This window comes from Euleptes europaea, chromosome 5 (genome assembly GCF_029931775.1).
Source record: "Euleptes europaea isolate rEulEur1 chromosome 5, rEulEur1.hap1, whole genome shotgun sequence".
Lineage (NCBI taxonomy): Eukaryota > Metazoa > Chordata > Lepidosauria > Squamata > Sphaerodactylidae > Euleptes > Euleptes europaea.
This window is the reverse complement of record NC_079316.1, coordinates 51,517,951-51,657,931: the sequence shown is the minus strand read 5'-3', so window position 1 is coordinate 51,657,931 and position 139,981 is coordinate 51,517,951. Positions and strand designations below refer to the sequence as shown.

The following is a 139,981-nucleotide window of genomic DNA, read 5'->3' as shown; positions in this document are numbered from 1 at the left end:
TCTTGGAGGAAAAATACACACGATCACTTAATTGCTAGAAACCTATTATTATTTTTAGTTGCAGTAGTAGTTATTGTTTGCATTAACACCTGGGTTATATTTAATAATGGAATATTACAACCACTACTAATCGCAGCATATTTAATTATGTTACTCGCTCCTGCTGTGATCCTTCACATTGAAAACAATTGGTTCTAACCGCTTTGCTTCTAACCGCTTCGAAAGAGCTGGATCGTAAAAAGTCTGAACAGAAGAAAAAAGAGGAAAGGATTGGCTGTGTGTCTCTCCGGGCCGGTGAGGAGACCGAGGAGGGGTGCTCGGGTCTCCCCTGGGGAGCTTCACAGAAGTCCTGCCTTCTACTGATGCCCTCGGTCCATCAAAGTCAATACTGTCTTGTAGGTTATCCGGGCTGTGTAACCGTGGTCTTCCAAGACCACGGTTACACAGCCCGGATAACCGACAAGAACCAATGAACTCTGACCGTGAAAGCCTTCGACAATATTTCAATACTGTCTCAGACTGGCAGCAGCTCTCCAGGGTCTCAGGTAGGAGTCTTTCCCATCACCTTCTCGCCTAGTCCCTTTAACTGGGGATGCCGGGGATTGAACCTGGGACCTTCTGCAAGCCAAGCAGATGCTCTGCCACTGAGCCTCGGCCCACCTCCTCATCTCAGACGTCGCGCCGCGCCGAGGAGCCCAGTGAGGGATCGAGACCGCGCCACCCACCCACTCCGCGCCACCATCACTCACCCGGGCGGGACCCCCTCCTGCCTTCCTGTGGCTCCGTTCGCCTCAAGAGGGATCTGCCAATAGCCAAACGAGGCGGGGGGGCTCCTCCCTGCCCCCTTTCCACACGCGCGCCTGCTCCTTCCTCCCTTCCCCTCCCTTCTCCCTTTCCCCCGCTCTTCCGGAGTTAAAAACGAAAAGCCGCCCCACGCTCGACGGGCAAACCCAGACGGCGGAGAGGCCGGAGCTCTCCGGAGCCAGGGAGAGGAGTGGGGGGGCGGTCCGCGAGGGAGAGGCAGGGAGAGGCAGGGAGAGGCGGGGAGGGTCCCCCCCCCAGAGAGGGTCCCCCCCCACGTCCCTGCCAGCCTACCTCGGCCCCGCCTGGGCGCCCCCTCCCTGCGCCTGGAAGGCGCCACGCGCGTCCGGAGCGGCGTGGGCTCCCCTCTGACCCCCGGCCGGCGGCCTGGCCAGCCTCTGGCCGGCTGTGCTGGCGCTGGGGGCCGGCTCAGGCGGCGCTGCCTTCCAATGGGGGCCCGGCCCGGCCCCTCCCGGCCGTGACGCGCTTGCTGCCTGTCCCGAGCCGGCAGCTGCTGGCCGCAGAGGCTGGCGGCGGCGGCGCGCTCGCTGGCTGGCTGGCTGGCTGGCTGGCTGGCTCGCATGGAGGCCGCTTAGCCCGCCTCGGCTCGCCGGCGCGGCCCCTGTGCAGCCGCTCCCCGGCGGCCCCCATGCCGCTCCCCAGCCCGGCCACCTCCACGCCCTTCTCGGTCAAGGACATCCTCAAGCTGGAGCAGCGCTTCGGGGGCCCCCTCGAGCCTCCCTTCGCCGGCGCCTCCTGCCTGCTGGGCTGCCGCTTCTCCGACGGGGAGGAGGACGACGAGGCCGAGGAGAAAGGGCCCTTCCTGGGCTCCATGGCGGCGGCCCAAGGCCCGGGGGCTGCGGCGGCGGGGCTCTCGCCCGGGAGCTACGTGCAGGCGGTGCTGCGGGGCACCTGCCAGCCTAAGGAGGAGCCGGAGCCGGCGCGGGCCTCCGAGGACGGTGAGTACCGGGCCGGGCCGGCCGCGTCGAGGCCGGGGGGAGCGGGCCTTGGCTGGGAACGAGGCAGCGGCCCAGCAGAGCCAGATTGGCGACCACGGGGGGCGGAGGCTGGCCCTGCCCCGGCCCAGCGCCGAGTCCGAGCTCACCTCGAAGATGCGCGAGTCGAAACCCCCCCCCCCCCAAGGCTTCCAACGCGTGTCGGGACCGCGGCCTCTCCAGCCTCCGTTGGAGGCCTCTGCTCGATTTAGGCGGGATCCCAACGACTCTTTGGTGGGAGTAAGCCCCAATGAAGGGCACAGGACTTACTCCTGAGTAGGCTTCCTGAGATTTCCTCCCTACGGGAGTGGGTTCTGTAGGGCCCTTCCTTTTCGAGGAGTGGGGTCGCCAGGCTTCTAGTTTTGGTCTGGCCGGTCTATTGGCAAGCCAAGAAAGAGGGTGGGGAGTCTCGGGCCCGGCCGCGCCAGTGAGGCTGGGGGAATGGGGGGGGGGTCGCCTCCGGTTGTTTCTGGAGAGGAGATGGGGGGCTTTTGATTTGGGGGCAATAGGAGGAGAGAAGGCGAGGAGCCCCATAGCAGCGCAGGCTGCGAGGGGTCAGAGCCCAATCCCGGCTCCGCTGTTGCCCTGCGGGTGACTGGCCACGCAGCCGGGGCTGCCTTTTGAGCAGAGGGACCTGGGGGCAGCGCAGTCTCCTCGGCTGCTGCCCCCCCCCCGTCCCACCAGGCTGTAGCAATCCGTCTAGTGGTGGCCCGGAGGAGCTTCGCCGCCGCGGAGCGTTTTCCTCTCGGCAGCTCCTGGTAGGCACCTCCTAGCCTCCCTTCCGAGGCTAGGCCGCTGGGTGGGTGCCTGCTCCCGCGCTACGCTCTTCACCGCCATGTTGGAGCTGTCAGACGTGCGGCAAAGGAGGCAAAACCCGGGCTATCCCCTATGGGGGACTGGAGGAGAGAAAATCCTGGGAAGAGGCGGCGGCGCGGCCTCCAAACGCTTCTGCAGCAAACGCCACTTGGATAGGCTTCTGGGGGCGGCCGGTGGTAGTAGAAAGCCCCCCCCCCCACTTACTGAAGAGAAAACGTCTACAAACCGGGTTCCCCATCCTACTGTCGGGTCTCCTGTGGCTCCTCCCAACGAACCAGAGGTGGATTTCCCTCCAGCGCAACGCCCATTTCATTCTCAACGGGTGGGCCCATGTCCGTCTCTTGCGGCCAAAGGACCGTGGCCCCTTCCAGTCCGATGCGTTTGTGAAGGGGGCCCCTGGGTCCGAGGCCAGGCCCGACCTCAGGAAAGCTCTCGCTGCAAAGCATGGGTTCGTTCCCGCTTGTACCCCCACCCCTCGGTTAGGCCCAGGAGTCAGGACTGTAAGGGAGGGGGGGCCTTTGCATTGCACTCCTTGAAGACCCCCCTCCGAGAGGCGCCTGCCTCGGCCAGCCCCTAGGGGCCCTTTCTCAGCCCTTCTTCTCCTCTCTCTCCCCCTTTCAGGGAAGGAGCCGTCGGAGGAGGCGTCGGAGCGGCCCAAGGCGCGGGGCCGGAGGAAGCCGCGGGTGCTCTTCTCGCAGGCGCAGGTCTTCGAGCTGGAGCGCCGTTTCCAGCAGCAGCGCTACCTGTCGGCGCCCGAGCGGGAGCTCCTGGCCGGCAGCCTCAAGCTCACGTCCACGCAGGTCAAGATCTGGTTCCAGAACCGGCGCTACAAGTGCAAGCGGCAGCGGCAGGACAAGGCGCTGGAGCTGGGCGCCTCGACGGCCGGCGCCCCGCCGCCCCAGCAGCCGCCGCTCCCGCCGCGCCGGGTGGCGGTGCCCGTGCTGGTGCGGGACGGCAAGCCCTGCCTCGGCGGCTCCACGGCCTACAGCGCGCCCTACAACGCCGCCGCCTACTCCTACAACGGCTTCCCCAACTACGCCTACGCGGGCTCCCCCGCCACCGCCTACGGCGCCGGTTACGGCTGCAGCTACCCGGCCGGCAGCGGCGGGGGCCCGTCGGTGCAGCCGCCCGCAGGGCCGTACGTGAACATGGGGGGCTTCGGCGGCGCCGGCCCGCAGCCCCTCCACCAGGGGGCCGCCGGGCCCTCCTGCAGTCAGGGCATCCGAGCCTGGTAGCCCCGTCGAAGGACAGAGTGCCAAGGGCCGGGCCGGGACTCCGCGGCCGCCCGCAGGAAGGAGCCGGGCCTGGCCGGGTCAGGCCGGGGGCCCCTCTCTTCGTCCTCGCCCCGTCCAACCGGATGCCTGCCAAGGGGCCGCCAGTGCCCGGACCCGGCTGGCCACAGCGAGGAACTTGGGCTGCGTTCAGCAAAGCGGCTCTCCGCAGGGCCCGGGCAGGAGGGAGTCCTCACCGGGGTGGATGGATGGACGGATGGACGGGGTAGAGAGGAGGCCGGCCGCTGCCCAGCAGCATCGCTTGTACAAAGCCAAAGCCGGGGTGGGGGCAGCCTCGAGCCCCCCTCCCCCCGTTGTATCTAACGTGTATCGATGTAGCCACCGTTGCCAGGAGTTAAAGGATCCAATAAAACCAGGTGCAATATGCGTCCCAGGCTTGGCTCTGGGGAGGGGGGGAGGCAGGGAAGCGGCCCCCCTCGGGAGGATCAAGCCGGCCGGCTGCTGTGTGGGCTCTGAGCTCTACCGGAGAGTGTATCGCGGTCCCTGCGCCTGCTTAATACCACTGCCCGCATAAAATCTCACCCATGAATCCACCTGGAGGGACCGGGGGCGGCGCTAACCTCTCCGGCCTGGATGCTAGGAGGGAACGGCGGGTTATAGCTCTTTTAAACAAATCACACAAGCACGTTGGGAAAATCGACTTGTCAGGTATCCTCGGGTAGGTTTCACATTAGCCTAGCCTAAGAACTTGGAGAGCCCGTTGATCCGCTGGTGCCCACAGTCACTGCGCAAAGGGTGCATCCTGGCGACTGGTTTCCACATGTGCCCTGCGCCAGGCATCTGGGGGGTGGGTAATTCCTTCGGATTAACTAATCCTCCGAGAAAGCGGGTGCCCTTCTGTGGTGAGGCTGGCGCTGGGGAGCTCTGCCTGCTCTATGCCCGGCGGTCCCGCCCTCCAGCAGCCAGCCAGCCGCCGTAATCCCCTTGTCCCGGGCCAGGCGAGGATGCCAAGGCGCTGAATGGGGAGCGCGCTGCGCCAAGCGGCCCATTGTGGCGGCCGGGCCGGCTCTGAAAGGCACCGCCGGGAAGGGGCTGAGAAGCGGCGCTTATGGGGTCGGGGAACAAAAGGGGGGGCCGAGGGGGGGCAGGGACAAAGGGCGAGATTGACGGCCCGCGCTGCCCCCACGCTGGGCTCGGGCGGGCAAACGAGCTGCGGTTTTGTTCCCCTGCGTGGGTTTTTTTTAACCAGCGGGCAGAGGGGGGTGGATTAGGGGTCGCCGTTCAATGCTGGCTCTAGCTTGTCCGGACTTGGTGGGGTCAGAGGCAGTCGGAGGCGGCAGAGACAGAGGGGCTCCCCCTCGGGAGATGGAAGGCTGTCTCTCTGGGAGCTCCGGTGACGAGGTGGCGCTTGGAGGGAGGCGCTCTGCTCGTGCTTGGGAGAGCGCTCTCGGGGAATGTCGCAGCAGAGCGTCGTGAACGGGCAGGAGGACGCCTGCCAGAAGTCCTGCGCGCTCACCCCCCGAACCACTGGCAGAGAGAGCACGCCCGAGAGGAGCATTGCTTTCACTCCTTTGCAGCTGCCGGGAGTGGAGAATAAGCTGCGGTGATGTCGAGGGCGCAGTTCGAGAGCGAGGGAGGCCCCCGCGGAGAAGCAGCTGAGCTAAGAAAGGAGGGCTTGCCTGGCTTGGTGGCCCCGGCCCAAGGTCGCTGGATGTCACCGGACCCATAAAAGAGCGCGCCTTTAAATTCAGATAGATCACGATGGGCAGACCTGTTTGTCACTAGCTGTAGAAAAGAGCAAGAGTCCAGCACCTTAAAGACTAACAACATTTCTGGCAGGGTAGAAGCTTTCGTGAGCCACAACTGGGTTCTTCCGGTATCTGAAGAAGTGAGCTGTGTCTCACGAAACTCCTACCCTGCCAGAACTTGCTCTTTAAATTCAGAGGCCATCTACACAGAATGAGGTCAGAAGAGGTGACAGAGCTACCTCAGACGGCAGGTGCGGCATTTTAAAAATGTAATGCTTTGAGAGGTATTAAAAAAATTCCCTGCAGGTGGAGAGTGCTAGAATAGCTTTCTCCCCGATTTGCTAGTTTTCTACAGGCAGGCAGCTTTTTAGGCGAGGGAACGTTCCAAGGTGGGACTTCAGTCCGCAGGCTGAAGCGGTGCAGCCCAGCACTTTGCCACCTCTCTCGCCCGTCTCGGTGTGCCATGATCCGCACGTGCGGGAAAACGAACTTGGCAGAATGCTTCTTTCAGGCTGCTGGCTCGAATTTGCTGTTGAATCCCTCGGTGAAAAGGGCCAGGTCAACGAAAGATACCTTCAGCGCACGACGGGCGGCCCTAGAAAGGCCCTTCCTGATCCGCCAGATTTCCGTTGGCAGAAAGTCTTCGGCGGAGGGTACCAAGAGGAAAGCGATAGCCCCACCTCTAACCCCCCCGCCGGAGTATCCCGCCCCTTGCTGGCCATAGGGGTGTAGGCCAGCCTTCCAGCAGAGCGCTCAAACGGCAGGATCCCCCCTTTCTCTCCCTCCTTTCGAGGAGCTGCTGACCCGCACGGAGGGTTGCCAGAAGGGAAGCCCGGGCTGGGAGCCACCCCGGGTCTCTTGGCACTCGCGGGCCATCGCCGGTCCGCGCTTGGCCCAAAGAGAACAGGGAAACTTCGTGGGGGTGTCGATTTATTTCCTTTCGCTGCGTAGAGCCACGCTTCCCAGCGTTTTTGAGCTGGGAGCCGAGACGATGGAACAGGTGTGAACGGACTGGACGAAACCGAATGGAATGGTAGAAGGCCACGGGTCACAACCGGGGGTGGAAGGGGGGGCGCCAGCGCAAAGACTGCTCTGCTCGGTGACAACCGCTTTGCTGGGCCACACCTCGGCCACTTATGCAGGGGAGGTTTTGCCTTGGATCTGCCGCTCTCTGGATGCACATTTTCCCCATCCGAATTCTCAAAACTCTGCCTGGGGGCTGATTGTTGAGCTTTGAGAATTCGGATGAGGAAAATGTGCATCCAGAGAGCGGCAGATTCAAGGCAAAACCTCCCCTGCATAAATGGTCCTACTCAGCCGACATTGAATGAGTTCGGGATGGAGGGTGGGATGCAACTCTGAGTGGGATGGCCGAGGCTCACCCGATCTCAGAAGCTGAGCAGGATCGTCCCTGGTCCCATTTGGATGGAAGACCACCAGGGAAGTCCAGGGTCGCTAGGAAGAGGCAGGCAAGGGAAAACCGCCTCTGAAGGTTGCCTGCCTTCAGAACCCAAACCCCCCCCCCCAGTGGCCATAAGTCGGCTTCGACTTGACGACGCTTTTCGCCACCCCCAAGAGGTAACGAATTCTCCGAAGGGTCTGTCACGCCGCGGCCGCCACAATTGCTGACCCTTTTTATACTTTAGGCCCAAAGGCTCCTGGAAAATGAGGAGAGAATGGAAAGGCCGGCCGCTCCGGTGGGCTGAACATCCTGATCCTGTACTGTGAGGCTTGCAACAAGTTCACCCCCTTGACCTTGATTTAGCTGGCGTTCATCTGGAATGACGATATCGATCTATCTTTAGCTCTGTTCACAAGTTACAGGGAAGGCACGTGCAGCCCGTGTACAGTTGCACACTTGAATTTTTGAGAGGTGTGTTGCCTAATTCTCATGTTACATGCAATGCGTGTGCCCTTGAACCTGTTACACAAACTCCACATTTATCCAGGTACTGGGCTGTGTTTTCAACTGCAAACTTAATGCATTTTGAATCTTGCTTTTAAAATGTACTCACAAAGAGGGCTCACTCGTAGAGACGGGAGGTATTCATTTGCCATAAGAGACCAACTATGCTGTTACTCCCACTGTTCTGTCTTAAGGGGTCTGTGCAAGGAAACAACCTGACCTGTTGCTGGGGATAATGTTTTGTTGTCAAGCCACACCTGACTTATGGTGACCCCTGGTGGGGTTTTCAAGGCAAGAGACGTTCAGAGGTGGTTTGCCATTGCCTGCCTCTGCGTAGCGACCCTGGACTTCCTTGGAGATCTCCCATCCAAACACTTGCCAGGGTCGACCCTGCTTAACTTCTGAGATCTAACGAGATTGGGCTATCCTGGGCTATCCAGGTCATGGCTATAATGGAAGTCTATACTTGCATTTTAATGCACTTTAGAAGCAGGGATTTATAAAACCCACCCCCCATGTAATTGTAACAGGAAGCCGTGGGATCTCACAGCTTTAGGATCGACAGGTTCCCGCATCTTTAACATCCCTGGCAGACACAACATTTAGCAAATGAAGCTTTTGTCGGCATGCTAATACAATGATGAGACGATGCGTCTTCTGTTGCTTTTCTGCATAGCGTGTTAAAATAGGAGCCTTTCTATTTTAAAAAAATGGTCAGGAAGCAGAGAGAAGTCATTAGTGCTTGCCAAGGCGAAATCTTTCGCAGCACCCTCACCACCTACAGGATGACCATGGAACTGCAGGTGCCATACCTGGTCAGCTTTTGTTCAGATCTGCAAAATCTAGAAAGAGATTTCAGACTTGGAATAGTGCTGCCAGTCTTATAGCAAAAACAAACAGGAGTCTTACAGTGCAATCCTAAGAGTTACTCCAGACTAAGTCCATTGAAATGAATGGGCTTAGACTGGAGTAATTCTCCGTAGGAATGCATTGTTAGTAGCTCAAGAGCACTCTTTATTTTCTAGCTAGGATGTTTCTTCATAGCTACCATGACAGGATTCCCACAAAAACATGGCCCAAATTACAGACCCTGCTCAGGCAGTTTCCTGTCACTGGTGCACAGTATTTGCTTTAAGGTGAAAGGATTGGCCAAGAAGTCCCCACAAGAGCTATGGAGGTGGCTTATGGGGGCCATCTGGTACCTTGCTATTTTTATGAGTGCTAGAATTAAGGCTAAAAGGACAGAACTTCCAAGGACACCTCCATCTTCAAACCAAGGCATATATCCCCACCCTTAAGTCCTTGCTACACAGTAGCCTTCAACGTGAAACCCCTTGCCTCCAATACAGCTTTTTAAAAATACGTCACATTTTTGAGCTACAAACTGTTTCACCCCAGGAAGGATATTAATGATCACTCTCTCTAGAAGATTAGGTGTGATGTACCTGATTCATTCCCCAGCAACAATTTATTGCCTTCCTTCTTTCCCAGCCTTTCGAACTCACCACGGCTGTTAGGGAACACACCTGTGTGTGGAGGATGGGTTGCTAGCTTTTACAACTGACCATGCTCCCGTCTTTAAGAGCAGCTTGAAATCTAACAGATAATTTTCCCCACATCTCTATGGCACATGCCTTTCCTTGGTAAATTGTTAAGTCACAGGGCCATTCAAAAAGAAGCGACAGTGCTAAATTATGGACAGAATTTTAATCTATGACTTTTTGAAAGGAACGCCATGACCTGTGTACTAGGAACTCCATTCAAGCAGCAAAAGTAAACCTGCGTCTGCAAAGCAACCCTTTCACAAACTCCACAGGTTATTGTTAGCAGTCTTCATATAAGCTGTAGCATGGCAAAGCAGCCCCAATTCCTCAAATCTGTTTTGTATCCAGATCCAGACAGCAGGTTGGAGATGCATCTGATTTTATTGGGAACTGCCAAAATGTCTGAGGAAACCCAGATATTCAAGGCAAGAGTTATTCCAAGTGGGGCCCATCCTCCCACCCTTAACTCATCCCAGCATTTAAGGTAGGAGGCTAGTGGGGGTTAGACCAAGATATCCTGATTGGGAGTGGGGAATCTGGTATATTTATGAGCCAGATGGGATTTGAACAAGAAGCGTTAATGAGCTCAAATCACAGAGCCAATGCAGACATAAGCAATATGCATAACTGCTCATGTGATGTGTGGACAGAGACCACAGCATCTCCTTCTGTGATTAGAAAGTGTAACTCCAGAGGATTTTTAAAATTCAATTTTCTGTAAACACAGCAGTTAATAGGGTATTATGACCCCTGACTTCAGATGCTGATTTAAGCCCACTCTTTTTCACTAACAATTCTATTCTAAGCTTGCTTACTCCCTTCTAGGCCTACTGATTTCATGTAACTCTGCTTAGGATGGTACTGAGCCAGCGTGGTGTAGTGGTTAAGAGCGGTGGTTTGGAGGGGGGAGTCTGATCTGGAGAACCGGGTTTGATTCCCCACTCCTCCACATGAGCGGCGGAGGCTAATCTGGTGAACTGTGTTTCCCCACTCCTACACACAAAACCAGCTGGGTGACCTTGGGCAAGTCACATTTTCTCAGCTTCACCTACCTCACAGGGTGTCTGTTGTAGGGAGGGGGAGAGAAGGTGATTGTAAGCTGGTTTGAGTCTCCCTTAAATGGTAGAGAAAGTCGGCATATAAAAGCCAAGTCTTCTTCTTCTACTACTGTCAACTCTCTGCCCCAGTGAATTATAATTCATTCTCTTTGCCATGGAGCCAAGAGCTACACACAGGCCTACCATGCAACATCATCCAGCCCAAATTTCCCATCCCTGAGGAATTGAGGAGCAGAAGAAAAAAACATCTCTCCACAGTGATACTCTAAGTAAGGCAGCCTAGAGCATCACCTGGAAGTGACATCACATCCTCCCCAAACTCTACCCACCCCAGGCACTGCCCCCCATCTCCTGGCATTTGCTCAAGCTGTTTTGGGAACCCAATACGCAGAAGAATGACAGGCAAGACAGTAGCACGCTATATAGCAAATTACCAGCTTAACCATAGCTCTGTATTTATTTAATTCACCTATTCCACTCCTTATGAATGGAAAGAGCCCTGTGGTGCAGAGTGGTAAGCTGTAGTACTGCAGTCAATGCTCTGCTCACGACCTGAGTTCGATCCCAACAGAAGGTTTCAGGTAGCCGGGTCAAGGTTGACTCAGACGTCCATCCTTCTGAGGTCAGTAAACCAAGTATCCAAGTTGCTGGGGGTAAAGTGTAAATGTCTGGGGAAGGCAGTGGCAAACCACCCCGTAAACATAGTCTGCCTAGTTAACATCATGCTGTGATGTCACCCCAATGGTTAGTAATGGACCAGTGCTTGCACAGGGGACTACCTTTACCTATGAATGGCAATCACAAAGTCTATGGGATCACTATAACATTTGTTCTACACGCCCACTACCACAGCAAGGTGGTACAGCTCTGCCACAGAAAGGCATTAGACCATATAAAGCAAACATTTACCAGCAATAGAAGTTTCTGTCAACATGGATCTTCAATTGGATTAGACCCAATTTGTTTCTCAAAAAGTGGGTTCTGCCTCACAAAATCTTCAACAATTCGGTCTTGGGAGGTTCCACAGCAGTACTCTTCATTGTTTTGGCTGTAATTGACTAACATGGGTAGCCCACTAGATTTTCCACTGAGGGAACTGCCGCTTGTGCGTGTGAAGTGTCGTCTAGTCACAGCTGACTTATAGTGACCCCTGGTGGGGTTTTCAAGGCAAGTGATTAAGCAGAGTTGGTTTGCCCTAGCCTTCCTCTGCAGAGTCTTCCTTGGAGGTCTCCTTTCCAAGTGCCGACCCACCTTAGCTTCCGAGATTGGGCTATATACAATACCATTCCACATCAAGGAACTGCTGCTTAAAGATGATGAAAAGCAGGCTGACCATGGACACCTGTCAGATAGGCTATCCGCCGGCCCCGGGGCTGAGGACTGACAACACCATACAAAAATGCTACATTCTATAAAGGCCAAGCCTCCCCACACTGTAAGATGAAGTTTCCTAATACCCTGCTATAGGTCGGTACACTTACCTGCAAGACAGCCTCAAAGAGCTCTTGAGGCTCAGCAGGTGGAGTGGCAGATAATGAGTAAACAAGGTACATGACAATAAAGCAGACTTTATTGGAAGTGCCAAAGACCACAACAATCAAAGCCTTCCCAGAGAGCATGGGGTCTATGTGCGTGCTACTAGACAACGGCTCAGCTAACAGTTCCCGCAGCACCATCACCACAAAGGCATCACTGCAATCCTTCTTGGATATGCAGACCGTCATCCCGGATTCCAGGTTGCTCATGACAGCTCCTGTTAGTCGCCCTCTTATTTAGGGGCACACAACTTTGGGGGAAGGGAGATGCTTGTTAAGTGGTGGGCAAGGCAAAGGCAGGTCAGGTGGCTGCTCACCGTGTACTATCCCACTGGGGAGGATGATGGGCTGTGCAAAATGCAGCAGCGGGCAAGAGGCGGCATCGTCATTCCAAAGGCTTGCTGCTCGTCGTCCAAGTCTGGCACCAGCCATCCCAAGGCGAGAAGTCCCTTTTTCACTTCCCAGCTCACCGTCCTTCCTTCCGCTCGGTGAGGATGTATTTGAAGAACTCATAAACAGACCAGGCAATGGCTGTGGAGGGCATCTGGTAAATGACGCGGGCCTGAACCCCACGGAAGTAGGCCGTCAGCCCACCCACACGGTACACCGTCCTGAAGGCGTGAGCCATGCCTGTGATGTGCCCAGTGATGTTGGTATTGAGTGCCAGGGCCTCTTGGGTGTTCAGCAGCGTTTTGCAAACGTCCAAAGGGGTGGTGGCGGCAGCAGCGATGGCACCTGCACAGGCACCAGCCACCATATGAGAGCCAGGGTTGTACTGTCTGTGAGGGTTGAGGTGTTCCTGCAGGGATTCGTATGCCATGAAATGGATGGCCTGGAAGGGGATGTTCATGGTCAGCTGAGTAGTGTAGCTTCGGTAGAAGGCTCCTGCCCCTTCGTTGCACCAAACAGCGCGCACACAGTCCGTAACACGCTGGTATGGAGAGTTGTACATCTGCATCCTCTGCTTTATCACTGGGGACAGATGTCAGCAGCAGCCCAACCATGAGGAAAAGAGAAAGGGATGGGGGAAGATAATGAGCGCAGGGATCCGAGAAGGGTGCATTTCATACACTCCTATAGAACAGGGATCCCCAACCTTTTTTGAGCTCGTGGGCATCTTTGGATTTCTGACTCAAGGTCCTGAGTGGATCTAAAAAATGGCTGCTGCAGAAGGCAGACCCAACCACAAAATGTCAGGGCCATGCATAACTCTTAAGAGTAACTCCTCAACATTTTAGGCAGACACTCTGCTTAACAGGATGCCTTTGTAAATGACTATATGGTTTAAAATATTTTCATGCATACTCACAGCTTATCTTCAGTTATGCAACGAAGATCCTTGGGCTGTGGTGGCAGCTACGGCCCAAGCAACATCTTTTTAAATTTTTGTACAGCCAATAAGATCTCCAACAGCCAATCAGAAGGCATACTGGGCAAAAGCCCACCTCGACCCACCCACTTTGTAAATGCACTTGGTGGGCACCAGGAAAGGTGTCAGTGGGCAGCATGGCACCCGTGGGTGCCACGTTGGGAACCTCTGCTATAGACAATTCTCATGCTGCTCTTTAGCTGGAAACCTCAAGCACATTATGTAGAATGTATTATCTACCAGTTTAATAAATCCCACATTATAAAATAATCAATGACCAAACAGATGCACCCACAACACGTTCCACCATAACACAGAAGCCAATGATGCCTCCATCCTTGAACTGTGGGACAATGAAGCATGCTTTTTTTGCTGCCTGAACACAAGTATAGAATACGCCTAAAAAATGAAGCTTTAATATTGTTCCCATTTTTTTAATCAGCATCTACAGTAGAGGCAGGAATACCAAGCCATTCTTCTCCACTGGTCAGCTCTGTTTCAAGTGGATCCAAGCAACCTTCCCTGCCAATAACCTATTAGAAGTAAAAAGAGGAATGTGCCCCCTGGTGACAAGAAAGAGCAGAACAAGCTGCATGAAAGTTGCAGCAGAGTGGGGAAGAAGCAGCATTACCTTCTGCGGGGTTCATGGCTGCATCATGAAGCAATGTTGCCACACAGCCTGCTGCGCCTGCAAGACAAGGACTATTACATGTAAAGGAAAGAGATAAAGTGACCCAGCAGGGTCCCAATGAGCCCCCGAATGTGCTGTCAAGGGAGTGTATGCAAGGATTAGAGATATACACATCCAAAAGAAGATCACTGAGAAGTCAGCATTGGTTTTCAGAGAGGTAATCTTGGAACCTACATTTAAGAGGAAACAGCAAAAACCATCAGAGATCCACTGCAGGCAAAGCATCCCCCTCTTTATCCTAGCTCTTAATGGGCAAGATGCCCCTGGAGAGTCCGTGAAGCCTCTCAGTGTTCCCAGATCCCAGAGCAGGGAAAAGCCAGGCTTGTGCTGTAACCAGTTATGACTCCATCCTCCTGCTCTCACATCCAACAACTTTCAGAACATGAGCTGGTCAAAAAATAAAAACTAGGGCTCCAATATAAATGCATCTTCTTATTAAGTGTACCAGGCTCTCAATGGAACATTAGAAACATGCTATTGAGCAAAAGGGGGTGTAAACACACCTACTACAGATAGCCACAGCACTTACATGATGGCTGGTTTAGGGGTCCCTATGCTTTCAAGCCAAGTTGTTAGACAAAAGAAAATGTGAATAATCCTGCTCAAATCTGGAATTACTGTCTCATGGAACAGTACTTCATAGAGACAGCATTATGCACAGAGAAACACAACCACAATAAGGAAACCAATGTGCTGTTCACATTGGATGGAAACCTCAGCTGCTTGCTCCTTGCTATTTTCATACACATGTGACTCTCAAAACACAATATTAAACTCTTACTGATTATGCTTATATTCCTTTGAGTTAAGCTGAATGCGACTGTACAGAAGGGCATCAATAGAGCATGAATTTCAGAGAGCAGTGATGTCAAAACAGCCTAGCATTTAGCTTCCCATCTCATTTTCAGCCCCAGCTGGCAACACGGGCAGCCCGTGGGGTGGCAAGGATGTAGGAAGGGACAGTACCGTTGGCCAAGTGACTATTGCCCCCAGCATGGATAATGTCGGTAAGCGTCTTTTTCAACTTTTCGTAGCAGGCGAAGTATAAGGCATGGGCAGGGCCAGCCCCAGTGGCCGTGATGTTCAACCCCCGCAAGGGCCGCCAGATCCCTTCGGTCCGCATAATCCGCCACAGGCCCTCCAGCACATTCCGGTAGCGAGCCGCAGGTTCGGGTTGCAGGCTCTGCATCCTCGTCTGCCAGAGCAGGAAGGGGAATTGGTTAGAGACACTTATCCAAGGAAGTCCTCCCCCGCCGCTGTTCTAGCTTCACTTAGGACACCTTAATTGTTTGAGTCCTGAACCGCATGCTCTCCCTGTATGCTCAGCAGCGACCTTTGCAGCCGACTCTAGGTCAACGGCTCTCTCACTGAGAGGACTGTGGCACCCACCTAATCCCTCCCAGTTCAGGCTTCAGCCGAAGCTTTCTGGAAGCAAGAACACTGCTTCGGAGGCATAAAGGAAACCGGCTCTGTTCTTGCCTAAAGCCGGCTATCCTTTCCAGCCCCCAAATCGGCAGCTGCTTGCTGACTTCTGCCGTCCAGCCGCAAGGAACAGAAGACCTGTTGATCCCTCCCAACGACATAAGTCATTCTCTCTCCCCGTCGACACTCGCCCTGGGCCAACTCCCTCGTCCTCTGGCCACCGCTCGCCGTTTCTCCGCTCAAACCGAACCGGCCCGAACCACATAGGCCACTGATGCCCGGGAGGTTTTGCCTGGGGTTTGCCGCTCTCCACATGCACGTTTTCCCCATCCGAATTCGCAGAACTCTGCACGGGGGCTTCTTTTGGAGTTTGCCGGCAAGGCCCAGGGCTCCTCCGGAGCTACCGGGCCCCAGATCCCGGCGTTGTCCGCAGCCCCCTTCCGCCCCTAGCTCTGCCCACCGAGCGACTCGTCGCCGCCCGTCCCGGCCCCGATCCCCCCGTCTCTCGCGCGCCTCTCCCCGCTCCTGCTCACCTTGACGCAGTCCACGGGGTACATGAGGCTGTGCTCCAGCACCCCCGCCACAGCCCCCGCCAGCATGTGGGTGGAAGCAGCAGACCCGCGTGGGAGGGCCTCGTAGTCCGGCTCCGGGCCGGTCTCGGTCCCCGTCCCCGCCCCACCCTCCCCGCCGCCCCCCGCGGGCCACGCCCAGCCCGACCCTCCGCCGCCACCCCCGCCCAGCAGCAGGAAGAACAGGCGGACCGGCTCCGCCCCGTCCCGCTGCCGGGGCCCTGCCGCGCCGCCCGCCCCCAGCTCCATGGCGCCGCCGTCGAGTCCGCCGCTGGCCGCCTACTCGCTCCTGCGGCTCCCGCTCTCTTCGCCCCGCCTACGCTAGTCGCTCACTGGTCAAGGCCTCAATTCGCACCGCCCAAGCCCAACGTTCATTGGTCGGCTGAGACTCCGGTTAGCTCGCATTGGGTCACGCCAGCCTCGTCGCTTGCCTATCCAAAGAACGCATTGGGCAAGGCCTGGTTGACCTTTCGTTCTTCCCTCCTCCCCGGACTACATTTCCTCAATAAGTACTTCAAAGGCATGGTCTTATTGGCCACGACGACTGTCACTTACAATGACAGACTCGGTAATAAAGGTCTGCGCAGTTTTTCTATGGCGCGTGCGGTTTGTTTGTAGGACCCTGGTTGGCTTGTCTGTAGTGATGACGTCGCGCGGGAAGTGTGTGACTTTGCCTAGGGAGCTGGCGGACGGGAAATCACGCTCGCCTTGGGAAGTTAACAGCAGGGCGCCTGCGCAGCTTTGGGAAGCGTTATTAAAGGAACGGGGGACGCTATTAAAGGAACGGGGGGCGTGTCATTGGATTGGTACACCCGCAGTGACGTGTCAGAAGTTACAGAATGAAGCCGGACGAAAGTTTCGGGGCGCGTTCGGGGGATTGTGGCTTAGCCGCTGGAATGCCGGCGGATTGGCTACCTGCGGCCGGAGGCGGAGCCGAGACTCCCGGGTTCGAACCGCGACGTCAGCTCTAGCGATTCCGCTGCTGCCCTTGGCGGTTGGGGACGTGGCTGCAGCGTGGCCGGCCCGAAAGGCTTCCGGCGGCGAGGGAAACCGGTAAGGAGCGGCTGGTCTAAAACCCCGGTGACCGCGGATGCCCCGGGAGGGGGTCGCGGTGCTCATCCCCTTCCATTCGGAGCCGGGAGACCCTCGCTTAGTCGGCATTCGCTCGCTTCTTTTTGCAGGCTCCGGGACGTCTTACTTTCAGAAGGCAAAACGATGCAACTCCCTCCGGGCGACGGTAGAGGAAATTAACCGTGCTGAGGGACTGGGGCGAGCACATGGCCAGGTGAGATCCGGGAAGGCAGTTCCGCCTCTCGGTTACCTGCCTGGTTTCCCTCCTGGTGTTGTAATCTCTTTGCAGGCTGGTGGTGTCTCATCTGGGGAGAAGGGCATTGGAAGCAGGCTGCTAATGTACGGCTTGGGGAAAATATCTGTTGCCGGCAGCATCCCAGTGCTCCCCAGGGAGCGGTTAATTGGTGCTGTCAAAAATCTTAAAATTGGCTAGTGGTCAGGAAAGCTTAAAAAATCGAGTTCACCGTTCCTTAAGTTATATAGCAGAGCAGGATAATAGATTCAAAGTTGGGCTGGAATAGGAATACATATATATTGTTTGGATAGTGGTAGGAGAAATACTTCCTTTCTAACAGAGAGGGAAATCAGGTCAGGACCTTTAAAATGAAATAGGGTCATAGTCTACTGTGATGATTCACTGTAGGTATATAGCGTGGCGTTGGAGGGCTTTTAGCTCTCAAGACAGGCAGCTTGAAAGGTGGGTGTGTAGTATAATAGGGTTGCCAACCCCAGCTTGGGAAATTCCTTGAGATTTCTGCTTATATATGTGGCTCCCAGTTTGAAACAGAAGCATTTAATTTGGAATGATCTTGTGGATCCACAGTGCCCAAATGTTCCTTGCTTTAACCTCAAATGTATACTGTGACTTCCCTGACTTATTGGAAAAAGGATTCCTCCTGATCAAAGCTTCTTGCTGCGCACAGTGTGGATTTCTTTGCGGGCTGTCAGGAGTATTTGAATGTGGTTTTCTCTGGTTATTGTGTTGGCAAGGCGCTGAGGCTGACTGCCAAACTGACAACTCTTATCTCTTTTTCTGTTTCAGGTTCTGTGTTTCCTGCCTGTGTCCAGCATCTTGGCACTTCACTGTGCCTTTAGTGAGTCTGTGTCCCCGTCAACGCCTGGTACTGTTGGGCCTTTTGTTCGGAGCCTGTTTTGTGCTGCTTGCAACAACTGCAAATCTGTGGCGTTGGAGGGCTTTTAGCTCTCAAGACAGGCAGTTTGAAAGGTGGGTGTGTAGGATGATAGGGTTGCCAACCCCAGCTTGGGAAATTCCTTGAGATTTCTGGGTGGTGCCTGGGGAGGTCAGGGTTTGGGGAGTTTGCCCTAGAATCCGCCCTCCAAAGCTGCTATTTGTTCCATGGAAACTGATCTCTGAAATCTGAAGATCAGTTGCAATTCCAGACCTTACCTTGAAGTTGGCAACCCTAGTCTGGCATGGAACAAACCTTTAGAAACCTGCTAACCCTGAGTCCAAGGGATGGTATCAGCCCTTGTTTCAGAGACTGAATACAGGGTACTTTCCTGGAAATGGTGATGGACAATCCAAGTGGGACGGTTTTGGAGTTTTTTTTTGTTTTTTGCTTGAGTAAACCAATGCAGCTTTTTTTGTCAATGTATCAAATGCACCTGAGAGTGCAACCTGCAGTAGAAACCAAGGGTGCAAGGTCTGTTAGTCCAGAAGCACTGGAAGAGAACTGGCATCCACTGATTGCATTAGTGTTAGCAAATCCTAAGGAATAGATGCTTCTGAAGTAGTCAATCCTAGAACATGTAGGAGGAAGTAATCATTAAACCCTTGAGATGCACAAAGATTGAAGTTTTAATTATGGGTCAAATGGGTTTTGTTTCTGAGAGGCAGGTCAGCCAACCCTCTACAAAAGGGAGGGTAAACACTGGGCTCCAAAACAAGAAATTCGGCCACAAAGATGTTTGTGAATGCTGACAAATCTTAGTTGGAGTAAAGCTTAAAACAGCAGCAGGAGTGATAGTGGGCTAACAAACCCATTGGAGACCAGAAGGAATTAATCCAACTAGAAGGGAATGTATCTTAAATGGAAACTGTTGTATAAAATGTGGGCGTAGCTGTATCTTCAGGTTGCGCAACTACAGTATTGCCCTTGAACCACAGCTGCCTTTATGTTCATCCCTTCTTTCTAGTTCTTCTGGTACTGTAACATCACAGTTTTTATTAGAGTATTAGGAAATGGGGCATATTTTGTGTAATTCAAATATAATCACAGCATGGCATAGCTTGATAAGCTTGCAGAAAAGGTAGGTGCCTGGGCATATGACATATTTCCCATTCTGCTGGGAGCTGAGTGTTTGCCACTCTTGTTAGGGCAGCATTTCTGTTCTGACCGCTTGTTGGGTCGGAGCCGCCAACAGTTTGTCCAGGTGGCCTGCTCTCACCAGCAGAGGAGGAAAATGATGGGGGAGGGGGGATGCCAAGGCCACGGGAAGATTAATAAGGATGCTGCCCGAAGGCAAAGAACTTCCCAGTGTGTCTGTGTTGGGCGGAGGGTGTGTGTGACTATTCTTAAGCAGGTGCAATGCTGGCCATATGCTGAATTTGTGAATGAGAGTCCACAACTAAAACGCCAAGATCTGGCTTCTAAGAGCCAGACAATCTGCATTGCGGTGAGATTTTTCCACTTCAGTGGCAGTTTGTACAGAAGACTTATTTTTCCACAAAATTTCCCAACCTCCAAGAAACGATGCTCTTCAACTTATCATTTGCATAGAGCATGGCAAGTCTGCAGTTATGATATATGACTCGTGTCCTGCAACGCGAAGGAGTGATGCATGTCCTCAGGCGAGGGGTAGCCTTGTTAGTCTGTTGTAGTGAAACAAAACAGAAGTCCAGTGGCACCTTAAAGACAAGCAACATTTATTTCAATACGAGCTTTTGTGAGTCGCAGCTCACTTCCTCAGATATGCGAAAGGAAAAGCACTATCTTGACAGTTCACTCCACCCACCCACACCATTACATAGGCTCTTATACATTGTGGCAAAAACTGTTGCTTCTTTGGGTTGTCCCTGAAGTTGTCATCAGCTCTTCTACACTCTTCAAACCCCATATTATACCACACACAGAGAGAGAGCTAAAACAGAAAGGTAAAAAATTAATCTAACATTTTTAACTAGTTCTACATTACTGTGATTATGCTACTAAGTCTAGAGACAATTATTTGCATTTTTATTGGTAGCATGATACTCAGCATCCCTAAGGAGGTGGATGAGAGAGGGCCATTGATCTTCCACAAGCTCCCTTTTTTTCAAAGGAATCCTAGGAAAGTGGGAAGGCTGGCTTTGGGAGCACTGGTCCACTTAGCTGCAAGTTAGTGAACTAATTTCAGATGATAATTTAGGATCTTTCAAACAATGATGGTTAGGTGGGAAATGTCTTCCCTCAGGGGCATAAAATTCACTTAATATGCTAATGAGAGTCTTCAGGAGCTCTTCCTCTAGGATTAAAGGGTCTAGACACAGAGTTCCAAATGTAACCATGCATCGTTAAGATAAGGGAAAGGTCTTTTTAAGGAAAAGTCTTTTGCATTTGACATCCTGTTCAAACAAGTGACTTCCAGATCAAAGGTCAGGTGGATAATTACTTTTAAATCTACATTCCTAGGAGTGAGTCACTGTGTACAAGATTCTCCCCTCTGGTTGTTATGGTGGCAGGTTGGATTCTGATTGTACTGGCATCAAAATGGTTTTTCCTCGGCAGCACGTTTAATATTGTGTCCGCATAACATTTTGAGAACAGCAATTGTGCCATTTCCATCAAGATCAGAAGTGCTTATGAAAGATACACTATGTAGTTAATGTTAACTTGATATGGATTGGTGATCAGAGAGGATTTTTTCCCCTGGTACCGACTAGGGTTGTGTCTAGGATACGAGTCCCGTGCCTCCTTAGATTTGTATGATGTTTCTCTCTGTTTTCTGTGGCCCTGGTTCTAGGAGTGTGGTCTTAGCTGTTATCTGTAGCTTGTCTGGTCCTACCAAAGGTAGTCTTCAGTCACTCTGTGTGCTCTTTCCTTTCCCATCTTTCATGAATGCTGATTAGCTATAGTAAAACAAAGGAGAATATAAGGGGTAACGGCCCGCCTCTTGTAATAGGAGCTTCTGTTCCTTATAGGCTAGGCTCTCCCTTTTTCTTGAAGAAGATGTCATGGTCTTTTACATCCTGTGGCTCTTATGTCAGCGGGGAATCTGTGGTGATGTCTATCCTAGGTGTGGTTGCCACACAATATTCTGGGCTGTGGATAGAGCTCAGAATCTGATTTGGGGGACAAGCTTTGCTGGAATGACACCTTCTGGGTAGCTGAATGCCCAGGTGTGTTGTGCTTCTCCAAAAGCCAGGACCTTTGGCCCTGTGGCAGCTTTGTTTCAGATGGGCTATGAAAAAGCGATACGGCTGTACTGAGTGCCCAGGATCAGGATCAATAAGAACTGCCTAATGGGTCTGCAGAAGCCACTAACTCAATTAGCATCCTTGCCTGCAGAAGGAGATGGTGTGGCGTCCCAGGCCTTCTCGGATTACGCTGACTAGGCAACACAGAGGGTGAGCAGCCCATCTTGGCATCCGCTTTCTGAGTCCTGAGGAGTAGAGCCAGGACCCAAAAGAGCTTTCATTCTGCTTTTGCAAGTGGGAATGGGAGCTTCCATAGGGGCTAGCTGTATATGCTGGGTCAGCATTTCCTGCAGTAATCACGAAGGTGCAATAGATGCGTTTTCTATTTCTGTGGTTGAGGCATTCCTGTAAAAGTAGGTAGCATGAGGGAGACACATTGTACAGAGTACAAAGAATCCATTCTCCTGCTCCTTGGGGGTACAAGAGGGCCTGACTGTGCTTGGTAGTCTGTTGGAAAAGTGTGGCCTCGAGTCCCCGTAGACGGAGGGGCTGACCTGGAGAGTTCATGGCTCCATACTGTGACCAGCACAAAGGGGCAGAGGTCTGCTGCAAGAAGCCTGAAGCCATCCAGAACAGCGCTTTGGAAGAGAGTAGAGGCAGCAAGGGGGCCAACGTGTTTCTGAAGGAGTTATAAAGCTGAGGTCTGTAGGCCAAGGTCCCATTGAGCCAGTGCAGTGTAATGGTTAGACTGGGATCGGTCAGAACAAGGTTTGAATCTCCACTCACTCTGCCATGGAAGTCTTGCTGGGTATCCTTGGGCAGGTCACACATACTTGACTTCACCTATCTCACAGTGTTGTCGGATGGGAAAAAATGAGAAGTGGAAAATAGTTGTAAGTCACTTTGACTCCCCACTGAGGAGATAAGGGGTATTAATAGAATAAATAACAATTTAAAATTCTGTAGCAGGAAAACTTTTTTAGTAAGGGTCTGTGTTCCCTGCTTGCTAACAGATTCAAGGAACACATTTCTCCATCTGCACCCCTGTTCAGACTGATGCCCCTATTTAACTTCCATAGCAGAGAGTATCATGCTGTCTGAGTCTCCCCCCCCCTTCTCTTAGGCATATCTAGGGCCAGAAGGAAGCTTCTCTGGAACAGTGACCCTGGCTTTTATGCTGGGTTTTGGTCTCTCTGTCATATGAAGGCAGCTTCTTCCCATTTTGCAGGTACTTTGCACGATTCCAAGACCTGGAGGCCACTGACACAGAGAATGCAGCTCTGAATTATGGCGTGGTTGTCGACTGTGGGAGCAGCGGGTCCCGGGTCTTTGTGTATTTTTGGCCGCCACACAACGGCAATCCTCATGACTTGCTGGACATCCGGCAGATGCGTGACCGCAACAGCCAGCCTGTTGTCAAGAAAATCAAGCCAGGTTTGCCTCTTCCCTCCTGCCATCTTGTTAAGGGATGTGGGTCTCTGGAAAGTCAGTGGGAGAACTTGTGTTGTAGAATCCGGTGTGTGGTGGCGGCTGCTCAGGCAATTCCCTCTCCTTGTATAGGGATCTCTACAGTAGCCACAACTCCGGACAAAGCCAGTGATTACATGAGGCCGCTGCTCAGCTTTGCTGCTGCCTACGTGCCCAGGACCAAGCACAAGGAGACCCCCCTCTACATCTTGTGTACAGCAGGAATGAGACTGCTGCCTGACTGGTGAGTGATTCAGGCCCTTGCTGGGCCTAAAGAGGGTAGGGCTTGGGAGAAGTGAACACTGGGCTGTTCAGAGGCAGGCGGGGCTTGTGACGGGTTGGGCGGAGAAAAAGATTAGAATCCTTGAGAAGGGGGATTGCTTAGAATTCTCCCCCAATATGAAGAAGAGTTGGTTTTTATATGCCAACTTTCTCTACCACTTAAGGGAGAATCAAACTGCCTTACAATCACCTTCCCTTCCCCTCCCCACAACAGACACCCTGTGAAGTAGGTGAGGCTGAGAGGAGCTCTAAGAGAGCTGTGATTAACCCAAGGTCACCCAGCTGGCTTCATGTGGAGGAGTGGGGAGTCAAACCTGGTTCTCCAGATTAGAGTCCACCGCTCCAAACCATCGCTCTTAACCACCAAACCACGCTGTCTGTCTGACACAGAGCTAACAGCACTGTGGGGCTTTCATTTGTTGCAGAATAAGGCCCCCACTCAAATCACAACAGGCTCCCAAGCACTGTGCTTTGTGGACTGGGTTATTTTATTTACTTAATACTTTTTTATTCAACCCCTTCTCGAAGGTGCTAGGGACAGTATACATCTGTCTGCCTTCCTCTGTTTTACCTCATGACAACCCTGTGAGATAGGTTAGGCTGAGAGAGAAACTGGCCCAGGGCCACCCATGGCCCACAGGGATTTGAACCTAGGTCTCCAGGATCCTAGTCCAACACTTGAACCGTTACACCAGGCTAACTCAGTCCTTTCCCCACATGCAGCCCTTTCTCGCAGGGCAGTGGCATTTTAAGTGTTATTATGTGGTGGTAAAAATTAATCCAGCAGGCTGGCTGGCAAGAAACACAGTTTAGGAAGCTTGAGAAGCTTAATTGCATATTCCCGGCTCCAAAGGCTGAAAGGGATTGGATTCTTATTCTAGGAGATTGCAGGTTTTCAAAATAGGGTGGAGTCTGTTATGTGGTGAACTAAAAGGCCATGAGGAAAGTGGGGTTATGTATCTCCACCTTCTCCATTGTGAAATACTTAGCACTTGCCTATCCATTCTTTCAGGCAGCAGGCCGCAATCCTGGAGGACCTGGTGAGGGACGTGCCCTTGGAATTTGACTTCCTTTTCTCTGAGTCTCATGCAGAAGTGATCTCAGGGAAGCAAGAAGGTGGGAGATAAGATAGGAAGGTTTGATCACTCCCTCCTGAGATAGGAAGGTTTGGTCACTCCCTCTTGGGGAGCTTGACTAAGCTTGGGGGCGGGGTGGGGGAGAGTACTAAACTGTGGCACACAGGCCAAACCAGGAGCAAGCGGGTCAGCCAACTAGTGCCTGGCAGCAGGGATGCAGCATGGGATGACTTGATACAGCTGCACTCTGTGTCTTGGCTTACCTAGAGCAACTAGCTGCTGATGGTGCCTGTTATTGTGTAGTGTCTCATCCCTTCCAGGATAGGCTGCTCCTATTGCACCTTTAATTTCCCAGAGACCTAATGTTGTCCATGGCTCTCTTCCCCTTAGGTGTCTATGCTTGGATAGGCATCAACTTCGTCCTGGGGCGATTTGACCATAAAGAAGGTGAGCCTGGAAGAAAGGGCTGTGGGTGTGAGGTCCTTGCTGTTGGACAGCAGCTTTCTCTTTGGGGTATAGGGAATTGCCTATACATTTGGCTTAATTCCCAGCAGGATTTAACCTCTCTTCTTCTAGGGTAATTTCTCATTCCCCATTTTCAGTAGGTGTGCAGATGAGTAGGAATTATTTGAATTCTCTCTCCTGTATTTCCAGAATACTTCCCAAATGAGGAAGGCAAGAGTGATTTCTCCCCCTCTCCCCATATGTTCTTTGTTTCTCAGACAGTGGTAACACTCTTCTTTCTGGGATTGCAGAGGAAGATAAATTGGTCTCGGTGACCCTGGCTGGCCAGGAAGAGCCTCTATTGAGAAAGAGGACTGTTGGCATCCTAGACATGGGAGGTGCTTCTCTACAAATAGCGTACGAGGTGCCTAGCACTACAGCCTTCTCTTCTCCACAGGAGGTGCGTAAATATTGGGCAAGCCAAGATAGAGGTGATCTGTTCCAAGGTGGGCGCTGTTCCTTATCCTCTTGAAAACTACCCTGCTGGATCAGACAAAGGACCCATCTAGTCCACCATCCTCTTTCCCACTATGGTCAACCAGATGCCTCAGAAAGGCCATAAACGGGCATAGAAGGCCCAAACCTCCCCCTGTTGTGGTCCCAGCACCTGGTACTCAGAGGTACTTTGAACAAGTACTTTCTTTTGCCTGTCTACTGCCCATCAAACTCATTGAGTGCCCTGGAGTGCTAGTGTTTTAGTAGACCATATGCTTTTTCAGCTCTACAATACCCTTGTTGAAATGGGATGACCAGAACTGTACACAGTACTCTGAATTCAGCCACACCAGAGAGCTATACAAGGCCATATCCTGGCTGTTTGTTCTCAGTCCATTTTCGAATAACCCCAATAATAGAATTTGCATTTTTCACCACTGCTTCATACAGTCACTATTTTCATTGAGTTTTATCCACCATGACCCCTAGATCTGATTCCTGGTGAGTCATCACCAGTTTAACTACCATCATTTATCATTTAACAATTCCTCCTCCCATATGCATCACTTTACACTTACTTAAACCAAACCTCATTTGCCATTCATCCAGTTCAGAGAGATCCTTTTGGATCACTTCTTGATCTTTGTTTTGCACCATCTTGAATAATTTGGTGGCATCAGCAAACTTGGCCACTTGGCTGACCTGTAATATGCAGGATTCCTTTTTAAAATTGATGTTATATTAGCTGCCTTCCAGTACCCTGGTAGGGACGCCAGTTTTAGTGATGTTGTATTTACATTTGAATTCTTTAACACCACTCAGGTGTACACCATCGGGGCCTGATGACATTCTAGGGCTAATAGACAAAAAGTTATCTTGTCACCTTCACTTGACTGAGTTCTTTAGACAGTGTCTAGAACACCATTTTGACATTAGCAGCCTCCCCCCTTCTTCCACAGCAAAGATTGCCACAAAAAATTTATTAATTCTAATAGGAGACAGCTGCCAAGGCCTTTCTTGCTGATTTCAACCTCGGCTGTGATGCACAACACACAAAGCATGTGTACCGGGTCTATGTCAACACCTTCCTGGGCTTTGGGGGCAACTTTGCTCGGCAACGCTATGAAGAACTGATGCTGAATCAGACCAGCACCCACAACAGGTATCCTTGCCTTTATATATTCAGGTTGTAAAAAGTCTGTCCAAATGCCAGAGCTCCCACTGATTACTTCTAGGTGTGCCTGGTGCTGAGACTGTTCCTGTTCTCCTTGCTGTACAAATGTCACGTGACCACTTTAATGGCAGAAGGCAGAGAAAGAAGGGTAGCGGTGCTGATGTGGTATCAGAATACATGAGCCACAGGCAAGTGGCCCAACAGCATCTCACCAAGCAGACCGGGCTTGTGCAGGTGGAGATACCTTATGGATAGGAGTAGGGAAGCAGTCTGTTGGGAAAGGGTCACTGTTAACATGTCTTCCTGGAGAGCTTGCGAAGTTCCTAATGAAAAACTAAGCAGCAGGCCAGGGTGGGGGTCACTGCAAGAAAACAGGGTGCTCTCTGGTCCAATTCTGAATATAGGTCATAAATTGGATGGAGATAGCAAATTCTCCCTGCCCATTTTGAGAGCATTTTAAGTGGCCTGTGGCACAATGTGTTTCCGGATGTTTAAAAAACAATGACACTCTGTTCCTATGCTGTTCCTATCTGTCTCCTCCGGAAGGTGGCTTATTGAGATGTTAGAGAAAACCTCTAGTCCGGAGTATGCAGGCATAGATTGCAGTGTGCCATCACTTGCCCACGGAGTGCCCTTTCATTCAGTGTGTTGTGTAAGACTTGATCTTCTGCCTGTAGGATTTTTGCTGTTTCAGTCCCTGCCGATAGAAACAGGCTGTGACTGCAGAACCCTGTTTCATTTCCTCCCAGGTGCTTAAGAGCAAACCAAATCAAGACAGCAACCCCACTGCAGGCTGGGGAGGGTGTCCTCTGAATGGCTAGCAGGTTCTCAATGACTGCATCTTTGAGAGGCACACGGCAGTCAGAATGTACCTGTCGGGGCATGTGCTAGCACTGCTGCTAGTAATGTGTTAGGACATGTGTGTCACATGCTTAGACATTGTTGTACTGGGAAGAGATGGGTTCGGTTGAATGATAGAAGTGGAAGAAGATAGTCTGGCTTCATACCTTTGCTGGCTTAGGTGGGATGCAGAGAAACTAGGGACTCTCTCTCTCATTACAGGTTACAGGGTGATCAGAGTGGGGCAAATTCCAAGGTGCCAGTCTTGGATCCTTGCCTGCCTGAAGGACTGGAGGATGTTGTGGAGCAAGGGGGCCAGAGCTTGCATGTCAGGGGCCAGGGAGATTGGCAAACCTGTGCAGAGCGATTGCTCCCCCTGTTGGCTGGAGACAACAGTAGCCAGACCTCACCAAGGAACACCTACCAAGCACCCATTGACTTTGCTAACAGTGAATTTTATGGATTTTCTGAATTCTACTACTGCACAGAAGATGTGCTGCGTCTGGGAGGACCTTATCGTGCACCCACCTTCACGCGTGCTGCTCAGGTGAATATGAATGGGGAGCAGGAAGGGACTCATCATCACCTTTACCTGGGCATGTCTGCTAGTGTGTGTGGATTCTGTGCTGATCTTCCTGTGTTTCACCTTCCAGGATTATTGCAGACTGAGCTGGTCATTGCTAATACAGAGGTTCCAAGACAAGCTGTACTCATCACATGCAGACCTGCATCGTGTCAAGTAAGAAGGCAACCTTTCCTTTTCTATTAGAGGAGCTTGGGATGGAAAAATATTCTTGCTGTTTAACCCTTCTTCCAGAACACCTTAGTGTGGGGGTAGGAGCTATAGCAATTCTGTTCACTTTCTGATTCTGGTTGACACCAGACCAACATCTATGTAATAGAGCCCTTATCCTTTGTTTGCAGGTACCAGTGCTTTAAGTCAGCTTGGATGCACCAAGTCCTCCATAAAGGGTTCATTTTCCCCATGGACTATTCTGGCCTGCACACAGCTCAGTTAATATATGACCGTGAGGTGCAGTGGACGCTGGGAGCCATTCTTTATAAGACCCGCTTCTGGCCGCTCAGGTAATGCAAAACACTTCCTACTTGACCCTTCTAAGTCATTCATGGAATACAAGATACAGAAACTAGGCTGAGGCTCAGCAGGTTCACACCACAAATGATTGCTTGCATTTCCATAAGAGGTCAGCCTTACATGTTGAGAACTGTTTCTGAATGGTGGGCAGCAGGGATGGGTAGGACATGACGCAGAAACATCCCTAAAGGTATATAGCAGGAGAATGTAAGCTGGGCCTTATTTCAAAGAACCTGTTTGATGGAGGAGAATGCAGGTGGTAATATGCTGGACTTCGCCAGTTCTGCTCAATATCAATTCTTTTTGAAATTTCTGCGTAGTCCTCCTTTTGACTTTCAGACATTATCTGCCTGTTTTTCAAGTGTCTTTTACATATCTGAGGAGATTTAAGAAACCAGGTTCCCATTTGTACAATGGACCCATAGACATGTGGGATCTCTATAGCCATGGATGGGGAAATACCCTAATCCTCAGTTAGAGAACCCATTTGTTAGTATTGTAGGAAACACAAGCAAGAACCCACGAGAAACTCATGTAGAAGTTCCTTCAACTGTCCCTGCTTTTGCCTCTGGGTAATGACAGCCCCCCAGTTACCTCTCTCCCCTTACACAACTTCTTTCTCCCCTTCATTACCCCAGCACTGGTCCCTATCTCCCACTTGCTGGCCCCCTTTTTTCAGTCCCACTTTCTCACCACCAGGATAGAGACTGGCTGTGGGCTCCCTCCAACCCAAACATGGTCAGCGCCCATCTTCTCTGGCTGTTGACAGGCACCCCCACAGCAGTGCCCGTTGATTTTGCAGACTACTGAGCCCCAGACTGACCACAGGTTTCCCTCTTAGTCCCAAACCTTGTAGGCTTTCAGAACCTACTTTCTCTAGCTGCTGCTGCATTACCTACTTGCAGCCCTTACTCCCACCAGTGCATCTCAGGGGTTGCTAGGCAACTCCCAAGATGGCAGCTGATCTTATGATGGCATGTCTCGAGATCTCCTTTTTCTTTAAATCTGTGGGGATTTGCAAATCTCTGTCGCCTTCTTCTACCTACTTTTCAGGTGTTTCTGCAGACCCGAAGGTTCATCCAGCTTGGCAGAAGAATCTCACATCTCTCTACATGGCCTTGTTCTGCTTATTTTTCTTTCCATATTTTTGACAGTGTTCACAATTAGATAAGTGTATGCTTTCCTAGTGAGAGACTGCATCTGTGAGATGTTTGGAAAAAAAGAAAGCTGGCATCCCTAACAGACAGGGCTACCAGATGATTTCTACCTATCACTTCCCTTTTCACTTAATCTCTATTCCATTAAAAATATTAGGTGCAGTTACTTAAAGGGGCAAAGGCCCTCCCCATAGAGAAACAAAATCCACACTGATCTTCTCTCTCCTCTTTTCAGGGATATCCACCCAGAGGGCATCCATCCACCACACAGTTCATGGCTGCGTCTTTCCTTTGTCTACAATCACTACCTTTTCTTCGCATGCATTCTTGTGGTGATGCTAGCGATTGGACTCTACCTCCTTCGCTTGCACCGCATTCACAAACAGCAGCTGCACTCAGCATCACTGGACCTGCTGTGGCTGGCAGAAGTGGTGCCGTTGCCAGGACAGGAGCCAGGCTCTTGATGACCCAACTACCTCAGACTGTTCAGTGGCGCTGGCCTTAACAGGCCCCAATGCTGTGATAGTTAAGTGTTTCAAGCCAGTGCAGGGGCTCCAGGCTGAAACCAGGCCGTATCTACCTTGCCTCCTGTTTCAGGGAAGAGAAGCCGCACAGTCACAGTGGGCTCCACGTTTTATTTTGTGCTTAAAAGCCCCAACCGGCACAGAATAAGTAAACTGCAAATACTATGAAGGGGGGGGGGAGAACACAGATTGCTGGTGTCACAGCAGATCTGTAAGTGACCAAGGAGAACTTGATTCACTCAGGGAAAGAGAAGGACTTTGTGTGGGCAGGGCTGGGCCCTATTTTCAGGACTAAATATCTTTCTCCAGTATGGCACCTACCTCTCTTAAGCAAAAGAAAAAAGCTTGAACTCTGGGCCTAGCCCTCTGTGACTCGTCAGTGCTATTTCGATACCTTTTAGAGGAAAACCAAGAAAGGAAGTCAGGCAAAATTCCTGGAGGACCACAAAGACCCTTTTTAGAAAAGGGTTTATCGGTTGCTGCTATTTTCTGTCTCCTTCTCCGACACTAGCGGGAGCCCAACCACCTACTGTTGTTTCCTAGCTCATCTTGGATTCTGCAGTAGGAATAAACTATTATAAGTTCTGTAATGAAGAGTTTTTTCACACGGACCAGAAATCACCATTAGCTCAGAGTTGTCATTCCTCTCTGCTCTGTAGCAAGGGCAATTCTACATATGGGAAAAATTATATAATTTTCAACAATGCACAACATCACATACTAAACATTTTATTTTCACAATACATGTTTATACCAGATATACACATAAGTCATCAATTCAGGGGAGAACCTAGGCAAATAAATACATCTTGGCACAAATGAGGGGACGGCACAGGCCTAGTAGGCTAACCCTTTTTTAAAGATAAAGGGAGCTTTAGAGTGAGTTGGTGTGTCAGAATAGGATCACTGGGCAAATTTGTGTGAGTCCATTTTATCTGCAACTTCACAGAGTTGTGACGGTAAAATACAGAAAGGAGAACCATGTATCTTAAAGGGAGGGAAGAGTAAAACGTACTTGATATGATGGGTTGGGTCCATTCTTCCAATAGCAGAATGGAATTTTTCCATCTTCCTCCTCACAAAACAGCCTACTGATCTCTATGAAATACTACTTCTGGGGGATAGGAGACCCTGAGAGATGATATAAAGGGAGTCTGGTTCCCACCAACAATCTCTTGACCAACAAGATTTTCCAGAGCTTCCTCTACAGGATCCAACAGTTAACCCCCAGCAGCTGAGGCAGAGTTTTTTGAAAAGCAGGATATAAATATTTTAATCAAGATTAATTCAGATTGTCTTCTCAAAGAAGGGAATAATTCAGTGCATGTAATGGTCCTTTTATGTACTTGGTCCTACTGTTGTGGGCAATTTTAGCTGCAAAATCTGTTGAATTGGTACTGGAAGGGGGAAGGCATGGAGCTGTGTCTAGACCAAATGAGAACCTAGAAGAGAGAGAGAAACAAAGAGATTCTCAATAAACTATTGAAAGTCAACCTGCTGCTCCCTTTCTGGCATTAGAAGAGCCCTTCGTGGGGCAGAAACCTTTCCCACAGAACTGCTGAAAGGCAGATTATGACCATGTTTCTTGATCCAGTGGCCATGCTATATCTAGTACATGTTTGCCAACTGCCACAAGCCTGAGGCAAGTAAGAAACCAGGCATAGAAGCTTTCATATAGTGGAAGCAAACTGATTCTTTCAGACGGCAATTAATTATGACAGATGCATACATGCAGGTGTGTTAGTAACTGTTATAAACATATTTGCACTCCTGAGTTGGTACCTGTTGAAGCAGTCTGCAGCACCACGGGTCACTCCCACAGGTAACGCACATACCAGATAGTCTCATTCTTCAGTTGGGGTCCAAACAGCGGGTTGGCTTGGGACAGGATTGCTACAAGCCAACTGCATGTGTGAGAAGAGTAAGAGGGATATGGTGAGTTGGATCACAACTGCCAATGCTGGAAAATGGCCAGGGTATCCCTTCATAACAACAGTCTCTGGCTGCCAAAGCTGACTAAAGATCAATTCAGTCTTACATCAAGGGGCAAAGCCCCAATTAAATATTTATAGGGATATGGTTAAGGAAGGATTATAACCAGTTTGAGACTACCATGACTGGTACCTAGTTCCATAACAGAATTTGTAGGTAGACACTATGTTGGAGCATGTGGCAGTCAAACCTTTATATTGGGATGACTCCTCCCCCCCCCCAATTTTTTGTCATGTTTGCCCTGAGGCCTCATGCATGATATGCTAAAACAAAGCTTTAGGAAAGAGCTTGTGTTAGGGAATCTTGAAGGGGAGCAGTTTCTCAGTTGGCAAGGGTATACAATTTGAGATGACCTAAAAGTAAAAGATGGACGTGGCCATGCAGTTCTTCTTTGCTGAACGAGGAATTAGGAACCAGGTATTAATATCCTCACAGATACGATTGCTCGTACAAGAACAGATTCTCATCCAGGAGCAACCACTAAGTCAAAGCACCAGGTGTAATGAAAACAAAGTAATAGGCATCCTGCTAGGCATGACCAGCCATTGATACTCACAAGAGGTAACAGCAAATGGCAGTGGTGACCAACATGGTAATGATCACGCTGCAGGGGAAAGTGAAAAACCATGGTTAGCAGGCCAGTGTCCAAAACATGATTTCTCTGAGTCAGGTAAAAATGCTTTACATGTGCAAACACCCCCATCCCATCTTATGAATCACTGACATTAATCTAAAGTTTAAGGAATTTTTAAGACAAAATACAGTAATACAACAATTATGCTGATTTACTAGATAACCTTGGGCCTGCCATTCTTTCCCATCCCAACCTACCTAACTGGGCTGTTGTGAGGATACAATGGATAGAAGGACAATGTTGTAAACTATTTTGAATGTCCATTAGGGAGTTCTGACACATTCTGAAATTTCTAAAGTGACATAGGCCATATTACGGCAATCCGCTTGTAGCTCCGCCCGACTTGGGACCTCTAGTAAACACAACCTTCCAGGCCCTAAAGCAGAACAGCAACGCAGAAAGGATTTGCATGTGAGGGATTGCATGTGAGTCGGGGGCAGGGTATTTTTTCCTTTGGGGCCGCCGTAAGACCCAAAACCGGTCGTGCGAGCGATTATCTCTTTGCCGTCAGAATTAGCGAGTCTCCGATGAGGCCGATAACGGTCGCCCCCCGGGAACCATGCAAAGGGATGGGGGACTCACCCGCGGTTGGGCCCTTTGGGCACAAGCCAGGGCCCCGCAAACCCCACGAGCCCCCAGAAGATGGAGAAGAGGATGACGGGCAGCGCGAAGCTGTGAGTCGTCATGGCGCGGCCAGGTGGGGCTGAGGAGCGGCGGTCGGTTCGAGGACGAGGCTCCTGCCGTTGACAGTTGGACGCTAAGCCCCGCCCCCCCTCGGTCACGTGGGAAGTCAAGGTTCGGCCGCGCTGGGAGAGCTCAGAATTCAGCAGGCACAGCCCTGATTGGCTTGTGGAACTGCTCTTTCAACAGCCTTCTCCAATAGGAGGAGATGCTCGCGGCCGTGCGATCCTATCGAGGGCGGAGAGCAGAGGGAGGAGAGAAAGAATAAGGAAGCTTCCCCGGTTCAATGGAAGATTTGACACCGCCCCCAACAGGCTTACTCCTATCACTAGATTTAAAGAAAACAGTATTTTGCCTTTATTATAGGGGAAGTAGGATGGCCCAGGCTAGCCTGATCTCGTCAGATCTCAGAAGCTAAGCAGGGTCAGGCCTGGTTAGTATTTGGATGGGAGACTACCAAGGAATACCAGGGTTGCTGTGCAGAGGAAGGCACTGGCAAACCACCTCTGTTAGTCTCTTGCCATGAAAACCCCCAAAGGGGGTCGCCATAAGTCGGCTGCGACTTGACGGCACTTTGCACACACACACAGGTAGGTTGAAAGAAATACAGTCAGGCTGTATTACTGGGACTGCTTCAACTGCAGCTTCCTTTTTATCCTATTTTTGCCTTTATAGGTGCTAACAGCAATTGCAGTATCAATAGTAATTAGGACAAAGGTAAAGGAAATGTATATTTAATGCTGGAAAAAAGGGTTTAACGGAAAGGCACTTCATTTTTTTATTAAATAATAATTTTATTAAATAGTGTGATTGTTCAAAAGGGTTAAATAGGACAGTACATTATTCACTTGAAGTTCTTAATATTTTTTTCACAAACCTCCATTCAATCCCAGCAACCAGACTTCTGCTCACATGGTTCATAAGCACAGGCATGGCCAGGCACTACAACCATGCTCACCCCACACTGTAATCTCTAATGTACTCAGTGCTCATTCATCCAAAATCCTAGGCCCACTCTCCCGTAATTGTATACAGCTCCTACAATCTCATTCCTTGATAGAATTTTGAGGAAAAAATGCTATAGAGGTTAGCTCTTGGCGGCAGCCTCAGCCAAACGGCACAACACGTAGAAGCAGTTTTGTCACCTGCACACCCTGACCAAATAACTGATATAGTGGTTCATGTTAAACAATGTTTTGCAACCAAGTCATCCAAATCATGAAGTCAAACTCCCACTCTGAACTCTTCTGACCAAGCTGGGAGCTCCAGGAAGAGGCTCATACAGCACATGTGAGGACAGCATCCCCGAGTCCTCAAGCCCAAAGAAATGGTCTGTCTTGGAGAGCGGAGCTATTTAGGGATCCTCCTAAGTTCATGGATAAGCCACAGAGCCACGCTGAGCAGAATCAAGGACCCTGACTGATGAGTAGCTGCTAAAGGAGTTGGGACATACAGGAGTAGTGTGCTGATACCCAGGCCGACCTGCAAAAGAGAAAAAAGAGCAAGGGCTGGCATCAGCAGTAAGGAAGTACACTTCCTGCTCTACCTGCAACGTAGAAGTAGGTCTGTGGGCCTGCACAGGATTCCTATTACGCAGGAAGAACTATGCCTAGAAATACCACACCTGCTAGCATGTTAGGTATTGCCTCTGTACATCTGGATGCCCACCCCATTATGGTCTCCTTTCCACTCCCACCCACCCCCATTAGAAAGAGCCCCAGTAGTGTTTCCATGGTAAAATACTAATGGAGATGCTTTGGCATTTACCTCTGCCATCTACATTTGAAACCAGAGGCAGAGAGAAAGCAGAAAGATGCCATTACAGCATTGCCATGATGCAGCACCGCTGCACTTATTTTTCTTTCTGGCTTTAAGATCAGAAGACAGAAAGGGATGTGCAGTGCTATGGTGGCTGGTTTCAGTTTTAGATGGCAAACAGAGGTACCTAAGAGTACTGCCATTAGGCACAAGCTGTTGGAGAAAGGAGGGACTATGATTCAATTCCTTAACCAAGGTTGCTATTTGCCTCAAGGAAAAAGCAAACTGCATGGTTGTGTGAAAGGAGACAGTCAGTACCTGGAAATATGCCACAGCCAGTAAGGAAGCCACTGCCATTTTAGTCCTGCGTGGGAGAGAGATCTTCCTGGAAAGCAGGTACAGACCTGTGATAGCTGCGACCGACAAGGTTCCCTAAAGAAAGAACAGAAAATCACTCACTGAAAGGATAGGGAGACAGTAACAAAGGAATGGCCCTACTTTACAAGGCAAGTAGATTCACAAAGCCACGTTTTCAATGCTATAGGAATGATGCCCTGACCTGGATGGCTCAGGCTAGCCTGATCTCATCAGATCTCAGAAGCTAAGCAGGGTCAGCCCTGGTTAGTATTTGGATGGGAGACCACCAAGGAATACCAGGGTTGCTGTGCAGAGGAAGGCACTGGCAAACCATCTGTTAGTCTCTTGCCATGAAAACCCCAAAAGGGGTCGCCATAAGTTGGCTGCGACTTGACAGCACTTTACACACACACACACACACACACACAGGAATGATGGTCCAGTCTATTATTCCTTCTTGAAAAATGTGTTTTCTAAATAAACGTGGGACTAGCATTAAACACAGCACAGGCCCATATTTAAATAAGCATCTTTCTCCACCGTTGACTCATATTCCTGGTAGCTATTCCTATGCTGAACTTTCTCACGGATACTTCATTCACTGGTTAAGATTCTAACCCTAGCAGCTCCCCAGATCAAACTGGTAGCCTCTATTTCACCCTCGTTTTATGATCCACCCTATCATTTGTAGACTTTATTTTTTTTTTAATTTACTTGATTTCTAGTCCGTCTTTCTTGCTGAGATTCAGGGCAGGTGACACGATAAAAAAGCCATGTCATCAGTCAGCATAAGACACTCTAAAAATAATGTAATAGGACTGGGATAGCAAAAGTTAGAAAAACAATGCAAATGGAAAAAGGTATCAGACACCATACATCATAAACAATGCAGAAAATGGATTTACAAAAGTAGAAGACAATGCAGGACGAGCAGGTTATAAAATACAATAAGCCTATTTCTTTTATAAACACACATCTGAACCATTCCACTATATTACAGCCCTGTTCCCCTTTATAAAAATGCCCTCAACAATTCTGTCCCATACAATCTGTGAAATTATGGAAGTATGGGGGACTTCTTGGCCTCCTCAGGCAGGCCATTCCACAAAGTGGGCACCACAACAGACAATGCACGTATATGTGCAGCTATCTTACCCATCTGAATGATAGCACCCTCAGAAAGCTTTGCTCAGGTGTGTTCTATGAACATAGTCTCCCAAGTATGACTGCAGCTATAACATGAAATACATGTTTTCAGGAAGAAAGCATATTCTGAAACATATCTGCCACAACATTAAGTGAAGACAGCCTTGCCTGGCTCTGCTATTTGAGACCCTTTAGTTGAAGATGTAAGAGACTAAAGAGCAACCTTAGACATGCAATTATATGCTCCATCTCGAGCTACAGATAACTCACATTCCACACTCTCAACTCCTCGGCCACTTCATACAAATACAATAAGAGCCCACTCAATGAAGAGGCAACTGTTAAGAAGATAAAGTTCAAGACACTCACCAGGATTCTGTGATCAAACTGCACAGTTGTGGGATTCTCAAAAAAATTCTTCAGCCATGGGGAAAAGGCAAGGAGATCATCAGGGATCCAGTGTTCTCCCATCTTGGGGTAGGAATTATATACAAGGCCAGCATCCAATCCTGCCACAAATGCCCCTATAGTTCCAGAGGATGAATCAAGGTGAGATTTTAAGTTTCTTCTCCTAAGGTCACACAGCAGTTCCTAATTATGTTGACTTGACTGCAGGAAGAGGGATCTTAGCATCCTGGAGCCAGAAAAGGCCAAACTCTTTGATGGGACCCAAAGCAAGCCACCAAAGATTTCCTGCCTCCTGAAAGAACAGGATCAATTTAACAATTAGGAAGGTTACCTGAGATGGCAGTGAGGAAAACAAGGCCTGCTGTTCCATAAGTGAACCTCCTCAAGCGTAGAAGTTGGTGGGTTTCAGGTAACTGTCAAAAGACAAGCAGTGGGAGGATCAGAGGGATATACAATAACCCCTTTATATATTCCATGAATAAAACAACCAACTAGTATTTTATAGGCAGAGAAACAAATAGCTTAAGTGAATTCCTAGCCAAAGACCAGCATCTTTGCTTCACTGTCAAGATTCCAAGGCAGCATCAGTAGCTAAGATCTCCCCCCTCTTCCTAAGCAATAATGGTACTGCGTAGTTTTTTTAAAAGCTTGGCTTATATTCAATTATATAATTGCAAATCCAGAAATTTCTATAGAAGCCAGTAGATGCTCTTAGCAATTGCCAAGAATGTTACACATGCTCCATTCAATCCTACTAGTAATCCAACACACTACTCAAGGCCACAACTGAAAATCCAGATGCATTTTCTTCCCAAGATGCACAGTGAAAGGGGACTTGGTCCAGCTTCTTCTGTTGCAACACCCTACAATTTGTTTGAAGGGACTTATTAGAGAGACAGGGCATCACTAGCACTGGATGAATTGTGGTACCAAAGCTATCTAAAATAGTTCATGCTAGGCTGTAGTCTCTGCAGCCCACATTTCTCTTGCCATATTTTATTAAATGACAACCTTCCGAAGAGCGTACTGATGCCTACGACAAGCCATCTGCATGCCTCACTTTTCAACAAACCTTGTGCTGTGGTAGCAGCAATGAGAGCCCAGTCCAAAGGCTGGAGCAGTAAAGAACAAGCGCAGAGCCCAGGTGTGCAGCTAGACGATATTGACTGACCCGAGGGATATCATGACTGTCTGTCTTTTCCTCTAGTCCACTTTTTACCATGTACCAGCCCAACAGACCCTGTGTGGGGGGAAGCCCAGAAAAAAATTATAGTGAAACAAAGCCTTGTTAATACCATGCACCCTCCCTGCCAAGAAACCGGGTCTGTCAACAGCAACTGTTAAAAGCAGAGATCCAGGTCCCTTTCACCAGCCCACCTGCCATTATGCCTTTTCAGGAAAGACAGGAGAGCAGGGGAAGGAATACCACTTCACAAGGCTGGCCCATTTGCTCCCATTGCACAACTACCCAAAGACCACCATCTGAAGCGTCTGTGGAGCTCCCACATGTATTGTCTTATCGTTTTATCTGTATTAGCTTAGTCCCTGGAGCCTATAAGGAATTCATGCTCCATCCCAGTTACTTTGCACACACCCACAGTCAATGAAGGATTCCAAGGCTGCAGACACTTTTCCCACCTGGAAGCAGACTAGCCCACAGAGAGCAAGGACACGGCTTTTCAGGGATCGATTCAAGTAGCCCTTCCTCCAGAAGTAGGCTCCTGGGATGATGTAAGCCAGCCCCACCAGCCGTCCCCACATACGGTGTGAATACTCCATGTACCAGATGAATTTGAATTCCGTCAGTGTCATGTCATGGTTCAGACTATTGGATATGGGGAAAAAGAGCTTTATGAACCAGCAGCAACCAGGTAGTGCCCTCCACTCTCCTCTTTCCACCTTGACTTCTCTTGCAAGAAATGCCCTCATCCCCATACCTTTGGCTGGAGTAAACCCCCCCTTGATGCTGACAACGGATTTTTTTCTCCCGTAAGAGAAATTTAGTCTCTGGGAATCTTAGTCCAGCTCACACTTACATTTTAAATTCTGGAAACTGCTGATACTTTTGGAATTCTGCCTCCCACTCCTGCTGTGTTCGAGGAGGCTTCATCTCCCGTACCAGGTGCCAGTCAACCATGGAAAGCCCTGACTCTGTCAGCCTGAGAAGGAGAGGCACAGCAATAATTCACTATTGAGGGAAGGGTGAAATGTGGTGGCAGTGGGTATATGGAGACACACCAACAATGCAGATGGCAAACAGACTTGTCTACCTGTAACCTTCTAATGGTGAAGGTAGATTATATAAACCAAAAAACACCTCTTCAATGCTGAACCAGTCTGAATTAACTGCTTCACTCCAATTTTCAATTTGGAACTCACTAACACTGATTAGACATACAAAAGACCATGTACCAAAACATACTGTGAAAAAAATTCCACGTTTTAACTACCTTAATCATGACCAGTTAAAACATGTGAAGGGATAACCACTTTCAAAGCCATGTTAACTACATTGATGTCTAGGTGCACAGGAAGCAAAACCAGTTGGAAGAGAGGCTTTGCTTCTGGAGTGTTTTTGAAAGCAATCCAGACTAAGGGGCAAAACAAACATGACACTCAGCAAGCGCATCCATCAAATCTGTAAAACGTATTTATTTAAAAGACTTATATCCCCTACTCTTCACAATCTGCCCAAGACAGCAAACAACATAAAACAATAAAATACAATGTAAAATAAAAAAATTAATAACTCAGAAAACGAACACACAATAATTAAAACCTTTCAGCAGTCAGTAAAACCAGCAATATAATGTCAGCACAAAAGCAGTGAAAGAAAGAAATGTGCGTGCAGCCACAATTCAGATCATGGTCACATAAAGGGCATTTAAGCTTTTAACCCCTGCTGAGTTATGCCAATCAATACCATGCTCCCTCTGCCTTTATTAGCATTTTTAAAAGAAATAAAGATTTTTAAAGGACATGAGTTTTTTCTGCTCTTATGAAACTGGGCTAGTCCACAATTTTACCCCTCTATAGTTATATGCCAGCTTCTGATTTCTAGCCATTCTTGAAACCATGCTTCCTCTAAACTCTGCTGTGTAGAAGTGTGGACTTGGATTTATATTCTTTGCCATATGTACAATTTATATTATTAAATGCCTGTGACTACAGGTTAGCCTAAATCTCTAATTTTGTTAGCTGAATAGCTTACAAGGATACAGGAAGCTTCTGTGAAGCCAACCAACCGTATTGCAAATTATAATTAAAGTTAAGTTCCAGAGTCAGTTAAAAGAGATTATTTTACTCGCAAAAACTAGTAGTTTATCTAAAGGTGGTAAAATTGCAGACTGGTATTTCCTGGGAAGCCACTGAAATTAGATCAGATTGTTTGATAGGAAAGCTGTGACCCTCCAACTTTTGAACTGTGTTTTTAATTTAAAGATGATTTGGTCAACATGGGATGTATACATTTCTTGCTCCAGTGTATGTAACCAGTCAATCAAGTTACAAGTTAATGTAGCTAATTTTAAAATTCAACCTGAAAGCTGATGCACGTGGGCCATTTACGGATCATTTTAATCCGATTACTGTGATGGATGTCAACAAGATCTTGAGATCAATTAAGGCCACCATTAGTACCTAGGACCCCTGTCCATCCTGATTACTGAAATCTTGTAATGATATCAACGAGGCCTTGAAAAATCAATCAAAATTCAATCATTGACTCAGGGAACTTTTGCCCAGTAAATACAGCAGGCAGTCATCTACCCACTATTTAAAAAAATCCTTTGCTAAAGAAAAATGAGGTGGCCAATTGTCACCCGGTCTTCCTCAGCAGTGGCGGGGCAACTCCATGTCCTCCTAGATAATTCCTCTGTTCTAGACTCCTTTCAGACTGGCTTCAGGCTGGGCTATGGGACAAAGACATCACTGGAGGCTTTAGTTAATGTTCTATATTTGAATGTGGACAACGGCCATGCCTCTCTATTACTTTTATTTGATTTATCAGCAGTGTTTGACACTGAGGACCATGCCATCTTGTTGAATTGCTTGGAGGGTTCTGCTGTGGATGGGTTTAAATTGTTCTTTATGAGCAAATCTCAGAGGGTTGGTGTTGGAGATTGTCATAACTGTGGGACTTGTCTTATGGGGTCTCTCAGGGCTCAGTATTATTCTCCCATGTTATTCAATCTCTACATAAAGCCCTTAGGAGAAATCAGTCGTGGATTTGGAGTAAGCGGCCATAAGAACATAAGAAAGGCCCTGCTGGATCAGACCAAGGCCATCAAGTCCAGCAGTCTGTTCACACAGTGGCCAACTAGGTGCCTCTAGGAAGCCACAAACAAGACGACTGCAGCAGCACCATCCTGCCTGTGTTCCACCGCACCTAATATAATAGGCATGCTCCTCTGATACTAGAGAGAATAGGTATGTAGCATGACTAGTATCCATTCTAACTAATAGCCATGAATACCCCTTTCCTCCATGAATATGTCCCCTCTTAAAGCCCTCCAAGCTGGCAGCCATCACCACATCCTGGGGAAGGGAGTTCCACAATTTAACTATGCGTTGTGTGAAAAAATACTTCCTTTTATCTGTTTTGAATCTCCCACTCTCCAGCTTTAGCAGATGACCCCGTCATCAATACACTGTTGGCACTAAACTCTGCATTTCTTTATCCAAATTGCCTGATGATGCTGTAGAGATCCAGTGCCTTACTGGTGTGGTTAAATGGTAAAGGGTGCACAAGTTGACAGTAAATCTTGACAAGACAGACGCAATGCTGGTTCAGAAGGCTGAGGTCTTGAGGAGCATTGTGATGGGGTTGTACTGATGCTCGCTGACACAGTGAAGAGCCTAGTGGTTATAGTGCATCCAGCATTATTACTAGAGAAGCAAGTTAATGCAGATGTAAAAAGGCATTCTAGCAGTTTCATTTAGCCCAGATGGCCCCCCACCTAGACTCAGCTTATCTGGCCATGTAGATCCATGCTATGGTTACCTCAAGGCTAGACTATTGTAATGCACTTACAAAGATCTTGCATAGATTACTATAATGCTCTTACAAATATCTTGCCTTAATGACAACTTGGAAATTCTAGTTGGTGAGAAAATAAAAGTAAATATTCCAGACCGAGGCATACGCTAGCATCAGAGTATGCCTATTATTTTTCTATCTAATGTAACCCAAGAAGAAAGCTTTACTGAACCATCTGAGGTCTCTGTCTGCATTGGACACCCTGAAGGATCTTAGGCTGGGAAAGCATGCCTTATTTTCTAACACACTTCTTTCTCAGATGTATATGGAGTGTTACCACCTCCCCAACTCAAGTCTTACGATATGAAATTCCTGCCCCTGCAGGAGACATGCAAAATAAGCCTGTGCTATTCCTTATTAACAATAGCACAAGCATTCAGAAGGATTTTTTGGGATCCACATGTTATGAGAGACAGGCCAGAATAACTATTTCTTATAGCATCTTTCAAGGCTGCGCATCAGGGAGAAAGAAAAACACAACTGATGAATGAAGAAAGTCCTTCTGAACCTGTCAGAGCTGGAAAACATAGCAGCAGGTAAAGGAAATACAATCAAATACTTCATAAGGATAAGCAAATACAGTCAAAGGCTTCATAAGGAAAAGGAAATACAGTCAAAGGCTTCATAAGGAAAGGGAGGGTGATTTGCTTCACCTAGTGATACCACCCAGCACCACAGCTCCAGCCACAGTCCCACTGCAGATTAGGAGCCAGCGGCCTACAGTCCGATCTCTCACAGCTTTGGGGATAGGTGGTACTGCAAATCTGGAGTGGGAAGCCACTTCTGACACTACACCGTGCTGTGTTCGTACTTGTGGGGGTCGCCACCTCCAAAGACATTGCTGAGAACAGAGAAGAAAATAAGGAGCTTGTTAATGATTAGCAACAACCCATTGCGTGCAAGCTCTTCTCACTACATACACAACTGAAGTGCAAGGAGCGGTGCTTCTCAAACAAGGCAGGGAACCAGGGCCAACTGAGAAGCTCCTTTTTGTAGAGGTCTCTTGCTACTTCAGGAACTCTGTCTGCAATGCAGAAGTCACTATTTTAGGGGTCCTCAATGTGGCGCCCATGAGCACCATTGGCACCCACCAACACCTGTCTTGAACCCTGCCAAATGTTCTTAGAAAGTAGATGGGGCCAGGTGGGACTTTTGCCCAGCAAGTCTTCTGACTGGCTCTGCAGATTTTAAAAAAATGTTGCTTTGGCAGCAGCTGCCACCACAGCACAAGGAACTTCACTACATGACTGAAGGTAAGCTGTGGCAGACATTTTGTGGCTGGTTCTGCCTTCTGCAGCAGCCATATTGTGGCTAGTTCTGCCTTCTGCAGCAGCCATTTTGTGGCTGTGCCCACCACACTATGTCAGAATTTCAGAGGCGCCCACAGGTGCAAAAAGGTTGGGGATCCCTGCACTATTCCAAAAAGTATAAGAACAAAGGAGCATATCTTCAGACAGCCCTGAACACAGATTATCAAGAACTATTAGTGAGGAAGCCCAGAACAATTGGTTTTTACATGAAGATAGTCTTAAAACATTACTACTGGGAAGTCTGCAAGGAGGGTATGAAGACATACAGCTAGTTACTGTCAGCAGCAGAAGAGTGGATGGTTTATCCAGCAGGGCTCTTCTTATATTGCTGAAGACATGTAATAGAAGAGATGTGTAAACAATGAGAATCAAATCACCTCATTAGTGCCTGTGCACTTAACCTTTTGCTGGATTAAAGGTGGCAAATGACAACTCTTAAATATCCACCCTTTTTGTAACTATAACCCACCAAATGGGCTCCTAGATTTGAGTGACACAGAACCCCAGGTACCTTGCGATCAGAGCCCACACTTTCCTCTTAACTGTGGCAGCCCTGGTGACAAAGTACATATCAAATCCCAAATGTGGGATGAAGGCAAAACTGTCCCCAGGTTTTTTGTTAAGAAGCCACTGCACTTCACAAGGGTCACAGGCCTCGCTGCATTCCTTTATCGAGCACATACAGATTGCCACAGAAACATCCTCACCCTAGTGATGGCTTAGTTTTAATGCTTAGCCTACAGTGAATATAGCATTATCAACATGCGTGGTTCTTTGCAGATCTCCGCCAGGAGGAATATACAGTCTGTCATAATGGAGGTAGTAAAGAGAGGTGGTTAGGATAATAAAACAGGAGTTCAGTAGTACCTTAAAGACTATCATTTATTTCAGTACAAGCTTTCATGAGTAGCAGTTCACTTCTTCAGAGATGAGAAGGTATCGAGTAAATCTTTTATTTTATTACATGCATGAGTTAACTTTCAATAGCTTATGCGGACAAAGCAAAACATACACCACTGGATGAGATGTTAGAATCCTGAGAAGGCAGAATGAGCTCCATCACTTCAGCCTATAGGTGGGAAATACCATTTTAAACTATTCCAGCACATCATTACAGTGGACAGAGAGGGTTAGTCTGTGCAGCAAAAACAGACAGGATTCTTGTGGCACCTTAAAGACAAACAGTTTCTTTGATTCAATGATTCAGCTCAAACCCAACCCCTTTCTGACTACATATTACTCTTCCTACACACTTGACACTGAGAGACACTGTCCTTCAGTGTTACTCCTCTGAAGATGCCTGCCACAGCTGCTGGCGAAAAGTCAGGAAAAAATACCAAGACCACGGTCACACAGCCCGGATAACCTACAAGAACCAATGAACTCTGACCGTGAAAGCCTTCGACAATATTTTAAACAACTTCTTTATTCTAGCACAACCTTTCACGGGTTAGAGATGACCGGGGGGGGGGGGGCTAGTTCAATAAGACATATGCTAAAATAAAATTTGTTCACCCTTAAAGGTAGCACAAGACTCCTTTTTATTTTCCCCACGTTAAAAAAAGCACTTCCCATGACACTAAATATCTAGCACAGCAGCAGGTTTTAATCTACTTGCATAGTTCAGGCAAAGGAACATTAAAAGAAAAAGACTCCCAGCACGCCGTTTGAATCAGCACAGCCTGTTCTGCCACCCCGCTCTGCTCGAAGCAGCCTCTCCAGTCGTGGAATGTTTTTGCCACCGCAGAGACCAAACTCCACCTCTGAGGATACCTGTCTAGGGGAGACTCCTCCTCCTCCACGAGGGGTTAGCACAAGACGAGCCCCTCCGAGTAAAGTCCGCAGCAACATCACTTCCAAATACAACCTGGAAGTAGTTTCTTTCTGCCCTGAGAGCTGTGGCAACTCTTTCCGGAATACCAGAAGGACAGCGCATTCTGCGCTCGCGATACCATGTGACGTGTAGGGAGGCGGTGCTTTTTTCCTCGAGCGCGCGCAGCCCGGGCAGGTGAGAGCCGAGGGGCGTGGCCTGAACGGGGCGTGGCTTCCCCTCAGGGGCGCGCCGCGCACAACCGGCAACACCAACGCCGCCTCCGGAGCCCCGCCAGGGCGGGCGCGCGATGAAGAGAGGGGACAGGAAGCGGGGCCCGGAGGGAGGGTGCGCGGGTGAGTGGGCGGGGACTCGACCGGAAGCGGATTTCAGAAGGGAAATAGAATCCGAAGGGCGGGGTCAGGAACGGAAGTCCTGGTGGCCTGAGGGATCTTGGTGGCCCGGTTGTATAGTGGCGGTTCTGCTTGTACTGATTCTTATGGGGCACGTGGGCACTCGCACGCACCCTCTGGTGCGTTGTACTCTGCGGGGTCAAGTGGTATTTTTTTAGGGATGGTCTTAGAGGGAAGAATATGTTAGCTTGGCCTTCTGTTCTCTCCCTGTTCTCTGATGTCATAAAGTCCAGGAAAAGGCCTGTCGTTTGGTTTTGCTTAGTGCATCAGGTGGTCCTCTTTCTCTGCTAAAACTGTAATGTTCGGTTCAGTTTAATAGCTTTAAAGTCATAAGAAGAAATCAGTTGTGATAAAAGCAGATGATATCCACCTCAAATGCGTCTGTATTTAACAAAGGCATATTCTAGGCTACCTTTGTCCCAGAAAGACAGAACGTATGCCCCAGATTGCGAGAACGAGCCACTGTGTTGCAGTGGTTAGAGTATCCGGCCAGGAAAGGGAAGACCCTGTTTCAAATCCCTGCTGAACCTTGGTGGTTAATGAGTGACCTTGGGTCAGTTTCCCCCCACAACATAATTACCTCACAAGGTTGTTAGGATAAACATGCCTGAGGGGAGAATCATATATTCTATCCTAACCTCCGAAGACTAAAGTCAGGATAAAAATATGTTAGTCACCCAAAAGTTCTTTTTGGGAGAAGGCAGCTGCCAGACAGTCTTCAAGAAGCAGCTGGACAAACTTGTCAAGGATGCTCTAGGCAGATCCTACATTGAGCAGGGGGTTGGACAAGATGGCCTGCATGGCCCCTTCCAACTCTATGATTCTGTATGACTCCTATCCATGTGTTGGTTGCTATGGAGCTGTAACTTCATTACGGTTAAAAAGCAGAAGTTTGCATTGAACTGGCAGTATTTTAAATACACGTGTAGGAAACTGCGTGAAGCTTGCTTATACTTCATCAGGGTGACTAATTTGCGTGGGGTCACTTTGTATGCCCAGGGGGCTGAGGAAGAGGAACTTTCTTCAGGGCTTAGGAAAATACCTTTGCACACACATTTCGTGAAAGGCCCTGCTGATGTCAGGATGTCTTGTTACTGATCCTTCTGTTGTCAAGTCTCTAGAATTGCTCTGCACTGGCCAAAGTTGTTTGTTTCTGAATGTTCAGTTTTTTGCTCATTACCTTAAAGGTTGTTGTTGGTGACTTGTAAAAGCTAGCATGTTATACCTTGTCACCCTCTTGCTTTTTAGCCACTCCTAAACGTCTCAGTTTCAGTTTGTACAAAAGAGCTAGATTCCTTTGAAAAGGAACTCTGAAAAACGTGCCAGTTCAGCCATGTTCATTGTAGCAAGAATAGAGGCTGATATTCTGTAAGAGGGAGGAAATTAATATCATCAATATAGGTATATAATCTTTGCCATCTTCTCCCATTTAATATTAAATAGCTTTTCATAATGCAGTTGTTAATCATTGAATCAGCAGAACTATCTGAAGTAGCGTTTGGACATGTAATTGTGGGGAACAGCTGGGAAAGGAGAGGGTTTGGTAATCAAGATGAAAGAATCCAACTAAAAACTACTGTGGGATGGAACATTAGATATCACCCTTCTTAGTAGCTGTGTTTTCCCTTTTTGTTGAGGTACAGCTGGACTTCTCCATAATCTCTTACTATATTTCTCCCCTAGGAATGGCCAATGGCTTTCTCATGGAAGTATGCGTTGATTCAGTGGAGTCTGCCGTGAATGCAGAAAGGGGAGGTAATGCCACAAAAAGACTGCAAAGGAAGGCATGATTCTCCCCGCAAGTAGCACGAAGATCTCCAAAGCTCTGTTCTAGAGACACTTTATGAACCTTCAGGAAAAGAATGTATAAATCCTCTTTTGCTACTGCAATCCTGTTACTTGCTCTGAGTCCACATGATGGGGCAAGCAAAAAAAAAATGGCATGCTGTTATTTTGTGCTGTTATCTTCACTCCAGCATCAGTGCCAAAAACTCTGGAACTGGAGGGTCCAAAAAGGATGTAGCTGCTTGAACTGTGCACTGTAAATCACTAGTTCTAGTTATGGAGTGTGCTGATAGCTGAGGGAGCTCCTGCAGTTTTGTGTGTGTGTGTGTTTTTAAGGATGGAGATTGTTCTGTTTAGTTCATTGAATTTGGTTCAGCAGCAAAATATTGCTTGTAGAATATAGGCAAAAACCTTCAGATTATTTATTCTTAGTGATCTTCATCTACCTATGTGAGATGGAAGTAGCCAATTGTAGAAGATACTTCTTTGCTCTTCGTATGTGAAATCTGTGAGCCCACCAGGAAGTTGCATGTCACCTTGTGCTCTTGTTGCAGGTGCTGGCCGCCTTGAATTGTGTGCTAATCTGATGGAAGGAGGAACTACACCTAGCATTGGTGAGTTGGCATGTACAAGCTAAGGTGCAACCCACCAGCTTTTTGCATTATGTATCAGTGCTGAGCAGCCAAGCAATAAGGAGAAAGTAACTGGTCCTGGTAGGAGCATAGTAAACTGGACCATCTGCCCACCAGGCTCCCTGCTCATGAAAGAGGAAGGAAGTAGCTGTTTGTTCATCTATTTATTAAAATGTACACCACTATTCACAAGTCACTAAAACAATAGTGATGTTCTCTGCTCTTGTAATGAGACCATGGTTTTTTCATTCACATCTTCTGGGTTTGTGACATGGTGAGCTGTAATTATGTCATCCCACTTCATCGTTCCTTCTTCAGCAGCCCTATCTCTTCCTTTGTTCAAAGAAGGACTTTTCTTTCCTCTCTTACTGGCCACAAGATCCAGTGTTGAGAATTTCTTTGTCACTCTGCAAAGTTCTCATTTTTGCTTTCTATTCGTTGGCATAGCTAGCTGTTAACTGATGCCGTTCCCTGAACTGAATCTTTCCCCCCCCCTTACAGGCCTTTTGCAAGTAGTGAAGCAATGTATAAGGGTGCCTGTATTTGTGATGATCCGTCCCCGAGGGGGGGATTTCCTCTATTCTGACCGGGAAGTGGACGTGATGAAGGCTGACATCCGACTGGCCAAGCAATATGGGGCTGATGGGCTGGTATTTGGAGCCTTGACTGAGGATGGGCGTGTAGACACAGAGCTCTGCACAGCATTGTTGGGTGAGAGGCTGAATTGCAGAAACTGAATTCAATACCTACAGTACTGCTTTTGTTTGTTTGTTTATATACTGCCTTTCCACTCCAAAATGTACTTACTGTGACTCACAGATAAATAAAGCAAAAAAAAGAAAACAAAACCCTACAACAGAGCTACATTATACATACATTTAAAGTTCAAAAACATTAAAAGAACAGAAGTGTAAACACTTTTTTTAAAAAGCAGAGAAAGGCCATGATTTTTAAAGCCATTCTGAAATAAAATGGTCTTTGACTGGCAACAAAAGGCCTGTAATAAGGAACTATACTGTTTGCTCTAACTGAAGTGTTTGAAGCAGGGGTTTTTGTTTACAGAGCCAATATTAGAAGGGTTGTCTTTGACTCCCCTGCTGGGATGGGGAAAGATTCCCCCTGAACAAATATGTGCTAACCACTTGAGATCTGTTCTTTTTGCAGCTGTTTCTCGCCCCCTGCCAGTCACCTTTCATAGAGGTGAGTTTCTGAGGCTTGGAGCGGGGAAGGGAGGATGACCATCTGAGATTGCTGTCTTGCAGACTGAGGGCCCAGGCACAATAGCCTTGCCTGCTGGGGCTATGAGGATGCAGTCTGAGTGCTGCACATATAAGTGATGCCTACCGTGGATTTGGGGTTTTCTGTAGACTAAACAGCAGGGTTTAGCAATAAGATCTGGGCTTTCAACATATGGCTGATGTCCACATTGCTTTTGGGGAGGGGGTGCCAGTACAAACTGACATGCTCCATTTTCCTTGCAGCTTTTGACATGGTCTATGACCCACTGGCAGCCTTGGAGACATTGATATCACTGGGGTTCGAACGAGTGTTGACCAGTGGCTGTGACAGCTCAGCCCTGGAGGGGCTGCCCTTATTAAAACGGCTAATGGATCAGGTGAAGTGTAATTTCTCTCAGCTTAATAACTGTATGGATACCTTTTGCTTTCTTTATTGCAGATTGCTATCCCAAGACCCAGGCAGCAAATTATGAGAGTGAAAGAATGCCAACTTGTTATGGGCTTCCGGTGGGTGGTGGGTCAGCACTGATAATGGGTCAAGTTTGAATATTCAGAAACTTTGCCTTGCACTATCTAAAATTCTAGCTCTTCTTTGCATCACATTCATCCCCATTGGCCCTCTGCAATAGATTAGCCCCCTTTTTATGTGGTTGCTTGACAGTACGTGAGCATAAGCACACATACACAAAACATATTTTCAGCAGAATGCACAAGACCCAGAAAAGTCAGCATAGGAACCATCCAGTATCTCAAGGTGGCTTCCACTCTCTCTTCTCACATTGGGGTAAAGTTGAAGCAGTCTCATTCCATTGGGCTAGGGGACAGCCTGCCTCAACATCGCATTTAAAGTGAAATGACGTTCCATGCAGTGGAGGAGGTTCAGAAGTAAGACAGAAATAGAGTTCTGAGCTTGCATGAACTACAGGATTATTGACTCCAAGTCATGATTAAAATTCCATTATATAAGTAGATGAATTCAAGGCTTTAGCTAGCCATTGAGATACTGAGGACAGTGGCTGATCTTCTCTGCATTCAAAGCAGGGACCTTCTGCATGCAAAGCAGATGCTCTACCACTGAGCCACGGCCCTTCTCCAAAGAGCGGCCTTGCTGTACATCCTAGAACAGGGGTGTTGAACATTTGTTACGAGGGCCAGATATGACATAAATGTCACTTGATTGGGTCGGGCCATGTGTGTCATAAAATTTCATGCCAGGAACTGGAGATACAAATTTTATAGAAGACACAGGCAAAGTTAATTAATTTGCACATCGGGATTTAGTAGCAGGGAGTCTACAAGACTCGTGACATCAATTTATTTTGAGCAAAATAGCATAAAGTTCCAAAGCTAAATTCTGCACATCCATTCTGCATCCTCTTAAATGAGAGTCATGCCCTATGTGATGTCATCTTTTCCTAGTTTAATTCGTATTGTATTATTTATGCTGATAAAGTAATAAACATAAATTAAATACAAGATACATAAATACTTGAAAGGCTGTGGAAAGAGAGAGCATGGCAAGTAACAGAAATAGAATAACAAATACTAAGCATGTTTGCTTGCAGTATATGTGTTCAAATATCACAGGGAAATAATACATGTAGACTGCCACTTTTCCTTGTTCCCAAAATACCAGGGTGCAACTTCTTTATTTAATTAATTTGTACCCCACCTGCTTCCCCAATGGGACCCAAAATCAGCATACATTGTTCTCCTGTCCTCCATTTTATCCTCACAACAACCACATGAGGTAGGTTAGGCTGAGAGTGTGACTGGCCTAAGGTCACCCAGCAAGCTTCTGTGGCATGAGTGGGGATTTGAACCCAGGTCTTCCCTGATACTACTCCGACATTGTTAAACACTATACGGCTGACCTGGTCTCACCTAGATTAATTAAGGTTATAGTCCTGAGCACTGTTACCTGGTAGTAAATCCTATTGAACATGGTGGGGCTTTTGAGTACCATATGTAGGATTACGCTGCAAGTCTGCAATGCATCCTGCACAAAGTGCAGGTAAGAGGCCTTAACATCTCCCCACCCCCAACATTTGATTTAAAAAATCCAGCCTGCTGAAGAGTTCGGAAGGAACTGCTAAAAAAAAGCTGAACATAGGAAGCTGCCTTATACTGAATCAGATCCTTGGTCCATCAAAGTCAGTATTGTCTACTCAGACTGGCAGTGGCTCTCCAGGGTCTCAGGCAGGGGTCTTTTGCATCACCTTCTTGCCTAGTCCCTTTAACTGGAGATGCCGGGGATTGAACCTGGGACCTTCTACATGCAAAGCAGATGCTCTACCACTGAGCCACAGCCCTTCTCCAAAGAGCGGCCAGACCCCTGCTTTATTTTGCTGCTGCCAGCTAACACCACTGCTCACATGAACACATGAAGCTGCCTTATACTGAATCTGACCCTTGGTCCATCAAAGTCAGTATTGTGTACTCAGTCTGGCAGCGGCTCTCTCAGGCAGAGGTCCTTCACATCACCTACTTGCCTAGTCCCTTTAACTGGAGATGCCGGGGATTGAACCTGGAACCTTCTGCATGCTGAGCAGATGCTCTACCACTGAGACATGGTCCCTCTGGAATATAAAAACAAGGAATTGCTAAAACACTGGATTTCCATTGTTGCCTGGTCTTGGGTGTTTGTGTTCTGTCACAAGCGACGATACTAAGCCCCTCTTCTCTTCCTTTTCAGGCCAAGGGCAGAATTGTTGTTGTGCCAGGTAGGACTCTTCTTGTGAGCATATATATGTGCTAGTAGTTGGAACAGGCCAAAGCTGAAGTGAAAAGTCTCGTGGCAATGGTGAAAGGTTGCTTTTTGCTGTCTGGATGAGACAAGACACTGGGGTGTAGAATGTCTTTGTCATCTGTTTATTTACAAACACAGAAACAAATCAGAGGAGAAATATAGTACCACTTCTGCAATAGACAGTACAACTGCTGAGTCTTCATGAGATTCCCATAGCAAAAGTGTAGACTCCCACCCCATCCCAAGGCCGCTTCTCATCAAGCTGAACTTCTAAACTCTTTATCTGAACAGTGTCTAGCTATCTCCTTGTTCTTCCTTCTGTCTCTAATGGGTATCATATTCTGAGGGTGGGGAGAGAATTCCTTACAATCAAGAAACATTAATGTGCTGTTGTCAAGTCCCTGACTTGACTACCCATTGGTTTGTTAGGCAAAACCATAACAGTGAACCCATTCATGTTCATTAGGGCAGCCAAACTCACAGCTATATAATGCCTACATGTACCAGCTTCTCTAGTTGAAATGTCCTCCTTTCAAGGAAGCACAAGATTCAAAGGGTCTAGCTCCTGAACAGCTGTGTCATCAGCATTCATTCACATTGGAGTCGTGATTTGTTTTCTGAATCAACCTCAGGTTCGTTGGGAATCTGGTTCTTTCTGGAAGTAATTGGGCATCAGTTTTGTGACTGTACAATACATTCTCTCCACCAGGGGGAGGCATAACCGAGAGAAACCTGCAGCGAATCTTGGAGGGCTCTGGCACGTCTGAGTTTCACTGCTCAGCTCGCTCAGCTAGTGACTCTGGCATGAAGTTCAGGTAACTGAGCAAGATTCTCCCTTGATCTGCTGAGGGGTCCCTGCTTTGCGGACCTCTTTCAGGTCCACTGCTTGGGATAGTGATCTGGCTAAGAGCATGGGGAGCATTGGAACCTGACAGGCAAATTTATTCTGGAGCTAGAGCATGGCTATTATGTATGAGGAGCGAGCATCTACCTGTGGTGCCTGGCTTCAGATGCTGTGGATGAGGAAGCATCCAGAGGGTTGCATTTAGTATACCTGGCAATTCTTCCATCTGACAGTAGACTGTCCTGGCGAATGCTATACATTGACTCAAATGAGAAGGAGCAGCATGTGGGGAAGTCTTTCAACCTGCTATTCTGGGTGCAGGTTTCAAGCAATCTCTTGTTGGTTTTCTTTCAGGAATCCCAGCGTAACCATGGGAGGCTACCTCTCTGCATCTGAATATTCCATCAAGGTGGCAGACGTGGCCAAAGTGAGGACCCTGAATGCAATTGCAAAGAACATCCTGTAGAAAAAAAATGCTGTGTATAGATAGGAAGACCCAGAGTCCTGGGATCTGCCCAGGCTTTAGATGTAGACATTTCAACATCATCCCAGCCAGAGCTTAAAGGACATGGGCCAATCAAATGAAGAAGCCTGTGGTTGTTTTTCTCACGCTTCCTGCTCTAGCCCCACATGATTTTTCCTTAGATGTTGTAATGGTGTTTGTCTGTGGGGAACTAATGCTGAGGAGGGATGGGGCTTAGCTAAAGGGGCACACCACTGGGAAGCACTCCCTATGATTGTCACTCATCAAATAAACCCTGAAGCCACTTTATGTCAATGTGGGTCTTCTTCACATAGAGGCCATGGCAAGTCTTTGAAGAGCTCCAGAAGAAATTGTGCCAAGAGTTATGTGCAGCCTTGGAGGGCTTCTGGTAAGTGCTTATTCTAGACCAGAGATGGGCAACTGTTTCAGCCCAAATGCCAAAACTCATCATCTACCTGTGAAGATGTTGGTATGCTGTCAAACAAAAATCAGGGTGTGGGGGGGAGGTTAGGAAGAGGGTTGTACTGGGCCAGGCACACTGCAGGCAAGCTGAACTCCATCAGCACAACCAGAACCTTAGGGGGCTGATCATGGCCCCTTGGGCAGAGAATAAGTCCCTGTGTGCTGAGCAAAATAATCTAGCATGCTGCTGCCTGGCGTGTGTGTCAGGGGTTGCCTTTCCCTCTTCTAGACAGGTGGCAGGAATGAATGTGTTGGATGTGCCAAGCTTCTGGTTGCCTGGTTCACTTTGTCTGAGATGGAAGTCCCTGCCAGTTATGGAGTATAGGAAGCAAGCAGAGATCTACTGAAGGAGTTGGGCAGTGTTCACAAAGAACACGTGTGAGAAAGTGACAATTGGATGAATGCACCGTGTACTCCTTGTGCCTGACTACAGAATTTGATTAGCTGAGGGAATCAGAAAGTCTCTGGTAATAGTTTTTGTAACTCAGAAAGCAGCAGGGAGGGTTTCATAGAAGTGTGATTATGTGTATTACCAGAGCAACATTTTTTTGGTTCGCCTTTCATGGCATATGACCCTACTTTGCAAGAACTGTAGGTAGCACAGGATAATTCCTTAGGTGTGTTCTACCAGAATAATCAATATTTTGAAGAAGAAAGGAAAGTCAAACAAGTTCAGGACAAACACTGGTATTTTTAGTCTGATTCAGGTCAAGGGAATTCAGGAAAATTGGAGGCATATGTTTAAGAGACCGGGGCGTGGTTCCGTTGGGTCATTTCAGAGTTCAACTCAAAATTCAGTTCAAGCTTATGAATGATCACTGTTCATGAGAGAACCCAGCACTAAAGGCAGTGCAACTGGATCTCACTGCAAAATTGAACTGGAAGGTTAATCTGCCCTTCATTGTGTTAATGTGCCCTTCATTCTTTTCCTTCTCTCTAGCCTCCAAGGGAAGATTTTTGCTACTGTCTCATAGTGCGGGGGGAGCAGCTAATATAGCATTGTGTATTGATTAGTCAATAATTAACAGCAAGGGTTGGAAACTGCCTGTTTTATGAACATTGGACCCTCTTGTTTTGATCAAATCACAACAGGTTCTGATTGATTGTGTAAGGAATGAGACAGCAGAATCTCTGGACTCTGTTCAGCCTATTTTAGTGACTGGGGGGGCCATATTACTGCTGACAGATAGGAGGGGTTCACAGCATGTTTGGTATTTAATCTTGGAAAGTTGTCCCTAGCGTCCCCCCCTTTTAAACCTTAAATAGAGCTTTTTTGTAATTCAGCCCTCCCCAGTTGAAATATAGAGATCTCCTATGTAGCTTCAGTCTCTGAGACTGGATTCTGCAAAATTAAAGAAGCTGTGCTATGGATACATATTTGTTGCTGGAATAGATGGGAATGCTGCAGCAGCTGTGTAGCTTCAGAAGCCTTTGCACAGAGAAAAAAGGAGGTAGGAGAACAAGAGCCAAGATGGGCCAATCTTAGGATGCACAGGAGAAAGGTTTGGTAAATGGTCTGGAGCAGGAAAGGAGGGTCTGTCTTTCCAGACAACAGTTGCATCACAGAAGGGGATTCTTTAAGTCAGTTTTATTTAAAATGGCATCATTAAAAAAATTCTCCCATCTTGAAGATACATAAAGTTTACAAAAGTGTTACAGCACTGATAACAAAAGGGGCTTATTTACATGTCAGATTAGCGGCAGCATCATCCCACTGCCTCTCTCTTAGGGCAAAATGCTGGTCTTTGTTGGAATCTATATTATGTTCCTTCTCCTGGAAACTCTGGGAACTCCCCCCCCCCCCCGGCTTCCCTAGCTGCATCATCCAGGCAATCAGGGTTCACTAATTAATTCCAAGGGGCTGAATGTGCACCAGGAGTTAATGATTAATGACCTGTCATCAAGAGGCTGTTTCTGGACCCCCCGGTGTTGGGCGTGTGGGACTTTTACCCTTTTCGGCTTCCTGTGGCTGATTCAATAGCTGGGCAAGAGCAAGAGGAGACCGTGCCTCACCATGGCAGCTGCCCTGGATCAGTTCTGTGGCTCTGTTTTCTGGGTAAGTGGTGGCTTCTCACTCAGCTTCTGGCAGGAGTTGACACAGTGAACCTCTACAAGTCTGAGCCCAGCACATGCCCTGAACTGTGAGAGGGTGGCTGAAAGCCTGGGCTAGGGCTGTTTGGGAGCTGGGATAGCAGGGGATGTTACTGTGTAGTCTACACACACGGCAAAGCCAAGCCTGTGGCCCATAATAGTTGGTAAGGTAAAGAAACCTGCCATCGCTGTGTGGTGAACTTCGGCAGGGAGTTTTGCCCCCTGCCTTGATAAGTGGCAAGACCTCTTCCCTGCTCTTTCTCCCTGTTTTCATTAGTGTTTCTTACCATCGAGTAGTGTCTTCAAGGAAGGGTTGGGGGTCCAAGATAAAACGTGACAACTATTGTGTAGGCAGCCTCTGCTAAATCGATTCATTATCTAAATAGAGGAGGGAAGATACAGGACAGACAAAAGGAATTACTTCTTTAGTCAATGAGTAATTTTATTGTGGAATTCACTGCCTGTGGATGTAGTCTTGGCCATAAGCATAGATGGCTTTTAAAAAGGGTTGGACAAATTCTTGGAGGATTAGTCTATCTGTGGCTGCTAGAAATGGTAGCAAAGCAAACCTCCGAAACCCACTACTAGGAGGCAACGTCAGGGGAGGGTCTTGACTCTGGGCCCTGTTCATTGACCCTCCAGGGCAACTGGCTGGCCACTACGGGAAACAGAATGCAGGGCTAGATGGACCTGTGGTCTGATCCAGCAGGGCTCTTCTTATGTTCATAAGATTTATTAACCACATGGAGAACATAAGAACATAAAAAAGGCCCTGCTGGATCAGACCAAGGCCCATCAAGTCCAGCAGTCTGTTCACACAGTGGCCAACCAGGTGCCTCTAGGAAGCCACAAACAAGACGACTGCAGCAGCACCATCCTGCCTGTGTTCCACCGCACCCAAAATAATAGGCATGCTCCTCTGATACTAGAGATAATAGATATGCAGCATGACTAGTATCCATTCTAACTAATAGCCATGAATACCCCTCTCCTCCATGAATATGTCCACTCCCCTCTTAAAGCCCTCCAAGCTGGCAGCCATCACCACATCCTGGGGCAGGGAGCGCCACAATTTAACTATGTGTTGTGTGAAAAAATACTTCCTTTTATCTGTTTTGAATCTCTCACCCTCCATCTTCAGCAGATGACCCCGCGTTCTAGTAATATGGGAGAGGGAGAAAAACATCTCCCTGTCCACTCTCTCCAAACCATGCATAATTTTATAGACCTCTGTCATGTCTCCCCTTAGCTGCCTTCTTTCCAAGCTAAACAGCCCTAAGCGTCTTAACCACTCTCCATAGGACAGTTGCTCTAGTCCCCTAATCATTTTGGTTGCTCTTTTCTGCACCTTCTGAAGCTCTGTAATATCCTTTTTTAGGTGTGGTGACCAGAACTGTACACAGTATTCCAAGTGTGGTCTCACCATAGATTTGTACAAGGGCAGTATGATATCAGCAGTTTTATTCTGTATTCCTCGTGTAATTATGGCCAGCATGGAATTTGCCTTTTTTACAGCAGCTGCACACTGGGTTGACATCTTCATTGAGCTATCCACTACGACCCCAAGATCTCTTTCTTGGTCTGTTGCTGCCAGCACAGATCCCATCAGTGTATATGTGAAGTTGGGATTTTTTGCCCCAATATGCATCACTTTACACTTAAGTTGAATCTCATTTGCCATTTTAATGCCCATTCTTCCAGTATGTAGAGAACCTTCTGGAGCTCTTCACAGTCCGATTTTGTTTTAACCACCCTAAATAATTTGGTGTCATCTGCAAACTTGGCTACTTCACTGTTTAACCCCAACTCCAGGTCATTGATGAACTGGTTGAAAAGCACCAGTCCTAACACAGATCCCTGAGGCACCCCACTGCTCACATCCCGCCATTGGGAGAACTGACCATTGATTCCTACTCTCTGCTTCCTATTTTTCAGCCAGTTCTCAATCAATAAGAGGACTTGTCCTCTTATCCCATGACTATGAAGTTTGCTTAGCAGTCTTTGGTGGGGGACTTATGTCAAAAGCTTTTTGGAAATCCAAGTACAAAATATCCACAGGCTCATTCCTGTCCACATGCTTATTGACTCTTTCAAAAAACTCTAATAGGTTAGTGAGACAGGACCTACCCTTACAGAAGCCATGTTGGGTTTTGCGCAGCAGACCTTGCCCTTCTATATGCTTGACAATTCTATCTTTAATAATGCTTTCCACCAATTTACCTGGAACAGACGTTAAGCTAACTGGCCTGTAATTTCCTGGGTCCCCCCGGAACCTTTTTTATAAATGGGTGTTACATTGGCCATTCTCCAGTCCTCTGGTACAGAGGCTGATTGAAGGGACATATTACATATCTTTGTTAGAAGTTTAGCAATTTCCCATCTGAGTTCTTGAAGAACTCTAGGATGAATACCGTCTGGTCCCTGTGACTTGTTAGTTTGCAGTTTGTCTAGACGTTCTAGGACTTCCTGCCTTGTTACCACTATTTGCTTCAGTTCCTCATTATCCCCTCTCCAAAATCTCTGTTCAGGAGAAGGAATCTGCCCTGTATCTTCAACGGTGAAGAGAGATGAGAAGAATTCATTTAGTTCGTTTTCGTGGCTTCTGTGCAGTCCCACATGGACGGAGATTATAAAAGCTTATGGAAGAGTTTGCTCCCTAGGAGCGCCCCCCCCCTCTCTCGCCAACGACCGATCTTAACTGTCGTTCCCTGCTCAACTGTCATTGAGGAGAGGGGGGGGGCACTCTTCCCTCAGTTCTCTTTCTGCCGCCGCGGAGAGAACAGCATTAACAGTTATTCCCTAAGTATCTGAGGTAAACCAAACAACTGAGGGAATAAAATTGATAGAAGAGTTTTAAAGAAATGGCGCTTTTTAAGAAATGTAACACGTGTGGCACAAAGATGGCATCGAATGACGAACACCAAGAATGCCTCATATGCTTAGGAGAAGGCCACATAGTAGCGTCATGCAGATCTTGTGCATTACTGACAGACAAATGTCGCTGAGATCGCGCAAGAAAATTAAAAGCAGCATTATATGAGAAAGCCTTCCAACCTGATGGAAAGCCCCCTAATAACCCATTGAATAAAAGAGCTGCTGAAAACCCCAAGAGGGCTTCATCTGAACCACCGGCAAAGAAGCATAAAGAAAAAACAAAACACTTATCAAAGGGCGCAGATGCAGTAGGAGAGGGCTCTACCAGTTCAGCGCCAGTGGAACCGGCCAAAACCACAGCTCTTGGAGAAGGACTGAGGGACATTGAAAGACCTCCCTCCCCGTTAACGCGCTCACCGAGGCATCGGGAGCCATCCAGGAGAGCCTCTAAGTCTCCGAGGGACATATCCAAGTCCCCCCATACTAGCCTACCTATACAAAGGGGGCGTACCCCATGTAAGAGCCTGCAGACTGCGGCAGCTACTGCATTAAGGCTCCCTCCTACACCAACGCCCTCGGGGGTGGAGATCAGCGATTCCTCTTCGGCTGAGGAGGACTGGGAAGCACCCGATAATTTAACACCCGACTCGAACCAAATACCTGCAACAGGTATTCGAGGATGGGATCCTCGCTTCCAATTCCAAGGCTGGAACCCGTGGGGCTTCTATCCACTGCCTTGGTACGCACCAGGCCCATACGGCAGCTATCCGTACGCCGACGACTGCAGTCACCATGACGACGACGAATTCCGACGCCATGCTAGAGGCGACGGAGGCCGACGTCATGCAGTGAGCGACGCTCACCGACGTCAAGACGTCGATTTGATTGGCCGACAGTCTGGAGCGACAGCAGAAGGATCGACTCCGAAGGCAAGAGGCCCACCTAAACAAAGACGCAGGGATTCAATACCCATGCCTGAATTGGGACGCGAGGTCCCTACGCCGTCGACGTCGACAGCAGCTGACATCGGAGACGCATATGATTCCAACTCAAGACACAGGCAAGTCTTCGAAGAGGGAGACTTCTCAGACGAAGCTGACCAAGTATCAGAAAGGGGTTCGGAGGACATGTATGCTCCCTCCCCAAGAGACACGGGGGGGAGTCCTGACCCATTATCTCATATGGAGGACATAAAATCGTTCTCAGAACTTCTACACCGTATGACCAAATCGCTGGGGCTAATGACCATACAAGCAGACCCCAAATCATCAGACCCCATTATGGGGGTGTTATCTAAATCTGAACCAGGTGCAACAAGATTGCCAATGGTTCAAGGGATAAAACAAACAGCTATGGCCACTTGGGTAAAACCGGCATCAGTGATAGCTTCCATTAAGAAAATAGAAAATTTATACGGAGTAGATAAGGAGGAGGGACAGTTTCTATATAAACATCCCCCACCAAATTCAATAATTACTGATGTATTAGCAGCAAGATATAGATATGGAGCACACTCCACTCCTTTAGATAAGGAAGGACGCAAACTGGACAGCTTAGGGCGAAAGTTTTATTCCTCAGCTGCCCTGGGCATTAGAATAGCTAACTTTGGTGCACTGTCAGGCCGCTACCAAATGTCATTATGGGATAGAGTAACGGAAATAATAGATGACTTACCTGAGGAAAAAAGATCCCCATTAAGATCCATACAAATAGAAGGGAAAAAGTTGGGCAAGACGCAGATTGCTGCAGCCAGACACATGGCAGACTGCTCAGGCAGAGCCATGGCCTCGAGTGTAGTACTCAGAAGGCATGTTTGGTTACGGGCATCATCGCTAACACCTGATGTTAGAGCCAGGGTTGAAGATATGCCATTTGACACAAAGGCCCTATTCTGGGAAGATACCGATGAAGTACTGCATAACCTTCGAAAACAGAAGGCTACTGCAAAATCATTGGGAGTTACTCAACAATCGGGCTCATCATATAGACCTAGACCTTATAATAGACAACCATACTATACTAATAGATTTAATAGAAACCAATTTTGGGGCTATCAGAAACAGCAACAACCCCAACAATACTACCAATCCAATCCTCACCAGGGAAAAAGATATAACCCCAGAGGAAAAGGTAGGAAGGGGAACTACACCCCACAAGACCAAACTAGTAAGAAAGGTTCAGCATGACTACAAGATAATATAGCAATTGTTAATGATTCTTCAGTTCCAATGTTTGGTAACCGTCTCTCTAAGTTCTACAGTAAATGGCTACAAATTTCGCAAGACTCATGGGTGTTAAGTATAATACAACAAGGATATTTTATTGAATTTTCTTCCTTTCCTATAAATATATATCAACCTCCTATTACTGGGACACCACAACCGGAGTTATTAGAAGAGATCAACTCCCTGTTACACAAGGGAGCAATTCGAGCCCTCACACCCAACGAAAGTCAAAGGGGATTCTACTCCCGATATTTCCTGATAGAAAAAAAGGGAGGAGGAAAGAGACCCATCTTAGATCTCAGAGCACTTAATAAATTGGTACTAATACGCAAATTCAGAATGTTATCCCTACAACAAATATTACCCTTGCTATCACGACAGATGTGGTTTGCAGTCTTAGACTTAAAAGACGCATATTTCCACATTGCCATCCATGCAGACTGTAGAAAATACTTAAGATTCTCATGCGGGGGAATCAATTACGAATATACAGTATTACCTTTTGGATTATCTCCAGCTCCTAGGGTGTTCACTAAGGTGATGGCGGAAGTGATAGGTCACCTAACACTGCAAGGGTGTTGTATATTTCCGTATCTGGATGACTGGTTAATGGTAGCTACCTCCCAGGATGAACTGTCCAGGACAATTAAGATCACAACGACCACCCTTGCGGAACTGGGATTGATTATCAATCTCCAGAAATCACTCCTCAATCCAACCAGAATTACAGAATTCATAGGAGCAGTATTACATGCAGAACTACAGATTGCATTCCTACCCTTACCAAGAGTCAGATCAATACAAAAATTGATAACATATTTTACACGGCAAAGGTTTCAAAAAGCAGTGGCAATTCAGAAACTTTTAGGCATGATGTCATCGACCACAGCAGTGGTCCCATATGCGAGACTCCGTATGAGACCGCTCCAAAATTGGTTTTTGAGAACATTTAAAATGAATGTAGATCCTCAAAGTAAGAAATTATCTATTCCTAGAGTAATTATAATGTCACTAAGTTGGTGGTTAGAAGAGCATAACCTCCTAAAAGGTATGAAATTTGGTGTCAGCTCACATGAGATTCAAATTTTTACAGACGCCTCTTTAAAAGGTTGGGGAGCCCACACTGATTCCCTTATAGCTAAAGGAAGGTGGACCATAAAGGAAGCTAAGATGCATATTAACATATTAGAGATGCGGGCGATTAGATACGGCCTTTTTTCTTTTTCAGAATACCTTACAAACAAGGATATTCTCATCGCCACAGACAACACAACCTCAAAGTATTACATAAACAAACAGAAAGGCACAAATTCGTTAGCTCTCTGCAGAGAGGCCACTATCATATGGGAATGGGCAATCAAACACAACGTATCCATATCAGCAATTCATATAGCAGGCCAATCCAATGTCACAGCAGATGCATTGAGCAGAGACACAACCGAAAACCACGAGTGGTCCATCCCAATGCAGTTTTTACAACCTATTTTCCAGCAATGGGGTTGGCCAGAAGTGGACCTTTTCGCGTCAAGCGAAAACACAAGATGCCAACTATTCTGCTCAAGGGCAGCGACAGAGGAGGGATCCCTAGGGGATGCCTTCCAAATACCGTGGTCAGGGAAACTACTATATGCCTTCCCTCCCATCCCCTTAATACACAAGGTATTAGGGAAAGCCCTGCAAGACAAATCAGATTTGATACTAATAACACCTTTTTGGCCCAAAAGACCATGGTTCCCTATTCTTTGGAAGGTAACAGAACACAATTACATCACCCTACCAGAATCCTCCCACTTCCTAACCAGAGGAGGGGTACTCCACCACGATCCATCCTCACTACGCCTAGTGGCATGGAGAATAAAACATTAGGTGGCTGGTCGGATAGAGTAGCTAATGTACTAATCTCAGCACGTAAGCCGTCTACCAGAAGGGCATACGCTCTCAAATGGTCGAGATTCTCTAAATGGGCTAGAGAACAAGAAATTGAACCGCAAAGTTGCACTTTGCAGACAGTATTTGAATATCTGTTATCATTAAAGGACTCAGGTCTCTCGAATTCGTCAATCAAATGTCACTTAGCGGCAATTTCAGCATGCCATGAAGGTGTGAGTGGAATATCTTTATTTTCCAATAAATTATGCAAGAAATTTTTAAAAGGATTGGAAAACTTATTTCCACAGGTACAGGCACCTATTCACCAATGGAGTTTGTCCTTGGTGCTATCACACATCACAACCAAACCGTTTGAACCCATGGCTTCGAGTGACATCTCAGTAATATCCTACAAAACAGCCTTTTTGATAGCAATCACGTCGGCCAGGAGGGTTAGCGACCTTAGAGCCCTAAGAATAGAACCACCGTTCACAAAAAATTTTCCTAATAGAGTAGTCCTACGGCCTAGTCTAACTTACCTGCCTAAAGTGGTATCAAAATTCCATCTATCACAGGATATAACCTTACCTGTATTTTTCCCAAATCCAGAATCACCATCGGAAAGACAACTACATTCACTCGATGTACGTAGGGCACTACTTTTTTACTTAGAAAAAACCAAACCATTCAGAAAAGACAATAACCTTTTTATTTGTTTTAGGGGACCAAACAAGGGTAAGGTGGTATCTACACAAACACTATCACGGTGGGTGGTCTCAACCATAAAACTGGCATACCAGACAGCAAGGGTAGATTGTCCAATACACCTACACGCACACTCCACAAGAGCCCAAGCGGCATCAGCAGCCTTTGCATATTCAGGAGACATCGTGGAGATCTGTAAAGCTGCAACGTGGTCCACGCCGATGACCTTCATTCAGCACTACGCAGTGGACATGGATTCCAGAGCCGACGCAGCTGTGGGGAAAGCAGTGTTGAATACATTATTCCGTTGATCATCACACACCCACCACCACAGTAAGTGAGCTTGTTATTCTCCCATGTGGGACTGCACAGAAGCCACGAAAACGAAAAACAGTGTTGCACTTACCTGTAACTGTTGTTCGTTGAGTGGTCTTCTGTGCAGGCACACATCCCTCCCTCCTTCCCCGCTGTGGGATGACACCGCAACAGAGAGTACTTCCCGCGGCGGCGATTGGAGAACTGAGGGAAGAGTGCCCCCCCCCTCTCCTCAATGACAGTTGAGCAGGGAACGACAGTTAAGATCGGTCGTTGGCGAGAGAGGGGGGGGCGCTCCTAGGGAGCAAACTCTTCCATAAGCTTTTATAATATCCGTGGCTGGCCCTGCGCATGCGCAGTCCCATGTATGCCTGCACAGAAGACCACTCAACGAACAACAGTTACAGGTAAGGGCAACACTGTTTTTTTCCAGCAATCGCTTTATCCTCCCTTAGAGTTCCATTGTCATCCAATGGTCCAACCGCTTCCCTAGCTGGTTTCCTACTCCTAATATACTGAAAGAATTTCTTATTGTTTGTTTTGATGTGTTTAGCAATATGCCCCTCAAAATCTTTTTTTGCATCTCTAATTATCTGCTTGCATTTCCTTTGTGCAAGTTTGTGTTTGCTTCTGTTCGCCTCGTTTGGGCAAACTTCCAGTCTCTGAAGGAAGACTTTTTCTCTCGAATTGCTTCCTTCACCTTACCCGTTAGCCGTGGTGGTGATCTCTTGGACTTATTACTACCTTTCCTGACCTGCGGTATACAAGCTAGGTGAGCCTCTAGTAACGTGGACTTGAGTAACCCCCAAGCCTTTTCAAGAGATTTAACCCTCCTAACTGTTCCTTTCCATTTCTTCTTTACCAGTTTTCTCATTTTAGAGAAGTTCCCTCTTTTAAAGTCAAAGGTAATTGTGTGAGATTTCCCAGTCACTTTCCCACTTACATATAAATTAAATTTGATGCCATTGTGATCACTATTGCCAACTGGCTCAACTACATCCACATCCCGCACTAAGTCACTGGCAGCACCACAGAGTATTAAATCCAGGATTGCCTCCCCTCTGGTTGGGTCTATGACCAACTGTTCGAGGGCAGAGTCATTTAGGATGTCTAAAATGTTTATCTCTTTGGCTTGACTGGAGCATACATTTATCCAATCAATATGAGGGAAGTTGAAGTCTCCCATTATTACTACTTCATTACCTTTACATGCTTCCCTAATTTCATTCTCCATCTCCTAACCCCACTATCTGCCTTGTTACCACTATTAATGGTAATGGGGTTAGGAGGAGATAATGGGGTTAGGATGACTTGCATGATTAGAAATACCACAAAGTACAGCCCTTACTGGACAGTATCACTTCAGCATGTAGCGGGGGAAGGGGGAAATAATGTTTTTTATTGATCCCTCCATGTAAAATACTAGCCCTGTTCACACATTACAGTGAAAATGTGTACATCCTGCATGTACGTACATACGTCTGTTGGTAAGAAACAGCCGTGTGTTCACTTAACAAATGACCCTAGGGACCAGTACCTGAATAAATGTGTGTGGTTTCGATCATGTTCAGTATACATATAATGGAAACTCAAGTGTATACTGTACATAGATGGTATGTGCATTCACTGTAACTTGTGAACAGGGCTAATTTCTGTCCATAGAGTGTGAACATGTCTGGGAAAAGCTTTTAGCCTAATCTTCCTTTTGGTAGTTTACCAAAGACCTTTTATGGCAGCATTCAAATATATTTTCCTCAAGTTCTACATCCTCGGGGAGGCAAGAAGGACCAATTAGTATATCAGAACACGTAGTTTAGCTAGCAGATATAAGGAGTCTCCCTAATTTAATTGAAGTCACTTAAGAAGCTCTTGAAATTCAAAATTCCATGCCTTGACACCCTGCCAGTTTTTTTTTTTTTAATTGCTTCAAGAGAATAATGCAGCCACCCCTCGAGTTTCTTTCATGCCCTGGGTGCTGACTCAAGTGAGCAGCTCAGATCTGCTCTTTGGTCATTGATGTAGGAGTCCTGGACATATAGAAATGTGTTTGATCAACTATATCTCATGAGGTTTCACTCCTGTGGGTGGAGCTGATTGTGCTGCCGCAGCTTTCTTCTAGAACTGTCTCATCTACCAATAGTGGTTCTCTTGTCGAGGAAAGCCTAACTTTGCTTTTTCTACTTTGTCATGCTTTGTCATGATGTTCATGCCGTCTATTTGTGTCATTAGGCCCTTGTCCAATAAAGTGAGACTTTGTATTCCTGAAATGCTAACCTTTCTACTAAGAGATTTCAAGCAGTCAAAGCAAACTCTAAAAGCCTGTTTGTGTTAATTAATCTCAAGTTATGGGTGGAATTGCAGTTTCTAGAAATGTTGAAGCCTCTTGGAAATTTTTGGGAAAATTGAAACACTTTCTTTTGTATTGAGCCTGAACTTAATTTATTGCTTGAATAGCATAAAATGCATAAATTCTGAGTTTAAAATATATCAAATACTTGAGAGAGCGTTTAAGCTGAAAGCTGCTGCACTCTTAGCAAATGTATCTTAGTTTTTTGCCATCTGAGAAGTAGGAAAAAAGTAAAATCTGGAAATAGAAAACAAAGAAGTGTATTATTTGGGCAGAAAGATAGTCACAATAGGACGCAGTAGCAACAAATATGAATATCAAGAACCTTTATAACTTAAAAAGAACTGAACTCTTCAGTAGTGTATTGTCATCATACATATTATAGCATATTGAATAGGGGACAAAATTAGTCACATTTAAACAATGATCATGTTTTTGAAAATATAATGTGTATGTATATAATATACACAAGTATTTTCATTATCTAACACTATATTTTTCTTGCTTTATAATATAACAATAGGTAGATACAATATATATCCATAAATACATTTCAAAGTTAAATCACCAACCAAGCCTACGCATGGTAATTATTGCAAGTAATCTCTAAACCTACACTAAATCTTAATTATAAATTTCCATTTCAATGTAGCATAATATTAGAATCCTGTAAATTTACCATCCTGTGATTCCCTGTGTGTGTCATCCGTCTCCCGCCCACCCCCGTTAGTTTACAGCCCATTCCTGAGCTTTCGGCATGCGGGGACGGTGGGGAGCAGGCGCTGCCGCGGTGCCTCCTAAGAAGTTCCCTGCACGCCGTAAGCACAAAAGAAGCCTTTAACTGCCTTTTTTCAAGTAAAATGGGGCAAAAAGCCCCAAAGAGAATAGCGAGGCTGCGCCTGCAAAAAAGCAGGCACAGCAACGCCATTCTTGGCTCCGGTGTCCGGGGCTGAAAGGGGACAGGAGGGTGCCTAACGGCAGCTCCATCCTCCAGAACACCTCCTGGGATGCTGGAACACCCCCTGGAACACCGGCGCAGGCCTTTACCCCAGTGGAATGCCGGTGGAAGGCCCTGCTGGCGTTCCAGGGCAGAGCTACCATGTTGTCCAGAGACTGGCGTCTGGGCCTCCACGCCGGCGCTGGGGCCACTAACACCGGCATAAGTAGCCTGGGCGCCAGCGTGGCCCCTTCCTGGCCTCCTAAGGGCTTTCACCTTGAAGGTCAGGGATGTGCTGTTAGCCTACTTTACCTCATCCCATACCTTTTCTAGCCAATCTCTTTTGTTTGGAACATCTTTTGTTTTCCAGCAACTGGCTAGCACCAACTGTGCAGTTAATTTTTTTTTAATGCTGTAGATAGGTATGTAAAAGTTTTAATGCTTACATATTTTGAGTAACATCTTGTCTTTAAAAGCTTTTCAATCATTCTAAAAGAGAAAATGTTTCATAGGGGTTTCCGCCCCCCCAGCTCTCCCAAATTGTCAGGGTCAGGGTCAGATTGTGTAGAGGATTTCTGCTGACTGGGGTTGGTGGGTGGATTTTTTTTTTGCCAGTTTCCATCTCCCACTGCAGACCTCCAGCTGCCTCAAGCTGACCCTGAAGGTTCCCTTTTCCCCTGGGAGCCGCATTTTGAGGGACACCGTGTGACTGTTCAGAGGGATCCAAGCCTCAGTTTTTCCACTGAAAAAAAATGAAAATAAAATGTCCTCAGGAAAAATGGGGGAGACCCTTCCCCCAAGTTTCCCCACGGTTTCCCCACCCGGGTTTTCACATCTCAGTTGGAAGAAGACTCCTTAGACTGAAGGAACGCTTCAAACTTGGGTCAAAAAGAGAGATGTAGTATAAATATTTTAAGAAATAAACTTGGCTCAGTGGAGAGATAAGAAGGAGTAGGATTCACCTTATTGGATTCTACTAGACAAGAAGGTCTCCTTACAGGAACCATGCTTTCTGATGAGTGAATTGTTCCAGTGCCTCCAGACTTCCCATGTAATATACACCTACCATTTACATACAGTTAAACCAAATTCCATTTTATTTGACAGCTCATGAGGTTTGAACCCAGTATCTATCAAGCTGGTTTACAAAACCATCACCTGTGAAGACATGGGTGACAGCCTTTTCCCCTGATTGAAGCTGTCTTACATCAAGTCAGGCTGTTGGTCCTCCTGGCTCAATATTATTAGTAGCTCTCTTTCAGGCAAAGAAAGGGGTTTCCCAACACCGGCTACCACAGACACTTTAACTGGCAATGCCAGAATTGAACCTGGGACCTTCTGCATGGAAATCATGTGTTCTACCGTGTAGCCATGACCTGATCCATGACCCTTAATAGATGCCATTTTTCAAACTGAGGTGCCTAAGGGTATACCACCGGCTTTGTGAGTCCATCTTACCAACTCACTGGAACAGGTAGGAAGGGGGGGGGGCTTGCCTTTTTGGGTGCCGCCCACCTTGGTAACAGACAGAAAGGTCAGGGACAGTGACATATCCTCTGACCTTGCATGAAAGTGTATCAGGTTTGGCTTAGAGGGCAGAAGCCTCCATGGGGCACATGTGGTTTGCCATGCCTGCTTTGAAAAGGGCTGAGAGACTGCTGAGAATGACTGCCCCGCTTCCTGTGTTAACAGGCAGCAGACAGGCAAGAAGGAACAGGAAGGAACTGGTAGCCATTCACCCCCAATTCCTCCTCAGTTCAGAAGCAGAGTGGGCTGCTGCTGCATGGCAGGTGCCAGTGAGGGAGGACAGGAGGGCTTGAAATTAAAATAGGGGCCAGAGGGCTTGAAATTAAAATAGGGGCTCTTGAATTATTAAAGTTTGAGAGCATCTGTAATAGATAATTGCCACCATAGACACTATGCCACCATGAAAGCAGCACAACTATTATATTTTTGTCAAAACAATTATTAGTTACCCTCATCTGAAAGCATCAGTACTGCAGTATCCTACCATGAATATCTAGCTAGGTTAGTGAATGGTCGTATGCTGTGGTTAAAGGTCGACATGAGCCCATGGATAATACAGCACAAAAAGCAAACCCTATAACAGAACAAATGTCAGCTGTACTGGGGTTGTGTGGAATGTGTTGAGCAGACAGGGTTAGTTCATGGAAGATGCTTATGGTACATTGTGGCAGACCCATGACAAATGCTGTGGAACTAGAACTGTGGTGATTGCTGTGGATAAGAGCATGGTTGTTATCAGAGCAGAACCCCAGTACATGCACACCACCCTGAGATCCTTGGTGAAAGGTTGGGATTAAAATGTAATGTATAGATAGGTGCAAAGTGCGGAGGATAAGGGATAGTGGTGGGTGCTATAGCTATATATGGCACAGTGGCCAGTATTTGGCCAGGCGAAGGACTGCAGTGGAGCTGGGCTTATGCTAGGAGCCTCAGTCGCTTGTCTTTGATACCTCCAGAACTCCTCTCTCCTGGATCGCAATGATGCTGACCTGCCGCTCTGCTTTGAGCAGACTGTCCTCGTCTGGGTCCCTCTGGGCTTTGTCTGGCTTTTTGGCCCATGGCAGCTTCTCCCTATGTGCAGATCCAAGGCAAAGAAATCATCAGTCACTCAAGTTTACTTCACTAAGCAGGTGGGAGAGGAGAAGGTTTGTAACGGGGTTGACAGAGGGCGCTCAGTTCCAAAGACACAACATGAGTCTACATTGAATTGGTGATGGTGGGGTGGGAAGAGGAGTAAAGGTGGGAGGCATAATGGGCTTGGAGGTGTCTTTCATCCAGAGTGTATTGATGGAAGGTAGTGCACATAATGGTGCTGTAGGAGAAGCCACTAGTGCAGTCAGCGTTACTTCATGGATGACTGGGATCTTGTCCTGCAGGCCCTGAAGGTGATTGGAGGCTTCTTGCAGCCTTGATCTTCTAAACCAAAGCTTCTTAAACTGTGGGTTGCGACCCCAAATGGGGTTGCCTAACTGAATGGGGGGGGGTCGCAAAGAATTTGATTTATTATCAGTAAATGTTTAGTTTGTATATCTATATACCTGGGGTCGCATCAAAATTTATTGGGCAAAAAGGGGTCACAAGTGGAAAAAGTTTAAGAAGCCCTGTTCTAAACCTACTGCTAACAAACTTTTTGTTTTTTACTTTCTTCAGGCACTGGCTATGCTACTCTTACTGTTGGCACTATCTGAGCTGATCTTCACCCTCGTCCAAAACTTAGGGCAACAATCAACCCCTGCCAGTCAAAATCCTGCTGTTCAGTACACAAATCCTATACTCTATGGCATCACTTGGGTAAGAACCTCTGGCTGCTTGACATTCAAATTTTTCCCTGAGAGGGAGTTTAAAAGGTTATGCGTTCCCTGTCCCCTCTCCAGAGACTCCAGCTCTCAGTTTTCAGCTTCAGCTCTGATCTCACTGGGCGTGGGAGCTGAGTGGGTGACCTAAGCCAGAAGGTGGAGCTGGATTTTTGAGCACAGTGTGACTTTTGCTCTGGATTGGGTGGTATCAGCTAAGGTGATTCTTTATTTCAACATTAACATTTGGAGATATTCTGATCAGTCTGCCCTGAAGAGCTTCTGGCCCAGGTTTTCTCTAGACTGAGCATTGCTGTGTCAGGCAATTAAGCTGTGGTTCTGAGCTCTTTTAAGATGAGCATATTCAGTGAGCTGAGAACTTTAAGTCCCAGCTGTCTTGGTGCAATGAGTTTGTGGAACATCTCCTCTTTCCTAACCTTTAATCCAACCCAGGCCTCTGCATTTCTGTCTTTCTGCAGATACTTGTTTTGCTGATTCAGGATAGCCGTCGCTTTGCCACATGCAGGGACTCATGGACTGTCTTCCTCTTCCTCGTCCTTTCTCTGATCTGTGGCATGTTTCAGCTGCAGACTCTGATCCGGCAAGCAGTTCAGGTCAGTAGAGGAGGCGTAGGAGAGTCTAGGCTGCACAGAATGGGATCCCTTTGCCAAGGATGAGGAGGCCTCAGGAAAGGGTCCTCTGGCAGCAGTTCCTGCCTGCCTGAATGTAGAGATTCTTCTTGCCATAATCACTTAAGCAAACCCGGAAACCATGGTTCACCTCTCTCTTGTTCAAAACACTCTTAGGGCAGGCAGGGAAGACTGGGGAGGAATGTCTGTGCCAAAAAGAAGCCATAGGCTGGAGTGTCCCAGTGCTTGGCTTGACCCTGCTGCCTGTACAGATGTGGGCTTCTGCACCCATTGCTGGCCCAGCTCACCCTTTGATTCTTCCACTGGTAACTCCCGGGGATTTTTCCTTTCCTGCAGGGCTCCATCTCTGACATACCACGTTTCTGCCTCTTCCTTCTCTCCTACGGGATCCAGCTCCTCTTGATAATCATCTCTGCTGTTACTGACGTTGCCCCTGAAATGAAGGAAGCTGCAAAGAAGGTGAGTGTCTTTGGTCTCGCCTTCCACGCTCATGGGGAAAGGCACCTTTGAGATGGGAATAGTCACCGTTCTTCTTCACAATGTTCCAATGTCTCTCCAGTTTGGGAAGGCTCTCAGAAGGAGCTGGATAGGATGTGGAAACCCCATACCTATGAACTTTCCTAGGAAAGCTTTCTGTTGCACTGGCCATACCTAGCTCTCTGGATTCATGGTGAGGTGGGAGTGGTCTCCCAGCAATGCCTTCCATATCATCAAGATTTAGTTTTGAACGGTAAAGGTCAAATGCATCACTCCTCACCACTGTTGTCCCCCAAAATTTTCACCTTGGAGTTCTGCCTTTCTTGTTTTCCAGAACCCAGAGATCACAGCCTCCTTCCTGAGCTTCATCACCTTCCACTGGTACAACAGGTAAGCAGATCCGGATGGAAACAGTACGTGTTTCACAGTGTGGGAGAACAGCATTCTCTGGACTGGAACTGAAGATATGGGAAACTGATTCAGTGTGGGGGGAAGAGATCCAAGGACTGAGTGATAAAGAAAACCATATTGTGGTTTGCAAAGAGCCCCGTGGTGCAGAGTGGTAAGCTGCAGTAGTGCAGTCCAAGCTGTGCTCACGACCTGAGTTTGACCCCTATGGAAGTCAGTTTCAGGTAGCCGGCGCTCAAAGTTGACTCATCCTTACATCCTTCTGAGGTCAGTAAAATGAGTACCCAGTGTAGATGACTGCGTAAGGCAATGGCAAACCACCCCGTAAACATAGTCTGCCTAGTAAACATCAGGATGTGACATCACCCCTTGGGTCAGGAATGACCTGGTGCTTGCACAGGGGACTACCTTTACCTTTTTATATTGTGGTTTAGCTGTACGTGTATGGCGGTTGAATGGATCTTCTTGCCAAGCTCTTGTTTTGATCCTTTGTTCCTGCTGTGTCTCAGTAGCCCTCCTGGCTCTTGTTCTGTGCTCATTCCTTTGCTGTGCATAGACTTCTTCAAGGCAAACAGCTAGAATGTTTGTCTAGGTTTGAGGGGCTGAGAGGACTTACTGTATCTTCTAGAATGTTGCTAAAAGGCTATCGGAAGCCACTGGAGATGGATGACCTCTGGGACTTGAAAGGCACAGACAAGACAAGTGTTGTTTTGGGGACATTTGGGAAGAACATGCAAGCTGGCATCAAAAAGGCCCGGCGGAAACTGGAGATCCGGCAACGCAAGCGGAGACATTGGTCACCGATTACAGACCACAGGAATGGCCTAAGCAAGGCCCAGAGTCAGGATGTACTGGTTCTGGTAAGTCATGCTGACTGCTGAAAGCTCCCCCCCCCCCCCATTTCACTTCCAAAGACTCTGATGGGGGTGGGGGAGGAAATGGTGGAAATCTTACACATGGGATCCCTTCCTTGCAGTTCCTCAATTTACCCACACTCTGAGCAAAGATGCATGGGGCTCAGTAGGACAGCTGGCTCTCTGTGGGTCATCCAACCTGAAAATTGGGCCTGCTCGATTCCAAGGCTTATAGAAGCTGGCCATTAGGGGCAGATTCTGGCCTGAACGACAGGTTTCTCACAGTTCTGTACCCTGCTCCTAATTCAGGAAGAAAAAGACCAAAAACAGAAGGAAAAGGGGGCCAAAAGAGACTACACAAAGCACTGGCTGCTTGTTGCTGTGATGCAAACCTTTGCTGGGAACCTTCTGAAATCAGTGGCTTTGAAGGTGATGCATGACTTGCTAACGTTCGTGAGCCCACAGCTGCTGAAGTGAGTCTAGTTCAAGGTTTTCTTTCTAGTTTGTCCCTGGACCCTGACTAAGGGAGAATTGAGAGATGTGGATGTGTGTGTGGGGCGGGGGGAATGCATTGGCCCTGGAGTTCAGGAGAACCTTTGATGAGTGTTCACCACTTCTCACAATTCAGTGTACATAGTAATGGCCATTCTTATCCACATGTTTATTGTCACCCTGAAAAATTTACAGTTTTTGAGATCTCCTACCCAATAGTAGAGTTAGCTTTGCTTGTCTGGAGCATCCAGGGGCACTTTCAGAGGGCTGCTGATATAGATATTGAACTGGGGAGGGGCTGTGACTCAGTGATGGCGTACATGCCTACCTGAAAAAAGAAGATGAAAGGGAAGTAAAAAGAAGGAAAGGATGATCCTCCAGTGGCTGCTATTTCATGGGAAAACATTTGAATCAGGGCAGCCAATAATAAGCCTTGCCTTACAAAGGCCCTGCCCACTTTCTGAAAAGTTTGGCAGGGGCCAGGGGAAGTACCGTTGGGAGCCATTGAGCCCATGAGCCCCACATTGGGGGAACCTTGCCCTAAACTATATGGGGTCCTTATGCAAACACCCAAAGCAAATACTGTTGAATTCTACTTTAAGATAGTTTTATAGATAAAGAACAAGCTGGAGGCAGTGACTTGCCTATGGCTGGGATTTAAATAGTTTCTCCAAGCCTAGGTGTAATTGTTGGTTACATTACCATAGTAGATGTTCATTGTAGGAAGTAGGTAGTAAAACTTATTCCATGGAAGAACTCGGTCTGGCCCCTACACTGTGGAGTAGTGAAGGGCTGGTCTGTAGTCTTACCAGAGCAGTACCTTCGAGAGCCCAACTGGGCAGGTGTTGAGAGAGAATCTGAATTGTGTATGGAGGGAAGGGAAGCTGACATGCAGGGTTAGGTCTAATGGGTTGCACTGAGGCTGATGTTCACTGTCACCTTCTCTTACAGGCTGATGATCACCTTTGTGTCGGATCCAGAGGCCTACATTTGGCATGGCTACCTCTATGCATTGCTGCTGTTTTTGACTGCACTGGTGCAGTCTATCTGTCTGCAGCAGTATTTCCAGCTCTGTTTCAGGCTGGGCATGAGTGTTCGCACCTCACTTATGACTGCCATCTATAAGAAGGTTAGCAGGCTTCTTCACCTGGCATAGGTTCTTTCCTTCTTCCTGCTGCTACCCAGTCAGCAGCATCAATGGATGTCAGTGGGATAAATGGGGCTCCTCGTGGCGATGGTAGAACTAGGGAGTGGGAAGAGAAGTGTGTACCTGCTTCTTGTGGAGCCTGTCTGCTTTGGGCTTCCCCCTTTTGACATGGTCCTGTATTACACACGATCACAGCATTGCCTGTTTCAAACTCTTGTTGTCTCCCTTCAGCGCTTTGTATTTTTGGGTCCTCATGGCAACTGCACTATATAGCTCTGTTTTTACTTTATCTGCCCTCAGGCCCTCACGGTCTCCAATACCACGCGCAAGGAGTCCACTATTGGTGAGACAGTGAACCTGATGTCCGCAGATGCCCAGCGCTTCATGGACTTTACAAACTTCATGCACCAGCTGTGGTCATCTCCACTGCAGATTGCACTGTCCATTGCATTCCTGTGGGGAGAGCTGGGCCCGTCGATGCTTGCTGGCATTGGAGTCATGTTGCTTCTTCTCCCCATCAATGCGGTGATGGTCACCAAGGCCCGGGCCATACAGGTCAGCACAGGCTTTTTCTTCAGGGGAACCTACCCCCTTTCCTGTCCTCATCCTTGTTTGAGCCCCTGGAATCCCTGTCCATTTTCTTACATCTCTTCTACTGCTTAGGTCCTTTGAACCCCACGTGCACTCCCACCCCACAGTGCTTTGTGATGCTTGTGCAGTCTGGGGATGGATAGCTAAGCCTGCTTCTGGCTGTTAATTACTGTGCTCCCTAGAGGACTCAACTCTACAATCCAGAGTCTGTCCTTTCTATAGATGAATGGAGGAAAGGAACTCTTATGGGTCAGAAACTGATTTCCCTATGATTTTGTGTGGCACTGGATCCTCAGGATGCTGTAGATATGAAGCTGCCTGCTAGGGAGTCAGATTATTGGTCCATCTCGGCCAATATTGTCAAACGAATTAGCAGCAGCTCTTCTATCTGAGGTCCTTAAAAAAACAACTAGAAAGGCTAGAGACAGAACTTGATCCCTTATCCATGGAACTACCACTAACTTATGGTCCCTTTTAAGGATAGAGACATAACCCTTAGAAAATATTACCAAAGCCATTCTGGCCTTTTCAGGATAAAGCCAACACTTTGAGTTGTGTCCAGAAACAAACTGAAAGCCATTGCAACATTGAGCTAGCTCCTGTAATGAAAAGGGGTGATGCATTCTAGGCAGCCTTGAAATCCAGCCTCACGTTAGAGTCGTTCAGAGGTAATCAAAGCGTCTATTACAGTGACCAAGTGGTCATTTTCTAGGAATAGGGGTTGTTGTCATTAGTCTATGCTGGTAAGCGACTTCAGTTGACAACTGGGAATCCAGAAGCAATACCAGGTCCTGCACTACAACCAAGCTACATACCTGATTCCCAAAGGAGAACTGCCAAGACCCAAATCAACTGGGCTCCACCATTAATATTTCCATCTTGCCTGGAGTGTTTGTTTATTCACCCTCACCCAGTCCCTCCCAGTCTCTGGGCACCTCCTTTGAGTTTCTGTAGCCCTGCCTGGCTTCACTGAAAAGGAGAAACAGAGTGTCACCATACCAATAACCTATTAACCCCAATCTCTGGACAGCCTATCCCAAAGGTTTCAAAAAATATGGAGCAGGGGAAAGAGTGAACCCACAAGGATACCCACAAGGCAAGTCCCAAAGGGCAGAGTACCATTCCTTCATCACTAGATAAGAACAGGACTACATCTTTTCCATACCTACAATTGCTAGAGGCTAAGTGGAACTAGGTTTGTTAGTGATGGTTTCCTAACAGGCAATGTTTTCTGTGAGTCTGGTATGATTCCTGAAACTCTGTTACTCTTGGCATCTTTGTACAGATGAAGAACATGACGAACAAAGATGAGCGTATGAAAATAATGAATGAAGTTCTCAATGGCATCAAGGTGAGTGGCAGGGTCCAGATTGCTCCGTCACAGCAGTGAGCTATGCTCATCACGGCACTTACTTTGCCATCTGTCAGGTCTTGCATGACTTAGACTGACAAGGGATGTGGAAGTTGAGAGTATCATTTCTGGTCTCTGCTAGATGTTCCCTTGAAGCAGATGGATAAAGACCAACCTACCTACTTTGCCGTGTCTGCTTACCAATATATGGGATAGTTAAATTGTGGAACTCCCTGCCCCAGGATGGGGTGATGGCTGCCAACTTGGAAGGCTTTAAGGGGGAGTGGACATGTTAATGGAGGAGAGGACTATTCATGGCTAGTAGTTAAAATGGATACTAGTCATGATGCATACCTATTCTCTCCAGGATCAGAGGAGCATGCCTAATATATTGGGTGCTTTGGAACACAGGCAGGATAATGCTGCTGCAGTTGTCTTGTTTGGGGGCTTCCTAGAGGCACCTGGTTGGCCACTGTGTGAACAGACTGCTGGACTTGATGGACCTTGGTCTGATCCAGCAGGGCCTTTCTTATGTTCTTATGGGATAGGAAAGGGGCTGGATGCTGCCCAAGGCAGACATATGGCAGGGCAGGGTGGGGCCCCTTCTCTTGCTTTGAGAGGATGAGAAGACCACGCCACAGGACTGAACTCCATATTTGACTGCAGATCCTGAAGCTGTTTGCCTGGGAGCCATCATTTGAGAAGCGAATCGGATGGATCCGGGCACAGGAGTTGAAGGGGCTGCTGAACTTTTCCTACCTGCAGTCGATTTCCATCTTCCTCTTCACCTGTGCTCCTGTCCTAGTAAGACAATTCTAAGAATGGGACCGAGGTGTTGGGAGTAGGGTTAGGTTCCTGAGCAAGGAGCCTGGGCAAGAATGGCAGGATACAAATATGCATTCTGGAATTACTGTGCTAGAATTCTGACCTGAGAATGAGAAGAAGGCTAGATTACATTCTGGCCAGTTTTAAACTAATGTGTTTCCAAGGGCTTGCTAAATCAGGGCCTGGGCAAAGCATTGTATAAAGGTTATGGTTCCTTGCATTGCATTCTGTTTTTATGGTATACTTCATTGCATTCTTTGATAAAATGTTTCGATTCCTTCACCTTTTGCTTTTTTGCCATCAAGTCACATCGGACTTATGGCAACCCTGTAGAGTTTTCAAGGCAAGAGACCTTTGGAGGTGGTTCGCCATTGCCTGCCTCTGCCTCATACCCCTGGTATTCTTTGGAGGTCTCCCATCCAAATACTAGCCAGGGTCAGGGCTGAGAGTGTGTGACTGGCCCAAGGTCACCAAGCAAGCTTCCATGGCGCAAGTGAAGATTTGAAGCTGGGTTTCCTAGGTCCTAGTCCAACGCCTTAGCCACTACACCAGGCTGGGTCTCACACCACGCTGGCTCCTTCACACTAAATAAGATCATCTTCCTGATATCTGCAGATGGCAACTCTCATTTTTATGTCTCTGTGTTTGACAGGCTTGGGGGAGAGTATCTGGTTTGTGTTTCCTTTCTCTCTAACTGTGATGTCCACTCTGGCATCCAGGGTTACAGGTAGCCTTACTGATCATTAGAACTAGTGCAAGCTTATGCTTGGAATGTTTTGTTATCTTGGGGGCAGCAGAACTCTATGCATTCTCAGTATCAATAGATACCCAATCTGAAGAGCTCAAGGGTTGGGCTGTGTTAGCTGCTGCTTATCTTGTCCACAAGAAGCCAGTGTTGGTGACATCCAAGAGAAATCCATTTAGATCTTTAAACTCATGGGATCCTGCATCTGATGCAAAAGCAGGTATAAGCTGCTAGTCATGGAAGTAGCCTAACTTTCTCACTGAGACTCAAGGTGGATTATAATGTATTTTTAAAAATGCAATCAGACATGAACATCCAATCTATATATCCAATTCCCAAGTGTGCCCCCTATCTGCGGATACCTAAATCGGCGGGTAGGGGGCACACTTACTCCAAACAGATTTTTCTTCAAACTTGGGAGACTCCCCATGTTTGCAGAAAAACCTGAAATTAATAATAAAATATATGGGGTGGGGTTTAAATTCCCCAAAATACATTTGGAATGGAGCTGCTCAGTGTCCAGCCGTGGCAGTGGAGGACATTGGCGACTGCTCCTCTAGGCTGGCTGCAGAGGTGGCTGACACTGGCAGCTGCCCTATGCTCAGCAGCAGCAATGGAAGAAGACAGCAGTTGCTCCAGGCTGGGTGCGGCACAGACACTGGCTACCGCCCCGGGTCTTTGGTTTGATTATGCAATCCGTTTCTGACCGTCAGAGGTTGCCTCAATCTCCCCCCCCTGCATTTCCCTGTGTTTTGCCCACGTTTTCAGGTACCTGTTTTATCTTGAATTTGAAAACGTGGGGAGATGCAGGGGGAGAGTGAGGCGACCTCTGATGGTTGGAAATGGCGTGCATAATCAAAACAAAGACCCAAAGTCGTCAGAGGGATGACCGCGAGGGAAACAGCCATGCATAAAAGGCCATAGTGTCCTGCTTGTGAGGGTTTCCAAGGGGCAACAGACTAGATTTGGACTAAATGGTCATTTGGTCAGATCCAGCAATGCGATTTTTAAGTGGATGGGTCAAAGGGAATTGTATAGTATGCCCTCTTTTGGTAATTAATTTAAACTGGATCATAGTCTTTTGAAAGTTTAATATCTGGCGAGAAAAGAACAATTTAAATGAATGGGCACATCCAACTTGTTCATTCATCCAATTCCTCTCCATACTTATAGACCCCATCCCTTACGGCTTTTGTACATGTAGGCCCATTGGTTCTCAGCAAAGCCTTTTTGGGTGGTCAAACAGGATAGCTCCCTTTCTTTTTCACCAGCTGAAAAGCTGATTGGATCCAGCCCAAAATACTGTTAAATATACAAGAGTTATCAAGTGCAAATAGCAATTACTTGCTTCCTTTGAGGCAAGATGGTCGATGTAGTCGGTGGGGGCCCAGTGTGGGTTTGGCACAGAAAGTAAATCTTGGCAGATACAAAACCTTTCTCCCTTTCTTTTGTTCCTCCCTAGATGGGAGTTTTATCCTTCCCTACAACCTCAAGCCTTAGGGTGCTATAACTGCCTGGCTCTGTGCACTCCTTTAGTTCCTTCTACTCCTTTCAGTGTAGAATTCACAGCTCACCAGTGTGTCTCTTGGTGTGTCCCCAGGTCTCTGTGACAACATTTGCTGTGTACGTAATGGTGGATGAAAACCATGTCTTAGATGCACAGAAGGCCTTCACCTCTATCTCTCTTTTTAACATACTGCGCTTCCCTCTCACCATGCTGCCTCTGGTGCTGTCCTCCCTGGTGCAGGTGAGCAGACGTACCACAGATAACTGGTACCGAGGGAGAGATGATGGTCTCGCAGGGTTGGGTTCTGGGTTGTGGTGCATATCAAAATCCTATGCAGTGTGTAGGGCAGTGTTGTCCCTCAACAAGCCTTGATGTGTCCAAGCAACCCCATACCTGATGTTACCTCTCGACTTAACAGGTCAACGTATCTACAGAGCGGCTTGAACGGTACCTGGGAAGTGATGACCTGGACACTTCTGCCATATGGCATGACCCGGACACTGGTAACTGAAGGTTAGGGTTAGGGTCAGGGGCCAGGGCCTGCAGAATTCTGGAGTGAATGCAGGAGGCTGGTGGAAGTGTGCAAGATGATGGATGATGTTTGTGTCCTCTGCCCTTGGTGATGATTCTTTTCTGGCATTTTTACCCCCAGGCTGCGCTGTGTATTTTTCTGACTCTTCCTTTGCCTGGGAACGGAACTCTGATGCCACCATTAGAGAGTGAGTTACCACACGTGGGATCATTTGCACTGGAGAAGGGGGAATGGATGGGAGACTTGTGATCCTTTGATTTTGGGAAGGAGAGATACAGGGCAGGGTGGACTCCTTTTCTATTTGTGAGGGAGCTTAGCATGGAGAAGGTCTCAGGTTCAGTCCTCAGCATTTCCAGTGAAAGGATCTCAGGCCGAAGGTTCAGGGGAAGACGTCTCCCTACCTTGGACCCTGAAGAGCCACTGCCAGCCGAAGATGGCAGGACTGCATTAGGCAGACCAATGGTCTGACTTGTTAGAAAGCAGTTTCATATGTTCATATAGAAGAAGAAGAGTTGGTTTTTATATGCCGACTTTCTCTACCACTTAAGGAAGAATCAAACCCTCCCCACAACAGACACCCTGTGAGGTAGGTGGGGCTGAGAGAGAGTTCGAAGAGAGCTGTTGACTAGCCCAAGGTCACCCAGCTGGCTTCATGTGGAGGAGTGGGGAATCAAACCCGGTTCTCCAGATCAGTGTCCACTACTCCAAACCACCCTAACTCTCAGTCCAAGAGAGCATTGTCTCATGGCTCCTCTGATCAGGGGTGGCTTTCCTCTGGGCCCAGGGTCTGGCAACTTGCTTCCATTTACATCCTTCAGGTTTGAATCACCACTCTTGCATTGAATCTCATAGGGTGAACCTGGGGCAGTCAGTTTCTCTCAGCCTGACATACATCACAAGAAGGGGAGAAGCGTGCTGTAAACTGCTTTGGGGATAAAAGTAGGGTATAAATATCTAAATAAATAGCTACCTATCATGGGTTCATGTGCTACTTTTCCTTGCAGCATAACCCTGAAAATTCCACATGGGCACTTGGTGGCCGTAGTGGGGGCTGTGGGATCTGGAAAATCTTCTTTGTTGTCAGCCATGTTGGGTGAGATGGAAAACATCAAGGGGCACATCAACATTCAGGTGAGGAGAGAAGGGTGGGGTAATGCAAGATGGGAAACCAAGGCTGCTGGGTGAGGTAGTGGCAATATGGAGGGAGTGCAGCCCCGTGTGATGAAACGGATTTATGGGAAATCCACAGGGTTAATACATACGTCATGCAAACAAAGAGAGCAATGTGGTCTGAGCCATGCTCCTCCATTATGCAAAGACTCTCTGGGCTTTGTCACTGATGGGATCATCTTTCTTTATATGCCATAAACAGGGAGTATAAAACCAACTCTGACATTGTGTGCGAGAGGGTAGCATTTTGAGTTTTCTGCTGACTGGCAGATGGGCTGGAAGGTTTTCTGGGGAAAACAGAGGTTTTTTCACATTTCAGAGTGTGGATGTTGCCATTCATATGTCTCTGCCTGCCTGCCGCTTGGCTTATACACCTCCATAAAACTGTTTGTACCTGGTTGTTGATTTCTGCAGGGCTCCGTGGCGTATGTGCCTCAACAGGCATGGATTCAGAATGCCACATTGAAGGACAACATCCTTTTTGGGTCACCCCTTGATGAAGCCCGCTACCAACAGGTGCTAGAGGCATGTGCCCTACTCCCAGACCTGCAGCTGCTTCCAGGAGGAGACCTCACAGAGATTGGGGAGAAGGTACCAACTTTGGGCTCAGTGGCAGAAGGGGCAGGGTGGTGATCTGGGATGTTGGTACAACTACAGCAAGGAAGCTGAAAGGCTTTCCGGAATGCTGCAGCACAGTCATTTGTATGTAGGCAAACCAGTGACTCCTGTATGTCAGTAAGTTTAGCAGGCTTGTAAATAAGTCCAAAGGAGTTAATGTTTACATGCCCGATGTAGATAAAGTTTGGGTTGTGGAGATTATTGGAAAACTACCAGCCCATCTGGTTTGAGAACATCTTGCCCTTACTTTTCCAGAAAAGAAGAATGTCTGCTTTTGTGCACCCTCAGTAATTTGTTTGAGATTTTGTTAATGTTTGGTTTGGTTTGTGACTTGATCTATAATCTTTGTCTTGGCTCATTTCCTTAACAGATCTGCAGTTCATGGGTTCTGAGTTCTTGTATTGTGCTTGTAATAAAATTTTAGTCTGGGCTGTGTTAGGTTCTCTGGCTGTTTTCTTATTCAGGGAATTAACCTAAGTGGAGGCCAAAAACAACGTGTTAGCCTGGCAAGAGCTGTATACAACAATGCAGATATCTACTTGCTGGATGATCCCCTCTCAGCTGTGGATTCACATGTAGGACGACATATTTTTGACAAAGTACTGGGACCAGATGGGCTGCTGCAGCATAAGGTGAGTTTTTATTGCCTCATGGGCCTAGGTTTGTGGAGCTTATGTGAAAAGATAACTTATTGGGGAGAAAGTGGGTGTCAGGCTTTGGAGTTTGGCTGAATGGAACTGGAGTATGCTAAGCAGGGTTTCTGGGGCCATTCTTCTAGGGACGAGAGACTATTTTGTTGGGGAAAGGGAGACTGTGGGCTTTCAGTGCACACAGTGGTAGGATTGTGAAGAATGGGCTTAGGTTTGAAAAGTAGGTAGGGAAAAATCAGAGCTTTGAGTGGGTGTGTACTCTTTATAGGCCCTGCCTGTTTACAGGTACAGGTCTAGGTCGTGGTGTGGCTGGTATGGATGCCATCTTGATAATGTCTTCTGAGTTTTAGTGTATTGGTTTGTACCACAGACGCGGATCCTAGTGACCCACAGCCTGAATTTCCTGGCCCAAGTGGATGACATTGTGATGCTGGTGGCTGGGGCTGTGTCAGAACAGGGTTCTTACAGCACCTTACTGGCTAATGGCAAGGAGTTTGCTCAGTTGCTCAACACGTATGGGAACCAGCAAGAAAACATACCTGAAGAGGATGTTATAGGTAAGAGGCATCACCCTAAATCAGGTTAAGGGATACTAGTTGAGATCACCGTCCACAGTGCACCTTGATGAAGAATGAGTCCCATATCAAAACTGGTTTCTGAGCAAAAGAGACAAATACCCATCTATATGGTGACCTTATATGGTGGCCCCTAAGAATCTCTCTTCTTGTAGTTCCCACCATCCTGATGTCTGATCGTTCCATGCTTTTGACTTTTAGTGGGGATGGGTGAGGAGCTTGAACTAGATGGAGACCCTGAGCCTGGAGCTGAAGAGATGCCAGCCGACATAGTGACCATGACCCAGAAGAGCGAAGCCAGTATCCAGCAGAAAAACTTCACCCGCAGGTCAGGGCCTTTCAATAACTCAGGCCAGACCCCATAGCCAGTTTGTCCTGAACTGACTTCCCTGTCCTCCTCTATCACCATCCTGTCTCCTTTTAGCCCCTGCCTAGCCCAGATGTTTTAGAACATTTGTCTGCCTAGTCCAGTTAGGCCCTGACGCAGGGGTGGGAGGAGTCCCCTTAAGAAGCTGGTGGCCTCAATTATTTATTTATAATCATGCATTTTATCCCACCCAGAACTAGTTATTTATTTATATTCATGCATTTTTATCCCACCCTTTCTCTGAAACATTCTCTGTCTCTTAACCTTGGTGTTGTCATGATGTTGCCTCAATTCCATAGTTCTGTCCTGGCCTCCTGTTTGGACATCCTGGGATTCAGAGCATCCTCTTAGGATTTTGTGCAGCCTTGCTGCCTTCAGCCACTTCTCCTGAGTTGGGGAGAGCCAAAGCCAGCTGATGTAGGACAATGACATTGGAGATTGGGGGCCAAAAACTAAATGTGAAGAACTGTGCAACACCATTCAGCATCACAGATAGGACCGGGTAGTGCAATGGCGGGAGGGAGGCAGCGTGGTAAAGCCCGACCTCATCAAATCTTTGAAACTAAGCAGGGTCAGTACTTGGTTGGGAGACCTCCAAGGGAGGCTCTTCACAGGAAGGCAATGGCAGACTAGCTCTGCTTCTCACTTGCCTTCAAAGCCCCTTGCTGGGGTCGCTGTAAGTTGGTTGTGACTTGAAGGCACTTGGAAACGTTCATAGTGCAGTGCAAGGGCAAGAAGGGAAGACTATGGAAACTACCCCTCATTTTTGTCCTTCTGTTCCAGTCTTAGCAACAGCAGCAACATGTCCCTTGTCAAGGCCAGTCAAAGAAAACTGAAGGATATGAAGTCTGTGGGGGAAGTGAAAGGACAGAGGCTGATCGAAAGTGAGGCTGTGGAAACTGGCAAGGTGAGAGAGTGGTACCAAAAACATCCTTTTGACTGATAATTTGGACACACACCACAGTGGGTCTTGAAGAGAAGGAAGTAGGGATTACATAAGCCTTGTCACATAGCTGGGCAGAGAACAGAGGAAAGCCCCTTTACAAGAGGTAGCCGGGGACTCCCCATCCCATCAGCTCCAAGAAAGAAGGATAATAATGCTTCGCACCATGTCCTCCTTTATAATTGGACCTGATCAGCGAAGCCCATGATAGCCTTCCATTTTTGTCATTGTATTTAAGTACCCAGCTTTCTGGGTGTAATGTGTAGATGACTGGGGAAGGTAATGGCAAACCACCCCATAAAGATAGGCTGCCTAGTAAATGTCAGGATGTGACAACACCCCATGGGTCAGTAATGACGCAGTGCTTGCAAAGGGGACTACCTTTACTTTTTGCTTAAGTGCATGCTAATGCACATGGGCTGGGAATGTAATTGCTGTTGCAGGATACATCATGGAAACCCACCATTAGGCAATTGGCTAATTACAAGTCTTTACCCTGCAGGTGAAGTTCTCTGTGTATCTGCAGTACTTGCGCGCTGTTGGGAGCGGATTCTCAACATGGGTCTTCATTGCCTACCTAGGGCAATATGTGGCCTTTATTGGTTCCAGCCTGTGGCTTAGTGCCTGGACGAATGATGCTCAGCAAATCAACCAGAACTACTCAGCCACCCAACGTGACATGCGTGTTGGAGTCTATGGGGCGCTGGGTGTGGCCCAAGGTATGCCTCTGAGAAACACAGCTGATTGTGGAATGTACAGTGGGTAGGATCTGTCCCACCCCCATTGCAAGTTCTGGAAGACAATTGGCTGGTGAACTATAGTTGCAGGAATTGTGGGTGAGTTTGATGGCAGTCAGTGTAGTCAGCTGATAGATTTAGGCCCTGTATGTAGAATACAGTAATTTATACCATCCAAAAGACTTTGAAAATTCTGAACACATGAAGCTGCCTTACTCTGCATCTGTAACGTATCCTTTGATTGGCAGCCGCTCTCCAGGGTCTCAGGCTATGGTCTTCCACACTGCTTGTTACCTAGTCACTGATTGTGTGCACAAATATTTAACATGGCAAGGCTGATGCTGCCTGGCGTCCAGAGGTGGGAGTGGCAAGCATAGCATTTATCTCCACTTCCCCTCAGTCTGCCTTGCTGCCTGCCTTTATACCAGTGGGTGAAGGCAAAACTGCAGCAGTAGCACTGCCTTCAGCGACCAGCCCTCTGTTGGGATCCAAAGTTAAAGCAGCTGTCCAGAGTGGCAGTCTGCAGAGAGCATTGTTAAGGGACCAGTTAGAATCCAAAGGATTTGTGGGATCCCAGCAGAAGTTTGAGAACTAAAGAGCAGAGTTCCAAGGCAGGTGGAGCAATGCCATACTCAGCTTAAATTCCTCAGGATAGCCCTGCCAGCATCTCCATAAGCATCTGGCCCTCATCAGCTCATGTATTCATTCCAGCTATCTTCCTGCTGGCTGGATCCTTCCTTGCTGCCCGTGGTGCCATACGAGCCTCCCGCATCCTCCACAAGCAGCTGCTCAGTAACATCCTCCGAGCGCCTATGAGTTTCTTCGATACGACACCAACAGGCCGCGTTGTGAATAGGTTTGCCAAGGTAATGAGTTCATGCTTTGCGAAGCCTGCAAGTTGTCTGACAAGCCAAGGATACAAAAAATAGGCCTCACAAGCCAGGGGCTTGGCTTGGAGGAATGAGTTAGTGCTTCATACAATACCATGCTGAGAGCATGTTGGGAAATGGGCATGAACTCAGTTTGACACATGATGTTTTACAAAGGCTGTTTGTCCGATCAGATCTAACTTAGCTCGTGCATGGCCCAGAGTTTCTTCACAGATGCATATTATCCCTCAAGAATTCAGCGATAGTTGCAGTTTCCAATACACACTAGGAGCTGATGTGGTGAAAGAGTGTAAGTCTAGGACACTGGAGACAAGGGTTCAAAGCCCCACTCAGTCATGAAGTTCACTAGATGACCTTGGGCCGATCATTCTCTCTCGGTCTAACCTACCTTACATGATAGTTGTGAAATGGGTAGGGAGAAACCACGTATGCCACTCTGAACTCTTTGGAGGAAAGGTTGGATAAAAGTAGGTAGATGCAAACAAAAGTAGGCTTGATGCAAACAAACTGAAAATTTTTATACAAGCAAATATTGAACTGAATTTGTAGAACACAAAAATATGAATTGACACAAAAAAATAAGGGATATGTGCCTTTCCTGACTAGGTTTCATTGTGGTGCATGTTGATCCTCAGTTAATTGGATGGCTTAATACATGTTCTTAATACATGTTCAGTGCCATCATTTTATACCTGTGGCCAATGGGATTGGGACCATGAATTGTCTTCCTACCACCACCACCCAAGCTCCATGGGAACAGGGACGTATTTTTTCCTTATGTGACACTGCAAAGCACCATACATACTAATGGCACACTATATAAACTGAGAGCCAGTGTCAGGTAGCTGTTAGATTGTTGGACTAGGACCTGAAAGACCCAGGTTTAAATCCCCACTCTGCCACGGATGCTGGCTGGGTGACCTTGGCCAGTCACAGCCTCAGACTAACCTACCTCACAGGGTTGTTGGGAGGATAAATCAGAGGAGAGGAGAAGGATGTAAGCCACTTTAGGGGGGGCAGCGTATAAGTGAAGTGAAAAACAATGATTTAAAACAATTACCAGTGTGCAGTAATTGCCTTTTGCGTTGTTCGTGCCAATGTGGTGTAGTGGTTAAGAGCGGTGGTTTGGAGCGGTGGACTCTGACCTGGAGAACCGGGTTTGATTCCCCGTTCCTCCACATGAGCGGCGGAGGCTGATCTGGAGAACTGGATTTGTTTCCCCACTCCTCCACATGAAGCCTGCTGGGTGACCTTGGGCTAGTCACAGTTCTCTTAGAGCTCCCTCAGCCCCACCTACCTCACAGGGTGTCTGTTGTGGGGAGGGGAGGTGATTGTGAGCTGGTTTGATTCTTCCTTAAGTGGTAGAGAAAGTCAGCATATGAAAACCAGCTCTTCTTCTTCCTCCCATTCATGGAACTCCGCAAGCAGGGGGTTTCAGCCTCAAGCCTCCTCTTCCAGTCAGCAGCCCTTCCAGGAATGGAGAGCTCCCCTACTAGGACGGCTGTTAACCCTTAAGGTGGCACACAGGCATCTCGCTGGATTAAGCTCAAGCTTGGGGCCTATGAACTGTGAGCCAAAGGAATTCACTGAATGGATCTCTCCTTTTCAGGCTCCCTCCTTCCCCCGAAAAAAACTGTCCTTAAAATCAGGTGACCTTCAGGAACAGAGCTGGCTGAAGCACAATACCTCAGCAAGGAAAACTCAGCAAAAATTACCATCCTCCACTCTTAGACAAGCTCTTACTTAGTTGTCAGTAAATTTCCCATCACGCCTCTTCAAGAAATCTTGGAAGAGTGAATGTAAGAAGGGAGAGAAGAAGGGGATTTCTGCCAGTATATCCTCACACAACTCCCCATATCCAATTCTGTTCGCAAGGGCCCTTCAATGCTCAAGAGCAGCTTTTCAGCAAGCAACACCATTAATTAATTAGCCCGTTACCATTGTGCATCTTGTATCCATTCTCATACAACACATTGTGCACATGGAAATGGGTCGGCAGGCTTGTTCTTTTGATCTGTGTGGGACTGTGCATTTGCACTCCTTTTATATGCAGAAGGCATTGTCCTTACTGTTAACAGAAGAGTATCACTAGATGAGGGTAACTGGCTTTCATAGCATATGGCGGGGGGACTCACTCCATAAACCACTTTTGTTCATGGTTCATAAGATTCTGTCCTGTACATTGAGATGTAAAAAATGGACATAGAATGCTAAATGCTGTTTCTGTAATGCAAATGCAAGCAGTGATATATGGTGCAGAGGGGAATTATGAGCAACATGTTGAGTTACATAGAACAATATGCAAATTAGAAAATCTGAATTAGTTCAGAATGGACCAGAGTGAGAGTGTTGGTTGAATGCAGTTCAGAAGTACTTTATTGATATTACAATGGAAGTATCACCAAAGTACAGTTGAACTTATAGATCTAAAAGTGCTCCCCACCCTGGTCCAGCAGCATTTCAAAAGATTATTGTTCATAATGCGCAACTTGGTCTAGGCTTAGCTTATACAACGCATAAGAGGTGCCCTGCTGTATCAAACCAGTGGTTCATCTGCTCCATCATCTTGTTTCACAGTGGCCAACCAGTTGCCCTGGAGGGTCAACAAAAAAGTAGTAGTAGAAGAAGAACTGGTTTTTATTCCCTGATTTTCTGTATCTTTTAAGGAGTCTCAAAGAGGCTTACTATCACCTTCCCCCCCACACACACACAACAAGCACCTTGTGAAGTAGGTGGGTCTGAGAGAGTTCAAAGAGAACTATAACTAGCCCAAAGTCACCCAGCAGGCTTCATGTGTAGGAGTGGGGAATCAAACCTGCTACTCCAGATTAGAGTCCTCTGCTCTTAACCACTACACCACACTGTCCAAAGCCTCCCCTGATGTTGCCTCCTAGCACTAGTATTTAACATGGAGGTTCTTTTTAGTCAAGGTGGTTAGTAGCCATTGATGGACCTCTCTGACATGAATCTGTCTAATCCCGCCTTTCAGGCTGCCTGTGCTCCATGCCACCAGCTCTTCTCATCTTCCTCTTCCTTTGCAGGACATTTTCACAGTGGATGAGACCATTCCAATGTCATTCCGCAGTTGGCTGAGCTGCTTTTTGGGAATTCTCAGTACCTTGCTGCTGATCTGCCTGGCTACACCTTTCTTTGGAATTGTCATTGTTCCACTGGGTGTCCTCTACTACTTTGTTCAGGTGAGGTGAGACTCAGTGTCTCTAGGAGCATCCTCTTACTGACAACGTGTCTCCATTTAGAACATTTTCTTGAACTCCAGGACTTCATTTCCAAAACCTACCCTGCTGCTCATTAGTGCTGAAGACAACAGCCCTTTTTAGATGTTCTGAAAGTGGGATAATGAAAGTGCCTGGGATGTGGAAAATGGGATGGCCATAGCAAAACTCCATCCTCAACCTATATGCTTTCATTGGAAACCATGGATGGATATGGCATATCTCCAGTGTGATTAGGAGCCATGCTGGGGTTCCTGTTGGTGGTATGCGCCTAAGATTGATTTGTACATGCATTGAGATAAATGTCAGGACTGGAGCTTGCTGCCGTGAAACTACCCCTTGCCCTCCACACGTGTTCATTATTTTCCTCCAAATATCTGGAAAGACTTCTAGTCTTTATAAATAACTAGACCTGTTGGTGTGGTAGAATTTCTGTATAAGAAGTCTTGCTTATTACCTTGAGATATAACTGCCTACTAGCACTGTTAAACTGCAAACTTACCCTTGTTTACTTCATTTATACCCCACTGTTCGCCCCAATGAGGACCCAAAGTGGCTTACAGCATTCTCCCCTCCTCCATTTTATCCTCTCAATAACCCTGTAAGGTAAGCTAGGCTGAGAGTGTGTGACGGGCCCAAGGTCACCCAGTGAGCTTCCATGGCAGAGTGGGGATTTGAACCTGCGTCTCCCAGACCCTAGTCTGATACTGTAACCACTGCACTAAACTGGCTCTACCCTGCATTCTCAAGTGGCACCTATTACTTCTTTTTATTCTAAATAAGGTAACCGCTCTGTGATTTTTCTCTTCCTTTAGCGTGTAGAATTTGGCCTCATTTTGAAAGAAAAGTAGGAATTTCACAATTTGGAGCAATGAAATTCAGAGACCAAATGTCTTTTGTATCAGCTCAGAAAGCTATTCCTGTGTAGAACGTTTATTTTTGGAAGGAGTTATGTCCATGAGCTGCTAGGAAATGATCACATAACCAAAGTGTAGAGAAACTGGTCTCTAACACGCTGGCAGTAGTAAGTCTTGACTGTCTGGTCACACTGCAAACTACACTATACAGTTTCTGATTTCTCAGAGATTGCTTAGCCCTCCCTTCTGTAATACCTGAATGTCTTGGCTAGTTTGAAGAATATATGTAATGGGGAGGGGCCGTGGCTCAGTGGTAGAGCATCTGCTTGGCATGCAGAAGGTCCCAGGTTCAATCCCCGGCATCTCCAGTTAAAGGGACTAGGCAGGTAGGTGATGTGAAAGACCCCTGCCTGAGACCCTGGAGAGCCGCTGCTGGTCTGAGTAGACAGTACTGACTTAGATGGACCAAGGGTCTGATTCAGTATATGGCAGCTTCATGTGTTCATGTGTGTACTGTCACTGAATATTCCAAGTGCCATCAATATAAAAAACGTACACTTCATTTTCTGAATAGTTTGCCTGATATTCATAAAGAAAGGGACCACAAACTAGTACTGAGTGAACACATTTAAGGCTGTTGAAATCAGTGGCCTTAAGGATATTTAACTCCTAGACCAATCTGGCTCCTTAAAAGTCTATTGATAGAAAACTCTCCCTCAAGTTTCCTTTCCTAGTGTGGACTGTTTTGGTGAGTGACACATTTTGGTAAGCCACATCTTTGGAGACTATTTTTGTTTGCGGTAACGATATATAAAGAAACCTGAATCCCACTTTTTAACAGAAATCCAGCATTCTTTTTACAAACCAGACTTTTATCTTTTTTCAAAAATGTTTTCCTGGGGCTTGGAGCATTTTGCTTGCTATGTTGTACTACAGCTGGCAAAGCAGAGATGAAAAATTACAGTTACCACTCTTACAGAGTTTAAAGAGCATCTCCTTGCTATAATAGTTTGTACTCTGCCTTTGATCTGGCATGCTCAAGGCTTGGGTTATCTTCTATGCAACCTCTTTGCAAATGTACCAGTGACATGAAGTGTTAAACAAGGACTGAAAAGGCATGATTTCTGGAGTCCTAGCTCAAGAATATGTGCAAGGATGTAGGGCCTAGTATTTCTCAGTCTGAAGGAAATTATTTTTATGAGGGAAAGGTAAATTACCCCCTCCCCCCCCACACACACACAGCATGACTGTGAGGTACCCACCCTGCTTGTGCACCTCATGGGGATGTCTCTCTACTCCTAGCAATTCTATGTGGCCACATCCCGCCAGCTGCGGCGCCTGGACTCAGTCACCCGGTCTCCCATCTATTCCCACTTCAGTGAGACAGTGTCAGGCCTCTCTGTTATCCGGGGCTACAGGCACCAGGAACGCTTCCTTCTACACAATGAGAAAATTGTGGACATCAATCAGAAGTGTGTCTACTCTTGGATCATCTCCAACAGGTGAGACTATAACGTGGTCAGGCTCAGTCTGTTCTGTAAAAGGACAGAAGGAGCCATTGGCCTCAGGGGGGCATCAACAAGTGGGTTTTCCCTGCAAGGCCAGAAGCAAAAGTTGTTTTCTTATGGGTTTGTCTAATGACTTGCGTCTACCTCAAAGTTTTGTGCTTTCCCTCTCAGTCGACTGGGGGAAGGCACGGCCTGGTCGTTTGATAAGCTGTGCTTGAGTTGAGAGAGACATTATTGAGATCCTGAAACACTGGAGCTGCCCTCTTCCTCCTCCGCTAGGTGGCACAGTTTGGATTAGTTATGGCATAGATTGAGGTACTGTCTGCGGAGCTTGTGGAAAGCTGACTTGATCCTTCCTCATGTCCCTTTCTACAGGTGGTTGGCTGTACGCCTAGAATTTGTGGGCAATCTGGTGGTTTTCTTTTCAGCACTGCTGGCTGTCCTTTCCAAAGACTCTTTGCAAAGTGGCATTGTGGGACTGTCCATCTCCTCAGCTCTCAACGTAAGTGACTGAGGAGGGGTCACCCTTGGTCAGAGAGGTGGGCAGGCTAGAGCTGTTCAGTATGTGCACTGACAAGCCAGGTACTGGATTTTAGAAATCTTTTAGGATACTGGTTTGTCATTTGTATGTTTAGGATACTGGATACTTTTAGGATACTGGTTTGTCATTTGTATTTTTAGCACTGTAGTACTTACAAGCCACCATGTGTTGCAAATAAAGTGAGCTATAGATCCGTGTTGAGGGAAGAGGAGCCTGCCCTAATGAAACTCTGGGCCCATTTGCTGGGTAGTACAGGGAAGGGGGAGGATTGGAAGAGGATGCTGTTCATGGAAAGGGACGCTAGTTCCCAGCGTCCAAGTTCCAGCAAGTAACATTCTTTTTGGAGCTTGCAGATGTGCCCACATAGGACATGGTGGCATTCACTGTATAAGCGCTTGGTACAAGTGGTAGGGCTGGAGAGGGACAGCACTGTGACCACTCCTCTCCTGTTGAGCAGGTGACCCAAACGCTGAACTGGTTGGTACGGATGACATCAGAGCTGGAGACCAATATTGTGGCTGTAGAGAGGGTGCATGAATATACACAGGTGGCAAATGAGGTATGAGCCATGGAGTTGTGAACAATAGTAAAAATATATTGGAGAAGGGGGGGTGGTTGTAGCAGGTTTCCAAAGCTGTGGGAGAGAGGCTCTGATGAAATATTTTCCAGCACCTCGCCTGATGCCTTTTCTGCCCCCATGCAGGCACCATGGGTGACAGCACAGAGACCACCTCCCAACTGGCCCAGTAAAGGGGAGATCTGCATCATGGACTACCGGGTGCGTTACCGACCTGAGCTAGAGTTGGTTCTTGATGGGATCAGCTGTGATATCAAGAGCACTGAAAAGGTGAGGTCCTGCTGCTGGGAAGTAAAACATGACTGTGTGATCTCTTACTTAGAAGGGATTATATTAGTGGGGAGAAACCTGTAGATGTGGGGATGCGGTGCTCAAAGACGTGATCTGCTGGGCTTCACATCTCAATTTCCAGGCAACTCAACCACCAGCAGTCGCCTTCAGACCTGAAAGTCAAGAATAGTGGCCGCTGTGTGCACCCATGTGGAGAGTCAGCCAGAGCAGGGATAGGGATACAGAATGATGGCCAGCCAGCTAACTGAATGGGTCAGATAATTGGGGGGGGGGGAATCTGACAAACTTACCTGATCCTTTGGGATCCTGTCTTTTCAGGTTGGTGTTGTGGGCCGAACAGGAGCTGGGAAATCCTCCCTCACTAATTGCCTCTTTCGCATCCTGGAGGCAGCTGGGGGAAAGATTCTGATTGATGGGCTTGATATAGCCACCCTTGGCCTACATGACCTGCGCCAGAACCTTACCATCATCCCACAGGTGAGACACTAACCAGATCTGGATTGATGGTGCTTGTGGCCAAGCTTTGCTTGATGAGGAGTTGAGCCCTGATGCTCTTGCTGAAGTGGTTTTTGTGTCCTCTTTCATGAGATAGCCAGGGTAGTTCTCTTGGAGCAAGGTTTCCTTTGCCAATTGCTCATGCTCTGTGGTCACAATATAATATAGCTCAATGAAAAGAGGGACACAGATTGAAGAGGATGGTATAAGGCCCGTGGCAATGGTTCTATACCATAAGTCAGATATGCCCTATGCTGCAGCAATAAAGGTTATATCCTGCTTGCATCTCCTGGAAGCCAGCAAGATCAGACCTTTACACGTGGCCTGAGATATCTGCTTTCCACCCTTCTATCTTTTTAAATCTCACAACGTTCAGCCTGATATAGAATCCTAGTGGGCTCAAAAGCTTGTACTATGTTTTGCATCAATTAGCCTGATCTCGTCAGATCTCAGAAGCTAAGCAGGGTCAGCCCTGGTTAGTATTTGGATGGGAGACCACCAAGGAAATCCAGCGTTGCTGTGCAGAGGAAGGCACTGGCAAACCACCTGTTAGTCTCTTGCCATGAACCCCCCCCCCAAAAGGGGTCGCCATAAGTTGGCTGCAACCTGACAGCACTTTACACACACACACAATACAAGGTACTGTACGGATTTTGTTCTTGTGTTTTGGATGCCTGCCCACAGCCAGTGGAAGACCTGGTTGGCTCAAACTAGCCCTTTTCAACCCTGAACCCTTTTTAGCTGCAGAATCTTGTTCATTCAGTTCTTCATCCCAACTATCACTGCTTCTTCCACACCAAGGGCCCATGTGGTGTAGTTTAAAAGAGCAGTCTGTTCTTTTCCCCACTTCCCATCTAGCCTAGCATCTTCCACCTACCATTATCTTTCGCCTCCACACTTGCAGGATCCTGTTCTCTTTTCGGGGACCTTGCGAATGAACTTGGACCCATTTGACCAGTACTCAGATGAGGAGATCTGGCATGCTCTGGAGCTAGCTCACCTGAAGTCTTATGTGTGCGGCCTGCCTGAGGGACTGTCCCATCTAGTGAGTGAAGCTGGAGAAAACTTGAGGTACTGGATGGCGAGGGCTGTTGTGGCACTCTGCCTGTGTCCTTACTGCACAGGCAGATCCTCAGCCTCCCTGGCCACATTACTCTCTTTCCATCACAACTGGGCTTCTCGTGGGGAGTATTAAGTGGACTGATGTTTGCCTCAATCTCCTTCTGTCACTCTTTTCCCACAGCGTGGGGCAGAGGCAACTTCTCTGTCTGGCACGAGCCCTCCTCCGTAAAGCCAAAATCCTGATTCTGGATGAAGCCACAGCGGCGGTGGACATAGAAACTGATCACTTGATCCAAGAGACTATCCGCAGCGAGTTTGCCAGTTGCACCATGCTCACCATTGCTCATCGGCTACACACCATCATGGACAGCAACAGGTATGGGGTGAAACTGGTCATGCACAGTTATAGTGTCCAGGTCTTTGTTCCCTCCTGAAGAACAGAAGGGAGAGAGAGCCTGGAATTGCCTCCAGCCCTGCAATTACAGGAAAGGAAGTATCTTCTGTGTGGCAATGGTCTCAGCTGTTATTCAGTAATCATAGAATCATAGAGTTGGAAGTCCAACCCCCTGCACAATGGAGGAAATTCACTACTACCTCCCACAAAACCCCCAGTGGCCCCTATTCCATGCCCAGAAGATGGAAAAAAAAAAAACCTCTAGGATCCCTGATCAATCTAGCCTGGAGGAAAATTGCTTCCTGGCCCCAAAGTGGCGATTCCCATTACCCTGGGCATGCAAGAGAGGGCCATGAGAGTCAAACACTGATGCAACCCTTCCTGCCCTCGCACTCATGATCTGCCTAAGTTCACAGAATCATCATTGCTGACAGATGGCCATCTAGCCTCTGCTTAAAAACCTCCAAAGGAGAGCCCACCACCTCCGGAGAAAACGTGTTTCACTGAGGAACTGCTCTAACTGTCAGCAAGTTCTTCCTAATGTTCAGCTGGAAACTCTTTTGATTTGATTTCAACCCACTGGTTCTGGTCTGACCTTCTGGGGCAACAGAAAACAACTCCACACCATCCTTTATATGACAGCCCTTCAAGTACTTAAATCTTTGAATTCCCACTGAACATTCCTAGAAAAGAAACAGCACACTCAAAAACCACAGCCCAAAAAGCTGGGGGCCGATTCAAAATGTCATATGCTGAAACGGCCTTTAAAAAGCCAGGGTTTTTAAAATCCGTGAATCAAGTAGGGTTGTTCTGATAGGCAAGCAGAAAAATTGTTTCAGCATGTAGCACGGAGGAATGTATGTTCGCAACAACTTTAGAAAGAGCCAACATACTTAAGCAAAAAGCTAACCAAGTGATTGAAAACCTCGAAGTTTAATCCACGTGAATCAAGATTTTGTTTCCTTCTTGGGAAAACAGACGTATGGTGTGGCCATTTAGTTGCTGTCACCATTTGCTTCCCCCCCCCCCAAATAAAAAGCTTCAGCATTTTGCCCTCTTTTAAACAACTCTCTGGATTAGATTGAACCAGTTTCAGTCTCTTGAGTCCATTTTCTTTGCAATAGTTTTTTCCCGTTACCATTCTAGGAGTGAGTGAAAGAGAGGGATGGCCATTTGGGTGCTGGCATGCATGGAAGCTCAGATTTCTCCCTCTTCTCATCTCCAGAGTGATGGTGCTTCAGGCTGGGAAGATTGTGGAATTCGACAGCCCTGAGCAGCTGCTACAAGAAGAAGGCATCTTTGCTAGCATGACAAAGGAGGCTGGTATTGTGGGAGCCCAGGACACTGCCCTGTGAGGGACAAGGGCAAGCCAGAACAAGGCAGGGCTCACTTTGTGCTGCAGGATTCTGTTGAAGCTGCCCAAGGGCCAGCCTCTGCTTCTTTGTAATAACACACTTCCAACTATTCGCAGTGGCCACCTGGGCTGTGCTTTCAGTTCATGGACCAGCTCCTGATATTATCTGATAGTTTCCTGATGCTGAACCCAAGTACAGGCACAACCTGGCTCAACAAGAAGATTGTAGCTTTCCTGTAAGCCAGGAAAGATGTGTTGAAGCCATATTTTTAAAGGTACGCCTTTCCTTTAAGATGCAGCTCTGAGGATGCCAACCTTTTTTTTTGCTGAGTGTGTGTGCGCACAGCGGTGGTGGTGTCTTTTAGACTTTCCCCAGTTTCCATGCCCTACACTAGGCCACAGAGGCTTTTTGCTTCTGCACTTCCCTTCACTTTCATGGTATTCTGGAAGTTCCACTAGTTTCTTCTTTGTGTGCTCCTCCATCTGGTTTTTCCATGTTCACTTGAGCTAGAGTCAGGCTTAAGAGTCAGATAGGAACTTTTAGAACACTAAAAAGTGTAACAGGAGTCATTGTTTTGTAATCCTAGTGCCAAACAATCCAGTTTCTCACCTTCTTTCTGGCCCAGATGGTGGGGTTTGGGGGTGAGTTGTACTGGACATGAGAATATAGAATCTGGGGTCCATTACTTTTAAGCACTCTCACCCTACTCATAGTGCAAGGTTCAAGGGGACTGTAATCCCATTCATGACCCTTATTCTTAAGGCAATATTTACTGTTCATAATTGGTCCAATACATTATTTTTGGTGCTACTCTAATAGCTTTTGTGCTGATGGTACTGGTGGCTCAGGTTCGCTGCTTGTAGAATAGGGAGGGAAGGAAGGGAGCAATGGGGGCCAGGGCCAAGGGGCTGAATATACACCGACACAAGTCACTTCCAAAAGAGAAACTTTATTTACAAAACAGCAGCTCAGCAGTAGCACTCAGAAGGGAAACTGCACCTCTTGCACTGTGCTCTTACCTTGGAGCAGGAATCCTCCATGACTGGTACCCAAGAGACAAACCAGGCCCAGTATCACCCTCACACACAGATTAGAGCATCCAAGGTGAGCAACAGACACACCTGAAGAGGAGCCAAGGAGCCCTAATTGTCAGCACCAAGTAACACTGTGGCAAAGGGAGGCTTGCGCAGTGGCCCTCAGGATACCCTTTTGTTGGCAGCAGCCAGCAACTCACTCAGCTGCATCACTGGCTGAACCGACCTGCACCCTGCCCTCCTGTTAGACCCCAAATGGAAGAATAAGCAAGATCCCTCCCGGATGCGTCAACTCCTGCTAGTTTTCAACCTTGGTAGTCAAACAGACTAAATGCCTATTTCGAGGGGGAATGAACATTGCACAGCACAGCTGACTGCTCCCCCTCTCCCCAGCTAGGCAATGAGGTTCTGATGCACAGGAGTAACAGGAGAATCCTTGGGAACACCTCATTCAACTTCACTGGAAATCTGGTCTGACTCTCTACCAAATGCATTCAACGTGGACCACTAGGGAAAACAGAGCACTGAGTAAGACTCCCTGTTGTGATCTTCTGTCTTCTTCCAACAGCGATTTAAGGCACCAGTTTTTGGCTCAGCCACATCATGTCTCACGTGTACTCAGTCTTCCGAATGTAACTGGATGGCACATAGCCCCGCCTCCCGTGTGCCTCTGCCAACCACCACTCCGGGTTGCCAGTGATGTCTTCGAACTGCAGGATCTTTAGTCTTTGATTGGCTGTTACGCTCAGTTCATTTGAATTCCGACCCTTGAAGGTGTAAACAGCGTAGTAAACCTGCAAATGAAAAGAAAGACAAGGAGATCAATGGCAACACAGAGAGCAAAATGCTTCAGCTCCTATCCTGCACCACTCTGAACCCTACCAAAACATCCTATTAGAAGAAGAAAAAGGGTTGGTTTTTATATGCTGACTTTCTCTACTTTTTAAGGAGAATGAAGCCGGCTTACAATCTCCTTCCCCTCCCCACAACAGACACCTCGTGAGGTAGGTGAGGCTGAGAGAGCTCTAAGAGAACTGTGACTAGGCCAAGGTCACCGAGCAGGCTTAATGTGTAGGAGTGGGGAAACCAACCCGCTTCACAAGATTAGAGTCTGCCGTTCTTAGCCACTACACCAAGCTGGCTCTGCTGTGCAGTCCCCTACATTAGGCGGGAGTATGGATTCAGACAGGTATGGCTCTTCTCCATTTCTTGGGCCTATACCTCTTTCCTGTTCACCTGGTTTCCTTTGGACTCGTTGTTCATCCTAGAGCGGCCATCCTCCAGTGAAGGCATTGCCCTAGCCTTGGCCCGTGCTGTGTGTCCATTGCGGGAGTCAGGGGTACTGTATCGGCGAGATGCTGGAACACGGGGCAGCTGAGCAGTTTCTACAACAGGGCCCATTTGAGGTTGACAGGCAGCATCCACTTCTGAGGAGGCTTGAAGAGAACTGTTCAAATCCCCCTGGGAACCAGAGTCCTCCGCAGGCTTCTGAGTGATGTTCACCGACACGTTGCTCGGGGCACTGCTGCCCAGGGACGAGGAACCGCTGTGCTCAGATTCACTGGAGGAAAGGCTCCCTACAGAGGCATCTGAGTGGCTGCACCGTGGGTTGTAAGGCTTCAGGAAGGAGCTGTACACAAAGCCTTTGGTCACTGTGGAGATGAGGAAAGGTCACGTTACAAGTGTTGGTGGGGAGGTGGGCACCAATCCCACACACGAGGAAGCCCAAGCCCTGTCCAGAGTCAGCAAGATCTGCTCTCACTCACCTCCGTTGTCAATGAGCCAGCGGTTCTGACTGCCCATGGGGTCCTTCTTCTTGATGACGCCCACCAGGTCCCCCTCCAGGAGGGACACATCCAACTCCTGAGCTGCGTTGAAGTTGCGCTCTGCCTGGAAGAGCTTGTCAGGTGGATACCGTGCCAATAAGGCTGCGCGCAGATCATCTGACTGCAGCATGTAGCTGGGCTAAAAGAGAAGCGAACGGTGCCTATGAAGAGGAGGGAAGTGAAGCGGCACTCCAGCTGCGTGCTGGGCTTAGGCTCAGCCTTGCAGATGCATCAGGCCCAGGCTCGTAAACCGCCCATGCTTCTGCCAATTCCCACATTTAAATATCTACTTCCGCCCCACAGAGAACAGCTCCCAACCCCTCCCTGCCCGTCCCTTCCATCTCACCATGCTCAGGAGTGGTTGCCTTCGGGCCGACTGGCGCTCTAGACTTTTCCTCTCAAAAGGTTTTTTGGCAGGAGAGATGGTCTCTGGGAAAAAGGTGAAGACCTGCAGCTGCTGGAGGACCCGGCTGTGCTCTTCCTGGAAGATGGCAACCAGGTTCCCTTCTCTGCCAACAACCTGCAGTAGCTGGGAATAGGACAGTGACAGAGCCATGAGAGCAGAAGAAATGTGGAGCCTGCCAACCGTCAGCTAAGCCAAGCCACACTTATTTACAAAATGGGCCAGTTTGAAGCCATGCTCCAGTTAAGGCAGTGGTTCCCAAAGTGGGCAGTACCAAGCCCTGGGGGGGGATCACCTTGGGGGGGGCACTAAGAGGCAGGGGAGTGCCAGAGGTGAGTGCCTTCAACTGTTGAATAGGGTAGGGGACGCTGGGGTTGAGTTTGTGGGTGATGGCCCGAAAAGTTTGGGAACCACTGAGTTAAGGTAAACCCCTTAAGGCCCAGCACCAGCAAGGCCAACTTGACCTCTTGTCCGCACTAGGAGGTAGCTTAGTGTTGACAGACACATCCTAGATGAATCTCCTCACTCCATGGAGTCTTTTGTCCCAACCGGGCCTCCTTATTCAGACCCCTGTTGCTTTTTTCCAGTTGCATTTTCCAGCCAACCACCACAGGACAAGCTCACACAGGAGAAACACAAAGACTGGTGCAAAACACAGTTGCCACTTGCAACTCTTGAGCTGCGTTGACCTGGATGGGGAGGGGCTGTGGCTCAGTGGTATAGCATCTGCCAGGCATGCAGAAGGTCCCAGGTTCAATCCCCGGCATCTCCAGTTAAAGGGACTAGGCAAGTAGGTGATGTGAAAGACTTCCACCTGAGACCCTGGAGAGCCACTGCAGTCTGCGTAGGCAGTACTGACTTTGATGGACCAAGGGTCTGATTCAGTATAAGGCAGCTTCATACGTTCATGTGTGCCACTTGCAACATCTGTGTGGGGAGGTTATGGGAAAGTGGAAACTGAAAGGCCAGCCCACCCCCTATGTCAGAGAGAAAGCAGCAACAACCCAAACCAACTCCCCAGCCTCACAGCCAACTTTCAAATAGCACTGGATCCACTTAAGGGCATGGTGTTTTTTCTCCCACTCAACAATCGTGGGATGGTGGGTTGTTCGCCCATTGGAAAGATGGAAACTGGAGCTCTTCTGTCCACAGCTTTTCATGGAATTTTTTTAAAAAAACCTCCTGCCCATCTCCTTGCATTCTTCCACTTCCGTGTACTCACCGAGAGCAGAGGTTGTAGTTCCTGCAGTGCCAGGCGCACGAAGTCACAGTGGGCCTCAGCATAGCCCCGCAGACAGCTAGTGAAGAGCTCCTTAGCACAGCACTGGAACTTGGGCAGCTCGTCCAGCAGCTGAGTGTTCAGGGCCTCATAATTGTTGCGTGCCGACTGCAGCTCTTCCAAGGTCCGCTTGTCCTTAAGCCTCTCGGCGCGCTCCGTGCAAGTGTGGAAGTCCAGGAGCTTGTCGAAACGTTTCTGCACCAACTTGTGAGGCCCGGCAAACATGTTCAGCAGCTGGTTCAGAGGGGAGATCACCAACCGCTCCGTGCGTTCCTTCTACGAGACAAGAAAAGGGATGCTTTACATCACAGCACCCATCGCTGTTTGTGGGCTGTGTCATCTTTTGCCCAAGTGTCAGATTGTTCTTCCATTACACATTACGCTAGCACAAAAACACGAGGATTTCCCAGCACTTTGGAAAATTCCTTTTGGTTGCAACCCTAAGTACTCTTTCCAGAGGGTAAGCCTCACTGCCTAACACAGAACTAACGTCTGAGTAGACTTGCTTAGGATTACTCACATTTGTTTATAGTGTAAAGAGGTCAGAAGGGTTTCCTGCCCTTTCCAGCATCTCACCAGATCTTCTTCTAGGCTGCCTTGCGCTCACTGTCCCTTTCTATCCCAACTCCTTAACCCAAGGTTTTAAGTCTTGTCCAGCTACCAGCAACACTATCATCATCTCGTACAGTCTCTCCTCCCCACTTCCCATTTGATGCTGTGTATTCCTTATCTCAATGCTGAAAGAGATTTCCCAAGTCTCTTCCAACTACAGCTTCCCACCCCCCACCAGTTTCTGCAGCAGTCTGGGAGCAGGGGGCATAAAAACTCACGAAATCAGAGAAGAGCTGGTCGCTGATAAAGCGATGGACCTTCTGGAACTGTTCCAGCTCTGCGCTGCCCTTCTCCATACACAGGTCCCACATACTCACGGCTGCCGTCACTTTCACACAAGCCGACTCCTGAGAACCAAGCCACACACAGAGACGTCAGCTCCACCACCCTATAGCTGAGCCTGTTTAGGGCCCTTCACTGAAATCCACTTCAGTTGAGACAGTTATGTCCTGTTTCTCTGTCCAATGGGAACCCAAAGTGATTTACAGAATTATCCATCCCACCTTCTGTTTTTATCCGCCCAACAACCCCGTGAGGTAGACTGGGCTGAGAGTGTGTGACTGGCCCAATGTCACTGGGCAAGCAGAGTGGGGATTCTCAGCTGGGTCTCCCAGACCTTCAACCAACCCTTTATTCGCTCCATCACAGAGGCTGTAGTCACTACCAGCCCCCAGAAACACAGAAAGACCCCAACCGAGACACAAAAATTGCACAGGATCGCGGGAGTTCACATCTCATCAGCCCCACTTGGCCCCCAAAAGCTCAATCCTTCTCAAGGTCGCCCCCACACTTATTCACCCGGACATGCTGAAGGTAAAGGGAAAGGTCCCGGATGAAAGATTTGATCAGCCGCTCCTGCATCCGGAAATTCTTCTCCGTCTCCTCGAAAGCCTCATCCTTGAGCTGCAAGGGAGACAGAGCGTGTTGACAGGCGCTACGGAGCTTCCTGAGCCCTCAGGCCAACGTGGCTGATCCACAGCCATGTGGACAGGGACCGTCCTTACCTGGGGTGCAAAGCCTGTGAGGTGCTTGAGGTGGCTGCTGACACGGTTGGATTTCTTGATGATGGAGTGGAAGTTCAGCTTGGAGATCTTCTCAATGAGGCTGTCGTCATCCGTTTTCCTGTACTTCAGCACTGAAAAGGGAAAGGCGTGGTGGGAATGATGATCAGCCCCCATGCCAGAGGATTACCTCCTGTACCTTTTTCTCCTGGTTGGCTCTCATTCAGTCCAATCACAATCTGCCAGTTCACTTTAGCTCCTCCTCTGCCTCCATACCACTTACAAATAAGACCAGCACCATCAGGGTTAGGTAGCCATACCTGCCTTCTAACACAGACAAGGAGGATCTCTGTCCCTTTGTAGCTGGATACCAACCAGCTCAATTGCCCTGCCAATGCAGAATCACCAGGTCTAACTGAATGGACTTTCCTGTTTTTACCATGCCGCTTCTGGGCCTTTCACTTTCTCCATCTCTTTCCAGCGCATGCAGACAACCTTGTCGCTCATTGAGGAGCTACTCCCTTTCTCCACATTGCTTGCATGGCCACATCAACCTGATTCTTGCACCACTTCTCCCCAGAAGCTCACATTTCTCATGCCCACAGAGCTCACCTAGGTCTTTCCGCCGCTTGTACTCATTGATGTTACAATTGATCTCTTTGACAGCCAGGACGGCAGCTGCCAACGGAGCACGATCGGGATGAGACTCGGGAGTGGCGCTCAGGAGCTCCATCAGCAGCAGTGGGTAGCGCATCACGCGCTGCACTGGCTTGATCAGGAAGGAGCCCAGGTCAATGTAGTTGGTGCAACCCCTGGTAAAGGCAAGGAAAGTTAGCAAAGGGTCACACAGTACTAAGGCATCCCCCTACAGCCAGCCTGGTGGTCCTATCAAAGCTACGTCACGCCACACCTTCAAAGCCAACATTAATCTAAACTCCCAAACCCAAGTCACGCCATGCCTGCAAAAACAGTATTCCCCACAAACAACACTGTGCATCACAATCACATAACTTGATATCATCCCTGTCTTCCGCAGATCGCCAAATGTATTCCCGTCTTGTAGATAGGCCAACATCACCTTCCTGTTGTTTAGCTGAACCCTCTCAGCAGCAAAGTACAACTTCACGACTTCCGCCCCACCCCCACCCATGCCTTAGTCAGCTCCTTCCCTGCCCTGAGTAGGCCGAGGATCACAGCTCAGCAATTCATTTCTTCAAACTCCTGGTATATTGCTGACCTCTACTGCTGCCCTGTCCCACTCCTGGTTCTTTCCCAGACAGACATTATACTGTATCATAGCTATCTATGGGCATACAGAACAGGTTCACTAAAGGATAGTAACAGGAAAGTCAGACACACAAAAGTTATTGGGAACAGTGGAAAATAGGCAAATGGTACAGAAAACCACTTACCATTCACTGTACAGATTCCTGGCAGGCAGAATGCAGAAGGGGGAAAAAAGAAGAAAAGGCAGCTGATTAAATTGGCCAGTGGTTGCTACAGTCTCCACCCCTCCATTACCGATGGCAGTCCCTATTCATTACAAGTGGCTGAAGAGAGAATGTGCGCACAGGGGAGAATCTGGAGAGAATGCACACACATGGCACAAATCAGTGGGGTCTTCCATCTTAACTGGAAAGGAGGGCAAAGGACAGGATCAGGCCCCATTATCCCCCAAAGGTGGGATGGGGAAGGGAGAGAGCACCTGACACGCTCTCCCACCTGAGGATATCCAGCGACTCCAGCAAATGCTTCAGCACCCGCTCATCCTTCTCATAGGCCTCCAGGAGTGCGATGGCCTCGTCATGGTTCTGACAGTACCCTTTGTACACATCTTCCAGCTCAGCCCGAAGCGCTAGAAATGTTGGTCCTTTGGGACAGGAGAGACACAAGTAAATTAGCAAACCGCTCCTTCTTAGGCACCTCTTACTGCAGTCAGCAGCATGGAAGGTAAGGTGTCCCAGCGGCACAGGAGGCAGCAAACTGCAGAACTGGGAGGTTGAGGAAGGGGGCGAGGTTGCAGTCCAACACTCGCAAGGACTCAAACCATTACATCTCTGCATGTTTCCCTAGGTAAAGATAGTCCCCTGTGCAAGCATCAAGTCATTACTGACCCATGGGGTGACATCACATCCTGATGTTTACTAGGCAGACTATGTTTACAGGGTGGTTTGTCAGGGCCTTCCCCAGTCATCTTCCCTTTACCCCCAGCAAGCTGGGTACTCATTTTACTGACCTCGGAAGGATGGAAGGCTGAATCAACCTTGAGCCGACTACCTGAAACCGACTTCTATCGGGATCGAACTGAGGTTGTGAGCAGAGCTTTTGACTGCAGTACTGCAGCTTACCATTCTGCGCCTCAAGACACTTTTCACTATTTTTTAGTATACACACATTTACAGAAACGTATAATGTGACTGTCGGTTGTGACTCAACTGGGATATTCTCCCACTTAAAAATAAATTGTTTTTCCTTCTTTATTTTACATAAAATGGACAGTCACAAAAAGGGCAGGCTGAAGGCTGGTGACTGTCTTATTTAGAAGCAAGGAAGGAATGGTTCCTCCATGTCAAACAGGCTAGCGGCCCTGCGTTTTAAAAATCTTCCCAGAGCTTGAATCATCTCAAAATATTATTGCTCTAGCTCATGTACCAGTTCAGACTACCTGGGGGGTGTATTCTACCATGTTCCCTTCCAAATACTGAAATATGAAGAGCTCTGCTAGATTAGAGCCATCTGATCTTCCTTTTCTAAAAGCGAACACAGGAAATGTCCGGTCTCACAATGAGATTTAATCTAGTGTTGCAATCCTATGCAGAATTAAGTGTGCTTAAATCCATTGATATAAATGGATTGAGACATATCTAGAAGAACAGTTGGTTTTTAGACCCCACTTTTCTCTACCTTTAAGGAGTCTCAAAGCAGCATATAATAGCGTTCCCTTTCTCTCCCCACAACAGACACCTTGTGAGGTAAGTGGGGCTAAGAGAGTTCTGAGAGAACCGTGATTGGCCCAAGGTCACCCAGCTGGCTTCATGTGGAGGAGTGGGGGATTAAACCCAGTTCCCCAGATTAGAGTCAACCACTCTTAACCACTACACCACGCTGGACTAAGCTGCAGGGTGGCAAAACAGAGTTGTAGCAACAATCACCCAGTCACTCTGAAGTATATACAACATCAGAAGAGAGCGGGTATGATTGTTCTCTAGACATCAAAGAGAGGCAGGAAGCAGAGGGCAGCCTAGTCAATTGTTGACAACAGATGGATGAACTGGGATAGACCTTGTAAAACAGTGCTGCTATTTGTGCCTACCCCAACCAGACTCATCACCAGATTTTGTCCCCACTCTTCTTATTCCTGGGTGCAAACACCTCCAAAAGAACAGCTTGGGTTGAAGCACATACCGACAGCATCCGCAGCTTCCAGAGCACTCAACAACTGCTTTGAGAAGGCAATTACTCCTTGAATGTTTCCAAACAGCCCCTCACAGTCAACATGCGGCACCTGTATGGATGCAAGGCAGTATTAGGGCAAGAAGACCATCTCCTCAGAGCAGATTCACTACCACAGACATGCTAGGACCATCCCTTCTTGCAAGAACAAGGCACTGTTTGGTCACTGCCCCTGAAGACATAAGAGTGCCAGAGGAACACCTATACACTCTGCTGGACTTGAAACCAGTGACAGCCCAATATATGTATGTTTTTTTAAATTGGGTACTATGTTGTGAGCTGCCCTGTGCCCGACACAGGGGAGGGGCAGGATATAAATCAAATATATAAATAAATCACAAAATGACCAACACTTCCTTTCTGCACCCATCACACCTATTCAGGAAATGGCATTTGTCAGCACTACAGTTTCTATACAACGTCACGGAATAATATTCCACCCCTGGCAAATGGCCGACTGGAGCCCTTCCAGTGAACCCCCCCACCATGGGTCAATGCCAACTCCCCACAACCTGCCCCAGCCACCCACCACACCCACCTGTGCCTCGTGCAGCGGCACCTGCACCTTCTGCACGCACATCTCCAGGTCTCGGATATAATCCCGCTCAGTCTGCAGGAGCTCTTCGACGACCTTTGCTCTCTTCTCCAGCATCCTTTTTTCTGGGCTGGGCGTGGAGGCCGCAGCAGCCTCCAGCGATGCCGGCTGGGAGGAAAGCAGGGTCATTTCTGAAAGAGAGGAGAGAGACCAGATGCGATCAGGCTGGGGCTTTTGAGCCAGGAGCTCTTTATATGGGAGCCGCGGGTCACTGGAAGTTCATAGGTCAAATCCAACCCACAGAGGACCACCAGCTAGCCCGCCACACCTTCTCACAGATAAAAGATCCTTTTAGTACAAGCCAGCCTTCCTACCGCTGGCTTTCAGGGGTGAGGAGAAGCTGCCAGGAACACATGCGCTCTACCACCCACGTGTTTCCAGCAGTCGCCCTCTTTCCCAGGCCAGGAAACGCCCTCCTCTGCAATTTTCAGTCAGAGATGAGTATACCAGCAGCAGTAAGTCATTGGGAAGGAGGAGGGAAATAACTTGGCCTCTTGCTTTTGTACTCTGGTCTAGATTGGCCACTGGGCTGGTCTAGTTGATGGCCTCTGCTACATGGCCATGAATCCTCTAAGTCAGGGCTACGTCACAAGACACCTTGAAGAAAAAGCCGTGAAACTTATGATACAGAATATGCAGCAAGGAGCCCAGCCAATTGGGAACTCCTTGCGTATCAAACACATTGTGCATTGTAGAGTAAAATCTATGAGTTAGAGGACCAATACTGAACTAAGCCAAGGAATGCTACTGCAGAAGCTCATTGTGGAGAACCTACCGAATTAGAGAAAGAATATAGTAACAGTCACTTACCCTTTCAAGGAACGCAACTATACGATACTGCAATTAACAATGAAAGCAAAAGATACGCAACGTCCTCTTACCCTAAGCAATAATGACCAATAGTAACCACAGGAAATAAAAAGAGCTCTGAAGGATCGTAGCAAGTGCACGCAACAAACAAAACATCACAAGCGAGAGCATCCCTCCCTCAGTCTTTAGCCTGTCAGAGGGTATTCTGATACTACCACGTGTCCTAACCCAGTTCCTTGCAGCAACTGAGTTATCATCCGCAACTGCTGGAAACAGGAAACTGAGCGGGATGGATCATTGGCATGACTGCTATTAACAGTACTGGTTAGACTACTCTTGTGTCGTCTAGAGCTGTTTACCACATGCTGAGATCCCACACAACCTCACTATCCAGGACATACACACAGAATATGACTACTGGCACAAACACGAAATGATAACGGCAAACCCAAATACTTCACGTAGAGACAAATATATTATTGAAGCGTGTGTGTTGGGTGGAGGGACTAAGGTCATGTTAAACAAGAATTGTGATTCTGAGACTACCAAGATACTCCTGGAGGAGTGGCCGCGCTCCTCTATGCTAGCAACATAGGGGTGGGGGGGAAGATCCACGAGACTCCAAAAACCAGCAAAAGGCTTGCGCTGTGAACTTTCCTATGCTACAGTCCAGTTTTGGCAAGGGCATGCAGCGTTCTGGAAGACGAGAAGCCTGCCTTAAGGCCCAACAGGAAAAGCAGCTTTACGCAGCCGGCCATCCGTTCTTCCTCCAGTCACCCAACCAGAGAAGCAGCATTCCAGTCCCAGGCTACAACACCCCCCCTCCCCACTACCAATACTGGAAGGGGCATGTCTCGGTTCACAGGAAATTCCCAGCAGGTCTAGGTTTACTACCCCTACGGGGGGGGGGGGGAGTGGAATCACTGCCCCATATCCTTAACCCACGCAACCCATCCCGCGCACCCCAGATCCTCACCAAGCTGAGCCGAGCTCCGGAGGCATCAACACCTGCTACTCTGTCTGTGGGCACCCGGTAAGGTTTCTGGGGGCGGACAGACGAAACCGATCCCCCCTCCCCAACACACACACACCCACACCCCCGGCCCGGCGTTACTCTTGGGGTCTTAGCATCTCAATAGACGGAGGCGGGGGCGGCCGCCCAGGGCCGGTCAGAGCCAAAGCCCGGAGCTGCTATCCGCGGGCAGGGAGCGGAGGAGGAGCCCCCTTCCCCGACGTCAGCCCCTCCGGCCGGACTCAGGCAGATCCTCGACGTGTCCTGGGACGGCAAAGATTGATCCCGCCTCCAGGAGGGCCAAGGGATCCGACCGCCACTTTGCTGCGCTGCCAGACCGAGCTGGGCAGAGGGGGACGGGAGAGCCCGGTTCCCAACTCGACGGACCAGCCCTTGAACTGAAGCCCCCCCCGGGGCATTTGGGGGGGGGGTCTGGCTGGGCTGACACGTCGGAACACGGCGAGAAGGAACAGTAGCTGGCCCGTGCGCCAGATACGTGCGTTGGCCAACCCGGGGAAACCCTGGCCAAAATCTGGGGCACGAGGGCGAGACTGCTCGGCTGGCCGCTCTTTGCGCTTCCCAACCTTTTTTTGACCAGGGACCGCTAGGACTTTTTTGTTCGGTGCAGGGACCCCAAGGTGCAAAATAAAAATGCCGAGAATTCGAAAATAAACTTTAATCATAACTGTTAGTTAAACATTAAACTTAGAATAATATTTGAATATATATCTTTTATAATAGAGAACTTTTAATTGAAAATATTAATTTACTATGGGTTTATAACTTTGTTTCGCGGCCCTTAATTTAGTTCTCGCGGACCCCTGGGGGTCCACGGACCCCCGGTTGGGAACGCAGATAGCCGTCCAGTCCAAGGGGGCTCGCGGCAGTCTAGCGAGGGGCGCTGCCTGGTTTTCTATCCCACCTGCTGCTGCCCAGCCCAGCCCAGCCCCCTGGCTCAGGTTCACATGCAGATTCCTGGGGCCCAGCAACCCCCGGCTCCGGCATTTCCAAGGGATTTGTTCTCTTCAAAAGAAAACAGACGGCTCAGTCTTCCTCTCCCCCGAAGCATTCCTTGGGGAATTTTTTTCAGAGCCTTGTTCCCATCATCTCCACCACTGGATAGATGCGCTTTGTGTAACCTTAGCCGAACAAGCGGCTCAGAGCGGTGCAGCAAATCCCGTTCCCATAAGGAGCATTCCCACAATTATTTTTGAAAATACTGCGCCGAGATACATAAAAGCAAGCTTCCCACCCAGCCCCAATTAATTGCTTTATATTCCTACCAACATCTCATGCAGATTGCCACGTCTAATAGGCTATTCTTGAACACATTTTTCACAACTGCAGAGGGGCTGCTGTCATTTTCTTATTGTCACATTAAGATGCTCTACTGCCTAACCTTTACACTGCGGTGGGGTTTTTATGGGGGGGGGGGCACAATTATTTTTAACAGCCAATTGTAAAAATAAAACCAACTCAATAGGGACACACCAGTGTACCAGCAGGTTTTTTTTCCTTTGGGTGCCAGCTCTCGCTATTCTGCTAACGTGGGCTGAATTTTGATGAGGCAGGTCAATTGCTCATTCTCTGGTGGCAGCTCGGCTGCGGGTCTTCCATGCAGGGATCCTGGTTGGCGTGCATTTGCATTCTCACTCCCACTCCCAGTGACAAATGCTTTGGCACTATCAGAAGCACACATGCCCTTTCAACCCAGATACTGTTGTGCGTGGTGAGGCACTCTGAACTGCTAGTGCGTCACTTTACAATAGTGCAACAAAGGACTGGAAAAGGTCACTATGGAAAACAGAATCCACAAAGCAAGCAAGCCTGATGGTGGCACTATTTATTCCTCAAGTACAATGAGGTTCACTCAATGACTGCTCCTCTCCCACTATGCTCCTCCCCCCACACCAGTCATCAGAACATAAGGGAAGGCAAAGACTCCAGTAGCCCAGTATCCAGTGCCACCCCCCACGGAAGCCTACAAGCAGAATGTGAAGGGGCGAAAATGCATGGTCACTTTAGCCTCCTTTATTCCCTGTTTCAGCTAGGATTAAAGGAGGCTAAAGCGACCATGCGCTTTTGCCCAAGGCCTCAGCAGCCATCCCTCCACTGTGGGCCTCCAGCAATTGGTAGGCAGTGGCAAATGCAGGTGCCGTTCCGCCATCACAGCCAATAGCCAGTGATGGGCCTATCCTCCATTAACCGTATTTGCATCCTGAACACATGAAGCTGCCTTATACTGAATCAGACGCTCGGTCCATCAAAGTCAGTACTGTCTACTCACACTGGCAGTGGCTCTCCAGGGTCCCAGGCAGAGGTCTTTCACCTCATCTACTTGTCTAGTACCTTTAATTGGAGATGCCAGGGATTGAACCTGGGACCTTCTGCACGCCAAGCAGATGGTCTACCACTGAGCCACAGCCCCTCCCCATTCCCACTCCTAGTGACAAATGCTTTTTTGGCAGCCTGCTGTGCATAGTGAGGCACTCTGAACTGCTAATCCATCTATGGACTTCACTGGCTTGTGGCAGTGAATTCTGCATTATAATTATGTGTTGTGTAAAGAAGGATGTTCTTTTGTAAGTTCTGAATCTACAGTTGGCCAGTTTCCCTGGGTGACTTCTGGTATTATAAGAGGAGGAAAAACAGAAAACAACCCCAAGTAGGTCTACTGAGAAGTACATCCCATTTTATTCAATGGGGCTTACTTCCAAGAAAGGAAAGAAACACATGCATCTTATTTGGGTTTGTCCTTTGCAAGTTGTATGGTTTTTTTAAAAAAGAAATGACACAATCGGAACTGGTCTCCACACCAAACTTGCCTCTTGCACCATCTGTTCCCACAGCTTCATACTGCAGGCCAAGAAATCTTGGCTCTCCCCTGGGAGACGCTGACTTGCCCGACTGCAGACAATCTTCTCCTACATTCCATCCAGTGTTAAAGTTGCAGCACTGGATAGAGTTGACATGTGTGTGATAAACACAAAGCTATCTCCCCAGCAGCAAAAGAAACATTTTCTAGAAAAGGGCACTAATAAGCGTGGGGTGAATGTGTATGTCCGGGAGGCCTATGAGCTGGCACCAGCTCTGCTTTAAGCTGCAGGGTCCCAGTTACCCCACAGAAGCATCCCAGTGGTTTTTCAGTAACCAGTGGAGCTAGGGCTACAGCTCTCAAGGCCAAATCCTCCTTCCCAGGTATGCCAACGCACAGCATTCCTCCTTTCACACAGTGGGGTTCATTTAGGACAATATTATGGTTCAGAGAAAGACCACTCATGTACAACTCCAAACTTCTAGCAAAGGTTGCCATCTTTATTCTAGGAGGGCTTCGATGTTTGTTATAGCTCTGTTGCAGATTAAAAATGGAACTGATGCATTATTCCTCATGAAGGCATCTCTGAGAAGGCAAAATTATACCTGTTAGTTTTTTTGCTGGCTATGTTGCTGTTCAAGACACAGAGCCTCTATTAGCTAAAAGTCAGGACCCCTACACTATGGGACTCAACCCCTCCAACAGAAGCCCGGTGGAGAGTGAGCCTGCTCAGCCTATAAGAACAGTAGAATTATGGCTGCAATGGCTTCTTATCAAAGCTCTGTACCTTCCACAGTTCTGTGATAGGCAAAAAGACAAGGGCATTCCCCATCACTGAACTTATATATTGGAGAAAACAGCACCTACAAAACAATTGTCCACTGTGCAATGATTAATGATACAGATTCGCTGACAGAAAAAAATGTGTCAACCTTGCTTTTTAGCTTCTGGCTTAAAGTCACAAAATCACTCCAGCCCATTCCAAAAACCTGGCTATAAAATGTTCATCCTTGTCATAAATCTGTCTATAGTATCTATACATTTTTACCCCACCCTTCCTTGCAGCAGGGCACTATACCTTATTTCCCTGTGAGGCAGGTTAGATTGAGAGAACTGGGCCAGGGTCAGCAGGACATCTTCATGGCCAGGTGGGGACTGGAGTTCATTCCTCCCCAGGCCTAATCCAGCACCAAAAAGACGCATGGCAAGGTTCTCATCCAGCCCTGGATTTGCTATTTGCTTCATTTTCATTATACCCTTTTCTCCCCAGTGGGGACCCAAAGTGGCTTATAGTCCTCTCCTCCATTTATCCTCATAACTCTGTGATGTACGTTAGGCTGAGAGTGTGCGACTGGTCTAAGGTCACCCAGAAAGCTTCCATGGTGTAGTGGGGATTCAAACCGGGTTCTCCAAGACCTTAGTCTAATGTTTGAACTACTGTAGCACACTGGGTCTCTACACTGGACTGGACAGTTTCCACCACCAGCATGAAACCCTTTTATTGGGATCCTAGACAGATTCTATCAGATAAAAGGCCACACTGAACTTCCTTGCCCAGTCCCCAACACAGCATCCTGAGGGCTAGACATGGCTCCCCCAGAGGCTCAGGAGAAGGAGCCAGCAGTTCTGCTTGCCCAGCGACCAACTCCCAGCCCTCTTCTCCATGCACAGGCCGCACACTTCTTTTTCTTAAACATCCAATAGCAAGCGGGTTGTATGCTAGATCCAGGCCAAGAAGGTGTGGCCCTCACTGGAATGTGCACACAAGGCCATAAGATATGCAAGTATCCAGAAACAAAGTCACAGCCAGAGTAAAGGCTGCCTCCGCAGATAAAAACTCCCAGGGCTCCAGCCCAATGCATGAAAGCCACAACCCAGAGAATGAAGGACATTCCATTGGTGTGACATACAACCTGCCCCGATTTCCAGCTGAAAGCAGGTTTCTGTTTCAGAATCTTTAACGCTCTCTGCCTGGCAGCACTGGAGCCAATGGGAAGACAAGAGCACAACCAGCTTCGGAGGGGAGACTCACTCCTGCGGGAGGCAGCCAGGAGAACTAGCAGACTGACAAACCGAGAAGTGGGTTGGCCAGCCTGTGACTCAGGGATCTCCCTTCAGCTCCAGGCCCCAATGTTTATGAGAATATGTATAGCAGGGGCCCGGCAGACTCCAGGAACTCCTGTCCCTTATGAAATCCCTCCTCTGTTAAGATCACAGGGAGAGTCCTTTTGCTTCCTGTTCCATTTCTGCATACAGCATGATCTGTGATTGCTTTCATGATTACAGCGCCCCAGGTATGAGAGCCCAGTGTGGTGCAGTGGTTAGAATGTTGGACTAGGGGTCTGGGAGACCCAGGTTAAAATCCCCACTCTGCCATGGAAGCTTGCTGGGTGACCAGGGGCCAGTCACACACTCTCAGCCGAACCTACTTCACAGGGCTGTTGTGAGACTAAAATGAAGGCAAGGAGAATGATGGAGGCTGCTTTGGATCCCCATTGGGGAGAAAAGCGGGGTATAAATTAAATCAATAAATGAAGTAAGAAATGTTTATTTATTTAAAGCATTTCTGTGCCGACTTTCTACCCAACTCAAGACTCCCCAAAGCAGCAAACATTTCAAAAAATTAAGATAGCATTTAAAATATAAATATATTTAAATATTTCCTCCTTTTCTGCGTGTCTATAACAGTTAGTGAGGGAACACCAAAAAAAGGAAGTCTTTAACCACTAGCAGAAGACAATGCCAGAGGGAGGGAGACACATCTCTCTTCGGAGGGTATTCCAAAGTTTCAATGCCACAACCAAGAAGACCCCTTTCTTGGGTTGCCCCCAGTCTAGTCTCAGATGTTGGGGCACCCAAACCAGGGTCTCTGAAGATGATCCAAGTAGTCAGGTAGATTCATATGGGAGTAGGTGGTTCTTCAGGTATGCTGGCTCCAAGCCATAGAGGGCTTTAAAGGTCAATACCAACACCCTGAATTGGGCCCAGAAAGAAACTGTAAGCCAGTGTAGGTGGAACAAAACTGGAGTGATACGGTCCCTACAACACACTCCAGTTAAACTTCTCATTCCTGCAAAGGGCCCACCCGATCCCAAATTTACAGTGGGAATAAGGCAGACAAATTAGCAGGGCTTATAGCCAATGGCTATTTGAACATATGAAGCTGCCTTATACCAAGTCAGACCATCGTTCCATCTAGCTTGTCTACTCTGACAGGCTGTGGTTCTCCAGAGCTCCAAGCACAGGCAGGTCTATCCAACACATGCTACATGAGTTCCTTTAAATGGAGGTGCCAGGGGTTGAATCTGGGACCTTTTGCAAATACCCAAAGCAAGTGCTCTTCCACTGAGCCACAGCCTTGCCAAGAATGTGAGAGACAATCAGGAAAAAGTTATTCCTGACACTCCTGGGTGGGCTTAAACCAACCTATCTTTTGGTTAACAGGTTAATGAGTTGGCCAATTGCGCCGCAGAGATAAGGCAATTTCTCAATATGGATCTCAATATGGTTTTCATACACTTTGATTTCTATGTGAGAATAATTATTCAGAGAATAATGTCAGCAGTTCACATTCTGCCCAGAAAGAATTAAGAGCAAATGGAGCTGTTTCAGTACCAGTCTTAGATGCTCCCAATAACAGGGGAGCAACAGAGTTCCGGGCTAACTGAAGTTTCCAAAGGCAGCAGCAGCCCCACACCAAGAGCAATGCAGTAGCTCAGGCTGGAAATGACATGTTTCAGGATGGTCAGATTATCCTTTCCTGGGAATGGCTGCAACTGGCACAACAACCTAAACTGGTGAAAGACATGGGTAGCCATGGGTAGCAGCCAGTGCTTCATAGCAATACTGGCTCTGAGTACCCCCCCCCCCAAACAGCACACTTGATCTCGCTGGAGAATGGCACACCATCCAGCTCCAATTCTCACATCAGTCAGATTCTCAGCACTGATATCTCCAATCAATCAACCAAATTTCAGGTTCCTGACAACTATGAAAGGTTTCCCCCAACTCATCTGCCTCTGTTGAAAAGAAGAAATAAAACAAGTTGTCCTCAGCATGCTAGTGGTAATTTACTCCAAATACATTGCCAACTTCTCACAGCAATTTCATACAGATGTTAAAATTGTGGTGATCAAGACAAGAGTGAAAAAACGTAAGTTCACTCCATACAAAACAGAGCTGGTGATGGAGGGTAACAAGACAGGCTGGATGAGGAAATTCCTGTTCTATATGCAGCTGCAATGTCCTTGAAGGATCAGCTTCGCCACTTGAGGGTGCTCCTGGACCTGGTTTCCCTTTGGTCACCTACAATGCCTTTTCCCACCTGCGGCTGATTTACCAGCAGCTCCTTCTACTGGAATATAGAATGTAAGCCCGTCATTCAGAGACACTTTCAGATTGGGCTACTTTAGTGCACTCTACTTGGAGCTGCCCTTGAACACGGTTCAGAAACTTAAATTAGTTCAACATACTTTTGCCATTTTTGGCTAGAACATGATGATAGGAATATGTCACACCAGTTCAGCAACATCACCTAGCTTACAACTGCCACTATGCTTCCAGACCCAGTACAAGGGTCTGGTTTTGACCTTTACAGCCCTAAACTGTCTGGGTGTGGAATGACTCAGACAGCATCTTCTCCTTATATTAATCTCCCTATGCATTAAAAGACCTTGCTCCAGCTTTTTTTTGGTAGGGCCTTTTCAAAATTGTGCGTGTGTAAAGTGCCGTCAAGTCGCAGCCAACTTATGGCAACCCCTTTTGGGGGTTTTCATGGCAAAGAGACTAACAGAGGTGGTTTGCCAGTGCCTTCCTCTGCACAGCAACCCTGGTATTCCTTGGTGGTCTCGCATCCAAATACTAACCAGGGCTGACCCTGCTTAGCTTCTGAGATCTGACGAGATCAGGATAGCCTGGGCCATCCAGGTCAGGGCTTTCAAAATTAGTAGGGCCTTTTTAATTATTGCCCTAGTTCTGTGTAACACCCTCCCAGAGGAACTGAGTTTGGCTCATTGCTTGTCTTTTTAAAGAAACTGGCAAAAACACTTAATGATTCCAAATGACATTAAAAGCATTAATGTATCAAAAGCAACCTAACGACCCAGGATAACCAGCAGGGTCATACTACCTCAGCAATCATCCAGCATAGATCAGTCACCAGGGTGACCAAGACAGTTTTAATACCAAACCAAAGCCTGAAACCAACACCAACAAGGGTCCAGACAATCAGTTTCATGCACAATTCCCTGGGTTGCACAGTCAAAATATCCTCAGTCTCTTTTCCCAAGAACAGCAAATTTGAAGCTATCTTGTAGTTACTGAGGCTGGGATGTGGAAGCAGAAAGAAGAGAATGTCAGAGTGCAATGATTTTGTTTTTAAACAAAGGACTTACTATAACCCCCCAAAGGAGGGATTTATGACTCCTTGACCGAAATCTATTTCCACTGTCGTTCAAATGGTCAAATAGATTACAAAGACACTATACTGGCTGCTCCATAAACTAGACCTTGTGCTGCCCCTGGAACTTCTCAAGGGATCACTTCACACTATAGTTAAGGTTTTTTAAACTTATTTGGGCCTACTTCAGACCATTCAAGTACTACAGAAGAAGTGTGAACAGCACAGTAACAGATGAATAGTGAGACAAGGAAGGATTAAACTTTGGTTTGAAAGAGGATTAAAGCACTAACTTCCACTAATATAAAAAACAGCCAATAAGGGTTACACCTGTTTGCTCACAGGGAGAACCAAGACCTACTCCTTCCTCCTCAAGCAATACGTGACTAAGATGTGACTAAGCTCTTTGCAAAGATTGGCTCCCAAATACCAGGTTGTTTGACTAAAAAGCAACAAGATAACTTTGGGAGTACCTGAGATCTAGTGGCAAGAAACATTTAAAGGGAAAGGTATGCTGGGAGCACGTAAGTTTAAAACCATCCTGGAGGGAGAAGCAGAAAGCAATCAGTTGCAAGGACAGTACCAAGTTCCACTCCATCCAGAGCAGCCCAAGTTGGGTTCACAGTGAGTAGAATGCACAATTCTGCAGTCTTGGGTTGTGGCTCAGTGGTAGAGCATCTGCTTGGCATGAAGAAGGTCCCAGGTTCAATCCCTGGCATCTCCAGTTAAAGGGACTAGGCAAGTAGATGATGTGAAAGACCTCTACCTGAGACACACACAAACACCCCCGGAGAGCCGCTGCCGGTCTGAGTAGACAATACTGACTTTGATGGACCAAGGGTCTGATTCAGTATAAGGCAGCTTCGTGTGTTCATGTGTGTTCACTCCAGCCTTAGCCTGTCTCCAGCTTGAAGCAAAGTCTGATGTCAGTGCAACCCCCCCCAACTTGTTTTGATTCCTCTGTAGATAAAAAGCCATTTGTAGAACCAGGGAGATGGCTCTAGGTTGCTCTAAAACAGATGCACCCAACTTGGATGAGTCTTGATGTCCGCTCAGCCACCAACATCACCAGCTTTTTACTTGACAGATTTAAGGTACAGGACATCAGACAGCTTTGCTGCCACTGCTGATTGTACATCTGATCCAACCTTTACACTGCATCCTAATCTCCTGCTTGCAGCAGGTTTTATTCACCTAGTTTTATTACAGAGCCAACCTTGAGGGGAGCTCCTCAAAGATGATTTCGCTAAGCCAGAGCAACTTTCCTGGCCAGCCATTAGCATGTACATTCAACTCATAAGAAGTTAAGGAGGAGAATGCATTTACACACACACTTTAGATAAGGGGAAGAGCCAGACACAGTACAATCCTAAACAGAGTTATAGTGCTGCATCATTAGTCAGTTAAATGTGCAGTCATCTTATTTTTTACTTTAAACACAATTGTTTGGGGGGGGAAACTAAAGCTCCAGGCTGCAGCCAATCAGCACTGAGCATGGCCAGCTGCTGCTGCCAACATGCAGAACTAATTTCCCCTGACTTCAGTGCAGGAAAGAAGATCGTACATTTGAACAAGATGTAGTGAGCGTGCTTCCACAGAAGGCTTTCTTCCGAAATAAAAAAAAAATGTCTGTATGCACCCTAGTTTTTACCATCAAGTATGTTGTACAGCCAGCCAGGGCTTTGCAACATGACCAACTTTCCTTCTTTGCACTGATCAGCAATGAAATAGTCCACACCAACATTTTTAATTTAATATTTTTACTAAGTAACTCGACACTTTCAAAGATGTATGGGGACCTTCGCTCCTCCAATTTCACAGGTTCTACAAGCCCCGATACCCCGACTCAAGTTATATTCTTGTGAACTGGTGGTTAGCTAATTCATATTTTACTACAGTGGACATCAATCCTTACAGACCTGGGACCTACCTTCAACTACAGGTGGCAGGGATCCACTGAACAGCAAGCACATGGCCAGAAGTCAACTGACATTGCAGCCATGTGACAGGAGCAGTTTGTGAACACATGAAGTTGCCTTCTACTGAACCAGACCCTTGGTCCATAAAAGTCAGTATTGTCTACTCAGACCAGCAGCGGCTCTCCAGGGTCTCAGGCAGAGGTCTTTCACATCACCTACTTGCCTGGTCCCTTTAACTGGAGATGCCGGGGATTGAACCTGGGACCTTCTGCATGCCAAGCAGATGCTCTGCCACTGAGCCACGGCCCCTCCCCTGGGAACCTGTGTTTAAAGAGAAATTGTTTCCACTGCCGAATGACTTTGCCTCCTTGTCCTGCTGTTCCTCTCAGCCTCCACACAAAGAGAAAGGAACCAGAGCTACCTTGCTCTGTCTCAATGTACACTAGCAGCAGAGCCTTTCATAAAACAGCAAAAAATGGCAGCTCTATAGGGGCTTGCAGCCCACCAGATAGGGCTCTGAGGGTCCTGACCCACTGCTGAAGAACAACACTTTGCACAGCAAATCTCCTATTGAACACCCAGACTATTTGAACAGGAAGCCAGTGCTAAACATGCATCAGACGCATTCATGACTCGCCAGTGAGTGTCTGTCCACCCTGTGTGTTCACAGCCGCAGGCTTTCCTTTCAAACATTACAGCGTTCACCAGGAGATACAAGTAGCAAACCTGTCTGCTGCATAAAGTGTAAATAAGACCTGCAACCTGAGATTCTGGAAAACACACAGCAGCAATTTTCAGTGCACTTGACTACTGTAAGATCTGAAAGGCTGAATGGAAAGACAGATTGGCTTAGGGCTTTATCCTCTGGGGCTGGTTCTGCAACTCTCTCATTGGCACAGCACTGACTGGCTTGTTGTTGAATTTCTTGTTAAGCACTCCCGTTTTCTGAGGCTTTATCCAGCCTGATCACTGCTACCTGGCCTTGTCTGGAGAAAAGATGCCCATGTCAGCGCCACACTACAGACTCTGCAACATATCCAAACAGCCCATATCTCCCTTAAACATAATCTCCCCAGGGCAAAGTCTGCCATCCTCCTGAGTAGCCAACTGTGGATGCCACAATATATTAGTTCCCTTCCGTGCTCCATCTGCTGCCCCCCCTTCAGTCAGTGGTCCTGTCTTCCAATTAGTCCTTCCAATAGCTGGTCTACAGGTATTCTGAAATGTCACTTGCAAGTGTGGAGGAGTGGTTAGAGACTAACAGTGAGGAGACCAAGTTTAAATCCCCTCCCCGCCATGATGCTCCCCGAATGATCTTGGAAAAGTCACTATCCGCCAGCTGAGTATCTCAGTGGACTATGGTGAGGATAAAATGGAGATGAGGCAGGACAAAAGGCAGGATACATTCAATTCTAACTCAAATCTGACCTCTACCACAAACTTAATAAGTGGTCATAAGGAAAACATTTTTCAGGCCCAGCCCCCCCTCCCCCAGTGTGATATGGGAATAATTATGTCAATTTACCGCTCCCCTGTAAAGATTACAAGATAATGTTGCTGAAGAAGTGCTATAATGAATTTTAGTTTTTCCCCCTTTGAGCAAAGCATACAAAGACCATAATTCTGCTTTTCTTCTTCTAATCTAGGATTCAGGGGAGGACAACGCTCCAGGAACAATGAGCAGAGGAGGTTCATCCAAAGACTCAGCCAAGCTTGCTTCACCACTTGTGCTGAAGCTCTCTAGTGACAGACCAGCATCTGCGCCTAGGAGTCCAGGTGCTGCTCTATTACCATTATTTAAAACATATCTAACCTGCCTCTCCATCCATTTATGGGCAGATATCAATAATACAAATCAACAAACACCACCCCATTAAAGCAACAAATTAACAGCAAAACCATAAAACAGCAGTATCCAATGCAAGCGGCATTAATAAAGTAAAGCAAAAGAAGATCAATGCATTAAACTAGGTCAAAGGGCACACCTCGACCTGATATCTAAATGTGGGCAAAGAGGAAGCCAGAACGGCCTCCCGAGATGAAGAGCGTCAGTACCTGGGGACCACAGCTGAAAAGGTCCTGTGCACCCACTCACTGTACTACAGATATGATTGGGACACAGAAAAGGGCCTCCCCTGATGAACTAAAGGAGCAAGGGCATTCACATTGGAGGAGTCAGCCCTAAATGATGCAGAGTTTTAAAACTACCACTTTGAATGGGGCTCAGAAACCAACCGGAAGCCAACGGAGATGACACAATGCAGGCATTTTATGAAGAAAAGGTCCTAGTAAATACTCTGGCTGCTGCATTCATTGCCAACTGTACGTTCCAAACATTTTGACCTATGTACAGTATGTTACAGTAATGTAATCTGGATGTGCCCAAGGCATGAATGACAATGGCTAGGTCTACCTTCCCCAGGAAAGACTGCACCTGCCTCATCAGCCAAACTGAGCAAAAGCAGTCTTACACCCATAGCAAAGAATTCCTGCCTGAGTGTGCAAGAACAGTGTTGGGTGGAGGGCACATGCAAACTGCCTATCTGTTTTTAAAGAGGAGTACACCTCTATCCAAAATAGACTGTAGCCTAACCCCAGATCAGCGACTCCACTGAGGTGATGCGGCACCTCTGCCTTATCTAGATTAAGCTACAGTTTGAATCCACTGATCTCTGGCAATGGTTCAGCCTCTCCATGGTCCTTCCTGCAATTTAATAAAAAGAAGGGACCGACTTTGATGACATTTGCATATTGATGGGACTGCATTCCAGATTACCAGACAACCTCTCCTAGCAGCCTCATGTAAGTATTTAAAAAGCAATGGAGACAAGACAGAACCCTGTGTGACTGCAAAAGCTAAAGGCCATGAGAGATCCAGCAACACTCCCCCAGCACCACCTTCATGGACCTTTTTGGATTTGAAAAGGCATGCCTGAGACTGGCCAATAGTTATCCAAATCAGAGGGCTCCAGTAAAGGGCTTTCAAATAGAAATCTTACTGCTTCCCTTAATGAAACATTGAGAATATCCTCCAACTAGTCAGTTCCCCCCTGGTAACTGGGAAGGAGCATGCAAGTGGTCAACCTCACCCCAGTAAGGGATTCTGTCCAGGATGCACAAGCTGTAAAGTATCCACAGAATCATGACCAGCAGAAGCCAAAATATATCTTGAACTGGTACTGTAATGACATCAAGTCCCAAGTTATACACAAAGCACCTTGCAAAGTAGTCATATTGGGCCAGCAAATGATCTTACTCTACCACACAGGGGCTAAAGCGCAAAAGATATTTCACAACTCTTCCCTCTAGAAAAAGACAGAGCCGATCCACCTCTTGCAAGTGAGAAAGGGAGTTTGGAGTGATCATGTCAACAGCCCAGGTCCATTCCAGAGGTAAGCTTCAAATGAACTAACCATAGAAATTCCAACTAAACCAGTCAAATGTTTGTCATGAGGCCATGAAACCCTAAGCTGACTAAGGCAAGCAGGCCTGAGCATGAATGCTATAATCTCTCAGGACTACCAGCCTGGGGATCTCCAACACCACATCTAAGATCACTCCACTCACACAGGGAGGCTGTGGTAAACCAGCAGAATCCTTATTCTATTTCATAAGGCTACTCTCAGGTATGCATATTTGAAATTACGTGAGTCCTGGCTAGGACGTATAGAAATAGGGTTGCCAGGCAGTGCCAAGAGTGACAGGGGTAGCTCTAGGAATCGCTAGAACTTCTATGGTAAGATTTCCATAGAGGTTCTGGTGACTCCTAGAGCTACCCTTGTCCCTTCCAGGTAGCTCTAGGAATTGCCAGGAACTCTATGGTCAGAACTTCCTATAAGTAGACAAGTCTTATTTTTCTTTTTTAATTTTTCTCCCCAGGATGATTGCATGCACACACACACACATACCATTTGGGCCCAGTTACCATTTGGGCCCAGTTTCCATCTGTCAATCAGGTAAGCATCAGTGGGCAAGGGCTGCAATTACCTGGAGGTCCCCTGTCATAAGCAGGCAAATGGAAACCCTACATAAAAAGGGGAAAGAATCCCAACAGATTACTCCACAACCCAATCCCCTTCCTCCTCAAGCTGGTCTAAATTGCTGTTGTGCCAAGAAAACGAGGATAAGCTTCAGGATTCCGTGATGCACACAAGGTCAAAGAAGGTTCCAGAGACACTTACCAGGCCAATCTACTGATCCAAGTTCAAACCCTAGATGGCAGTGGTTTTACTATTTACTGATGTACCATTCAGCGGCAGCACTTTAAAACTCAGAGGAATGTTGCTCTGATGGTCAGGGCATCCTCAGATGGAAGAAGGGCCAGAAGGAAGGACAGCCCTCAATGACCCAACCTCCATTTCCTTGCAATGGCGTTGATAGGGAAAAATGAAGTAATTTCGAGCTTCCATAGAAAAGCGCAGTGTGCAGTAATAAAGGGGTAGCTTGGCAGGGCTTTGGCCAGAACTATATCACATATAATCTTAAAACTCTTCTATGTCTTCTGTAACAAACTGTCCCCTGAGTTGGAAAGTACCGAGGACAGTTCTGTGGAAGAAAAGGACAAAAAAGGGGGCAAGGCAGAATGAGCTGAGGTAAGATCTGTATCGGCCAGGTGACACTGACAAGTTAGTGCAACAGGAAGTTTTCGGCCGACCACAGACTTTGGTTGCTAAGTACTAGCTCACTGCAACTTGGTTGCTAAGCTTTGCTCAGAAAATTACTAAGAATTGCTAACAAACGCTGAACAAACAGCAAGGTGGGGAATTTCCAAGAGTCAGAGCTAAAGGTGATTGCTTTCTGCACATGCTTGGAGTAAAAATAAGTCGCTTGCTTTTATACTGAAAAAGGGGGAGGGGGGCTATGCCATATAAGGTTATCAGTACCATATTTGCGTCGGATAGGTAGATTGTGAGCCTTTCGCATGGCCTGATTGGCCAGAGGGAGAGAGAGGGAAGTCGCATCAGAAGCCTTAAAATTGAGCTGTCTACGTACAGATCCTTCAGAGAGCTGTGCTCAGGTACATCTCTCTCCATCTCGGCAGACATGTTTTTCTGAATAAAACCACTTGCTGCTAAGCTGCCTTGGTCTGAGTGGTCCTTGACCGTTCATATCAGCGTGTTGCAATTATCCTGCAATACCTTCCCCTATGCCCTCTGCTCAAAACTGTGGGGCCCAAGCGACCATCCCCATTGATTCTACTCTCCAAGCGCATATCATTCCCACCCATCTACCACCACAAAAGCACTCTACCCTTCTCGGCAACACAAAGAACTTCCACCAATGCAATTAAAATATGCAAACTGAAACACTAATAATTCTTTACTTCTGAACTTCCAGTGTTCAGAATACTTCACTTAGACTATCACACTAATCTTTACAACTGTTCTGTAAGGTAGGTCATATACCCCATATTACAGACTGAGGCTTAGAAAAAGAATGGCTTCTTTAAAGCCAGCTAGTGAGATTATGGTCCTGAGTGGTTTTTAAACCAGCAGGCACCTCCCACGCACACACACACACCAATCAATGTTCATAGCAGCCCCCAAATAGGGCCAACAACACCCATGGGGCCATTCTAGTTTGGGAAAACAGCACATGGGGTGGCTGAAGCTGGTCTCCCCACATGCTGTGGTCCTAATGTGAGCTGGGCCCCTGAGGCACTTGAGAAATTAGTTCCTGCAGCCGCTATGTGAATGAGGGGAGTGAGAGTCGAATTTGCTCTCTCAAAGCAATCCAGTCTTTTATACATAAGTTCGAACTAGGGTTGCCAGCTCTGGGTTGGGAAATACCTGGAGAATTTGGGGGTGGAGCCTGAGGAGGGTGGGGTTTGTGGATGAGAAGAACTTCAGTAGGGCATAATGCCATAGAGGCGGCCTTCCAAAGCGGCCATTTTCTCCACGTGAACCAATCTCTGTCACTCGGAGATCAGCTGTAATAGCGGGAGATCTCCAGCCACCACTTGGAGGTTGGCAACCCTAGCCCCCATACTTCAACGCTTCCCAAAGCAAGTTTCCCCTTAGGCAGCACAAAGAGATCCTGAGAGATGCACCCCTCCCCTTCATCATGGTGGGCTCCAGCTGAGTGCTCCCCTCCTGCCATCAGCAAGTCCACACACCCCCAGCCTGTGATGCAGTGAAGAGGCCATGGAAAGAAATCCCTTCTATTGGCCAGAATGGAGTTTAGGAGGGCGGCCCTGTACCAGTGAAGGGGACAAGGCTCTGTCTTTTGCTTATCCTGTGCTACAAACAAGTGCTATGCAGTAAATGATAAATAATAATGTGTGAATTTAATGCCCCACACACACTCACAATTTCAGCGCTAATGGCTAAAAAGCAAGAGTGAATTGGTTCTTACTGCTTGTCAACAACCAAAAAACCAACCATCAGCTTTGTTTAACCTGAGATGAGTTCCCCTAAGGTGCCTCTAGCTTCACTGCAAAGGAAAGCACCTCCCTCCCCAATTCCTCACCCTTTCGTCCCTTCAGAAGTCATGGGAAAATGACCAAATTAAAATGGCTAGAGAGGGTATTAGAACTCTCACACAATTTATTATTTATTTATGCCCTTCATTTATATCCCACTTTTCTGCCAGATGGAGAACCGAAGTGGATTCTCCCTTCTCCCGTTTTATCCTCCAGCACCAGTGCAAAAAAAGAAAGCCAAGGCAGCAGGCAAACCAAGCTTGCACGGTATCCACCTAGAACATGGGCAGTGGCAGCAAAAAGCAAAGCCGACGCAAGCTGAAGGCAGGAAAAGATCCCCGCTCCACCATCACCGACTAAACACTTCCTTGAAATAGCAATGTCTGAAAAATAAATGTCACATCTCAAAGTTATGAGGAAGCGTTGCAAGATATTAAACTGCAGAACAAGCAAAGTGCAAAGGCTGGTTTCCAAGAAGCGCGCAAGTGATCAGGGTTTGCTGGTGCTGGCAGCCACTGGCAGGGAAATAACACAACAGTTGACAGCACAAACAGCCATGCCAGTTTGTCCTACTAAGGGGCGATTCACACCTACCCTGCCCAGCTAGAGGAAACAGGGCACAACAAAGAAGTCCTGCCCGTGGAGGAAAAGCCAATGAAAGTCGGTTCACACAGAACAACTCTCAGTCAACCTTCAGTTAATCCACTGATGAATAACATAACCAATATTTATTCTGTAATGCTGATCTCACTGCAAGTGTTTATGTTGGGGCTGGTCCATTGCGAAGGGTATGGGAATCCAGGCACCCAGAGAATCCTTGCCCCACAGTTCCTTAGTTCTTCCGTCACTTACCTTGCTGTTCTTTTCTGTGGTGCCTCAAGGCACTGGGAGCCGTACGGCGGTAGCAGCTGTTCCGCTGCCAGACGTCTGTGCCACCTGCATGCCCAGCTTCATCCTCCCACTCCTGGCTCCAGTCTGACCGCCCTGTCCGTGTCCTTGGGCATCCACTCTTAGAGTCCTGTACGCTCAGTGCCCTGGGCGGGAAAGCCACTGCTTGCATCTCCCCAGAGACGTTGTCTACAAAATCCCACAGCCTGGGTGATTCACACCAAGGTTCCAGCCTCTGGCAGCTGTCCACAGATCCCAAGGACCAGGACACCCGGTCTTCTTGGAAAACAGAGAGATTTCTATCATTCACAGTGTGGTTCTCAGGCTTTTCACAATGCCCTAAATTCAGAGGGCTCTCTCCGCACACCATATACTGGACAGTCTCCTTCTGGCAATATCGCCAGTCCATTCTGCTGCAGCCCACATCCCTCTTCTTACCATCCACATCCAAGCTATGGCCATCTGGGTACCAATCAGTCCCCTTCTTACAGACGTTGTAGTCATCACCTTTCCTCTGGTGGTTTGTATCCCAATCGTCCCCATTCCTAGAGGTCCCAAAGTCAGCATCCAGAGAACAGCCATACCAGTGGTGGGGCTTCCTGTAGCCCTCTCTGATGGCATGTCCACGGTCCGTAGGGAAGCCAGCTTCCTCCAGATGGCACCTGTTTGCCATCTCACATGCTATGTGCAGATCGTTCCCATGTATCGCCACTGCGTCTACAGACTGCCTTCTTTCCTTTCCACAATCCCTGAAGGCTCTGACCATGTTGCAGTCTCTGTACCAGGACTCCCCTTTCTTGGAGTGGCCAAAGGCTTTATCCGCTGGCCTGGTGCTGCCATATAGCTCCCTGGTTGTGCACTGGCTGTCCCAGTCATGGTCACTGAACTGCCTAACTCCTCTGGCACCTTCTGTCTTGAGCAAGCAGTAGTCTTCGTACTCCCGGCTGGGAAACCACAGGTGAGTTCGCAGTCTTGGAGAGTCTGTCGCATTTCTTGCTTCGGGGGAAGTGCACATGTTTCTGTACACATCCCCCCACTCCCTTCCCCCAAAGTTCAATTCCTTTTCAGCCTCCCTCTCTCCGCACCTTATCCTGGGACACTGCTGTTTAACTGCCTACGGAGAAACAGCAGGGTAACCTTCGTACCCAATCGGCAGCAAGCCCAGCCTCTCCTACCTGCTGGCAGGTAATGAGTAACCAAGATCTCACAGTCTGGAGCTGTGGATTGGACAAGCTCCCTGCCCAAACCGGCTGCGCTGCTTTGTAATGTTGAAAGCAACAGCCAGTGACCTCTCTCCAGGGTGTCTCGGTACAGGGGAACTGCAGCTACGGGGGTTTGTGACCACACCCCATGAGCACTCCCCTGGGGAAAGGGAAAAAGGGGGACAGAGAAGGCGCCGGGGAAATTGCAGGTTGGACCTTGGGGCTGACTTCTGGTGTGACTGTGGGAGTAAGACCAGACAGACTCATAAATGCACACGCAGCCACACACAACCACTTTTAAAGCGCTGACTCCACACAGATGTTACTTGTGTCTGTTAGAACCCCCCCAACTGCCTATTGAGATATTATATTACATCCAATAATGTAATGTAATGCAAGCCAATGATTAAAGCACAGGACCTCAGCAGGTTTCAAATCTCAGCTAAAGTACAGACTTACAATTTGCCTTTGGCCTAGCTGCCATTTCTCACACTCTCAGCCCCCAGTGGTAAAATCCTAGGAAATATACTCCAAACTTCTAGAAATCTACATAGAGGTGATTATGACCCTGATCTCTGATGCAGATTTTAGTGGCCTGAGCAGAAGCCTGAGAGAAGGTTTACACAGAAAGACCTGAAAAAAAGTCAGCAGTTTTTGCTGAAAACAAGAAAAATTAGTCCCAGATTGTAATTTCACTGGTTACTATACATAATTATAGGCCGTTCCTCTAGGCCCCAAACTGTGTCTTCCATCCTTGGAATATTATTATTATTCTCCTCTCACTTTCCCATAAATATTCAGCCCCACAATGCAAAAGTAAAAACTCTACAGCAAACAAAACCGCCAGAAAACACCACCGCTAGAAAACAAATGCCAACTATAGAAAGCATACAAATTTGTATAATAATGTATTCACACGAAACAACTGGGGAGGGAATGTATCTTTTCCAAGGCCAAGTTGTAATGACCTCCCATGCAGGGTTATGGCTGTGGAGAATTAATAAGAAATAAAACTCTGCCCAACCGAAGCAACACACACCATAAACACTCCCCAGATACACTTCTCCCTCAGATTCAGTCTCACTTCCGTGCTCTCACTGTGGCCTCCCTTGGTAGGTTGGTAGGGATGGAAAGGAGGAAAAAGTACACAGAAAATTGATCACTCCAGCTGTGTCACGGAAGTCCCAACCTGAGAGGCCACACGGTGCAACTGTTAGCTCACTGGACTAGATCTAAGAGACATGGGTTCAAATCCCCACTCTGCCATGGAAGCTTGCTGGATGACTTCAGGACAGTCTCTCAGCCTCGCCTACTTCACAGGGTTGTGAGGATAAACTGGGCGATACGATAACAACATTATAAGCTGATCGGAGTCCCCATTAGGAGGAAAGTGGGATATAAATATCTAAATAAACAATTAAGTCCTGCCTCCTACTGAATATTTGTTGCAGCCACATGTCAAAGGCCTTTAAGAAGGCACTACCACCTTGAATTCAGAAAGACCAGAAGTGGACATTTCTGAATCTTCAGCATGACTGTCTATTTGGATTTCATGTTGAAGGAGTTACTCTTAGCAGCAAACATTCCCGCAGAAAGAGGGTCAGATAGCCTGAAAGGTCTTGTGGTGATTCCTTTGTTGAATTAATACATTTCCCACTGTCTTCTTTGCATCATTCTCTTAGTGGAGGCAGTTTCATTGCAGTTACTGCCCTAGACTGGATGCCAGAGCTGGAAAATAAGAACCACTACTCAATTTGCCTTTTTTGTCTCCAAAGCCTGTTTGCTTATATCAGTCCCTGACCCTGAGTGACTGAAAAGGCTACAAAGCCCCAGGCGGGGAACTCCTGGAATGAAGAATTCCCATCAGGGAAGAGAAATCTGATGCCTGAGTGGTAGAAGACAACACAGATATCTGGTAACGCAGCCTGGTGCTAGAGTGTCCAACCAAAGCTATCAGTGAGATAAACAACACACCCCAAAGCCAAAGCTCAGTTAGAAAAATGTCTTCAGTGGGCCTGGAATTGGACCCATTCTGCCACACTTCAGGGCTCCAGCCAGGAAGGAGCCATGGCGTTCGGCACATAAGAGCCCCCTCCCACCCCCATGCTGAAAACCCCAGAAGAGCCATCACTTCCAAAGGACAAATCTGATCTCTATAACAGCTCTGCGCCATTTACTTCCTTCACGGATAATGAGGAGAAAAAACTCCACACACTATGTCATTCTGACCGTGGCCTGGACATAGGACTACTCCCTTCCAGGTTCCTTCTCACCTTGCCATCCTGTGCTAAAGGACAGGTTTTTTTTTTTGGGGGGGGGGTACCTCCTGCTCTCCACACCCCAAACAACCACTGCACTCTGTACCACTGAACACACCAAGGACAACTGCACTCTGTACTCACCTCTCAGCTCCTGCAGCTCCTGGCACAGACTTGATATTCTGCAGTCACAGAAGTCCAGGTTTTCCAGGGTCTCAGCCTGACCCAGCTCATCCCGCTGTTGTTCCAACATTGCACTGAGCTCTGCCTGGGTCTTCCTGTACACATCCAGCTCTCGCTCCAGTTCCTGGATGCGGGTCAGCAGGAAAGGACACGGAGGCGCACCTCCAGACTCATCTGTGCTGCCATGCCCCTCTTTGGTCCCTGGCTGCAGCTTTGCTGGAGCTGGGCTCCTCCGCTGACTGCTTGGAGGCGGGAGTGGCGCTGGCCTGGAAGGCCGCACAGACATGGGCAGAGCTTGAGAGGGAGGTGAAGGTTTGGTACTGTGCCTGGCAGGGGAATGAAGGGGCACAGAGACTGGGGTGCTAGGCCGGGGAGGGGGTGGCCGCAGCACCCTTCTCCTCTGTGCAGTGTGCTCCACTGAGCCACGTACGATGTCCTTCTCAGAGTTGAAGTCCAGGATGGAAAAGTGCCGAGAGACATTATCTCTCTGGGGGGTGCCACGGCTGGCAAGACTAGCGGGACTCGCCAGGCTTTGTTCAAACTGAGCCAGTTGCTCCGTCAGTTTGGAGTCAAGGTCCCCACAGCTCTCCCCATGGAGCACCCCTTGAGGCCGCTCACCCCGAGTGCCACGCCAGACAGGCCAAGTGTCCAGGCCTTCATGCGTTCCACTGAAGCTAGAAGATCGGGATTTGGGCTTTCGCCTCTGAACATCCGTGCAATTGGCTAAGTGCTCAGAAAGGATGTTCTTGTGAGGCACATGGTAAGCATCTCCATCCCACTCAGAAAGGCTGTGGACCTCTGAGGGCCCCCACGATGTTCTTGGGCTCGATTCTGGGCTCCCCACCTGACAGCAGGGTGGGCTCTTTGGTTGGTGTGAAGACTGAGACATGGAAGAAACTCCATTGACAGCTTTGGCAGTGTTGAGTGAGGGAGGGCCTGATACGTCTGAGGAAAGGGATTCCAGGCAGCCTTTGTTCTGGTGGTTTAGGACTTCATTCTCTTTGAGGTCAGAGTCCAAAAGGCCATCTTGCCCCACTGCAAGGTGACCAGGCTTCTCTTCAGGGCACACTGAACTCCATCCAGGCTCTTCCCACATGGCAGGTGAACCTGCTTGGTGGGTGCGATCTGCCTCAGGGCCCACTCCCTTCAGAGAACATCCAGATTCCCATTTCTCCTGACACAGTGGGATATTATCTTCTAACCTCACAAACCTATGGGGAAATATGCCACACCTTCCCCGAAGCTCCCCCTCCAGCCAGCCATCTTCCAGGACCCCCAGTATCCGGATCCTGTCTCCCACCTCAAAGTCAAGTTCTGCAGCTTCCAGGGCTTGGAACTGATAGAGGGCAACCCCATAGGGCCCTGGTAACTCCTCCCCATTACTCCATGACTTCTCCTCTGCCTGGGGATGTGTGTCTTTGACTCCATTAATCCTGTGGATTTCAGATGAAACGGACTCCTCTGCATTGCTCGTGGGTTTCAGGGGACTCAAAAGTTCTACAAACCCCTCAGGGAAGATGCCCCGGTGACCCCTCAGCTCCCCTTCAAACCATCCAGGTTCAGGGATCCCAATAATGGTGATAACGTCCCCTTCCTGAAAGTCCAGCTCCTCCTCCAACTGGGCTGAAAGGCCCATCACTGCTCGAGCCTGACCCAAAGCATAGGGTGGGATCTCCAGGATAGTGCCGTAAGGAGTTCGAGGACCATAGGCTGACAGGTAGAGTTCCCGCACGCATGATGATGGGAAGAAACCCCTGGCTCCCCAATAGCTTCGGCCGTGGAGCCAAGGAGAGGCCACAGAACCATCCAGGACCACCAGGTCTCCTGCAGGGACAAGAAAGACAAGGTCAGAGAGTTGGACCTACAACCAACTTTGCATAGTTCCCATCAGATTTACGATCACCACCTCCACAAAAGATCCTTGAGGTTCTAAGCCTATGAGATGCAGGAAGCACTACAGGGGCTCACAGCACTCCCTGGATGGGCACCTGCCAAGATATTGCAACCCAACACTGAGAGTAGTGAGACATGGCAACCATCCTTGACACCTGCCTACAGTTAGAGGACCCCAGAGCTTAGACCTAGGTGTAGGAAGTCCATCAGAGCATGCTGGTACCAGCACCAGAACCCCTTGGGGAATAAGCAGGTACATTAGAGAAGTTGGTAGGTCCTTCTTGAAGGGCCATCAAAGAACTTTACATGAAACCCAGGCAAAGGATATGGGCAGGGAGTCAATGGTACCTCTCTGCAAAGTCAAGCTGCCAGGTTCCTGTGATGTGAAGTTGCAGGTGCAAACAAACAGCTTCTCCCCTTGCTTCAAAGCAGGGACACCTACAGGCTCCACAAAACTGCTGGGAAACTGTCCTGGAATATAAGAGAGAAAGTGTCAGTAGTTAGGAAATCCGTCCATCCTCAAAGATTTTTCATGTCCTTCTCACTCGTGGCTCTGCACTTCCCCAGGATGCAAGAGCACCCCCTTTTTCATTTTGTTCCTGGTTTCTCTCTTTCTCTCTCAGTTCTCCCAACCTTTCAGAGATGTCATGCCATGAGAGTTATAAACACAACACACAAACTAAGGGTGGGTACCTGCTACAAACTCCCACTGCCCCCGCCCCCATTCTTGCAAAACTGGGACTTTCATTCATTTTTGCAAAACTGTGAACCATCCCTTGCTTCCTCAGACCCAAATGACTGAATGACACACATGCCTGTGAAATATCTGCTGAAATAGGAGCCCCGTGGTGAAGAGTGGTAAGCTGCAGTACTGCAGTCCAAGCTCTGCTCACGACCTGAGTTTGATCCCGATGGAAGTCAGTTTCAGGTAGCCAGCTCAAGGTTGACTCAGCCTTCCATCCTTCTGAGGTCGGTCAAATGAGTACCCAGCTTGCTGGGGGTAAAGGGAAGATGACTGGGGAAGGCCCTGGCAAACCACCCCGTAAACAAAGTCTGCCTAGGGAACGTCAGGATGTGACGTCACCCCATGGGTCAGGAATGACCCGGTGCTTGCGCAGGGGACCTTTACCTTTTTTATCTGCTGAAAAGTGTCAAAAAAGGACTTCTATATCCTGGTTATATTATTATTTATACCAGATTAATATGGTAATGGTTGGAATATAACTATTTCCTTTTTGTATGTGTAACAGGAACAGTTTTTATAATAAAACTTTCTTTAACATTTGTGGGTGTGAGGTGTGTGCGCATGCACTCAATTCACTTACACAAGAGCTGATCAAGTTTTGAAAACTGCTAGTGATAAATGTCAAAGAGGAATTCTGCCAGTTTTATTGTGGAGGTGATCACTCGTTAATAATTGTCCAAGACAATTAATTGTTCCGTTTGACTGAAATAAATACACGAGTTTGTACTTTTGCTCATTGTTTGTTTTCCAGAAAGAAAAAAGATTTACCTAAAGGAAGCGAGTAGCAGAATCAAGCAGAAATTATCCTAAACTCTTGGTTATCCTTCTGTTCACCCAAAGGTCCAGCATTAAAAATGGGAAGATGCACAAGGAGCAGCTTAGGGGGAGCTTTTGACTGGCCAGACAACACTGGTTATAAATGGCTGGGTACCCAAGGTTGGGTGAAAATAATATATATATAAGTCTATGTATAAATACTAAAAGTATAATTTATTAGAAGCACTATATAAAAGTTAAAATTATTTAAAAGCATTAAAATAGCACAATGGTATTTTCTGAGGTTGATAACTATAACCACAAACCAAACGCGTTTTGGCCTATGGGGCCTTCATCAGTGGTTAATTAAAACCCTTTGTTAAACCTGCACACATTTACAGAAATACATTAATGAAAACAAATACAAACAATTCAAACCCAACCAGGCATGTGTATATGTTGTAAATTCTATTCCCAATTACTCAAACATCTGGTATAATAGGTTCTTGTTGTAATACTGGTTAGTATAAGTCTCTCAAATACTATGTGTGCAGGTATCAACCTAATAAAGCAGCCTTGCAGGCTCCCAATCAGCAATAGTCCACATTTTTCCAAGGCTCAGACCAAATTTGATGCCTGGTAGAAGTTCAACTTTGAGACTCAGGCCAAAAGGAATCAGCATCACTCGAATGCGGAAGAGGCTAGTCCGAGCTACTTGCAGCTCAAAAGGATTCTCAGTGGAGACAATGGACACCCCTCCGCCCCTTCCAGCTCAGAAAGGCCTTGCTAAAACTTGTTGCACAGAATGGAGGGGAAGTGTTGCGATGGATTACTGTGAAAAATAAAGTTTCGGTTTTGTTCTAATGATGCATTTGTGGGGCACGATGAGGGTCAAATAGATGAGACACAGACAGAAGTGTGATAGGATCCTCCCAACATTTTTAGTATCAGCCATACAGAAGACAGATGGGATCTTCACTTTCCTTTCAAGCTCCCATTACCCAAAGGTGTTGAGCCGTAAATGGGGAGTCTTTATTTCTTTAAAGAAAATATGGTGGAGAGATATTTTTGGATCTCTATCCACCAGCAGAAAGGGGACTACTTCATCTTTTGGTACAGTGGCAGATAATTTAATTAGAATAGCGGTAATCTACTGATCACAGTAAGTATTGTAGAGGAGACATTCCAACATCATATGAGATCGTGTGTCAACTCTCTTCAGGTCACATGGACAAAGTCTATCTGAATAAGGTAAGTTAGTGTATCTTCCATTTAGCACTGCCGAAGGAGCGGCAACAGATGGGATCAGAGCTGGGAAGGGAGAAGAGGGGGTTTAACTTGCCCCTCCTGTGAGGTTCCACTAATGAAAACCATCATTAACACAATGTAATGAGCTCTAAAAAGACGCCAGCCATATAAGGCTAATTACTATGTGTTTGGGGGCGAACAGTTTCAGTCAGCAAAATCAAAGAATTGGAGAACAGTTTACTTTCCTCTTGTGCCCCCTCCTGCATGGCCTGGATTCACTGATCCCTGACCAACTGATATTGGCATATTAAAAACCACTCAAAAGATCCAATCAGGATCTCCCAGCATCTTGCTTAGCTTAGCATGAAGGAGGGTGGGGGAGAAAATGAGCATCCGAGCTGGAAAAGGGCTCCCTCTCCTGGCTGCTTGAGGTTTCTTCTTTATTCCTCCTATTTACAGGAGCGATGGCTGGGGCCTGTTGTTCATCCCGTTTGACCCTCCTGGCAAATCTGCAAAGCGGGAGGGCAGAGCTCATGCTGCGATGGAGGCCTGCACCGCCCCATTCCAGATGAAAGTTCAGCCACTCCCAACTGTGTTGTAATACAAAAAGGTTCAAAACATTACAAGGGGAAGAGCAGCGGGGGCTGGCATCACTCCTTCCTCTCACCTCCCCGCCCCAGGATGATAAACAAGAGCTCAGGATGGTCCCTGCTCTCCCCAGAAGGACATGTCCTGGTATGAGCTGCGAAAGGCAATGACTGACCCAACCAGAGCAGATGTGAGCTGGAGCTGGTGTGGCTGGTGAGAGGGACTTCTAAGGCAGAAATCAAAAGGTACAGAGAGGAGATTCAGCTCTGCCCTTCAGACAACTGGCCTGAAGGGTGGTGGCTGTTGCTGTGCCGTCAGAGGATTGTTATCTTGCTGACCCCACAGTACATGAAGTACAGCAAGATGCTCATCTTTTATCAGACCAGTTCGTTATACTCTAAAGAGAAAGCTGTTGTTGCTGTTACACACATACACTCTTCCCCTGTTCCTTCTTCTGGCGGCTCCAATCCTGAGCGCCACTAATTCAGTATTTGAAGTCAGGATGAAATTCTCTCGCCCTTTCCCCCTTCTGCTTAGCTCTGGATTCTTCCCACCTCTTCCATCATGGCTAGATTGGATAAATGATCTAAGGTTCTTAGATCATTTCCAAGACCTGAGGTCTTGGAATCCAAATTTAGGTTGCTAGGAAGGAGACTAAAAGCCAGGACCTCCAAGGTAGCTTTCTCAGAAATGCTACCTGTTCCACGTGCTGGACCAGCTAGGCAGGCACAGTTGGTGAGTCTCAATGCGTAGATGAGACGGTGGTGCAGGGAAGAGGGCTTTAGATTTGTAAGGAACTGGGCAACATTTTGGGACAAGCCGGGCCTATACAAAAGGGATGGGCTCCACTTGAACCACGATGGAACCAGACTGCTGGCGCGTAATATAAAAAAGGTGGCAGAGCAGCTTTTAAACTTAACCTGGGGGGAAAGCCGACAGGAGCTGAGAAGCATCAGGTTTGGGCAAACTCAGTGCATATGGACAAAGGGAAAATTGCTTCAGATTGCCCACATAGGAATACTTAGACATGAAAGGGAATGGGAAAAAAATGATGGATAGCCACTTAAAGATGTCCAAAGGCACATGCCAGGCAAGTCGAAAGAGAGAAACAGTCTGGAGGTGTTTCTACGCTAATGCTAGAAGCCTCCAAGCAAAAATGGGGGAATTAGAGTGCATGGTTTTAAGAGAAAACATATAGTGAGCATTACAGAAACCTGGTGGAGGGGAGAGAACCAGTGGGATACAGTCATCCCTGGATACAAACTGTATAGAAATGACAGGGAAGGGCGTATTGGAAGGGGTGTTGCTATGTATATCAAGGAAGGCATAGTGTCTAATAAGCTAGAGACCATAAAAAGGGCAGACTCGTCCACAGAATCCTTATGGGTGACGATTCCGGGCCCCAAAGGAGATTTAGTACTGGGGACGTTCTACCGGCCCCCTGACCAAATGGCTCAGGGTGATCTTGAAATGGAGAATGAAATTAGGGAAGCGTGTAAAGGTAATGAAGTAGTAATAATGGGAGATTTCAACTTCCCTCATATTGACTGGATAAATGTATGCTCCAGTCAAGCCAAAGAGATAAATTTTTTAGACATCCTAAATGACTGTGCCCTCAAACAGTTGGTCATAGACCCAACCAGAGGGGAAGCGATCCTGGATTTAATACTCTGTGGTGCTGCCAGTGACTTAGTGCGGGATGTGGATGTAGTTGAGCCAGTTGGCAATAGTGATCACAATGGCATCAAATTTAATTTATATGCAAGTGGGAAAGTGAATGGGAAATCTCATACAATTACCTTTGACTTTAAAAGAGGGAACTTCTCTAAAATGAGAAAACTGGTAAAGAAGAAATGGAAAGGAACAGTTAGGAGGGTTAAATCTCTTGAAAAGGCTTGGGGGTTACTCAAGTCCACATTACTAGAGGCTCAACTAGCTTGTATACCACAGGTCAGGAAAGGTAGTAATAAGTCCAAGAGGTCACCACCATGGCTAACGGGTAAGGTGAAGGAAGCAATTAGAGAAAAAAAGTCTTCCTTCAGAGACTGGAAGGTTTGCCCAAACGAGGCGAACAGAAGCAAACACAAACTTGCACAAAGGAAATGCAAGCAGATAATTGGAGATGCAAAAAAAGATTTTGAGGGGCTTATTGCTAAACACATCAAAACAAACAATAAAAAATTCTTTAAGTATATTAGGAGTAGGAAACCAGCTAGGGAAGCGGTTGGACCATTGGATGACAATGGGAGTAAAGGAACTCTAAGGGAGGATAAAGCGATTGCTGAAAAACTAAATGAATTCTTCTCATCTGTCTTCACTGTTGAAGATACAGGGCAGATTCCTTCTCCTGAACAGAGATTTTGGAGAGGGGAAAATGAGGAACTGAGGCAAATAGTGGTAACAAGGCAGGAAGCCCTAGAACGTCTAGACAAACTGCAAACTAACAAGTCACAGGGACCAGACAGTATTCATCCTAGAGTTCTTCAAGAACTCAAATGGGAAATTGCTAACAAAGATATGTAATATGTCCCTTCGATCAGCCTCTGTACCAGAGGACTGGAGAATGGCCAATGTAACACCCATTTATAAAAAAGGTTCCAGAGTGGACCCAGGAAATTACAGGCCAGTTAGCTTAACGTCTGTTCCGGGTAAATTAGTGGAAAGCATTATTAAAGATAGAATTGTCAAGCATATAGAAAGGCAAGGTCTGCTGCGCAAAACCCAACATGGCTTCTGTAAGGGTAGGTCCTGTCTCACTAACCTATTAGAGTTTTTTGATAGAGTCAATAAGCATGTGGACAGGAATGAGCCTGTGGATATTGTGTATTTGGATTTCCAAAAAGCTTTTGACAAAGTCCCCCACCAAAGACTGCTAAGCAAACTTCATAGTCATGGGATAAGAGGACAAGTCCTCTTATGGATTGAGAGCTAGCTGAAAAATAGGAAGCAGAGAGTAGGAATCAATGGTCAGTTCTCCCAATGGCGGGATGTGAGCAGTGTGGGTGCCTCAGGGATCTGTGTTAGGACCGGTGCTTTTCAACCTGTTCATCAATGACCTGGAGTTGGGGTTAAACAGTGAAGTAGCCAAGTTTGCAGACGACACCAAATTATTTAGGGTGGTTAAAACAAAATCGGACTGTGAAGATCTCCAGAAGGAAATCTGCGTACTGGAAGAATGGGCATTAAAATGGCAAATGAGATTCAATGTGAGCACGTGTAAAGTGATGCATATTGGGGCAAAAAATCCCAACTTCACATATACACTGATGGGATCTGTGCTGGTGGTAGTGGATAGCTCAATGAAGATGTCAACCCAGTGTGCGGCTGCTGTAAAAAAGGCAAATTCCATGCTGGCCATAATTAGGCAAGGAACAGAGAATAAAACTGCTGATATCATACTGCCCTTGTACAAATCTATGGTGAGACCACACTTGGAATACTGTGTACAGTTCTGGTCACCACACCTAAAAAAGGATATTACAGAGCTTGAGAAGGTGCAGAGAAGAGCAACCAAAATGGTTAAGGGACTGGAGCAACTGTCCTATGGGGAGCGGTTAGGGCGCTTAGGGCTGTTTAGCTTGGAAAGAAGGCGGCTAAGGGGAGACATGATAGAGGTCTATAAAATTATTTGGAGAGAGTGGACAGGGAGAAGTTTTTCTCCCTCTCCCATAATACTAGAACACGGGGTCATCTGCTAAAGCTAGAGAGCGAGAGATTCAAAACAGATAAAAGGAAATATTTTTTCACACAACGCATAGTTAAATTGTGGAACTCCTGCCCCAGGATGTGGTGATGGCTTGCCGGCTTGGAGGGCTTTAAGAGGGGAGTGGACATATTCATGGAGGAGAGGGGTATTAATGGCTATTAGTTAGAATGGATACTGGTCATGCTGCATACCTATTCTCTCTAGTATCAGAGGAGCATGCCTATTATTTTGGGTGCGGTGGAACACAGGCAGGATGGTGCTGCTGCAGTCGTCTTGTTTGTGGCTTCCTAAAGGCACCTGGTTGGCCACTGTGTGAACAGACTGCTGGACTTGATGGGCCTTGGTCTGATCCAGCAGGGCCTTTCTTATGTTCTTATGTTCCCTTTGACTCCTACCTGTGACCCCTTCCTTCTTTCCAAGGAGCCAGAACTCATCTATGACCGCCAACACTTCTATGACATCCCCCACAAACAGCGGCAGTTCCTCAGAGACGCTGGGACAGAAATCAAACATAGCCCGGACCACCGAGCCTGCCTCCATTGTTTGGATCTGCAAGGAAAGGATACAGAGTCATTACCTCCCTGAGAAAGCGACGGAAATAACCCACTTTAAAGATGTTCTCCCTCTGAGGATGAGGGCATCAGTAGCTCATCACAGACAGTAAGGGACATTTAGAAAGGGCAGTGATACAGGAACCCCAAACAGTGACTCCAGGACATCACTTACTTTTAGCAGCCATTACTCACTGGGGTGCAGGACCACACTTGTGCCTTGTAGTCTAGTGCTGCTAGATCTTCAAAACCACTCTGCATTTCCATACACTTTTTAGCACCAGTAACGCCATATTTCCTAGTACAGACAGCTCACACTAGATTGTCAGGGGCTCTACTGTCCTTCACAGATTTCTGCGGTTAGTCCTCCACCTTTCTATGGCTGGCTGTTGGTGACCCGAGGGCCCTATAAAGACTTCCAGGTAAGAGAAGGAACTCTGCCAAAACAACAGCCCATTTTGGCTACTGTTGCCTGCCCAGCCCACTCTCTCATGGTCTCCAGACTTTCCGCCCCTTTTCCTTGATATTTTCAGTGCTTCTCCAATCCTTGCTACATGCTCTGCCTTCAAGATTTTTTACTCTGGCTGCTCTTCAGGAATGCTCCGGGCTCACCTTTAGCCTGCCTCTTTGCCTGCCTCTTTCCATACCCTGGAACCCCATGTGGGCTCTGCTGTATATCTGGGTTCCGATTATCTGGTACAAATCTTCATAACAGCTTCTCCATCGTAATCCTGACATAAAATACACTGACCCTGCAACACCCCCTCCCTACATTAAGAACCACTCCACCAGGAGATGGAGAAATAATTTGGCTACCTCTGACCTACCTGGGGCAAACAAAGACATCTGTAACCACTGGGCACATTTCCAAATTCCTAGACTTCCAGGAATGTGTTTTTAAAGCGATGGAAGGGGTGCCCAGTTTAAGAGCTATTCTTGCCCATTCCTCCAAACTCCAGAAGCAGGCTGTTGTGAGCTGAATCGAGGAAGAGGTGTCAGGGTAGGAATTCCTGTCAGGAAGGAACAGCAAGACGCAGTGGAAGTGCGGCCCTTTCCTGCCCCATGGAACTGGGCTCTTGGCTGCCAACGACTATCAAGTAGTGTGCAAATAGAGACTGGGAAGGTCCATGAAAAACACATGAGTACAAAGGACACTGCCATGTGGCTTGAGAAATGAACAGCCTTACCTGGCCTTAGCGTGGTTGCCAACTGTTTATCAACCACTGCTCTAACTTGTTTAACTGCAAGTCTGAGCTGCAGCCTTCAAAAGCTTCATCTGCTGACTTCTGAAGCTCAAGCGGTTGCTCAAGGCACAGGAGTAGCTGGCTGGGATGCTTTTTTATGGTCAGCTGGCCACCCCTGGACCTTCTCAAAGGGGGGGCACTACACCTGGCCCCATGGAGGCTCTTTCGCCCAAATAAAAAAACCCTGGATTCCAGTGCTGGGGATC

General features: G+C 47.7%; 8 protein-coding genes across 10 annotated transcripts; 4 read left to right on the top strand and 4 right to left on the bottom strand.

Annotated features, from left to right (window-relative positions):
• The first annotated feature begins 1,450 nt into the window (after positions 1-1,450).
• On the top strand, positions 1,451-3,847 carry NKX2-3 (NK2 homeobox 3). The gene is made up of 3 exons (XM_056850435.1): positions 1,451-1,921; positions 2,966-3,074; positions 3,234-3,847. The coding sequence occupies exons 1-3, from the start codon at positions 1,451-1,453 to the stop codon at positions 3,845-3,847; spliced, it is 1,194 nt and encodes a 397-aa protein (XP_056706413.1).
• An 8,109-nt stretch (positions 3,848-11,956) lies between these two features.
• Positions 11,957-15,950, bottom strand: SLC25A28 (solute carrier family 25 member 28). 2 transcript variants are annotated; one of them, XM_056850579.1, is made up of 4 exons: positions 15,651-15,950; positions 14,662-14,890; positions 13,636-13,692; positions 11,957-12,607 (listed from the first exon to the last, which is right to left on the bottom strand). In XM_056850579.1, the coding sequence occupies exons 1-4, from the start codon at positions 15,933-15,935 to the stop codon at positions 12,102-12,104; spliced, it is 1,077 nt and encodes a 358-aa protein (XP_056706557.1). In that variant the 5' UTR covers positions 15,936-15,950; the 3' UTR covers positions 11,957-12,101. The 2 variants fall into 2 exon arrangements, with proteins under 2 accessions (XP_056706557.1, XP_056706558.1); XM_056850580.1 differs by lacking the exon at positions 14,662-14,890 and having other exon boundaries at positions 15,651-15,818.
• Positions 15,951-16,929: 979 nt separating this feature from the next.
• Positions 16,930-29,609, top strand: ENTPD7 (ectonucleoside triphosphate diphosphohydrolase 7). The gene is made up of 12 exons (XM_056850578.1): positions 16,930-16,971; positions 17,800-17,982; positions 22,343-22,548; positions 22,675-22,825; positions 23,876-23,979; positions 24,330-24,386; positions 24,695-24,843; positions 25,874-26,040; positions 27,115-27,439; positions 27,546-27,631; positions 27,817-27,978; positions 29,381-29,609. The coding sequence occupies exons 1-12, from the start codon at positions 16,964-16,966 to the stop codon at positions 29,607-29,609; spliced, it is 1,827 nt and encodes a 608-aa protein (XP_056706556.1). The 5' UTR covers positions 16,930-16,963.
• A 1,818-nt stretch (positions 29,610-31,427) lies between these two features.
• On the bottom strand, positions 31,428-33,004 carry LOC130478439 (V-type proton ATPase subunit e 2). Its single transcript, XM_056850583.1, has 3 exons — positions 32,878-33,004; positions 32,218-32,265; positions 31,428-31,573 (listed from the first exon to the last, which is right to left on the bottom strand). The coding sequence occupies exons 1-3, from the start codon at positions 32,979-32,981 to the stop codon at positions 31,480-31,482; spliced, it is 246 nt and encodes an 81-aa protein (XP_056706561.1). The 5' UTR covers positions 32,982-33,004; the 3' UTR covers positions 31,428-31,479.
• A 1,268-nt stretch (positions 33,005-34,272) lies between these two features.
• Positions 34,273-44,844, bottom strand: LOC130478285 (cytochrome c oxidase assembly protein COX15 homolog). Its single transcript, XM_056850434.1, has 9 exons — positions 44,767-44,844; positions 42,337-42,524; positions 38,682-38,804; positions 38,284-38,470; positions 37,718-37,885; positions 36,977-37,058; positions 36,607-36,761; positions 35,053-35,166; positions 34,273-34,458 (listed from the first exon to the last, which is right to left on the bottom strand). The coding sequence occupies exons 1-9, from the start codon at positions 44,842-44,844 to the stop codon at positions 34,327-34,329; spliced, it is 1,227 nt and encodes a 408-aa protein (XP_056706412.1). The 3' UTR covers positions 34,273-34,326.
• Positions 44,845-46,849: 2,005 nt separating this feature from the next.
• On the top strand, positions 46,850-53,050 carry CUTC (cutC copper transporter). 2 transcript variants are annotated; one of them, XM_056850581.1, is made up of 8 exons: positions 46,850-46,971; positions 47,556-47,615; positions 48,135-48,344; positions 48,798-48,833; positions 49,115-49,248; positions 51,567-51,594; positions 52,330-52,435; positions 52,819-53,050. In XM_056850581.1, the coding sequence occupies exons 1-8, from the start codon at positions 46,902-46,904 to the stop codon at positions 52,928-52,930; spliced, it is 756 nt and encodes a 251-aa protein (XP_056706559.1). In that variant the 5' UTR covers positions 46,850-46,901; the 3' UTR covers positions 52,931-53,050. The 2 variants fall into 2 exon arrangements, with proteins under 2 accessions (XP_056706559.1, XP_056706560.1); XM_056850582.1 differs by having other exon boundaries at positions 46,898-47,000.
• Positions 53,051-55,407: 2,357 nt separating this feature from the next.
• ABCC2 (ATP binding cassette subfamily C member 2) lies at positions 55,408-95,935 on the top strand. Its single transcript, XM_056849330.1, has 32 exons — positions 55,408-55,466; positions 69,257-69,430; positions 69,951-70,091; positions 70,573-70,707; positions 71,080-71,202; positions 71,555-71,610; positions 72,257-72,488; positions 72,792-72,955; positions 73,926-74,103; positions 74,422-74,676; positions 75,998-76,063; positions 76,730-76,867; positions 79,234-79,380; positions 79,559-79,643; positions 79,793-79,859; positions 80,677-80,803; positions 81,257-81,433; positions 81,925-82,092; positions 82,481-82,667; positions 82,887-83,013; positions 83,836-83,959; positions 84,498-84,714; positions 85,444-85,598; positions 88,664-88,819; positions 91,015-91,214; positions 91,596-91,722; positions 92,219-92,320; positions 92,465-92,608; positions 92,948-93,106; positions 94,029-94,195; positions 94,368-94,562; positions 95,806-95,935. The coding sequence occupies exons 1-32, from the start codon at positions 55,425-55,427 to the stop codon at positions 95,933-95,935; spliced, it is 4,665 nt and encodes a 1,554-aa protein (XP_056705308.1). The 5' UTR covers positions 55,408-55,424.
• A 1,582-nt stretch (positions 95,936-97,517) lies between these two features.
• Positions 97,518-138,526, bottom strand: DNMBP (dynamin binding protein). Its single transcript, XM_056850015.1, has 16 exons — positions 138,376-138,526; positions 131,286-131,408; positions 129,006-130,868; positions 106,082-106,269; positions 105,496-105,595; positions 103,813-103,960; positions 103,503-103,520; positions 102,703-102,902; positions 102,094-102,224; positions 101,888-101,992; positions 101,308-101,436; positions 100,421-100,753; positions 99,142-99,324; positions 98,736-98,934; positions 98,206-98,621; positions 97,518-97,763 (listed from the first exon to the last, which is right to left on the bottom strand). The coding sequence occupies exons 1-16, from the start codon at positions 138,518-138,520 to the stop codon at positions 97,578-97,580; spliced, it is 4,467 nt and encodes a 1,488-aa protein (XP_056705993.1). The 5' UTR covers positions 138,521-138,526; the 3' UTR covers positions 97,518-97,577.
• Positions 138,527-139,981: the final 1,455 nt, after the last annotated feature.

Coding starts and splice junctions, on each gene's coding strand:
- NKX2-3 (XM_056850435.1), top strand. CDS start 1,451: ATGCCGCTCCCCAGCCCGGCCACCTCCACGCCCTTCTCGGTCAAGGAC. Junction 1,922..2,965: donor CTCACCTCGAAGATGCGCGA/GTCGAAACCCCC, acceptor TTGCGGCCAAAG/GACCGTGGCCCCTTCCAGTC. Junction 3,075..3,233: donor GCATGGGTTCGTTCCCGCTT/GTACCCCCACCC, acceptor TCCCCCTTTCAG/GGAAGGAGCCGTCGGAGGAG.
- SLC25A28 (XM_056850579.1), bottom strand. CDS start 15,935: ATGGAGCTGGGGGCGGGCGGCGCGGCAGGGCCCCGGCAGCGGGACGGG. Junction 14,891..15,650: donor ACCCCGTGGACTGCGTCAAG/GTGAGCAGGAGC, acceptor CTGCTCTGGCAG/ACGAGGATGCAGAGCCTGCA. Junction 13,693..14,661: donor CAATAGTCACTTGGCCAACG/GTACTGTCCCTT, acceptor CTTGTCTTGCAG/GCGCAGCAGGCTGTGTGGCA.
- ENTPD7 (XM_056850578.1), top strand. Junction 17,983..22,342: donor CAAGACAGGCAGTTTGAAAG/GTGGGTGTGTAG, acceptor CCCATTTTGCAG/GTACTTTGCACGATTCCAAG. Junction 24,387..24,694: donor GCGATTTGACCATAAAGAAG/GTGAGCCTGGAA, acceptor CTGGGATTGCAG/AGGAAGATAAATTGGTCTCG.
- LOC130478439 (XM_056850583.1), bottom strand. CDS start 32,981: ATGACGACTCACAGCTTCGCGCTGCCCGTCATCCTCTTCTCCATCTTC. Junction 32,266..32,877: donor CCCAAAGGGCCCAACCGCGG/GTGAGTCCCCCA, acceptor TTTCCCCTGCAG/CGTGATCATTACCATGTTGG. Junction 31,574..32,217: donor GCCATTTGCTGTTACCTCTT/GTGAGTATCAAT, acceptor TCACACATGCAG/TTGGCTTGTAGCAATCCTGT.
- LOC130478285 (XM_056850434.1), bottom strand. CDS start 44,844: ATGTTGCTGCGGACTTTACTCGGAGGGGCTCGTCTTGTGCTAACCCCT. Junction 42,525..44,766: donor GAGGAGTCTCCCCTAGACAG/GTATCCTCAGAG, acceptor CTCTGTTCTCAG/CAATGTCTTTGGAGGTGGCG. Junction 37,059..37,717: donor TGCTGCTACCACAGCACAAG/GTTTGTTGAAAA, acceptor GTCTTTTGACAG/TTACCTGAAACCCACCAACT.
- CUTC (XM_056850581.1), top strand. CDS start 46,902: ATGGCCAATGGCTTTCTCATGGAAGTATGCGTTGATTCAGTGGAGTCT. Junction 48,345..48,797: donor GCTCTGCACAGCATTGTTGG/GTGAGAGGCTGA, acceptor TTCTTTTTGCAG/CTGTTTCTCGCCCCCTGCCA. Junction 51,595..52,329: donor CAGAATTGTTGTTGTGCCAG/GTAGGACTCTTC, acceptor TCTCTCCACCAG/GGGGAGGCATAACCGAGAGA.
- ABCC2 (XM_056849330.1), top strand. CDS start 55,425: ATGGCAGCTGCCCTGGATCAGTTCTGTGGCTCTGTTTTCTGG. Junction 83,014..83,835: donor CAGAAAAACTTCACCCGCAG/GTCAGGGCCTTT, acceptor CTTCTGTTCCAG/TCTTAGCAACAGCAGCAACA. Junction 92,609..92,947: donor ATATCAAGAGCACTGAAAAG/GTGAGGTCCTGC, acceptor CTGTCTTTTCAG/GTTGGTGTTGTGGGCCGAAC.
- DNMBP (XM_056850015.1), bottom strand. CDS start 138,520: ATGGAGGCAGGCTCGGTGGTCCGGGCTATGTTTGATTTCTGTCCCAGC. Junction 103,961..105,495: donor GGAAGCTGCGGATGCTGTCG/GTATGTGCTTCA, acceptor CCTGTCCCAAAG/GACCAACATTTCTAGCGCTT. Junction 98,935..99,141: donor GGCAACCACTCCTGAGCATG/GTGAGATGGAAG, acceptor CTTCTCTTTTAG/CCCAGCTACATGCTGCAGTC.